This window comes from Grammomys surdaster, unplaced genomic scaffold, assembly GCF_004785775.1.
Source record: "Grammomys surdaster isolate TR1022 unplaced genomic scaffold, NIH_TR_1.0 361, whole genome shotgun sequence".
NCBI classification, from domain to species: Eukaryota; Metazoa; Chordata; class Mammalia; order Rodentia; family Muridae; genus Grammomys; species Grammomys surdaster.
This window is the reverse complement of record NW_021604780.1, coordinates 808386-940128: the sequence shown is the minus strand read 5'-3', so window position 1 is coordinate 940128 and position 131743 is coordinate 808386. Positions and strand designations below refer to the sequence as shown.

The window sequence follows — 131743 nt, the reverse complement described above, 5'->3', positions numbered from 1 at the left end:
TCACACATCCTCCTGTAGATATACAGAAAATTTTTATAGAGCATAGAAAATACGAATGTACAGAATGTTAAGTACGATGGCACTGCTTTTCCTGAGTGTCTGGATCCAAGCTAAGGTACCAGAAGCCACAGCTCTTAGGCACTCATGTCTCTTTGTACAAACAAGTGTGTGGGTAACAGAATTGTTACATTCAGCTTATGAGAAGAATAAAAACAGTGATAAACAGTTCTTGGTGTAACTAGTGAGTCAGCAGAATTAAAGCCGGTAATGTTTTTGTGAAATTTCAGTTTTGGAACCTGAAAGAAATATTGCATTGTTCTGTTTAGCCCACAGTCTCTCTAAAAATGAGTAAAAATTTAAGAAATACACACTGCTGGTGACATCTCTTTCTGTAGCTGAGTGCTTTGTGCTTCTGCTTTACCTTGTATTGGAGCTGGGTAGGGAGAAAGCCATTTGATGGCCATCCCTGCAGACTACATATTCTACCTGAGCCAATTCAGGCTATTAGAACCCCTGCTCCTTCCCTTTGAAGTCCTGAACACAACTTGGGCACTGCCTGGGGATGCTGGGTGTTCACCTTCCCCAAGAGGATGTATATGATTCTGGGGCCTTTAGTGGGTGTAGGGAGTCTTCCCAAGAGACAAGAAACTCTAAATACACAATTTAAAGTACTGTAGTCAACCCAGATTATTTAAATAGCTTTGTGAACTAATTTTGAGAAAACCTCATGTCAAGTAAGTTTTTAGAACTTTATTTGTAAGTTGGAGATACAGCTGGCTTGCTGATTTACTGTTTTTAATTCTTTAATATATACAAATGATTTGGGGTGTATTGGAATACTAATTTTAACTACTTACCAATAAATCTCTTAAATTAAGTAGTTTTTAGATTTTTTTATTGAAATTCATTAATATATTCTATCCTATGTCAAATACACAACAGATATATACCATTATTTTGTGAAATAAACATTTGCTTTTTTAAGCTGGAGAGATAGCTCAGCAGTTAAGAGCACTTTCTGTTTTTATAGAGGACCATAAGTTTGAATCCCAGCATCTTCTAGACTCTGGACATGCACACAAGGGTGGGGTCATCTGGAGAGATGACTCAGTGGTTAAGATCACTTGCTTCTGGCCTCAGGGGATGTAATGCTCTCTCTTCTGGCCTCCTTGGGTACCTGCACTCACATGCACGAAAGCACATACATATGTAATTAAAAATTTTTAAAAAGCCGGCCAATGGTGGTGCACGCCTTTAATCCCAGCACTTGGGAGGCAGAGACAAGCGGATTTCTGAGTTCGAGGCCAGTCTGGTCTACAGAGTGAGTTCCAGGACAGCCAGGACAGAGAAACCCTATCTCGAAAAAACAACAAAAAGTTCTAATCCAGGGACTTTGGTATTCTGGGCAAGTGTGCCATCACTGAACTAAACCTTCAGCTATAGTTGAAAACACTGATCTTAATGACCTCAAAGCAAAATGAAAGGATTTTTTAAGACGGGGAAGAAGGGAGAAAGAGAGAGGCACAAGCAGTTTGAAGATGATACATCTAAAACTAGGTAAATAGGCCAGAAGCTTCTAGATCCTTGATGGAAATCTGTGGTTAATCCCCATTCCTAAACGTGTTCGGTAGAAGTCCAGTTACTTGTCTATATAAGTGATAAGACAGGATGGCCCAACAGAAAGCTGGGTTCACTCTTCAGAACTTGCCGGGGAAGGGGTGGGGGGAGAGCACCAACTTTTTAAAGTTGTTCTCTGACCTCTACATGCACATCAGCACACACACAAATTTGAATTTAGAAAACAGAATCTGGCTCAGTGAATATGTGGAGTGTGTCTTTTCTGCCTGGAGATGCATGCCCAACATGAAGGTTTTATGTTAATAAATTATGTCTTTTGGTTTTACTTTGCATTGAGAAAGGTCTCTATAATCCAGGCTGCCTTGGAACTCATTGTAAAGTTTATACTGTCCTCAAGCCTACAGTGCTGGGATTACAGGCATGCACTACTGTGCCTAGCTAAAAAAAATGTATTAGCCAAGCAGTTTTTTTGTTTTTTTGGTTGTTGTTTTGTTTTTTCGAGACAGGGTTTCTCTGTAATAGCCTGGGCTGTTCTGGAACTCACTCTGTAAACCAGGCTGGCCTCAAACTCAGAAGTCCAACTGCCTCTGCCTCCCAAGTGCTAGGATTAAAGGCGAGTGCCACCACGGCCCGGCTAGCCTGGTATTTTTTTTAAGTGTAGATAGTCCTTATCTCAGACTCCTGTGGATCTGTTTACAGGAAACTGCCAGAACAGCATAGAATTTTTAGGAGCATGTGCTTCAAGTACATAAGGAAAAGCTCTACCACCCCACACACACTATGTACATGTCACATGTCAAACATGGCAGTCATAAAGTAAGTAGCTGATGCCTTTTATAATTTCCTTTAATATCGATAATATGTATTTACAATAGGAAAATAGAAGGTTGACAGAAGATAAAAGTTCTGGTGACCCCTGCCACCCACTCTATACCCAGACCTCTACAGCCCCACCCCCATTCCCCAACCTCCCACATCTTATAGGGTCTCACCTAGTGAGTATACCCTAGCACCCCAATTTTTTTTTATTTTTATGTTTGTTTGCAACCTGCCAGATCTAGTCAAGGTCCTACCTCTTCACCTCTTCAGACTTACACTAAGACCTGCACTCGTCCACCCACAAGACAAGACCTTTCGCACTGCCTGTACACCTCACTCTGTACCCTAACCTCCCACATCAACCCATTCATACTTGATTTCAGTAGCCCGCTTTCTCCAATAGACAGGTCATCTGAACAAAAAAATAAACAGACTAGTTAATTGGCATCATACTTCAAGTGGACTTAACAGATACTGTAGAATATCCTATTCATAAACACCAAAGAATACTCATTCTGCTCAACAGCATGCGGAAGCTTTTCTAAAAACAGGCCACATCCTGGGACACAAATCAAATTCATAAAGATTGACATAACTCCTTGTATACTATTTGACCACATGTAGCAAAATTGATAGCATTTAAATCTCAAATACACAAACCTGTTGACAAACTCTTAAGAAATTAGGAGGTTGAAATAGTAATAAAAGGCCTAACAGCTATTTAAAAAAAAAAAAAAGAGGAAGAGAAGAAGGAGAAAGAGGAAGAGGAGGAGGAAGAAGCAGAGGCAGCAGCCAGGACCAGATAGAGTCACAGCAGCATTCTAGACACTCAAAGAAGATCCTCCTTAAACCAAAGGGGGGGGGGGGAAGCATGCTCCATGAAGCAAGTATCACTCTGATACATGAACCAGGTAAAGACAAAAAACTATAGGCCAATATCCCTTATGAGCATGTACTCAAAAATACTTTCAAGCATAATACAGATAGTCATCAAAAAGATTATCCACCAAGTTGGAATTATCCCTGAAAAGCAGGGATACTTCAACATACACAAGTCAATAAATGCAGTAAATCACATAAATGGACAAAAAATGCATAGTCATCTCAATAGATGCAGAAAAATACTTTGACAAAATCCAACATTGGTAATAGTACCAGAGACTATAAGACTAGAGAGAACACACCTCAATATAATAAAAGTAACCCACAGCCAACATCATCCTAAATGGAGAAAATCTTGAGGCAATTCCACCACTGGAATGAGAGTAGGTGTGGCCTTGTTAGAGGAAATGTGTCATTTCAGGAGTGGGCTTTGAGGTCTCATATATGCTCCCGCCACTCCAAATGACACAATCTCCTTGCTGCCTGCAGCTCAAGATGGAGAGCTCTTAGCTGCTCCAGCACCACATCTGCCTGCATGCTGTTGTACCTCCCACCATGAGATAATGGACTGAACCTCTGAACCTGTAAGCCAGCCCAAATGAAATGTTGTCCTTATATGAGTATCCCTCTGGGCAGTGGTGGTGCACACCTTTAATCCCAGCACTTGGGAGGCAGAGGCAGGTGGATCTCTGAGTTTGAGGCCAGCCTGGTCTACAGAATGAGTTCCAGGACAGCCAGGACTACACAGAAAAACCCTGTATCGAAAAACAAAAAGAGTTGCCCTGGTCATGGTATTTCTTCATACCAATGGAAACCCTAAGACACTGCAGAAGGGAAAGATCTCTAAATAAAAACTCTAAGCCTCTGAAGAAAGACATGGAGAGACTAGAAAAATTGAAGGATACCCCATGTTCATGGATTAGTAGAATTAACATTGTGAAATGACCATTTTACCAAAGCCATTTACAGATTCAATGCAAACCCAGTCAAAATCCCCATCCCATTCTTTACAGAAATAGAAAAAAGTTGTCCTCATACGGATCCACAAAAGACCCCAGACAGACAAAATAATCCTGAGCAAAAAGAACAGAGGGAGGACAATTCTAGATCATATACATTACAGAGACAGTAACAATACGTCATTGGCACAAAGATGACATGAAGACCCAGACATGAGCACATTAACTTCAGCCATTTAATACTTGACTAAGACTCAGACAATAGCCTGGAGGAAAGACAGCATCTTCAACAAATGGTCATGGGAAATTGGATGTCCACATTGCAGAAGAATGAAATCAGACCCATATCATTACCTTGCAGAAAAACTAACTTCAAATGGATCAAAGACATTAACCTGAGACCCTTGAACTGCTAGAAGAAAACAAGCAGTATTCTACAGGATACAGGTGCAAGGACTTCCTGAACAGAACTCCATTTTTCCAAGAATTAAGGCCAACAATTGACAAGAGGGACTTCATGAAACTAAAAGGCTTTTTATTGTTTGGAAACAAGTCCTCCAACAGATGAATGGGTAATGGAAATGTGGTACATATACACTAGGAATACTATAAAGACAAATGACAACATGAACTTTGCCGGCAAATGGATGGAAGTAGAAAAGATCATATTGAGTGAGGTAACCCAAACCCAGAATGACAAACACCATGTGGTCTCTCTTGTTGGAGGCTCCTAGCTCCAAATCTTCAGATGTGAGGATAGAGTCTATGGGGAAGCAGAGCAGAATCATTGCCAAGATAGGGAGTTAACAAAATACCAGTGATTTGATCAGGGAAATGGGTAGGCAGGGGCAGAGGGATTCTTAGGGACTGGGAAGGGGATAAACAGATAAAGAGATGGAAGGAGAGAACCAGGGAGTGACATGAGACAGGCGATCTGATAGAAGAAAGAAAACGGAGCACCTTCGTGAGGGGGATGGAGGTGACACAGACGAAGGGGGGAGGAGGGAAAAGGGGAGAGCAGGATATGAGTGCTCTGGTGGGGGAATGGGAAAGGTGGGGCTCTTTAGAGTTTGATGAGGGGGTAAACACAAAAGGAGGGAGTGGGGAACATAGCAATAAGGTCATCTTGCTAGGTAGGGGTGGGGGTGGCGATGGCAGTGCACATCCTTAGCCTCAGCACTCAGATCTCTGAGTTTGAGGCCAGCCTGGTTTACAGAGACAGTTGCAAAACAGGCAGAGTGATACAGAGAAGTCCTGTCTCGAAACAACAACAGAAAAAACATCCCCAGAGACAAACAAACAAAACAATTTGGGCATCTGAATAAAGCTACTACTACTACTACTATTTTATAGTTTATAGTTCATTTTTAGCTATTTTTAAAAAAAAAAAACAATATAAGAAATTTGGTGTATAAATATACATATATATTTTAATGAACCTCTCTCATCTAGGCTAAATGTTTTCCCTCCAAGAGATAAAGATCATCTAACAAGGGCTGGAGTGATGGCTCAGAGGTTAAGAGCACTGACTACTCTTTCAGAGGTCCTGAGTTCAATTCCCAGCAACTACATGGTGGCTCACAACCATCTATAGTGGAATCTGATGCCTTCTCCTGGTGTGTCTGAAGACAGCTACAGTGTATTCATATGCATAAAAACATAAATAAATCTTAAAGAAAGTACACATTTCAAAAAAAAAATATCTGACAAAAGCCCCAATACCATACAGGAAAAGCCCTCTTGAATTGTTGTTCAGGGCTAAGAGACTCCTAAAACACACAGCCTATTGTTGCCCTTGGTTACTCCCCAGGGCTGGAAGGTAAGTACTTATTGCTGAAGGCACTGTGCACTTCAGAATCAGGGCCAAGAGAACCATGAAGGCTAGCTTTCATGGTATCAGAAGGCTACATGCAAGCCTTCAAAAGAGGGAGGCAGCCAACAGTCCTACCAGCTATAACACCTATGACCAGCAGGGCATAACCCTATATGATACAGTAGTGGCACACATACCTTGGCGATAACCAATAGCTCTCTAATTGGACTTAAGGCAAGCTCAACAAGATGGTGTTCAAGCCTGGCACTGGAAACATGCTTAATCAGTGCTAGTGAAATGGTTATTGGAAGAGAACTGACAAACACTGATTCACTAAAGCAGCATAATCTCTATAAAAAAAAAACTATAATCGTTTGTCTTTATCCCCACAGATAAGTGTATTTCTCATCTCCATCAAGGAGACTATTACATACAGTCTCTTAATCATATAGAGACTATTCCAGAAAGTCACAAGCAATCAAAATGCAGAGTTTTGGAACTCAGTCTCAATGGATACATCTACAAAACACTCCTGCACCTAAAGCTCAGGGAAAATTGAAATGGAAGACGGTGTGAAAAAATTGTAAGAACCAGAGGATCAGGTAGTTTACTGTGGGGTTTGTATCTCTTAGTGATATCAGAAACTACATCCAAAGAGTCTCATCAGCACGAGTCCCCAAACATGAGCTGGACAAGGAGGACACCAATGACCATGCCAAACTGGATGAGAGGGCCCACAAGGTCTCAAACCTACACAGGGAACTATAGACAACCAAGGAAGGCTGGAAATTGAGATCACCTTCTCCAGAGAAGGGCACAATAATCAGTTGTTCGGTGTGAAATTATATAGACCGAACTGGTTGTACTTAGGAACACATATGTATATCAAATACATATATGTATGAAAATCACAATTAGTTAAAAAAAAGATATGAATTTGAAGGAGAGCACTATGAGAGGGTTTGGAGGGAGGAAATTGAAAGGAGAACTGTAATTAAATTATAATCTCAAAAAATTGTTTTTGGTTTTTCAAAACAGGGTTTCTCTGTGTAGCCCTGGCTGTCCAGGAACTTACTCTGTAGACCAGGCTAACCTTGAACTCACAGAGATCTGCCTGCCTCTGCCTCCTGAGCGCTGGGATTAAAGGAGTGCACCACTATCACCTGGCTAGCTGCTGCTGCTGCTTTTATTTGTGTACGTGCATGTGCGTGTGTGGTTTGTTTGGCCTGCATGTATATCAGTGTACTGTGTATATGCATTTGGTTCTTGGAATCCAATCACAACAGAAGTCAGAACTGCTTTGTATAGTTAGTTAGTCACAATAACCTTGGACTCAAACCAATTCTATAGAGAAAGGCTGGAAGAGAGCACTGATCCCCCAGAGGAGTTGCAGTTGTGAGCTTCTGCATGCATGCTGAGAATTGAACCTGAGTCTTCTGCAAAGCAGTGCTCCTAACCACTGAGCAGCTCTCCAGTCCCATAGAAGGTATCATTTTGTACCACTCCCTGCTACCACCTGCAAAACCTGAAATGCTTGTTCTGTTTCTAACAAAAGGTGATCAGCTTCTCTAGGGCATTGTAGTTCTTAATAGCCAGTGGGAATCCTGGGGGGAGTGGCAGGCAGTTTTTAATGGGCAGGCATGGGAGAGGCACAAATAATTTGTTTACATTTTATGGCTAGAACTCAGTCATATGGCCACCCCTTTCAATTAGGGTCTCTAAGATACAGTAAAATTCAGGGCCTACAAATAAGAAAATGAATTTCGGGTAAACAGGTAGCATTTTGCAGCAATCTTTTCTTAAAGATTGAATCTTTTTCTGTTTTTAATTTTTTAAATCATTGTATATATGTGGAGAGTGTGTGTATGTCAGAGGACAACTTTGTGCAGTTGTTTTCTCCTTTCACCTTTACATGGGTTGCATAGTTAAGTGGCAAACACCTTTGCCATCAAAGTTGTTAAGGTCTAGTATATTAGGCTTCTTACATCACACCTAGGTAGGAGGTTAAGGTCTAGGTAACTGTTACCTGTCTAGCCTGCTATTTTGCACTGTTACTAATATCATAAGAAAACTTTCTCGCTGGGCGGTGGTGGTGCACGCCTTTAATCCCAGCACTTGGGAAGCAGAGGCAGGCGGATTTCTGAGTTCGAGAGTTCGAGGCTAGCCTGGTCTACAGAGTGAGTTCCAGGACAGCCAGGGTTACACAGAGAAACCCTGTCTCGAAAAACCAACCCCCCCCCCAAAAAAAGAAAAAGAAAAAGAAAAAGAAAGAAAAAAAAAGAAAACTTTCTCATATATTGTTACTGCTGTTACTAGGATGTTCTCTGCTTTGTTGTTCTTGAAAACCAATCACAGTACAGGTCAGTTAGAACTGGTTTGTATAGTTAGCCACAATAAGCTTAGACTCAAACCAACCACCCAGCAGCACTTCCTGGACCTATGTATGAGTTTTCATAAGCTGCCCCTGGGGTGGACCCCAAAATAAGAGAGACACTTGCACCTATTTAGAATAGGACTTACTTTTTGACTAGGGGTCAAGTAAAATTTAAGTTCCCAAAACTTCCCTGGGAACTGACATCCTTCTTGGCAAAACCAGACATGTAGGTAGGTAGCTGACATCCTGGTTAAGGCATGAATGTTAGACAAGGCAAGTCCCCTGCCACAGTTGAATACCCCCAACCAGTGGAAACAGGATAAATGTACAACAAAGACATGTTCCTAAGGAAATCCCTATCCCTAAGTCCCGATTGGTGAAATAACTCTTCGCAGATGTTTGTGGATTTTAGGCTGATACGCTCTGTAAGATCTTAACTCAGTGTCTCTGTCAGCTCCTGAGTCTGACCTACATCCCCAATCAATCAATTTTGGGGCATATACTCAATAAACTATCCCTGTCTGACTGAGATCAGAGTTCATGTGGTTTGTGGGACAACTCCTGGACCCCAACAAAGTTGCTATCTGATCCTTTTCTATATTTTGTGTTGAGGTTTTGTCTTTTACTGTCTATTGTAATGCTAAGTGCAAGACCCCATGACCTGGAGTCTGTATGTAGACCTGTGACCCTGTTCCAAGTTATTTCTGATTGGCAAATAAAGATGCCAACAGCCAATAGCTGGGCAGAAGAGACATAGGTGGGATTTAGGTTTCCTGAGCTTGGGATAGAAGAAGAAGGTGCAGGAGAGAAGAAAAAGCCACCATGGGTTAGGTGAGTTAGAAAAATGTGGCCCTGAGGACTGGCCAGCTGGAGTTAAGAGCAGCCCAGATGAAATATAGTTAAGTAATAATTCAGGATTATCAATAGGAAAGTAGATTCTGATAGCACGGAAGCTAGGTGTCCGCCTAGCTTTTGTACTGATTAAGGCATATTGTAAATAAAAGGCTGAATGTGTTTTTGATCCAGGAACTCAATGATCAAGGCAGGGTAGAAGCCCCAGGTCAGGAATGAAAATAATTTCTACAACACCTTTGAGACAGGTCTCACTGTGCAGTCCAGCTTGACCTTGGTCATTATCTTCCACCCTGGGCCTCCTGAAAGCTGAGACTACAGAGGCGTGCCATCATTTGTAGCCTGAGAATACTAGTGGCTGAATCCTTTCGAACGAAAACTTTTTTAAGGCTTTGACATATGAAATAGATTTTAGATATAAAATTCTTCAGTAATAAGTTATCTCCTGCCTTTAATCCCAGCACTTGGGAGGCAGAGGCAGGCAGATTTCTGAGTTCGAGAGTTCGAGGCTAGCCTGGTCTACAGAGTGAGTTCCAGGACAGCCAGGGCTACACAGAGAAACCCTGTCTCGAAAAACCAAACCAAAAAAAAAAAAGTTATCTCCTTGGGCCTATGCATGAGTCTTGACCAGCTTACAGTATCAGCCGTGGGCTCCCTCTTTTAGGATTGGCCTCCCTCAAATCCAATATGGAGTCCTTGGTTGTCCCTATAACACTTGTGCCACAGGTGGGCACATCTTACCTGCCAGGTTGGTTTTGATCCTTCAACTGTGTCAGACCATTGGTGCCTTTTCTTGCCCAGCTGCCTGTGTCACATCTTATGACACTTTGAAAATTAGCCAACAAGGAGACTGCTTCCAGCTCGGTTCTTGCTTGCTTTGCAGATTGCAACCAAGATGTGGTGTCTTCCATAAGAGGCTTTATTCTCTAGTTCTGGTGAACAACCAAGATGACTGACAAGAGCCAGTATTGCTTTAGAGGTCTCTGAGGCCTCCCTGACTAGATCCTGTGATGGTTAAAGCTGTGTTTTAAGTTTAAATTACTGTGTTTAAGAGATTTATAAGCCGGGCGGTGGTGGCGCACGCCTTTAGTCCCAGCACTTGGGAGGCAGAGACAGGCGGATTTCTGAGTTCCAGGACAGCCAGGGCTACACAGAGAAACCCAGTCTTGAAACCCTCACTCCCCCCCCCCCAAAAAAAAAAAGAAAGAAAGAAAGAAAGAAAAAAGAGATGTATAAAACAAAAATGCCCCTAACCTGTAAGCCCTACTTCCCCAAGGACAGATAAAAACCCAGAATGCTGGGGGGTGGGGGTTGTTGTCAATGTAAAGTAACAAGTCATATGTTTTCACTTCTGTAGACAGGTTTGATTGCCCTAACTACACAGGATGTGCTTGATCACACAGGGACAGTGGGTACATAGACAGAAAGTACATCAGGATGGACGCTTGCCCCTGATTGGACGAAGGTGGCAAATACTTAGCTTTGTGCTTTTTCCTTCATAAGCCTGACTAATGTAACTTAGCAACATACTCTGGGAATCCCAGGTATGGACCTTGCCAGTGTCCATGGTCCTGGCCAGTATTTAATAATAAATCCTGCTTCAAATTTGGCTCAAAAATTATGGTTGTGTCCCTATTCTCCACAGGTTTACCAATCCCAGGACAGTGTTCCACACCTACCACCAGAGTTTGTTTAGTGACCCCTGCTAGGAGCAGTGGCATTACCCACGCAGGGTGTCTTACTTAAAAACTGTCTTCGCATCTTTTAATTGGATTACGAGATAGTAAGTTTTCACATGGCTTGTTTTATCACTCACCCCTTAACCCCTCATTTGTGTCTCCCCGTGAACTCCTTGCGTATTCCTTTCAGCACCGGACACTCCCTTGTTTTCCTGGCACCTGTGTTCTACTATTTCTTACCCCTTAAGGCACCATCCCTCTGACCTCTAAGTTCTACTCCGTATTTTTCTTTCTTCTACAAGTAAACAAGAGTCAAAGCTAGGACATACATGCATGTGAGAGAGAACACAGGATGTGTCTCTCTGGGACTGTGTCACCTCACTCAATACAATTTTTTTCCAGTACCGTTCATTCAGCTGCAGGTTTTATAGTTTTGTTTTTCTTTTTTTTTTTTTAGATTTTTTTTTTTTGTTGTTTTTTCGAGACAGGGTTTTTCTGTGTAGCCCTGGCTGTCCAGGTACTCACTCTGTAGACCAGGCTGGCCTCAAACTCAGAAATCCGCCTGCCTCTGCCTCCCAAGTGCTGGGATTAAAGGCGTGGCCACCGCCGCCCGGCTTGGACATTTCTTATTACTGTGAACAGAGTGGCAGTGGATGTGGACATACGTGCTGTAGGTACAACCATTACAAGCACAAGCACCCAGGGCCGGGGCTGCCCGTCCCAGGCGTTCACAAGGCTGCCCGTCCCAGGCGTTCACAAGGCTGGCCCTTCCGTCCTGGGTGGGGATGGACTCACAGGACTCTTACCCCATTGTCTTCAGTTATATATACACTGCTGAGCTCACCGGGCTACAACAGATAGCCTTAAAGCCACGGTCATACAGAACAAAGTGAATAGGTGAGAAGGTGAGAAAGATTTGTAGGGAAGGTGTGGAGCAGACAAGGGTGGGAGGAGCAAAGGGGATGGAGGGGAGAGCAATCAGTGTGCATGAAACTATTAACGCACTTAGTCATTTGTAAAAACCTTGATGACCATTTGTAAAAAACTTGACTTCCTTCTGGAACCTAGTGGAATAAAAACACCTGAAACTGAATTAATTTTACTTCTGAATTTTTGTTTCATAATTTTTTGAGGGAAGGGATCATAACCCATTATAAATCTTATCAAAAAAATTCAAAATCTACATCCTTATTATTATTATTATTATTATTATTTTTTTACTTTTTCAGAAGTGAGTTAACCCTGGGGCCTATAGATACAGGTGATTGCTGGCTTTATTTTTCATTTTGAGGCAAGAGTCTCACTAGATGACCCAGGCAGGTCTTGAATGAGATTCTTCTGCCTCAGTTTCCAAGGGTCTGGGATTACAGGCCTGTTTCACTAGGCCTGGCTAAATCTGTGTTTTTGAATGGTTATACTGGCGTGCACACACACACAAATAACACACGTGTGTATACATACACACACATATATAATATGCATCTGTATAGTCTGTGTGAGATGTATGCTAAAAGGCCTCAATAATGGTGGCTTATGAGAATATTCTCTCAAGGACCAGTGTGTCCTAAGCAGTGCAACACTGAGGTAGTAGCTTCATGGTGTCAAGTGTCGTCCTTTAACATCTGTCCCTACCAGCCGTAGTGGTGACTGCCCACACTTGGGAGGCTAAGCCAATATTGCTGTGAGTTTCTAGGCAGTATATTGCACATTCAATACCACATCAGCCAGGGTTACACACAAGGATCTTAGCTTACAAAACAAAAAAAGCAAAGCAAATCCCACTTTCTTCCAATTTCCATTCCTGCCAGCTACGTCAGCTCCACTATGGTACCCACCTCTATATCTGCATGCCTTCCTATGTGGGGGATGGGGAGCCCCTCTTGGAGATGGCAACTAGCCATATCTTCCAACAGTGGTCTTAGCAAGGCAGACAGCCTGGCACCGGATGCACCTCCTTTGCTGTGTATTGAATAGGGCCTATCACGGAGCTACACACCCAGCAGGTTTTTCAGCTCTGCTCAGCTTGTAACACAATAGTTGTTAAGTTTGTTTTATGTATTTTAAGGCTTTTGTTTGTACTGCTATTTAAAGAGGGACAATTAGAAGGAATGTGGCTAACTCAGTGGCTCTCAATCTGTTGGCCGAGACCCCTTTGGGTGGTCAAACCCTTTCAAGGCTCATAGGGGTCACCTAAAGTGACAAGACAGATATTTCCATTACAATTCACAACACTAACAAAATTAGTTATGAAGTAGCAAGAGTTCTATGAGAAACCATACTAAAGGGTCACAGCGTTATGAGGATTGAGAGCCACTGAGGCTGAGGCTCAATTTGCCATGCAGTCTGCCCTCTAGTTCTATGGCTCGGCACCTCAGTCACCCCCAGGGCTGAAATACCGCCATTCCAGAGGATCGGATGTTTTAGGTGAGGCTGCATGGGCTGCCTGCACACAGGCTCGCTGGCTCTCTGTTTCTTTCCCAGGTAGCCAAGGAGCTGTCCAGCCCCGACTGACCACCTGCTATACTTCCCCAAACCTTCAACTGACATTCTGGGAGCCCCAAAGCTCAGAAAATAAAACACTAAGACAACAGGATCTTGTTAGCTTGGATATATTTTTTTCTTTTTTTTTTTTCTTTTTGTCACAGAACACTGTTTGCAGTAGAGGAAACCGGCATCGCAGTCTGGTAGTGTCATGGTTTCTCCACATAACCAGGACGTGGTCATCCTTCAGCACAAAAGTCCTCACGGCACGTACCCTATTGAAATTCAGGACGGCTCCAATAGTCTCTGTTTTTCTTTGTCGTTTTTTAAAAAATAAACATTTTAGGTTTGTCCACAAGAAGGCCACGTAGGCTCTGGGCTAGCGGAAGACAGAAGTGCTGTTGCACACCTGGGCTGTCGCCTGCTCTGGGCTGGCAGTTCATCTTTTTTTTTTTTCAACTCATTTTTATTAAAAAAATAAAAAATGCTCCAACTATCAGTTTTACAAAATCTCTAAGGGAAACACAAGAGCAAGGTGCTGAGGTAAAAAACACCTGAGGTAGCTTTATTTGTGTGTTTTTCTCATTAAAAAAAAAAAAATGTAAATTTAACGCCCTGGGCCAACAACCTCGTTTGTATAAATTGCTATTTTCCTGCGCTTTAAATTTTTAAAGAAAGAAATAATTTCACTAAGTGTTGATGGCTTATATACCAAGATGTAAAAGGAAAGTACATTCTTTCTTTGTGGAGTTTTTCTGTGTCTGGTTGGCTGGTTTGTTTGCTGGGTTCCTGCTTTCCTCTTCCAAATGCTAGGACAAGTAGCGCCGACTCTTGTTCGCCTGAGTAACCAAGTGTGAGGTGAGGCTGGTCTGTGTGGTTCGCGTTTGTTCCTTGTGTGTGGTATGGTATTCAGAGCACTGCTTTGCCTGGGGTGGGGGAGGGGTGGATAGATATGGGGAGCAGAAAAAGGAAGGGATTCAAAAGAATTTTGGGTAGAGAACGGAGGAAGGAAGGGGAGGGAGATAGACAGAAATATATAGCAATATGAAAAAAAAGTAAAAAAAAAAAAAAAAAACCAGTTTAAAACCTGTGAAGCCGAGAAATGGGTGTATGGGATAAACAGGTGACAGGGCCTAGGGCCCCTCCTCAGGGACGGTATCCCTTCTGTTGACAGACACAGGTGACCCACAACTGCCATTAAGTGTCCTTGACAAGAGAGAGTTCCCTCCAAGTGAATTTTGTGTGGGTGGCTCAAAGTTCCTTTCTATACCAATGGACCTCACCTAAGACCTTAGTCTTTGAAGTCTAAAAAAGCCTGCTTTCTCTTCAAAAAGAAAACAAAATTAATCACTGAGTAAAAATTGGAGTTAGTTGAGTTATTTGATATATTATTTCTAAAATATATTAATGTTGCCGGCGCCCTGTGTAACCCACAGGCCACATTTCTTAACATCCTTCCCCTTCTGATTTGTACATACATGTACAGAGACAACTTTCCACAACAAAGAAACGGCTAGGAATTTTGCTTTGCTTTGAGCATGTTCACCTATGTTAGTTCAGCTGAAAGGGATGCCGTCCTGGGAGCGGAGGAGAAATCTGAGTTGGATGGGCAGTGGATGGCTGCTACGCCTGCAGAAGCCAGGGGAAGCTGGGGGTAGGCCAAGCGGTGTTTCTGGAGAACCTGGCCTTCCCTGTGCCCTCCTGGATCCCAGGATGTGTAGGGGTCTGCAGGCCCTGGCTGCTCTGCAGACTGCTCACTCCTTGGGATGGTCTTTGGTTTGCTCCCGATCTGCTGGCTGTTTGGTCTCGTCTGTCAGGTGTTGGGAGGGCTACATTCATCTGTTGTTTGCTGGTGTCTGTGGGAGCCTCACTTGCTGCGCTGTGGGGCGACTCCCTGAGGGTATTTCTGTTCCTGTTGCTTCACCTGCTGTACAATTTCCCTGATCTTGCGTTGTGCAGTCTGCAGTGGAGAGAAGGGAGGGGAGGGCACAGGGAAGACACAATCCCAGTTCTGAGGCCCCATAGGAAACAGAGGGTTTAGGACTTTGGAAAGGTAAAGTTGGATGCTCAGGCCAATTTCGCCTCCCCCAGGCCTGGCAGTCAATGGCAGAATTCCTCTCCACCTCCCCCCAAGCCTGCCAGGTACAAGGTAGGGGTCAGGGAGTTTACAGGAGTGGGAGGGGTAGGAACTAGCTGCCTAGAGTTCACAGTAAGCCGACTGGCCAGGAAGCAGCAGCAGGGGCCAGTGATGGGGGAAGAGGCCGAAGGCCCTGCTGTTCACAGCTGAGCTTGGCTATGGCCCCACTCACCGTTCCAAAGCACTAGAAACATCAGAAAAGGAGGGAGAGGCTAGAGCCCAGGCATCTGGAATGAACATCTGGAGCTTGGCTGTGCGCCCCAGCTCCCCATAGGCTGAACTCTGAGACTGACCCAGGCAGCAACTGCAGGGGTTAGTTCAGAGAACAGCTGCGCAAGTCGCCTACAAGCATGAGAAGAGCTCTTCGAGATTCACAATTGCTCTCTTCCAAAACTCACTCAACAAAACCATCAAGACACTTGCAGTGCTGGCCTCTCTGGCAAAGGGCATACAGTGCTGTATGTGCTCTGGGGAGGCAGGGAAGAGAGCAATGGAAAACTAGGGGCTCTTCCTGAGTTTTAGCCTTCTACAGTGAAACCTAGCATCTGGCTGCTCTGCTGGGGGCTTGCCTGACAGACATGAGGCTCTCAGAGGAAGCCTGGGGGTGGGGGGCTGAGTGGGGTTAGGGATGCTACACTCCCAACCTAAACAAGCCAAAAGCCTTGAACCAACAGTTCTCGGTACCTGAGGTCAGGGGGCCTGGGAGGGGTTCCACAGTGAGCGGGGAGGAGCGAGCGCAAGCATGTTGTGACGTGACACAAATACAAAAACTGAACTAGTGGGAAGAGCTGGGCAGGAGGCAGAGTCCTCACAGAATAGTAGTACCTGGCTAGCAAAAAAATGCCCGATAATTCTGACGATCACTTCCTCATTCTCATCTGGCGTTTGGTCACGAGGCACGATAACTTCTGCACTTGTCAAGTTCTGCAGCTCATTCACCTGGGAAGGCGGAGAAGGCAGTGAGCAAGGCGAGCCCCCAGCCCCCACCAAAGCCTATACTTGGGCTGTGGAGGAGGGGCTAGGGATACAGGGGGAGGGGCTTAGTATAAGGGGAGTAAAGGAGGCTCAAGTTCCAAAAGGCTGATTGACAGAAAAACAGAGTGTAGTCCTGACTCCATGGGGCCACTTCTAAGCCAAATGCTCTAATTCTGCACACTCCTGGGTATCCCAGTAACAGCTCCCATCTGAATCTGCTTCCTGGTTTCTAGCCATGAGCTATGTGGTTTCTTGTCTGACACAGAATAAACCACCAACTTCTCCTTGCCTCTCTCATTCCCCCTCCCCTCCTCTCCCCTCCCCCCTCTTTCTTCTGAGACAAGGCTGGCCTTGAACTTGCTACACAGGTGAGGATGACCGTCCACTTCTGATCCTTCATGCTCCATTTCCAGAGGGCTGGGATTACGAACACACAGAGGTCCGTCCCTGATCCTTGACATGATGGGGCAGCCAACACAGCCGGGGACGCAGAGAATTCAGTGACTATTAGAGGCTCAGGCTTCAGCTGCACAGGGCACTCAGTTATGCGTATTCAGGATTTGGATTGCACTTGTAGACGGCCTGCAGTCCAGGCACACGACTCGCTACATCTAGACTCTAAGCTCCCTGGGACACTGCAGTTCCTGCTACCCAACAATGTCACTTCACCATCATGCACCTAGTTCTACAGAGACTTGACCAGTCAGTCACCTACTCATCTACTGAGAAAGCCATCTTCCAGAACATACTCGCGCCTCACAGATACCCTATTGATGTCTGGGATTAATATCTGAATCTCTGAGGGTCTGGCCATTGATCCCAGGGTCCCATACTTGATAAGTTCATGTCCTGTCACTGATTATACCTCCATCTCTGGAATTCAGGTGACATGTGTTACACCTTCAGACCAAAAACATAAATTACTTTAGAAGTAAATTTTTCTCACCCTTTGCTGAGCCAACTCCCCTATAGCAGACATCCAGATTTGTGAAAGAACCAGAGAATGGGATGTACGGTAGGGAGAGTGAGCTATCTGTGAGACTGCCATCAAGAGAGACCGGAGGTCAGAGTTGCAGCCTGGACTTGCAAACCAGGTGGTAGAGTGGTGTCAAATGGCCAGCAGATACTTTGGGTTCTACCTGCTCTGTGTGTGTGTGTGTGTGTGTGTGTGTGTGTGTGTGTGTGTGTGCGTGTATATGTGAGTCTATGTATATGAGTGTGTATGGTGTGTGTGAGAGTGCATCTGTGTGTGTGTGTGTGTATGTGAATCTATGTATATGAGTGTGTGTGTGGTGTATTGTGAGAGTGCATCTGTGTGAGTGAGTGTGTATGTGAGTGTACGTATATGAGCATGTATGTGACTGTGTATGTATGTCAGAAGATGGCCTTCTTGTCTTTGGGATATCAAACAGGGCTGGGTGGTACAGCGTTAAGGAACAGGGTGGTTTCTGTTCTGGGCTTGACACCAGGGACCTAGGCCCTTAGTGCCAGAGTGATAACCTTTCTGTCCTTGGACTCCTCATGGTTCACCCATGAGCACGCGTCAGGAGAACGCAAGCCTGCCAGCCTAAGGCCCTCGCATATGCTGAGGGTGAGCAGAAGAGACAGCGAGGCTCTGAGGGAAATCAGGCATGGCCATGGCAGGGAAGGGAGTCAGGAGCCAACTCACGGTTTTACCGCCTTTGCCAATCACCCGGCCAGCTGTCGACGAGGGAACTCGGATGTGGGCCTCCAGCTTCACCTCTTCTTTGGGATTAAAGAAGTTTTCTTCTTTCAGTTTCCCAAAGATCCGTCCCTGAGCCTGCAAACAAGACCCGTCCCTGAGAAAAAGCTGGTGACTGGGCCGGCAGCTGTCCACACCGATTTGACAGTGCTAGGAGGGAGCGAGGAGCCCAGTGATGGATGCTGTCCTCCCTCCAAGCACACCTGCCTCAGTTTCCTCAGAGCCAGGGGGTGCCCACTGAACAACCCCACTCTGCAATCTGCACACGGGCTGCCGAGCTTCCTGGCTTGTGACTGCCTCCTCTAGTGAGTATGTGTGTCCAGGTTGGACAGACTGGTGAGCCACCACGACTACATTCTTGTTTCCATGTTCCCAGTGCCTATGAGTGTCTGTTGTTGCACTGGTCTAAGACTTTTGTAACTCCCTCTCCACTGCGTGCTCAGTTCTCTGGTCACTGAAGGCCGTGAGTTCGGTGGTGACAGGATTTGACGAGTCTGAATCTGCCACCTTTAGTTTCCTTCTGTGGTGCTGGGAATCAAACTCATGGCCCTGTATGTGCTAGTATAGTCATCACTTCGGCATGCATGTTGGCAGCAGTCAGTGCTATGAGACCATCATCACTATATGTAACGCTCTGGTTCTATCCAATTAGTGGCACCAGCCTGTAATCCCAGTTTCTCAGGAGGCTGAGGAAAATAATTGCAAAGTTAAAAAAAAAAAAAAAAAAGCAAGGCCAAGACCAACCTGAGCAACCTAGTGAGATTTGGAAGGGGTCTAGGAGTGTGGTTCAGTGGACAAGAGCTTGGTCCCTTTATATATGAGGCCCTAGGACTGGCCCTGCACCAACCACTACCACAGCAGTCGTCAGCTGGTCCCACCCCTTGCTACTCCCATTTTCCAGCAACCTCCAGAGCCTGCAGGCTAACATGGTCCTTGGTGCTAACCTTGAATTGGGCTTCAGGGGGCCCGGTGATGATGACCATCCTCTCACTGACATCCGGACCTTCTGCTGGAGCGATCTGTGGTTCAAGGAAAGAGGAACATGTTGATGCCAAGACCCTCTGCCGACACCAGTTGATGACAAAGCTTCTGCCTTCAAGCCCCATCCCCTGTCTTACATTGTACTGACTCTGTACTGCCTCAGCCCTGGGTCTTAGGAAGTCAGGACCTCAATCCCCAGTATCAAATTTGGGCCATTGGCTGCCCAGAACAGGTCAGAGCAGGCCAGTAGTTACTGCCACTCCCTGCAGTGAGCACTCCTCTAGCTACTTGCCTCTCTGCCCAGCCAAGTCCTATGAGATACAGGCTCTGCCAACCCCCAGGGCCTAGAGGGAAGACAGGGTTAGCCAGCAGCATTGTGAATCCTATGTAGCTGCAGGAAAGCTCACCCTGGCTCTAACTCACAGCACACAGGAGCCAGCTGGAAAGGATAAGGAAGGCAGAGCAGGGATGTCTGTCAGTAAATGAGGAGGCTGCCGTGGTTCCTGTCCCGGCTCTGTGAACCCTTTTCCTTGTGGACTTGCTCCCTCATTTGGGAAGACTGAGTCAGCAAGCTTTTTAATCCTGTGAGAATACAAAGACCTCACCAATAGTTTGGTTAGAGGTGTCTGGTGGTTTGAATAAGATTGGCCCCACAGGTTCATATATTTGAATGCTTAGGGGGTGGCATTAGTTTGGAAGGATTAGAAGGTGTGGCCTTGTTGGAGGAAGTGTACCATTAGGGGTGGGCTTTGGGATTTTAGGAGCCTAGATCAGGCCCAGTGTCTCTCTCTTCCTGCTACCTGTGGAGCTAATGTAGAACTTCAGAGTACCATGTCTGGCTGTGCTACTGTGTTTCTTGCCATGATGGAAATGGACTAACCTCTGAACCGGTAAGCCAGCCCCAGTTGAATGCTTTATGAGTTGCCATGGTCATGGCATCTCTTCAGACAACTACAACACTAAGACAGAAGTTGGTACAGGGAGTGGAGTGTGGCTGAGACAGTCCTCACAAGCCTGTTTGGTGATGGAATGGAACTTTGGATTAGGAAAGCAGTTGAATGCTTTAAGCAGGGCTTACAAGGCCATTACTTATAGGAGCATGAAGACAGTGCTGAGGGCGATTTGAGCTGTGGAGGCCCAGTTGAAGACATTAGTAAATGGCCTGGAGACCATTCTTGTGGCATTTTGGCAAAAAAAAGAAAAAGAAAAAGAAAAAGAAAGAAAAGAAAAAAGAAAGAAAGAAAGGAAGGAAGGAAAAGACGAAAGAAAAGTGGCTGCTTTATGCGCTTACCAAAAAAAAAATCTATCTGAGGCTAAATTAGAGAGTTTTGGATTAATGGCATTGGCAGAAATTTCAAGACAGCCTAGTGCTGACTCTGTCATGTGGTTATCAGTGGTCACTCTCATAAGCTGACCTAGGAAAAATACAAAATCAGTCTGAGGAGGAAAGGACCATCAGGAAGTGCAATGGAGCTACGTGTGGTACTTAAAGAGATAAAAGCTTTTTATCTTTCCTTTAAAGGAAGGTGCTAAGTGGCCAAAAGAAGATGGTGACTTCGGGTCAAGACCCCATCCAGCTCAGCTTCCAACTTGTGGAAAGGAATTAAACAAAGGCTTAAGCAGTGGAGGAAGCCATCAAAAACAGAAAGTTGATGAAAACGAATTTGAGGGGCCATGTGTCAGTTTCAGTAAGCACGAGAACTTGGCAGCTTCAGCCACATGGTTACAGTCAAGAAAGGATTGTGGATCCCTCTGCAGCTAGGGAAGAACATAGAGGCCAAGCCCGTGTCAGGATCTTGTTACATTTTCCTCCTAGCACACTCTGACTTAAAAAAGTCTTTACAGAAAGAGAGAGGGAAGTTGACAACAGAATTGGGCTGAACCTGGTAGTTCCAGGCAGTAGTTCCACCCACTGAGGAGGCCAAGACTGGAAGATTATTTGAGACTAGGTTAGCGCTCAGCTCAACAGCACAGGAACTTAAGGGTGACCCGGGAGCTACATGTGAGCACACAGTGCATCTTGCAGTCAGACTAGGCTTTCTGTAGCCGTGCTCCAGGCAGGCAGGCAGTCTATTACAGGATCACTCAGAAAGGAACCTGCTCAGGGAGGTGGTGTTCCCACCATGTTGTGAGCAATGCAGTCTCCAAATCACCTCATCTATGCTGTAAGACAGGGTCTAGGGCTGTGTCCCAGCTTTCTTGTGAACACCCATCCTCAGTATATCGTCACCTGCACCCCTTCTGCTAGACCTCCAAGAAGTTCTCTGGCCTTGATTACTTACACTTTGTGGTATGAGGATGAATGGGAGCCATGGGTGACACAGGTACTTCCTTACACAGGTAAGGAAGCTTCCAGGACCACCCTCCACCTTGAGCAGTTATTTCTCTGCGGTAGCCAAAGCTTGTCCGTCCAGGCTATGGAGATTGAGGCAGGCTGCTCACAGGCTGGCCCCGAGGAAGGTGGCAGGAAGCCCTGTCTGCTTCAAGAGCCACTGCTGGCACTAAGCCCTTAGCTGAGAATTCTGTGGCGCGATGTCTCAGGGACTGATCACAGCTGTGACAGACCTCCCCTCCTCTTCATTTCCCTAAAGGTGCTAACTGGGCATGATCTGAAGGTCAGTACGGTTGCTACTGTAGGGAGTAATGGTAAAAGGCAGCAGCAATGGAGCAGAAACAGGACAATCTGAGCAAATCTTGGCTGTCACAGTAGTTCTGTGTGGCCTTGGACAGATCAGTCAGATCTCCTGGGCTCCATTGTCTCCAAGCATCAGCAAATGGGGAAGGTATTGTAGTCGGCCTCAGCAGACACTCAGGATCTGAGTGGTCAATGAAATTTCTGTCTAAGATTGAGGCTGACCACTTAGGTGTCTCAATGAGCCCTAGTCTCTGTGTCTTTGTAGGTGTCTGTCCTTTGGTCTAAAATGTTTCACTGTAGTTTTCTTTACCATCTCAGACTACAATACTGGGCACTAACAAAGATCTTCTGGGTGCTCCAGGCTGTGGCCATCCTTGCTTTCTGTATTGTCTAGGCCAGGGCACTACCTGGCCAAGCCATCAGGCAGAGAGCACCCCATGCCCTCATCACACCCAGCCCACAATGGGCTGCTAACCCCCAGTATGAATGTGAACCCCTAACTGCAAGCACAGACAGCATGAGAGTGCAGCAAGATGCCATCTTTCCCAGGGGCACCACAGTCCTCATAATGCACAACTTAGAATATTTTCTTTTTAGTTTTCTTCCCTGTCACACTTGCTGTGAGAAAAGCTCCAGCTCTTAGGGAGAAAGTGTAGGCATTCATATTCTCTCTCTCTCTCTCTCTCTCTCTCTCTCTCTCTCTCTCTCTCTCTCCCTCCCTCCCTCCCTCCCTCCCTCCCTCCCTCCCTTTCTCTCTCTCTCTCTCTCTTTCTAAGTCATGAGACTTGGCATAATTCTGGGTTGTCTCATGGTAGCAAATTCTTTCCCGTAACAATAGAAAACATTTCCGGAAGCATTTCATGGGGCTTTCAGAATCAAGGCTTTACGCTGAGTCAGAGCAACAGCTGGAGTCGAGGCAGGTCTGTGGCAAACAATCCCTGACAACCGAGGGAGGCAGAACACGGGCTACTTGCAGCCACATCTGCATACATCAGTGTTCCAAACCAAGGAGACTTCCCTCTTCCAGCCTTTGGCTCAGCCCTGGCCTCTTAACAGGAGACACTATCAGCTTTGTCTGCCTATGACTTTATCAGTACTTTCCAGAATGTTCCCTTTGCTTTTCCATAGTCTGTAAGTCCTTGAAGCCTGAACTAGGGAGCATCAACGTGTTGAGTGCTAGGCACAGATACTCATTCTGCTCATTTTGGCCTTCTTCTCTTCATCTTCTTGGCAAGAGGAGACAGTGCTAACCCTTGGAGGACCACCTTTGGTTGTTACTAGTGTCTTAACTTTGTTGTTTGGTTGAACAGGAGAAGGACTAAGATGAAGAATGGGGGCTGACAGGAATGGTTGTGGAAACACTTTAGATCCCGTCTCTGGGTGCTGAGAGAATTCTCTAGCACCGACAAGAGGAAGCCTGTGGGGACAGGTAGCAACAAATCTTACCTTGATGGAGGCACCAGCAAACCGAGCCAGCTGTTTGATGTGTGCCCCCTTTTTCCCGATGATAGCACCCACAGCCTGAGTTGGGATGAAGAGACTCACAGTCTCCTGCTCGGGGTACTAGAAAAGAACACGCATACAGCTGTCACTCTGACTCAGCATAGCCCAGCCAAATGCCGTTAAGACTCCCAACATGGGAAGACCTCACTATCTGGGAAGATGCCCATGGCATGTCAGTGTGTGGCCCGGTGCTCTACAGGTGAATCTGAGGAGTGATGTTGAACCTAAGCAAGATGCATGAGCCCGGAAGGGCCTCTAAGCACCTGTGTTTGTGGGGTGCATACAGCTGTCTATCCCTGAGTTCTTTTACAGACACAGATTTGATATATATGCTTCTTGGGTCTTCCTCCAAGAACCAAAATGGGTTATTTTGTGATGGTCCAGTGGATTGAAGACAAAAAAAATGTTTGCCATGCAAGCTTGATGACGTTGAGTTCAATCCCTGGTGGAAAGAGACAATTCCTGAAAGCTGTCCTGACCCCCTGATGGTGGGTATGAGCCTGCACATATACAACAATACATAAAATAGTAAAAAGTTATTAAACACACCTGGCTCAAGGACAGAGGGAAAGCTGTCCAGCCCATCCTATAACTAGGAACACCACTTCACAAGGTGACTCACCCTGCTGTGACCAGGCCCCATGGGGAGCCTTCTATTCCTGGAAACCCCTGAAGAAAGAGGCTCTTAGGCCAGGCTGCCAGTGGTTGACGCCGTAAGAGACTGTGGGAATGATGTGTCTTTGGTTGCTAGACTTTGATTAAAGAACATTGGCAAAAACGTGTGGTATAGTGTATGCCTGTCTATGTTCATATGTGTGCATGTATGTTAGAGGCCAGAGGCTGATGCTAGTATCTCTCTCAGTAACACTCTACTTTAGTGATGATGTGAAGCATCCTATGGAACCTAGAGCTCACGACCTAGTTAGATTACCTAACCAGTGAGATCCAGATCTCCTATCACTAGTGCCTCGGTGCAGGAGCCCCAGCACATCTAGCTTTTATGTGGGTGCTTAGAATTTGAACTCGGGTCCACGTTTGTATGGCAAGTACTTTACCACCTGAGCCACGGCCCTGCCTACTGCAAGCTTTTCTTTAGTTTATTAACATTTTCTAACTGGTTTTCCTGTGTGTGTGTGTTTGTGTGTGTATACACATGTGTACAGATGCCTGCAAAAACTAGAGATACTGGATCCCTTAGACCTGGAATTACAAGTGACTGAGCCACCTGATGTGGGTGCTGGGAACTCCAGTGTTCTGGAAGAGTAGCGTGCACTCTTAACGACTGAGCCATAACTCAAGTCGTTTTGTTCTTTAAGGAAGGATTTTACACTGTATGCAGCTTGGGCTGGCTTGAAACTCACTACATAGCCCAGGCTCAACTCAAACTGCTAGTATCACCTGAGAGGCCACAGAGGCAAGAGGGCTCCCAGGGTGGCTTGGTGCTTACACTCTGAGCTGCATTATTCCCGGGGCAGCCTCGAGCCATGGCAGAGAATATTCACACTGTGAACACTCACAGGCCCGGTCAGGTCATCAGGGGATACATGGAGCTAGCCGCAGGGAGGAGGAATGGTGGATGAGGCAGAAATGAGGGGCACTTACGGCGTGATGATGCGGGAATGGGCCGAAATGGTGATGAGGGTACAGACTGGAGAAGTATCCGGAGTGGGTCTGCACATTAACAACACAGTCAGTGAGTCGGAGTCTGAGTCCACGCAGCACGTGCTCTATGAGCCAACACCACTAGCTCATCTACAAACACGTGCCTTTGTGTTCCTAATCCCTGCTCAACTCCCTTTACCGCGAGACCACGGAACTCATGGCTAGGTGTCACCTGGCTTCTAAGATGACCTTTGCCCCCTAGGAACTCAGCACACACACTCACTGCTCTGTCTGACCTGCTTTGGTGGAGACAGTGGCTCCTATTTTATAGGGGAATGACAAGTTGTGTATTACAAGCAACAGAGAATACTGCAATAAAACCCAAGAGTTATCCAGAACAAGCAAACGTGATCCTAGGGAGACAGAGCAGTTAGCTGCATCAGAGATTTCCAGAAGGAACAGAAACTCAGTAGAAAAACTGAAAGCAATATAGTAAGGGAAAGGAAGCAGTGTAGATGTGGGGAGGGAGGGGGGCAGATGTGGGGAGGAGGGCAGATGGAAGAGAGGACAGATGTGGAGAGGGAGAAGTGGAGCAGGAAGGCAGATGTGGACTCATGAGGCAGAGCTAGCTATTAAGAAAATCAAAGTTGTAGCCGGGCGGTGGTGGCGCACGCCTTTAATCCCAGCACTTGGGAGGCAGAGGCAGGCGGATTTCTGAGTTCGAGAGTTCGAGGCTAGTCTGGTCTACAGAGTGAGTTCCAGGACAGCCAGGGCTACACAGAGAAACCCTGTCTTGAAAAACCAAAAAAAAAAAGAAAATCAAAGTTGAAATAGTAGCTGTTTTTTAAATTGAACATCCACGGCACAGCAAAGACTGATCTAAACTGTTTATAAATGCTTTACCCTCATAGCGGTCCCGTGAGACATGTCTGATCCACATTCTTACGGGCACGACCCTTACTGAAGTCAGTCAGACTCTCCTCCAGCTAGACTCAGCTCCAGATCGAGCTTCACCTTGTGACTCCTTAGTAACAAAATCCACTGTGTGTTTTTTGAGCTGGGAGAGAAAAGGGCTCTGAGCACCTTGGGTGCTTCTCCGGTTCTAGGGAGGGGCCCTCACCTGTGGCATCCCCACTTATGCCTGGGTTGAACTGAGAGACAAAAGAGGTGTCTCAGCTCACAAGAGGGTGTTACCCGACCAGTGGCCTCAGGGAAGCCTCAAATTTTGAAGGAATGTGGGCAAAAAGGCTCTCCTGGCCCTGCTTCTTCTTGAAGACTCTCTGGGAAGCACAGGGACTCCAGTCCTTTCTCTGTGCATGTCTGAGGTGTGGCATACAAGCACAGGGGAGAGGATTCCTGCACCTGCCTCTGGCCCGAAGCAACTCGGCTCTCACAGCAAAAGTGATCACTGTGAACTGTGAGTCTAACACCTATGCAAGGCCAAGACCCACAGCACAGCCAGTATTCCTAGGCCTCAAGAGTCCTAACAGGAACACTACCAAAATCAGTCCCACTATGGGACAGAGACTTTTAACCTTTAGCCTGTAAAACAATAATGAGGTCAAATTCCCTTTATCCCTGATTCAGGGCTGAAGGACTGCTAGAGGAAACAGTTCTGAATTTAGCAACGAGGAGATCATTTCCTGCTGAGGCTGGTGTCTACACCTGGGTCTGAATCCCTAGCTCTACAAATGAGATCACTTTCCCCGGGTCTATCTAGACCTCTGATTGGATTTGTAATCCATTCACTCCAAAGCTGTTGAATACCACCATGGGAAGGTCTAACTCTAGAAGAGAGGGACACGAGGACACACATGGTCTACCTGGGAGACAAAAGTAAAAAATAACTTCAGAGAAGTCTGAAGCTAGTGGTGACCAAGATGGAAAAGAGTGGGCAGTCCAGGGCCTTGTAGACCTGGTCCAGATGTGGACTTGACTTCAAGAACATCTGGGAGCCAAAAGGTATGGGCTGTTTTCATGAGAGTAAATTGTAAAGTCCAACCGACTCCATTTTTGAAGAAACTCGGGAGACCAGGAGCTAAATTCCAATCCCAGGAAGAAAATCACAAAGTCCAGTTGAGTAAACATCCCAATAGCAGGTAACTTAAGACATCCTGCAAAGACTAGATAGCTTGGCCATCCTGTTTGTCAGGTGGTTTTGCCCCCATGTCTGGTTCCTGGAGATTACATCAGAAATGCAGTTTTTAAAATATTAACTTGCTGACCTGTATAGAAATTCCCCAAGCTTGCTGTACAACAAATATCCTGCACTCCTAGACTCAGGGCTCTAGCTCTGACTCCCTGTGACAGGGATGGTGGGAGTCCTTGCTCCCGAGTTCGTAATAACAGACCCTTATTTTTACACTGGAATTGGCTCCTCAGTGGTCTTTGGGGTCTCTATGACTTGGGCATAACATAAATGAGTATTTATTTATAATGACGTAGGTGTCTAACCAGTGTCCTTTCTGTTTCCCATCTCCCCATGCTAAGATGGAGTTGACAGCATAACTAATGGAAAGGGATTTTCTTTTTTCTTTTCTTTTTTTGAGACAGGGTTTCTCTGTGTAGCCCTGGCTGTCCTGGATCTCACTCTGTAGACCAGGCTAGCCTTGAACTCTCGAATTCAGAAATCTGCCTACCCCTGCCTCCCAAGTGCTGGGATTAAAGGTGTGCACCACCACTGCCCAGATGGAAAGGGATTTTCAAATTAATGTTTCCTCTGGTCATCAGACAGCAATCTATCAATGACCTAAGGAAGGCAGGATGCAAGGCCAAGGCTGTCTAATATATATGTTTGTAAATATATACATATACATATACATATATATTATCAGTGTGTGTATGGGGTAGTGTTTTTTGCAAACGTGACAGCTAGGTGGGCTAACACTCGAGTTAGGAGGTATCTTCAAGCAGGAGAAACCAGAGACCAGGGGCATGAACAGTGAGAAACGAGTATGGGAGGCCTGAGCCAGGCTTATGCATTGCACTCAAATGTCTCAACAGCCTTGATGTGATGACAGTCTCATCCCTGGCTGAAAACAAAGTAGGTGCTCCTTCTGAAAGTAGGTGCTGCTTCAGGAAAAGCAAGGACGGGCAGTTTTCCAAGGTTAGGAAGGTTCACTGTTCTAGCCCAGACTGTCAAAATGTCTCAATCCACAGCAGCTTTTCAAGTCAGGGTTCTCTTAGGACAACTGGGGGAGAGGGTGAGGGGACTGAACACTGAGAAGCAAGAACCAGAAGCAAAATGTCAAACTGGATCTGTATCTGGCTCTGCAGCCTGAGATCTTAACCCTGCCTGCTTCCTTGATCTGCACATGTCTGGAGTAATCTCAGTCAGGTGAGGTGGGGCCTCGGGAGAAGGCTGTCAGTGAACTCCCCATGGACTCATTAACTCAAATACATGAAAGTACAATCAAAGTTTTTCTAAACAAAAGTTGGCAGGCCAAGGTGTTTTATGTGTAGGATTGATCATATCTAAAAGGAATGAAAAAATATTATAGTTTATTCAATTTGTCAAATAGTAAAAGCTGCCATTTCCCAACTCATTCTCTGAGGTAAACCATAACAAAAGCAAGCTTTGTGTTGAAGCTGCCAGAAAGTGTGATTGTGCAGTGACTTCCGTGGAGACACAGAGCTGAGGAGAGTGGATGAAGCCCAGACACAGGCTGTGACAGGTGGGACTGGGCAAGGTTGTGTGCTCGCTTGCCCTAAGGGAGGTGGAGGCAGGAGAACAGCAGCTCAGAGCTATTCTCAGAGATAGCTGGAGGCCAACCTGGGCTACAAGAGACGCTGTCTCAAAGAATCAAAGCTAAAGCAAAGGGTTGACTGATAAAACAACAGATCACTCAATAACTGACTTTGGGAAACTGGCTATACACTAGGAAAAAATAGTAAGGATAGATCAAGATAAATTCCCTGTAAAATACAGTATACACACCGCCCAGCAAAATCAACAATTGAAAATTAGTATAAGGAAACATTTTTATAATCTTGGATGAAGAAGGGGCTTTTTCCTTAGCATGACATTAAAGGCCAAAATCTCCCAAAGAAAATATCACATCTTTAGTTTTTATTTATCTATTTCATTTGTTGAGACAGGGTCTAACCATGTAACCCGGGGTGGCCCAAAACTTTTGGAATCTTTCCCCTTCAGACTCCCCAGTGCTATGAGCTACTATTCAGTGATCATGCTTAATAATCCTGCACCAACTGGGTTTAAGATAAAGTCGTGATATATAAATTGCATGCATCATCTAAACGGTATTTTCAGTTATCAGATAGACTCTACAGGGCTCCCTATGCAGCCTCTGTCCCAGGAATGATATATCTTTCAGCGTCTTTTAATGGTGGCAAGTACACTTCACAGCAAAGGTAAAGGATGTGACCTCCACACGCAGGAGCTTCTGCCACGACCCCTCCATTACCGATGCACATACAGCTCACTGGTAGCTCCATCCTTTAGTTTAAGGTGTTAAGTACAGTATGCTGTACTCCCAAACACCTCAGAAGAGCTTCTGGGAGCAAGGCAGAACGTGCTGTGTCTGGGTGTGAACACGGGGGCCACCACAGAGCTACCAGCAATGCCTACTCCAGACAGCACCAATCGGCAAAGACCTCACCCACTCACCCGATTGTCCCCACTGAAATGGTTTACACATGGGAGTAACAAAATCTGCCCACAAAATAAGTTTTCGTGTTTAGAGAGGAATAAGGTGGAAGAGGGTAGCTGTCATGTGTTTAGTGTCTTCAGCCTCCATTTGGTATGTACTAATCCTGAGTGATGTCTGTAAGACTGACAAGTGTAAAACATACCATTCACATTCTGCTGGGAATTAAGACTCAAATATCAGTCAGTGTGTTGTCTAGACACAAACACTGTGGTGTCTTCTTTCTAAAAATTTCCTTTCAATAAAGTATATTTGAGTTACAGACAAAGGTGGAAATGTGTATCTACTCAAGGATAACCCTGGAATCCTACCTAACATTTGTATTAGATGACTAACACTCATGAATATTGCTTGAACTAACAACTCACTTTTATAAAACACACCCTGAGTTAATGAACCAGCGAGGAGCTCCTTCCTGTGTGGCATGACACCACATCTGAGAGACACCTTCCAAGCTCGGTTCAGTATTTTTCCCCACTAGAAAAGCTCTTATTTAAATTACAGCCACGCATCAACAGACTGCAAACAAAAGCGTTTGCCCTTCCTCAGCATAGGGGAGTAGCTGTGCTGCCTGGGGGTGCCGAGCACGGTGGCCCTTGGGAGTTACTTACAGCAAAGGGGTGATAGGGAGGACTGGGGGGAACTCCACGGGGCCCTGCTGGTGGCGGAAGCACGGACAGTCCTGTTGAAAAGATGCCAAGTGCACTGAGGTTCAGCCCTGGGATCAGATTGGCTTGTTGCTGGAACAGAAATAAGAAAAAAGATGAGGGAGAGAAGCCCAGGGAGGCCGGGCTTGCTGCGGCCGGCCTCCATCTCCTGTCTGCACAATGCCAGCATTTCCCAGTCAGCTCCACCCTGGTACATGGACTTCCCTACCTTGTACTGAGAGTAGATAACAAACCTCAGCCCGACCGCTGCATTTCCTCAAAGCTTTCTGGCCATCCTTACTGCAGTCAACGATGCCATCACCAGCTGCCTTCCTGCTAAGCCCTGGCCCTCACTCCACTAATCCTTCTCCCTAAATACCCTGTGCCCTCTCAACTCTGGACTCTTGTGCTCTGCAGTTGCTCCTCCCTCACCTGTCCAGGTCCTCCCCCTTACAACACAAACATTTCTAACACTCCTACTTCCTCAAAGATACAAGATGTAATCCCGGAGCTCAGAGCCTCACTCCCGCCTCACTTCCTTGAGACCAGTGGCTGTTTAGAGTTGTATTCAATGTCTGCCATGCTAGTACTCAATAAATATTTGTTGAATGAAACAAACAAACAAACAAAAAAAACCCAAAAAAACCCAACAGTCTTTTCTAATTATCCAAGGATGAGTCAGAGCTAGTGCTAGCACTGGCACGCAGGCAAATCTCATCATCTGATTGGACGATAGCTCCTTTTTAGCTGCAGCTTGTTACTTCACAGCTCAACCTAAGATGCTCACCAGAGCTGGAGGTGGAGAAATGTCCCCACGCTGGCTCGTGCCCAGCCTGCACCAACCCATGGCTTCCTGAACATGAAGCAATCATCTAAGGTATCCTGTTTGTTTCTCTGTGGGTAAAGTCACCCTGGAAAATGCCCCTTTATGTAAGCATACAGAACCGCAAATGTGGGTCCTTCACCATGATCTTGTGTTGTATGTTAGGACCCAGTGATTTTGTGACTTCGCTCACAGAGCATGGATTTGGCACAGATATCTAGTACCATGTTCTGACATGGTGATGTGGGTGCACTTGCACCTTCTGTGAGAACATCCAGATTCCTCGGAGAGAGAGGTTCAGCAAAATCCACAAGAACTAGATGGCTAGATGGTATCCGCACCGGATGGTTCTCCTCTCCCTCCCTCCCTCCCTCCTCCCATCCTGTCCTACAATTACTGTGGGATGGGGTGATCGGGTGGGACTGGAGAGGTGTGGGGATGGACTGATGCCCTGTACAAAGTGCAGCTGTGAGAGAGCTGGGCTGCACCAGATCACTCTGTGAGATGTGGGGACGAAGTCGTAGACGAAGATTCAAATGAAGGTCAACAAGGTTGATGTTGGCTGATCCTTTCCATCCTCAGAAAATTAGAGTGAAAAATGAAAGATAGTCACTCTTCTGAGCTGAGGTTTGCTGACAGATAAATATTTTTAGGCAATTATCAAGTGAGAATTAAGTAACAGGAAGAATGTGTAGTCTTGAATGTGACGCCGAACATTCAAGTGGGCAACAGCATTTACTAGGTAAACTAAGCGTGCCAGCCAGCAAGCAAGAGAGCCAGTCAGAAGTGAGCCCCTTCTTTCCTCCCATAGACAGCCTGAAATGCCTGCTTCGAATAGCCCTCAGCTTTAGCCCCTAAGCAGCCCAGGCTAGACAAGGGCTCTGTGCCCTGCAGTGGCATTTGTTTTTAACCCTGCATAACGAATTCTAGGCCTTATGTATGCTACACACATTATCACAAAAGAGCACCTCCAACTCAGTGGATATATTTAAATAAATGGATGGATGGATGGATGGAAACGGGGTCTCACTATGTAGCTCCAGCTGGTCTGGAACTCATTGTGTAGACTAGGCTGGTCCCCAACAGACATCGACCTGCTTCTTTCTGTCCCTCAAGTTCTGAGATTAAAGGTGTGTGCCGCCAGGCCTGGCTAACAATATACTTGAGCTTTTAAAGAGAGAGGACATGACAACATTATACAAGTTTAGAAACCAGGGAAACCCACTTTCTTGGCCCTATTATTTTTATTCTCAGGTCCAGCACCCAGTCCTGCTCACCAACATGCTTTGCACACACGCATAGCCCAGCTCCAACAGGTTCCTTTTCTAATACAGTGGTCATAAGCATCATCCCCCTTTATGGTCTGGATGGTACAATTTCATAGGCTCACGCTGACTTGTGTCTATCACAGTTTACTGACTGGTTTCTTTCTTTTTTTTTTTTTTGGTTTTTGGTTTTTTTGAGACAGGGTTTCTCTGTCCTGGAACTCACTCTGTAGACCAGGCTAGCCTCGAACTCTCGAACTCAGAAATCCACCTGCCTCTGCCTCCCAAGTGCTGGGATTAAAGGCGTGCGCCACCACTGCCCAGCCTGACTGGTTTCTTGTCTTGAGGTCGTTATCCTAGGAAGCAGAAGTTCTTCACATCTCCCAAGGCACTTCCCCATCAGCAGAAGGTCGGAAAGAAGCACCGGTACTTACATTAACAGCCAGCATGTCGTTTTCAAAGGCCTCACGCAGCTTCCTCATGATCTCTCTCTCAGCACTGGCACAGGCTTCAATGGGGCCTTTCACGGTGATGGTTCTCTCCGGGTTATATATGCTTAAATCCTGCAAGCTGCCCAGCGGGGAAAAGACAGGGAAATAAAATTCCAGACCACAAACATGTCCCAGTAAAGATAAAGACAACATTTCTCCTAACAGCACAGAATCCCGCTAACTGAAAGTCTTACGAGTGACATTGATCGTACGTATGTATATATCAGAGGAAGGAGGTACTGTTGCTTGAACCTAGGGCCTCACTCATGCTAGGAAAAGCCTTCCATCCCCAGCCCCAAGTCTTACTTTGTATTTTGAGAGAAGTCTCACTAAGGCCCCCCTTCAGTTCACTGTGCAGCTAACTTCAACTTTTGGTTCAGCTGTTTCTTTCCTTGAGAACCTAGATTACAGAACTGACTAATTTTTACTTTAAAAATTTCATGGTGCTGGGGACGAAACCCAGGGTCTCCCTCGTGCTGGTGAGTGCTTTGGTGGCTACGTGGCCACACTATGGATCTCGTCCCATGATGCTCAGGGTAATTATGGTACAGCTGAGTGTATTCCCCTCTGAAGAAAAGCAGGGATAGGACGATAGCATCCCTCTCTCCTGCACAGAATCAGTCTGAGGGGGGCTTACGATGAGATGGTTATCTTGGTCCCTGTCTCATGTTCAATTTTCTTCAGATTTCTGCCTTCTTTGCCAATCAGTCTTCCAACAAAGCCGTTGTGGGCCAAGATTTTCAGAGGAACCTCCTCAGCCCTGAAAAGACAGAGAGGACCCAGCACTTAGGAGAGACACTATCGTAGCTCCCAAGACTCATCGCATTCGCTTTTTATGAATAGAAATTCAATTTTTCAAGTTCTTTCCCAACCTCAGCTTATGAATTCTGACTAAAATGAGCCACACAGTGGTAACTCCACTTCTATTCCCTATTCACTAATAGCTAAATGGTAGTGGGTCCATGAGTCAGGCCTGGCCGAAAGTAAATGAAAAAATAATCCCATATAATCCAGCAATCCCAACTGGGTATATAGCAAAATAAAAATCTTGCACTTTCTCTCCCCCTCTCTCTCCATACACACACACATATATGTGTATGTATATATTACATATATATTAATAACTATATCTACTTCCCCATACATTCTATTCATTCTATCACTTCTGTTCTTCTAGAGAATTCCGAGTAACACAAACATGATCCCTCTACCTTTACTGAGTAACTCACTCTTTTAAACACATCTCTTAATCTTACAGCACTGAGTGGTCCGGGCATCGTACAGACTTACAGCTTGGTGTCATCAGCCTCTTTCTGCATAATCTCAAGAATCATGCGGCATGCTTCAGATGTCCCTTCTGGGGTGGCATGGATTGTGACAGGCTTCTCTGCAGCCCCAGAGTTCTCCTTCCTGTGGATGTCTACCCTATAGGAAAAGAATTGGGAGCCATAACACAGCAGTATCGGACAGGGCCTAGATGGGAGAAAGTCCAGCCCCAGCCGATAGAGTGAGGACAGAGGAAATGACGTTAGCACACTTGCAGCTGATGCTGCTCAAGGCAGCCAGTGTGCAAGCGGGACTCTGTTCTGACAGGAGTGCTGCTGGACCAGCCAGGAAGAGCCGGTTTGGTTAATGAGGTATTTTTTTGTAGCCTTTCCCATGTCTGTAGAAGCGGCGGGTGAAGTGAGAAGGGAGCTGCACCATGGAACAGCAGATCACACCCTTTAAAAGCCATGTTCGCATCCAAATTCCAGCGCCAAATTCCAGCACGCTCTTCGAATCTGAGCGCATCTGCAGAGGGACAGAGGCACGCCTTTCTCCGCCTTCCTAAGCTTTCGGTTTCCTTTCTGTCGCTGTCTGCCATCTTCCAGGGTTTTAAAACTAATGGCCTAAAAGTCTGATGACTTTCTCAGACCTCTCTGGGTCCTGCTTGTTTTTAACTGTCGGAATCACATATCGCCTGCAGCCCTTTTTGCTTGGCTGTTAGAGGAACCCAGCCTTCAGCCTACGGCTCAAACTGGCATGCATTCTGAGAACTTACTTCCCTTCACTGAAACCTGTTGCCTTTTAAAGCCACCAGACACAACTTTTGGAATCAGAACAGAGATAAATAAGATTACTTTATAGTGGTGCAAACTTGAGACAGGTTTTTTGAATAAAAGGAACATTAGACCACAACTTATTTCCACATTCCTCCAAGGGTCTTACCTACGTCAGTGTACACTGGGTCTTACCTACGTCAGTGTCTGCAGCTGGGGATGCCCCATGCACGCTCTTTCAGTTTACAGGGCACTCACTCAGTGATTAGACTAAGCCGCACCAGCTCAGCTGAGTATTTGCTGATAATTTAATGCCTTGCAGTGTGAGCTCATTTGATTGTTTGCATTCCCACAATGATGTAGGTAAACCAATGTGGCTTCCTTTTTCCCAGAAGCAACTGATACTCAAAGAGGTGAAATGGTTTATAGAAACTTGAACACCAGGCCTGCATCTTCAGTGTGCTGTACTCTTAGGAACACAGAGAAATCAACAACTGTAGAATTCATTTTGCCCAGGGATCGCTACTTCCTGTTCAGTCTCCCTAAATAGAAAAATCAGACACAAAGCCAGATACTTTCTTGCTTGATGGAGCCGTGACCCACAGCTTCTATAGGAGACAACCTAGATGACCACACCAAGGTTGACTCGGCAGGAGGAAAAAGCCCTGACCGGAGCGTCCTATGACCCTACAGGGCACATCTCAGTTGTGGTGAAACTAGATGTGCTCATAGGCTTTTAGCATGAAGGACTGTCCTTCCTGGAGGTCCTCAGTGCTCTCTCTTCATAAACTGAGCCCTTCAGGGATGAGTTATATCATTAGCATGAGCACTCACCACAGCCCCCAGCCTGAGGTGAGTCTGTTAGTGCACTGACAGAAGTTAGTTTCACATGCCACAGCCTCCCACTAGAGCAACAAAGGACCTGAGCATGGCTTAGACGGGATGCAGGCGACCCCTCAGAAGGAAGCAGAGGAAGCTCTGGAGGCACGTACCGGGACTGGGTCTGTTTAGTGATGTTCTTTATGGTCAAGCCCTCCTTTCCGATGATGGCACCAACAAACTGGGTGGGGACCAGGATCCGCAGCGGGAAATCAATCTGTCTGGACTGAGAAGAGCTCCCGTGGCCTTGTTCCCGGGCTCGATGAGGGGGTGAGGGGGAGCTCACCTCTTCGTCGGGGATGTAGGAAATCTTGAAGGAGTAGTCCTCAAACTGATGCCCACTTAGCTTCTCAATAGCTCTGAAATACAGCAGGGTAGGAAAACTTATCAGAGAGTATAGGGAAGACTCTTCAGAAGGCTGACGACTCAGCTGACTCACAAGCCACTCATGTGGTGCCTTGCCAAGGATTAAAGACACAGAGGTGAGCAAGACCTCTGGAGTCTCAGGTAACAAAACCAAACAAGCTCTTGCAGTCAGTATTTAGACCCAGGAGACTGAGATACAATTCTGCACCTTGCTTCTCTTTTCTCCTTACCAAAAAACTAAGATAAGGGTCCAAGCTTATTACTTTCTTTTTAATCATAGCACATCTTCATGATCAATTAACCAACCTTCTGAAGACCGTTGGTATGAAAATAGACAAATATGTCTTCACATGTGCTAAAAACTACAAGGTCAGTGAGGCTATCGCCTCAGGAATAGGTATGGTTATTCCACAGCCATGAAGTATGTAAATCCATTATACTTCTAAGCTACGTAGCCAACGAGGCACTTCGAGGACCTTCTACCAGAAGAACCTTCTTAGCTGGGCATGGTGGCACATGGCTGCAATCCCCTCCCCCCAAAAAAAAAGCCCAAAAGATAAAAAAACAAACAAACAAAAAAACCAAAAGAAACTTTTTTGCTATTGCTTAAAAAACTTAATCCCAATGTATTAATAGTAAACTCAAAATTAATCATTATTGGAGCATCAGAGTCATGGATGAGAGTAGGGAGTCCAAGCCAGACACGTGGGTGTAACACTCCCACATAACTAAGCCTGCTGTTGTCACGGGAGGTGGGTCCTCGCTTTAACATAGGAAAACAGTTGTTCTAGTCTCCATCCAGTGAGTGTGGATGGAGAGCCATGCACATTCCTCATGGAGAACAGAACATGCTCCAGGTAAAAGCGCCCCATAAAGTGTGTCACAGCAGAGCCTGTAGGTGCAGCAGCATAAGCTGGCCTCCCTTCCTGACACAATTCCGGTCTTTGTTGATGCCAAGGAGCAACACTGCTCAAGGCAATCTCTGTGTAATCACCAACAGCCTGTGACCTCCCTGGGGTTGTACTGATACACCAAAAGCAGCAAGAACCCCTTGGAGTTGTACTCGCATGTCCGAGAGGATGTGGACTAGCTGGTACCTGTCTTCTCTGCCAAGGTTTCCAGATGCAACACTCAAAGGAAACCAAAGACAAACCCAAGGAGACCTGCAAGGAGATAAACCCAGACACTTACATCTTTGCCTCTTCTCTTGTTGTGTAGGTGACGTTGACAACAGCAGTTTCTGTATCTGTGTTGACTAGGAAACAAGGAAACACTGGATCATCATTTAAAAGTAACTCTCATCCTCAGGGCCCAGGAAGGAGGAGAACTAAGGGAGGAAGTGTGCAAAACACTGCACTATCCTCACTGTAGTTATGTGCACCTCTGTGTCTATTACATGTGTACCTGTAGGATTTGTAAGTCACATGCATGGAACACTCTGTAATCAGCTGCATATATAATACGCCGCCCTCTACTTCATGTCTTCTGTAAGTACTTCTGAGTGAGCGTGTGGATTATCTGTGTGTTTATGTATTTTCACTTTTAATATTCAGGAAGTAAACAGGGCATGGACTGCCCTGTCATTAGCCCGTTGGGAATGTGCTGTGTCCAGCACTGTCATCCTAAGTGCTGCAGAGACACCTTTGTTGTAAACACTATTTGATCTTAGGCTAAAACTACAGAGGGAAAAATGGGAGGATGAACATGACACAATGAGAATGAACAAAAAAAAGTCATGGCTCCTTGTGTTTTCAAATTGATCTTCTAGACCTATTTACTATTAATTTTAATTGTTAACTCGAAACACACAGAATGTTTCCTATATTCAGCTTTCTAGAGCTACAGAGAAGGCTGTAAACCCAGACTCCCAGAAATGGCTGGGCTTGAGTTTTCTAGTAAAGACATCCTTTGTGTGTGTGTGTGTGTGTGTGTGTGTGTGTGTGTGTGTGTGTGTGCATATCACATATATATGCGTATCCTATATTAAAAGGCAATCATATCTATAAAATATATCTGTGGCATGCAATATATACTATATCCATCCATCCATCCATCCATCCATCCATCCATCCATCCATCCATCCAGCAGAGTAAGCCTGGGCTACACAGGTAGGCCCTATCTGTAAACACACACACACACACACACACACACACACACACACACACACACACCAACCTCTATTCATTCAAAGGGCTTTGCTGATAAAGTCTGCTTTAACCCAAAACACCTAAATGAAAATTATGTTTTCACAAAAAAACAAAAATGACAATCAGATCCACTTTTCAAAATATGACATTAGGGAATTTAAAGTTAATTATAAAGATAATTCCAGAAAAGCATAAGGGGACCTGGGTTCAGTTCCCAGCACCCACATGGCGGTTCACAACTGTTTGTAACTCCAGTTCCAGGGGATTCAACATACTCACACAGACATACATGTGGGAAAAACACCAATGCACACAAATTATTCATTCTTAAACTTTTAGTGGTTCTATGACCATCTCACTTGCTACATCAATAAAAGGTAAAGAAATATGACTCAGATTCTCAAAGGAATTTGGCAACCCCCAAATGTTAAAGACTCTCGGATTAAAACATTTTATAATTTCAAGGCAGCTGCAGCCTGGGCGTGGGGGACACTGGAGGACAGATAGGACAGCCACAGTCATCAGCAATAACTGAGCAATGAGCTACATACCACCGACACCAAACCCAGCCCTGGCCTCTGCCCAGGAGCACTCTGGCTGCTCACTAAAGATACTTATTCAGGGATGCCCACGTAGTGCAAACCGGAGTCTTGTGGTACATAACCGTCCTCAGCGTCAGACCAAACTCAGGGGTTGACTACCTGTAGCCTTCTAGACTGACAAAGTAAGCAGTAGACTCAGACACCCAGAAAAGACATCCTCCAGGGATCCCAGATTCTTAATTTTGCCCTCATTTTTTACTAATATTCTTTGTTCTTCAAAGAAGTTTGTCTTCTGAATGTCACATGGTCTTTGATTCTAGAACAATCTGAGCTCCATTTAAGTAACTCATTCCATGGTTCATTACATTCATGCTCCTAAGACTCCACTGGCTGGGTCTGCTGGGTCACCCACAAGTGGGAGACAAAAGAACACCTCAATAGTTAGCTCTGTGGCTTGAGGCATTAGCAGCTGGGCCATCTCCAGTGCATGGGCACTGAAGGGCTATGTGTTGTCCCAGTGCCCTTGAATACCTCCTCAGGTAGCACCATCCTGAACTGACTTTCAGGTTTTCGCTGCTAATCCATCTCTACCTCCCCCAACTGGGATCTCAGGCATGCGCCACCACATCCAGACCAGCTACCAATGTTGTTTTTAAAATTGTTTTAAAGTTTGTACCTGTAAAGCCATCTTGCCTGCTCTCTCCACTAGAATGTCTTCCGTTCGATAAGTGAAAATTTTTAGAAAACATGTTTTCTTCTGAGTGCTTTCCTTTCAACTCTGAGCATGCAGCATTAAGAAACGGAGTAAGGTTCTCAACTGTTGCAAAGGGGAGAACACCCAAATAACTGCTGCTTCCAACAATGATGTTAACTACCCGGACAGAGTGGACCACTGGTGAGACATCGGATTCTGTATGTCCTTTTCCTGGAGACTTTATGATCCCTTACAATTGTCTACAAGCTACATAAACAGGTTTGCATTGAATGATGGGACCATTTGATGATACAGAAAGGGGAGAAATTATGGTCATTTTATACAAGTGGAAACTGAGTCAGTGAGGTTCAGTGGGTGAAGCTTAGCTCACAGGATCAAGGTCTTGAAGAGGCAGTCAAAGCCAATGTAAAAATAATCCTTGCTGTTTTCGTTGTTAGGATCTAAAGATCCACCTTTCTAGGATGCCTAACGAGCTACATAAGACAGCAGCTTCAGGCCTTTTGGCCACCCCCCTTAAAACATCAGTGCTTCAGGCTTTACCAGAAAAGAAAGTATTTCCTGGCATATACAGCACTGTTCCAATGATGGTGGGGCTCAGATCTGAGTCCACACAAAACCCTCAGATTCTTCATTCATGAGGAATGAGCCACTCCCCTCCCTCTGAGTTTCCACAGGTATGTGGTGAACTCTAGGAACCTGCATTTTCCTAAGTGCCCCAGAATCTATGTGTGGAAGTCATACATCATAGTACCTCATAGTAAACAGACGTTAGGTTGTATTCTCACCTCCTAGAGAGTTAGTTAAGGGGTAGCAGTGTAAGCTCAACCATTCTCAGACGCAGTAAGCTTGCCCCATTCCAACTGTTTGTCCAGCACAGCAGGTTTAATAGGCTTGAATGCTGGGCCACACCTTTAGCCCCAGCATTTGGAGGCAGTTGGGTGTCTGTGAGTTGGAGGCCAGCCTGGTCTATATAGAGTTCAGGTCAACCGGGGCTATACAGAGAGAGACTCTGAAATCATATTCCTTGAACAACTAAACAGATATACAGACTGAATGACCGACAGACAGCTGCCTCTGACAGGCAGGTGGACAAATACACTAGAGACTTGCTACTTCTTCCCACGATCCCAACCTGTGAGAAACAGCAGACAAGATAGATCCTCAAGGTTCAGGAGGCTAATCTCCTCACTCAGGGTTTAACGTCTCCACATCTTACCTTGTTCCACATTCTCCACAGTCCCATACTCAGCCAACAGTCCATCCAACACCTGGAAAAATACAGGAAGGTCATAAAAAGCAACATCGGTTTCCCTCTGCAAGAGAAACAGACTAGGGCATAGGAATAATGTAATCAAGCCAGCACCTCAGGCCCTCCATAAAAACGAAACTCAATGAACCTGTGGACACAGGGCACTTTTTTCTTTTCCTTTTTTGCTGACTGGTTCCTGACTGTCTATTCACTAAGGTGACACCACAATATTGGAGTCTTGGTAACTGAACAGCCATAGTCCTATGATGACCAGAACCAAGCTGTTAAAATGAGAAGCAGAGGAAAGGACAAAGCTCTGACTTCTTTAGGAGCTAACAAGCCTCCCTCCAGCTCTTCTCCTCCTTATGTTTCCAAGTAACTGACTGTGTACGCTTCAGATTTTCATAGTAAAAGAAATTGTTCTTGAGGATGGAGAGATGGCAGCAATGAGTACACACTGCTACTGCAGAGGTCCCGAGTCCCTTCCTAACACCCACATGGCAGCTCACAATCTGTAGCTAGAGTCCTGAGGGATCAAATGACCTCTTCTGGCCTCCTGCACAGAGACCCACGCTGGTACACATATGTATACATAAAAAAATGATACATCTTTTAAAAAAGTTTGTTCTTTTAAGATTTATTTTTGAGACAGGGTCTGGTTGTCGGTAGCTCTGGCTGACCTAGAAATCCCTATGTAGATCAGGCTAGCCTCAGATTCAAGATATCTGCCTGCCTCAGCCTCCTAAATACTAGAGTTAAAGTCATACAGCACGGTGCTTGGCTATTTTTGTACTTTAAAGTGGGGTGTGTGTATGTACATGTGTTTACATGAGGACACACACAAAGGCAGGTGTTTGCAAAGGCCAGAGCTAGATCTGGGATTAGAGGTAACTGTAAGGTGCCTAATATGACCACTGGAAATTGAACTTGGGTCCTCTGAAAAGACAGCCCAGGCTCTTGACTACTGAGCCAGCTATCTGGCTCAGTTTTCTCTCTCTCTCTCTCTCTCTCTCTCTCTCTCTCTCTCTCTCTCTCTCTCTCTCTCTCTCTCTCTCTCTCAATGTCTCTCCCTTCCTTCTTGGCTGTTTTGGTTTCCTGTGGGCCAGGGCAGTTTGTTCTTAACAGTGAGGCCACTCCTTCAATTCTACTGTATTTTATATTAAGATAGCAATCTCAGAACTTTTAGTGCTCTGAAAATATATCTTAACTGTTATTCACAGCAATTAACTCAAAACAAAACAACAACAACAACAACAAAAATGTACTCTAAGAACTTTGTTTCCACAGGCTTCCTAGTGTCTCAACCATCAGAATGGGAAAAGATAAAAATCTGTTCATCAAAGCACATGGTGAGAATCACCAAGTGGTACACACGTTGTCTCCTGGCTGGTGTGCTGGTATTTGGTGCTCGGGTACCTGAGGGAGTCAACTGTGAGGGGTCAGAGTGCACTGGGCCAGGGAGGGACAGATAGAACCTCTAACTCACTTCATGTACCCTGTGACTGGAAAGGAAGGGCGGGAAGTCTGAAGGCCTTTAATTCCTAAAGTAAAAGGAAGCTGGATCAAGGAGGCACGCAAGCCCAGGCTTACCTCCCACTGCAGGTGAGGTGGGATGTTCCGAATCTGGATTTTTCTGCTCCTGTAAAGACAAGACCAGTCTATAACTTTTTCTCCAAACATTCAAACTTCAGCAAATAACAAAATCAGACGTGAGATCATAATCAAGGTCCCTGTCCAACTGTATCCTCCAACCGTACACAGACATTCCTACTGTAAATCATAGGCACCAGAAAAATCTAGAAATAACAAGTTAAAGAAACTACAGTTTAAATACAGCCTTACATTCCAATTTCCCACCAAAGTAATCAGAAGCTAAACCATCATATACTGTGTTACAGTCATTCTCTCAAAATATACATGCTTGCACCTGATCCTATCCTAGGCTCAAGCGCAACTAGTGAAGTCACAAACGCTTTGGGCTTAAAACCAGATTTTGTTTTAATTTTCATTTAAAATTTTATTTCTGGGAGGTAATTTTTCATAATTCAAAAATTAAAACATCATAAAAAATCTTCCGGCTCCCAATCCTCACAGAAGTCAACACTTGTTTCTGCGTGTCCTCCAGTTCTGTGTAAATACAAGCGTACGTCTCTTACCTGCATGCTCTCATGCTGTCTGCACCTCCATGTCTCACTAACAGCAGCGCACTGACAACCTTCCCATCTGAGACAGAAGGCTTCCTGCCCACACATGCGGCAGTTATTCCACCCGGCACTTTCCCCATCACAGCCATTTAGACCTTTCACTACGTTTTATCCTTTAGATGCTCTTAGGAGGACATCCTGCTAATCTGGTGGCTCTAAATGATTCCAGTATCTTCTGGTTTTTAATGTTAAAAAAAAAAAAAAAAGTCGATCCAGGTTTCTTACACTAACACTCCCGAGGTAGAAGGATCACAAGTTCAAGGCCAGCTTGGGAAGCAAGCAAGCATGGTCTTTTTATTTCTATCTTCTGAGAGGATGTTAAACCCCAAGAAGAAGGCCCATCAGTGTGCAGAGGTGCAAGCACTCATTTGGGGGAACGCTGGAGAAGGGATGTGGTGTTCACAGTGGACTCCTATTCCTTCCCCCTTCTTTCTCGTGCCGGTGTGGTGTTACCAAACAGTGGCTGTACAGAGTCTCATGCTTCCCCCATGGCTTCACCCCAGGCAAGGCCTCAGGAAGATGCTGTGATTTAAGCAGAGAGGAGGAGAGACAGAAGTTCAGAGTGGGAAACCAGTGAGGTGGAGGCCTCATTCTTCTGTGCACACGCAGTATGAGAAAACACTTCTGGAGGTGCTGTTCCCTTAGATGCCAGTAGCCTTGAGCCTCTGGACACGGGTGGGTCTTCTTCCCAGGGTTTAACATGGTCTCAGAAGATAGGTCGTCTGCTGGCCTGGAGTTCATCAAGGCTACTAGGTAAACCAGGCTGGCTGGGCTGAGATCTCATGTGTGAACTGCTAGGTAGTATATGGAGGGTGTTTGAGACATGGTTTCTCTGTGTAGCCCTGGCTGACCTGAAACTCTCTTTGAAGACAAGGCTGCCCTCGAACTCACAAAAGTCCACTTGCCTCTGCCTCTTGAGTGCTGGGATTAAAGGCCTGAGCCACCAGGCCAGGCTGTCATGTAATGTTTATAGTGTGAATGTGCTTCGTTAATGACTAGAACGGGCTAGGATGTAGAACCTCACGTCTTGTGCCAGTATAGGAAAAGAAGCAAAAGACTCAAGAGCTATTTTCTGTCTCTGTGCTGGAAGATTGGTCTCTTACTCTTCAGCCATAGTTTTTAATAAAGAGGCATGCCTATGGTGACTACATAGAAATTCCCTGCATAAGGTGTCACCAAGCCCATTTGTTAAAAAAAAGCCATCAGAATTTCCAAGAAAATAGAATATTTCTAAAGAAAAAAAATAGTATTTCCAAATATAAATATTGACTCTACTGATAACCAATATAGCCCATAGAAAGAAACTCATTCATGAGCTCGAAGATACTTGAGCAAGGATAGCTACAGCACACCTACCTAGCAGCAGATGATAAACAAGAACAGAGTCATAACATACAGAAACACACAGCTGTAAAATGAAGTAGGTATATACACATGTGCACATGCAGAGAATTCTTCAAAGCATGTTGTTACAGAAAACCAACTACTAATTAAGTTGATCCTAGTTTTGTAAATTAATTATTTTTAATTATATTCATGTGTGTGTGTGTGTGTGTGAGGTTATTTAGACTATGTGTGGATGCCCACGAAGGTCAGAATCAGAGCCCCTGAAACTGGAGTTACAGGCAGTTATGAGCCAACCAACAAGGGTACTATAGGACCTGAACTTGCAAGAGCAGTTTGTGCAGTCGGCCACTGAGCCTCAACACCAGATTTTCCTTTCTCAGCCTCTTGGCTACTATAGGAGTTTTAATTGTTGACCTTTATTAAGACAAAACAAAACCAAGTAAGATGGGGCTGGAGACAATGCTCAACGATCAGCACACAGCACTGAAGAGCCGTTATCTACACATGCACATATTCAGGAAGCTCTCTGATGATGGCCAAGCAAGGCACTGGTCTGTGAGTGGGGCAGATGTTGTTAGGAGTCACTGTTCTGCATTCCTTCAGAAGAAGGAATTTGGTTTGCCCTAGGTCCTCAGTAGCTTACAACTCACACCTCCAGCATATCAGACAGAACTTCTGGAAGTCATGATTGGATGGAACAAAATAGTAAGCAAAAGTGTCTTGACCAGAAGCGTAGGACCTTGATAGAGGTGGGCCCAGCATAAACTTTCAGATCAAAGCATTAAGATGAGGAGGAGGAGGGGGAGACTGCCACCACTCTTCTGAAGCTTCAGATATGATTTCCTATAGATACCACGTACCGTCACTCTCCTCGACTCACTTTATGACATAAAGAACAATAGCTTTAGCTTTCCCATCTTCTCCATGGGCCGATACTCTCTCCACTCCCTGCTCAGTACTTTAACAGGATGCAGACTAATAAAGTTTCAAAGACACAGTGAAAACATCCTCCAGTTTTTAGTAAGAAGGTTTCCCCAAACTACAAACTGCAGTTATCAATGGTTCTGTGTATCTCACAGAGGCCTGGCCCCTCCCAGGGACACTGCTATCACTGGCAGTTTGCCAGCAGGATTTTCTGGATAAGCAATCAGAGTTTCTTATCTAAGTCTCAGTTAGGGAGTGATAGGGTTTTTTTGCATTCTATATTTAAATACTTGCTCTTAAAATATCACATTGAAATTGTCAGTTCAACAACAAAATTTTGTATTTCAAAGTATGTACTTTGTTTCATTAGGCCCTGGGTAGTGTGTTTCCTTAGATAGAAGAATAACAGGTCTTAGAATGAACATGTAGCTTTTCCTTTCAACATCAACCTCACTGGAGATTTTCACCCAACTCTCTCCTACAGGAAGGGTTATTCCAGAAACTTCCCTATAGGTGGGGGCACGTGGAAAATCACCTGCTTCAGTTTTGACAGGCTGTGTCATGTCTCATGGGGCAAGATCAATTTTGAGAAACTCCCCCAAATATAGGTGGGACAAATTCTGAGAGCTCCCAGAGAAGGGTAAGGACATTCATTCATGCATTGCCTGAAAGGAAACATGCATTTGAATTCAGGGATGTGAGGCATTTGATTCAAAGACTGTGTCTGTCTTTGTACTCCCAAAGATGCAAGCTTGCTTTGGCGTCTGACGTTGAAACCCAGGGGAAGACAGACAGCGTCCCACTTAGTCTCTCTCTTTCTGCTAAGAAGGGGGTGGGGGGAGAGGGGTTGCCGTTCTGAGACAGGGTTTTGGAATGTAGCTCAGGCTAATCTTGAACTATGTTGCCCCAGGCTTGGCTCAGAGTCATGATCCTCCTCCTGCCTCAGCTTCCTGAGTGCTGGGATTACAAATGTGTACCACGGGTGAAGAAGTTTCCACTTAACAAAATCAGTTTCTAGAAAAGTGGTTAACTACCTTTATGTGGGCCCTGACTTAAAATCTACAATTAAGACTAACCAGGATACAAATATTTACATACAGCAGTGAATTCAGATAAACAACATAAAGAACCAAAGATCTAATCTGAGCGTATGAGGGCAACCTCCTGTGGGACCTGGACATGCTCCCCAGTCACCAGGAACCTCAGCATCAGACCCAGGGATTTCTCTAAGCCACCCCTGGATCTGCCCTGCGCCTCCTCTGTATCCTTCTCACCTTTCTTCAGCCCAGAAGGCAGGACCACAGCATTGTTCAGCCACCAGCAGCCACAGGAGCATCTGCGGCCAACAGGTAACACTCCACTTTGTTAATGACAGTGGCTACTTTAAACAAGCCACTTTCTCTCACTCCACATTATAAACAATGAGCCAACACCATATTACCCCCCAAGAAGAAACTGTGTCCTCAGTCTTTATCGTTGTAGTCATCATGATGAATATAACAGTAACTTCTTGATGGAGTACTCACCCCCAAGGCAGCAGGAAAGCTGTGCAAAGCAAACCACCACTCCCCGTCATGAGCTCCTCTCACCAGTCAATCAGATCATGTCTAGTCAAGAGGTTCCATCTCACCACATTGAGAGCTGACGTCCTGAACAATCATCAATATTCCTATCAGAGGCTAACAGCACCGTGACTGATTCTGCAGACCAGATGATCTTTAAGTTATAACTAAGTGCTGCCAAACGATGTAACAAACCCTATCTATTAGAAGCCAGTGCTTCCAGCTTGTCCAACCAGTAGCCTATGGGGCTACATGCAACTCAGTTTAATATCCTTATGATGTAACAGACTCTACTAAAGGTAAAGGGCACCCAGGGAAAGCTGAGGTGGGCCTGTGTTGACCAACAGCACGGCACCTTCGCTGCAGCATGGCCATTCGGAGGAAGCACTCTGTCCTTGTGCTTAGCTCTCTGAGCTTTCCCTGTCACACAAGGGAGAGATCTGGGGAAAGACCAGTAAAAATCTAGGATGCCTCGGCGATGTGCTGCTCCAGGAGAACAGGAAGGGGAAAGTTTAATGGCTCTTCATCATAATGCTAGGTGAGCCAAAAAGTAATTTCTCATGAACGGAGTGAAGGAGGGGCAAACACCTGTAATCACAGCTCTTTGAGACTTGAGATCTTTCTCCCTTGGGCTAGCCTTGGCCACAGAGAAAATGTAAGACCAGTCTGTTATCAAGACAACAAATGAAAGAAAAAGCAAGTGGCATATCTCTAACGCCAGGAGGAGATGACAATCAAAGACCATCTCTGGTATCTCAGAAGGTGCTATGGTTTGGAATCTACAAGGATCTCTTATGATTAAAGTCTGGTCCATAGGGTCGGAAGCAGGGCACACACTTGGGCAAAGGAACCTTTGGAAAGTAAGGCCAAGCAGAAAATCCTTGGGTAACTGGGGACCAATTGGGAGGATTTCTGTAGGAGGCACAAGGTCCTCACCTCCATTCACCAAGGCTGCTGTACAAAGGCCAGCAGGCAGCAGGACTACCATCTCTGGTGATTCAGCACAGAATTCCAGCTTCATGTTCACACTGTCCCCTGGGTTCTTGTCTTAACAGACCATCCACTGGGCATGTTCCAGCAGGACCTACTGCTGAGATAGATGGCTCTGTACCTGGGCAGACATATGAATTGCCTCACCTACCTGGCACAGCCACACAGCACGCTGACAATGGCTGTTCCTTAAGGAAGAACAAGCAAAGTGGGACCACATGAACATATGGTGTTATTAAAATTATACCAGGAAAACCAGGCCTGAAGAAACACCAGGCTGGGTGCAGCTCCCTCAGAAGGCTCCCATAAAAAGGACACCTAATATTAGGGTGATGACAACCCAACCTGGCACTTGACCATCCAAGGGCCCAACAGACAGAGAGCTCCCAAATATCCCAGAACCTCACTCTGTTGACGTTGATATGGCTTACTCTCAAATGGCTTCCCACTTGTCCAGGCCTTCATTCACCTGAATCAGTCTGCTTTTCACCTCTCCAGCCTCCAGCACGCCTCACTGCTGTAGCTCAACTCTGCCCTGTGGTCTCTCTACATCAGGGGCAGTGCGTCCCAGCACTCCAGCCAGGGCTCCTACAGAGACGACTTTGGCATTCCCATCAGCATCTCCCTCTCAGGCCTCTGAGAAGATGCCTGAGCTCTGGGAGCCTTAACCCCTTTTGAAGCCATTCCATACGGGAGACACATACAGGTGTACTTACTGTGTGTTATGGGATCTGAGAGCCAATGTTAGCAATTAAGAAAACCCTTGCTCACCTCAGCCAGGGCCATCAGGAAATGCAAGGGTACTTGGCAAATCAAATCACTGTCAACGATTTATTGGTATTCAATAAATTCTGACACTGTAGACCACCAGCGTGTTCCCGTGTGGTGTATTCATAAAACCCACTAACAGGAAGTCGTACACAGACAGTCAACACCTGACCCAACCTGACTGATGAGACTCATTACCCTTTTATCAGTGCTGGAAGGTGAGGCAGTGAGGTGAGAGGTATCCAGCTCGACAAGATGCTTCCAATTGCAGTCAAAGCAAGCCTGTTGCAAAGAGGAGGGACAGAGAGCCAGCACAGGCCTCCCATGATTCACGCTACAAACGGATCACAAACCCCCAAACGTCTCAATGAACCTTGCTTGCATTAAAATTTTAACAAATGGGGCAAACAACAGAACTCAGCGAAGTTTTAGAAATCCTCATTCAGCACCAGTTATCATCTGTGAGCCCAGAAAATGACAGATGAAATGTAGAAGCTCACTGTGAAGAACTGCAGAAGAAAACAACAAGCAAAGCTTCCCAGGGAGCAGCTGCCAATTAAGGAGAGGGAGAACCCTGGAGGTACCAGGGGTGAGCCCCACAAGCAAAACCAGAGGTGACTCAGGCCCCAGGGAGGACAGACAACTCATCTCAGGCCTGCACCTGGAAAAGGCCACCATACTTAGTGGACACTGAAAACCACCAGATTCCTAAGGCACAGTGCCTGGATTTGAGCTTCACACAGAGAGGGTAAGCAGGAACAGGGTTTCCCATGATTCACCTACAGCATAGCCTCTGCTAGGGCAGCCCAGAAGACAGGGCAGACAGAGCTCATCACCACAGTTCCTGCCTTCAAACAACTAAGTCCAGAGACAAGGAAGCTGAATCACCGCATGCACACAGGTCTGCATCCTCCTAGTAGCTAGTCGTGAAACAAACTTTAACGATGGGCAATATTGATGGGTTTCGGAGAATACTGTGCCCTTTTGTGGTTGGGAAGGAGTTACAGCTTAGAAATGGTAGGATGGTGGAAACATGGAAGTTAAAAGTGAGAGGCATGTCCAGTCCAAACAATCAAACTAGGAACAATCAAATCTGGTGGAGATGCCACAGAGATACCAGAAAATGACAGCTGAACAAAAACCATCAGGGCTGAAGAGAGAACTCTGGCCTCATGCTACGGCATCAAATGAACACACACATGGACTTCTAGACATATACATGTATATTCTATACAACGCATACCTGTATGCGTACATGTAACAACGTCACTCTGCAATTGCAACATGGACACTGCCTGCAGCAGGTGACCAGATTTCATTTTAACTTAGGTCAGGGTTGGTCTCCTTTCAGGAGGGATGTCACTTTTGTCTCTGGACTGAGTTATAAACTGTTGACATGCTTCCTAATGGCTAAACTGGGAAGGCAATTCAATTCAACAGATTGCTAAGTGTGAATTAGAATCCACTGAGGCTTATATAAAAAGGGGGAACATCTGTGAACTATGAACTATTTATGATTCCAGCAAATGAGATACAATCACAATTATGCATAGCATGGGTCATATTGGATTGTTACTCTATTACTGGGCAGAAACTCAAGGATCTGCGCATCTAGGCAAGTGGTCTGTCTCCAAGCTACATCCTTATCCCAAAGTTACCTTTTCAATACTCAGAATTTACTGCTTGCCAGCATGGTAGCCAGAAGTTTTAGAAAAAGTCATCTTCTCAAGGGTTATAAAGCCACACTCAAGGAAACTGTTAAGTCTCTCCCTGCTGGGAGGGAAACAAAAGCCTTCTTTTATAGAGCTGGGCAGTGGTGCCGCACACCTTTGATCCCTGCAGAGGCAGAGGCAGGCAGATCTCTGGTTTTGAGGCCAACCTGGTCTACAGAGCGAGTTCCAGGACAGTCAAGGCTATAGAGAGAAATTCTGTCTCAAAAAAAAAAACCAAAAAAAACCAAAACCCAAAAAAAAAAAAAAAAAAAAAAAAAAACCCCAAACCAAGCAACAACAACAAAAAAAAGAACCCAAAAATCAAGGCACCATTCTGCCAAAGTCTAACTGAAGGAACTAAAGAGCCCATTGAGCTTACTTACAGAGCATTCGTGAGGAGTCTCAAAGGAGCCACACCACTGAAAAGCCTCACGTCAGCATGGATGACTTCCTCATAGCTTCGAGGATGGGAGTCTTCCCTGTGGTTAACTTCCACAGTTTATATACTCCAGCATCTCCCAGTACCACTAGGGCACATGTAAAATACAAACAGCTGTGGGATGCTTCGGGACAGCAGAAGCCAGAATCTCAGGCGAGGGCCCACGACCCTCTCCACGCCTTTCCTTCTCTAAAAAGACATCAACAGTCACCAGTCTTGATCTTGGAGGCCACTTGCACTGCTGTTCTGATAAAGGTGGTTTCAACAGGAATTCCTTCATTTCATACATGACAAAGGAATACAATAGTGTTCAGTGTAAGAATGTACATCTTCGGGCTGGTGTGATGGCTCAGTGGTTAAGAGCACTGACTGCTCTTCCAGATGTCCTGAGTCCAAATCCCAGCAACCACATGGTGGCTCACAACCACCTGTAATGGGATCCGATGCCCTCTTCTAGTGTGTCTGCAAAGAGTGACAGTGTACTCATATACATAAAATAAATAAATCAAAAAAAAAAAGAATCTACATCTTCTAATATCAACATCTCTGTGTCTTCCTTCCACCCTAGTATCTCTGTAGCTGTGTCTGCCCCAGTCATGCACTAATACTCAACCCCCAGATGCTGTTTAAGCCTCTCAGCAGGATGCATCTCTAATGTTTGGTTATAAAGAGGCACTAAGAACCATGGATGAATCACATAAGGTTCATTCCCTGCTGGAGCTTCCAGACTAGTGAGAATTCCACACAACCAGACAGAAGAATGCATGCAGAATAAGGTGGAACCATTTGAGGACAAAGTACAAGGGGGTATGTAGGAACAAAACTTAACCTGAAGGACAGACAGACAAACAGGAGAAAGAAAAGAAAGCAAAAGGCATTTGTCCTGCAGAGAAAACGGCATAAGCAAGATTGGCAACCCCAACCAGGTAGCAGGTTTGGTTATGTGCAAACTCGCAGAAGTCCCAATTCACTGAGTAGCCAAAGTACACAGAGAAAGCCCTGATGTTAATCAGGGCTGCAATGAGCTACGGTCAAAGCAAATACACACTAGGATCAAAAGTCCCGGGAGTACTAACAGCCAGGTAGGAGGGGACAAATGAGGACAGGGCTCACAGAAGGAGACACCACACCCCTACCCCCAGCCATGTGTAATCCATAAACTAAACTGCCTTGATCCATCAGCCAACAAGTCTTGTTTCCCATCAGTTGTGAGCCCTCTGGGGCTACAAATGGCTAAGCAGTGTAACCGGCCTGGAAGAAACAGGGATATTTTAGAGATTCTGTGCTGCTCCCTTTGGATAGCCTACTGTTAAACAAATGTCCTCAAGAAATTGGAATTTCCTCAGAAATATCAAGCTGGGAGGAAGAGACTGAAGCCTGGTACCAGCCAGAGGACTCCTTTGTCTTCTTGTGTGTTCCCCTCCAACCCCACTATCTACAAGAGATCTCACACAGTTCTGACATTAGTCAGGCCACCTTGCAGAAGAAACTAGAGACAATGAAGGGTTAATAATGAGCAGGACACCATGGGGACGACTGCTTAACTATATGATCCTCTCTCTACCTATGTAAGGAGCCAGAGAGGACTTGGGCTGGGGGCAAGCCACGGACGTCTTTAACTCTCTTCTGAGCATGGCACAATAATCTCCTTTTTCTTCTTTTCGTTACTACTTGTTTAACTGGTTCCTGAGGGTGGCTGGCTGAACCTGGCTTTTTAGGGCCGTCAGGGCTCAGGCTCTAGTCCCAATAGCTAACAGTGAGAAGTCTGTCTAAACAAAATGTACTGGTAATTATTTTTGTCTGAAACCTTAGAAACAAATGAGACTGTACTAAGACAACTCTTGGTCTCCAGGTGCCTACACTCAGTGGCACAGCAAGTGAGAGGGAGCAGGACTGTTCCATCAAAGAGGCAGAATACTCCAAGTCCCAACCAACTTTTGGGAAGAGGCCAATGATTGATACACTGATCCGAAGGACTAGAACCTATAAAAAAGAGAGGATGAGGCGAGGAAGGGATCCAAGGAGAACCTCTTCGATCAAGAGGCTGTTCTGGGAAAGTTATGAAAGAGATTCTCTGAATCTCACTCCAAGTGATATGGATAAGGGGAAGTGTAGACTCTAACGAGAGGAACAATGGAAGTAATTCCAGAAGCGAGCAGCAAGCACTTGGGAGGCACGCCACCTTCAGGGTGGTTACCCTGCTTCTCCACAGTGGGCAGACACAGCATGAAAAACTTGGGCTGCACTGGGTCTCTGGGCCTCAGAGACAGCATAGCAATCAGCTTACCCACAAGCAGACTCAACAGAGAGGCAGCTCTGCCAACCAGAGCAGCTCTGAGTCCCCAGCGAGAGTGGAAGGAAAGAGGTTACAGTTTGACAAAACGTTGGTAGAAGTTCCAAGAGAAGAAGCATCAAGATTATTCCATTCTGTGTTTACTTTTTTCCTTAAACACTGTTCTCAATAAAGGACAGCAAGGACGACAGTGTTCGAATAGTATTTAGAGGCTTTTAATAAATGAAGAGATGAGGTTTAAAAAAATAAAGCTGGCATAAGGAAGGCGGTAGACATCTGGCTGACTACTGTATACTATTTGGTTTAACACTTACAATACGCTCAAAAAATACTGGCAGTCCCACTTCCGACAGAGCAAATGCACGGTTTAGGAGGGTGTACCTGTGTTGCCAAAGCTGTATGCCAGGACAAACCTGCTTCCAGAGTCCATAGGCTGGACAGGTCAATCTCTGTTAAGAGCAACCTCTCAATATTAATTAACAAGTTCAACATTAGTCAAGTGTTAACTAATGAGTTTTGTGGTTAGGTGCCAACAATAGCTATATCCTACAACTGGAGACTGTATGGAAGGACACACACACACACACACACACACACACACACACACACTCACTCAACCATGACAGCAATTCATACATGACAAGTGGCAGGACCACCCAACTGTGTGAGAGGTAAAGTTCCTGGCATCATCCTTGTCCTAAGAGAGCCTCTCTCAGCACTCCCATGCTGAGACCAACACACTACTGACCAACACACTGCGCTACAGTATTCATCTAAACCTGTAATCAAGGACTTTCTTCTCTCTGTTCTTCAGAATCTGGACTCAGGAAGGAAGTGTTGTTAGGGTCAAAAGACAGAGCAATCTGTCAAGCTGTTAGCTGATATACCATCTTAGACAGGAGTTTTAATGCAGCTAAGATGGGTCTTAAAATCATAAGGGCAATATATGGGAACAACTGTAATGATGGATGTCTTGGGCATTCTAGAGGGCTGAAAGAGGCAACTTATGGCAAGATAAAGCCAATAACCTAAGTATGTAATCCTACTTATGCCCACTTGTGAGTTAACTATTGGGCAGATCAACTCATTCAGGGAAGTGGCTGTTATTATCACACCCAGTTAGTGACAGGCAACTTTAACAGCAAGGCCGAGCAACCTCCTAAAGTCACAGCCAATAGGAAGCAGAAGCAAGATTCAAACTCACATTACAGAGACACCAATTACCCTTCATCAGTAATTCCTGCAGTTCTGAGTAATCTGAAGATACCCGGTGTCCCCAAGACCCTTTTGGGAGTCCACAGAGATAAAACTATTTTCCTCATTATGCCAAGATGCTTCTCACGTGTTGATATTTGCAAAGGTTGTGCAAATAAACAGCGAACCCAACTACAGGTACCGCAACCTGATTGGAGACGTGGGCACTGGGCTGTATGAGAGTCATAAAGTCCCATTGTCACATGCTGTTGAAGCAGTAAAAATTATTAAAGTTTAGATACGTAGACTCTGGGGTTGAATTTACACACAGAAAAAGGTGATTCAACAAAAAGCATGAACACAAACTCCTGCTGCATGGAGAAGAGGGGAGAGAGATGGAAACAGCTGGGAGCTACCTTCTGCCTGGAAATCCAAATTCACTAATACTGACTAGCAATGGCAGACACTTAAGAATTGGGTATGTGCCGGGCGGTGGTGGCGCACGCCTTTAATCCCAGCACTTGGGAGGCAGAGGCAGGCGGATTTCTGAGTTCGAGGCCAGCCTGGTCTACAGAGTGAGTTCCAGGACAGCCAGGACTACACAGAGAAACCCTGTCTCGAAAAAAACCGAAAAAAAAAAAAAAGAATTGGGTATGTGACAGACATTTCTCGAAAATGAACAAAGCGAAGCTATCTATTACTTTGAGGAAACCAAAACACATGCATTTGTCTCCAACGCTGAAATCTGACCTCTCAAGTGGAACTTAGACTTTCAGATACACATGTACACCATCGCGAGCCTATAGCTTCCCCATAGCTGGAGGTTTGGGAGTTGGTCATAGCAGGGAAGCATGTAGTTTTATGACACTAAGGTATCATGTCAACATTTGCGAACTCTGACCAGCTCAACTGTCCTTTATTTTTCAAATGACTGCAACATCCAATGATTTTAAAGTAGAAGTACATTAGGAGTTATTCATGGGGCTGGATAGATGGCTCAGTGGTTAAGAGCACTTACTGCTTTGCAGAGGACACCCAGTCACTTGTAGAGTTCTAGGGGCTCCAGTGGCCTCTGATCTCTAGGCACCTACATTTGTGTGATATAAATGCGTGTGCTTGTGTGTGTGTGTGTGTGTGTATGTGTGTGTACACAAATAAAAAGAAATAAATACATGAATCTTCTTAAGTTTATTCATATGGAGCCAGCCTAGTGGCACAGATATGTAGTCCCAGCTACTCAGGAAACTGAGGCAGAAGGATCATAAACTGAACTCTGAAGGCCAGGCAGGACTTTGAATTTAAGGCCAGGTTAGACAATTTAGTGAGACTATGCAACAAAATAAAGAGGGCTGGGGATAGGTCCATGGCCGAGTGCTTGACTAGCAGATGTGAGGCTCCAGGTTCAAGTTTTATGAGAAGGAAAAGGTAAGTAAGTAGGTAAGGTCGTTAGTTGTTCATATGGTTTCAGAGACTACACCAAAATGAATCTTTAAAAAAATTACTGCTTGGGAGCTAGAGAGCAGGTCCAGTGGTTAAGGTTGCTATCCTTTCACAGGACCCAGGTCCATTCCCCAGAGATTCAAAACCACCTGTAAGTCCAGTTCCAGAGGATCTGATGCCCTCTTCTGACTTCCACAGACACTGCACACTTGTGGTGCACACTCATTCACGCAAGTAAGACACATGAAATAAGTCTAAAAAGAGAAACTACAGGGGTTAGAAAGATGGCACAGTGGTTAAGAGCACTGACTCTGCTCTACCAGAAGTCCTGAGTTCAATTGCCAGCTCACAACCTTCTGAAACAGGATCTGATGCCCTCTTTTGGTGTCTGAAGACAGCTACAGTGTATATATAGCAACACATAAATAATAAATAAAATAAATAAAACTTTAAAAAAAGAGAGAGAGAAACTACGGCTCATCAGCTCGGGTGCAGCATCAAATATAGATCCACAAAGTGATCTGAAAGAGCTATTAAAACATTAGTTCTGGGGCGATGAGTTGTTGCAATGGCTACAAGAGCCCAGTCTCCTGAGTTTGACCTCTGGAAACCACAAGGTGGAGGCAGAGACATGATGCCTACAAAGTTGTTCTCTGTCTTCTACATGAGGGCTCCCCGAGACACCACAGATGACGGAGAACAGATATCATAAGAAATGTTCACACACCTCAGCTTGCTCCAGCTTCCTTCCAGGGCCCATCAAGGCCCTCACCACGATGCTGGCTTCCTGCTGTTCATCTTGCCTCTCCCCTCCTACTGCACCCAGCGCTGCTGCTCTCTCACATTCACTGAGGAACACGGGAAGGCTGCAGTGAAGTATCTCAGGTCTGTGGAAAACTGATCTTGTTTCTTTATCCCTACAGGTGATGGTCTTAGACCTCACCTAGTCTCACCCCTTTACTTTACTGCAGACTTGACAAACAACAGCAGGGAACACCCTATCTTCCCAACTTCTGACGGTTTCAGGGAAAATCAGGCCCGACAACAATGGGGAAAGAAGCTGAGGAACGGTTAAACGAGAAATGTCAGTACATTCTTAATCCCACCTACACAACACACTGTGGACCAAGGCAGAGGCTTGACTGTTGGTCGGTGCTTTGCTCAGATTTAACAGATATTAAATCAGAACAAAGTAAATGAAATAAACATAAATGCCTACGCCCTAAAAACATATAGTAATGTAGAAAAGTAAAAGCCCTAAGAGAGTCTGAATAGATGAACAGAAAAGAAAAAAGAGAAACATTTACAAACTTAGTGATAAGTAGGTAACGTGTCCATACTGCAATTTAAGAAATTATTATCACTTAAAAAGGATTCAGATATTCAAAGCATCACAAGGACTTTAGGGCTGTCTGACACTCTTAACATCTTTGTCATAAGGAGGTACAACTTTCCTTACAGACTCTGTAGCCAGAGGAAAGTCCTCAGTCCTTCAGAAGGCTGTTCACCTCTGCCAGAGTCTCTGTGGGCCTGGGCCTCACAGCACCAATAGGCATCTGTCGTACAGGTTAAATACCTTCGCTTGGTCTATATGAGTAAATTCTACCAACTGTGCCAAGTTGGACAGAAGGTATCACGTAAGTAAACTCCATCTTAAAAACTGAAAGTATCGGCTCCTTTTAGAAGAAGGAAGAAGGAAAGAGGTTGATCTGCCCAAGGCCAGAGAGATCATGTTCTCTTGGGTTTTATGATATTTCTTTATCTTTGTTGTCATGTCTATGTCTAATTTGAAGCTGAGACCTTGATCAGGAAATAAGAGCTTAATTACAGGGGTCCTCTGGGAAGACATAGCAGGTATGAGGTCAAAAATGCTGAAGACCATGCTCACTAAACACTCCTAACTTCACTTCTAGCTGCTAAGTCTCAGAAACCCACTTCCTCCCCAGTCCAAGTTCCATGGTCATCACCAGACTCCAAAGTGGTCCCCAAAGACACTCATAAGATGAGTGAGTCAGGAGGCACTAGAGGCACACAGCGTGAGAACAGCTTAGTCTAAACCACGTGTACCCACTTCCTTAACTCCACTCTGACTGCACTGCTCACTCCAACAAGACTCCTCTGAAAGCTAGCTGGCTTCCTCCCACCCAGGAGTTTTACTCAGTGGACCCGCAGGTCACCTTTTCCAATACTGTTGGTTCAAGACAACCAGATTGTAAAGTAGGTTGCCCCCACATCTGGCTGGATCTAGAACAGTCCTCATTAGGACTGGCTTGCCAGCTAAGCTCCTTCCAAAAGTAGCAGTTTGCTCCCCATTGCTCCCTCCCTTCAGGCACCACACCTCCCCTTCAGGTTTCTGCTGAGTTGAAGGGTACCTCCTCGCCCGCCCGACTGCCACAAAGCAGAGACAGTTCCAAGGCTACTTTGCAACTGTCCAGGCAGAAATAAAGGTATCCTACAAGACTTGTCTGCCTCCTGCCCTGGCTATAAGACTGTTCACAATAGACCCCAAGACATGGGGTTTCCCAGGAGTCTCATGCTAGGAAATACAAAGGCTGGGACTCTGGTTCCAGCCACAGGGTGAGCTGATTTCAATCTGATAGACTGGTGCCCTAACAACAGTGATGGGGTGGGCCACGCCTTTTCTAGGACTGATTAGTTCATTCCTCCTGCCTGCACGTCAGGACAGGGGGATGGCCTGAGGGAGAGTTCGCTCTCTGATCTTTGTTCTTCCTCCTAATGTGGCCATCCTGAATAAACCTCTTTTTCTACTTTTCTTAATTATTTGTTTAATTGGCCTATTGAGGTTGAGCGGCTGAACCTGGCTTAATAAGGCTGCCAGAGCCGAGGCTCTGATCCTGTATACTCCTCTTTTGGCAGCTTTAACCTAAGATTTTATGTGATGCTCCCATCAGCTCTGGTGTCTGTCCCCTCCTGGAACAGTACGTACAAGACTGTTCCATACCCATGCAGGGACAATTCAAGGGTAATGAACAGTGTGAGTAACCTACTTTACCCAATGTGGCTGTTTAATCACTACACTCATCTTGTTAATAACCTGAGATCCCAGCAGGGGGCACCATGAGAGGGGAAGCTGATAGAATTAAAAACCTAAATGCGCATGACATTCTCTGTGACATCGGGCTGAGTCAGCCTGGCTTCCCCCCAACTGCAACCAGACTCCGCCTTCTGACCCTGATATGCAAAACTGTGTAATCAGAACTGGGTGGCAAATCCATGCTAGGAAAAGCATGCATGACCTCAGCCTTCAAAATTAGAACTGGAAAAGCCCTCAGCAACTCCGAGTGTCTCCTACACAGGAGCTTTTTGCATTTCCTTTAGGACTCTAATTTTCAAGCTAATAAATTTCACCATAAAAAGAAGATAATTTTTTTTAAAAAATTGAATAGTTTATTCTTTTTTGAGTTTTTTAAAAATTAATTTTAGGAGCTAATTTTTAGTTGGCTTGGTGGTTAAGAGCACTGGCTACCTCTTGCAGAAGATCTGGGTTCCGTTACCAGCACCACATGGCGGCTCACAGCTGTCTATGACAGCTGTAACTCCAGTTCCAGGGAATCCAATGCCATCTTCTGACTTCTGCCAGCAGACAACAAAACTCTCAGACATACACGATTTTTTAAAAAATTAGTATTTTAGGTTTGTGCACGAAGTCGCAGGTTTTGTTCTAGCGTTTTTGCTTTCACGCACTGCATTCATTTCTATTTCCAGTTTTGATGATTGTAAAGGTGTGACGTTCGTGTCCTTCACATTCATTCTGAAGCCCATTACACAGCTTCTCAGTGCACTTCGGCCAAGCAGCCCTAGTCACCTCCTATCTGCTTTCCTATGCCCTTCCTTCCAACAGTGCCAGTTCCTCTTTAAATACCTTTCGATCTGTCTTTTCTGTACCCGATGCACGCCCTCACCCTGAGGAAACACTCTAGATAGTTCTGTTTCTCAAGAGTTCAGGAGTCCAAGGGTAGCTCAAATGCGTGATCAACTCCGAGCGTTGACATAAAGGTCTACAACACCTTGTATAAACATACGTATGTCTTGTTAGTGCAACTGAAACAAACAAGAACACGAGAAGCAGAGACACTAAACCAGACCGGCTGTCAAATGGGGGTTTCCGCTGTCCTGATACAGAGGAACTATTCTAGACCACTCTGTAGCTTCTCCCTGCCTGTTTCCATTGAAACAAGAGACAGCAGAGAATGAAAGTTACTCCAGGAATCCCGTTTTGAGGGAGGGAAAGGTCTTTGTTGGGGGGAGGGAGGATAAAAGGTAGTAACTACCTATCGTGAGGAGGGAGCTGCGCAGGCTGCAGGCTCACATCTTTGTTTTTAAGAGATGTGATCCTAGTTTTCATCTTTGCATCAAACGCAGGATACTATACCTTCATCCAGCAAAAAAAAAAAAAAAAACTTTAAAAATCTACTTCTTAATAAAGTAACCCTTGGTTTACTGAGACACCTGTGCTCAGTACCCTCAGCGTCTATCTCAATAGACTTCAAGGAAGAACTAGTGGAAGACAATCTTCTCTGACCTTTCCGATGAACTCTGACCCAAAACAGGCAGGATTCAGTTCTGGGTTAGGGTCAGGCAGAATAGATGAGCTTCCAAGGGAGGGGGCCTAAGGAACAGAGGCACCACTGTTCTTTCTAAAGTATACTGCCAGGACAAGAAAGTTGCCCTGCAGGTCTGAGAAGAAAAACAAACTTCAAAGGTATAGGGTTACAGGGTTCAAGGTTAGGGAGGGTCTTTTATAAGTTATTCTGCATGTGACTCTGTGTGTGCACGGTGTGTATGCGTGTGTGCACATGCTTGGATGTGTGTGGTCTCATGCATGTGCGTCTAGAAGCTGGAAGCTGAGGTCAAGTTCTCACTGAAGCTGGGATTTGCCATTTCCAGCCAGTCTAAGCTAGCTAGCTTGCCCTGAGGTGCTGGGCTGGGCCTACCTGCTTCATGTGGGTTCTGGGGTGCTACTCAAGTTCTCATTCTCGCTCAGCTTTATCCAGGAGCCGTGGCCCCAGCCCAGAAGAGAAGTGCTATGAATGTCTACTGAACAAAACTCTGCCTTCCACCTGGCTAACCTTCCCATCCCAAAGAAAGCTAGTGAATTAAGAAATCTAGAATTTTTAGGGGCTGGAGAGATGTCTCAGCAGTTAAGAACACTGGCTGTTTTTCCAGAGGCTCTGAGTTCAATTTCCAGCAACCACATGTTGGCTCACAACCATCTATAACTGGATCTGATGCTCTCTTCTGTCATGTAGACATACATGCAAATAGAGCACTTATATACATAAATAACTCTTTAATTAAATATGTAGGTTTTAAAGGCGTTGTATATGTAAAAGCTCTCCAAACTGTTAATACTCTGGTCCTTCACCTCTCACTGACCTTGTGTTACAGTACTGTCACAAACCCTGGAATTGAAGACTAGCTAAATAGGGAATTAGATCATTTGTTTTAATAATATCTTCCTTGCTGTTTCAAATCATGGACAGAGACTGGTTCAGTTTCTGTAGCAGGTCAGGATGTCACCAGTTGTGACAGAAGCTCTGTCTTATTTTAAAGGGAATGTTAAAGAGGACGTTAGAGAGGATATTAGAGGGGATTAAGGGCATTTGCCAAGCAAGGCTGAAGTGCAATCCCTAACCCAAGTGAGGGGTATATAGAGTAGACTCCGCAAAGCTGACCTCTGAACTCTGCACCCAGGCCATGGCCTCACAAACTCCAACACAAATGATACATTAAAAACTGAACAAAGGGGGGCTGGAGAGATGGCTCAGCGGTTAAGAGCACTGACTGCTCTTCAAGAGGTCATGAGTTCAAATCCCAGCAACCACATGGTGGCTCACAACCATCTACAATGAGATCTGATGCCCTCATATGGGTGTCTGAAGACAGCTACAGTGTACTTACATATAATAAATAAATAAATAAATCTTTAAAAAAAAAAAAAAAACTGAACAAAGGGGCTGGAGAGATGGCTCAGTGGTTAAGAGCACCGACTGCTCTTCCAGAGGTCCTGAGTTTAATTCCCAGCAACCACATGGTGGCTCACAACCATCTATAATGGGGTCTGATGTCCTCTTCTGGTATCTCTGAAGACAGCAATGGTCTACTCATATATATAGTTAAATAAATCTTTTTAAAAAAAAGAAAAAGAAGAAAAAAAACTGAACAAAGAAAAGGTATCCTCTAGTGGAGTGTGGTAGCTCATGACTGCACCAGCACACTCAGAAACACAACCGCCACACATCTGAGGCCACTGTCCGCACAACAAGTTCCAGGTTAAACCTCCAGGGTAAGACCCTGTCTCAACAGAACAGAACCTGTTCTTTACACTGTCACACTGCCCTTGCAGCAGTGAGAAGGGACACATGGAGCATGGGTCCTGTGACCAATAGAACTGGATAGACACGGTATGTTCAACTATTAGAAGCTGAATTCCTTCATCACCTCATCATCATCACCATGGCAACCCCATCCTCCAGTGTACGGCTGTCCCTTAATTCTAAAGTCAGCCTAAACTCCCTTCTTCTCAACTTTTTTCATGTAAAAGAAAAATCTTTTTTACTACTTCTTTGGGAATTCTGTACAATGTGTTTCTACCATAGTAACTCCCTCTCCCTCAACTTTCCTCAGATCCATCCCTTTCCCTGTCATCCAAGTTTGTGTCCTTTTATCCCCAGGTTCTTGCTATAAAGAGCTTCAATATCACTGACAAACTCAGAGATCTGACAACACCTTGGGTCAGCCACCAAAGCAATTCAAAAATAGGTGTCATAATCGAAGAACTTCTCTTTTCCCAGCTTGAGCTCATTGAGAAGTTTATCACTATTTTATATGTGCCTGTGCCCACCTGTCCCATGGTGCAGGTGTGATGGTTAGGTCTGAGGATACCCGGAGTGGTGCAGGTGTGATGGTTAGTTCTGAGGATACCCGGAGTGGTGCAGGTGTGATGGTTAGGTCTGAGGATATCCGAGGTGGTGCAGGTGTGATGGTTAGGTCTGAGGATACTCGAGGAACTAGGAGGCTATGCTCTCCTTGCAGCATTCAGGTGGAAGGGCACAAGCTCGGGTCTTCAGGTGTGGAGGCAGGAACCTTCATCCACTGAGCTATCTTGCCAAACCAAGAAGAGCAACTTACTCCAAACATTTACAGGTCAAGTCCAGGTTGGTAAAGGATAATTGTCTATTGGTTTATTTATGAGTTGTCTGAACTTAAGAAATATCACAGGGGAAAAAAACCACTAAGAAGTTGTAGTACTTGCTTGAATAGGGAGTTCAAATGAATAATCAATCACCACTGTTTAGACACTATCAGTGATAATGAAATCCAGAGCCTACAGTTCAAACGAGCCATTAGCATGGATACAAATGAAAAGACCAGCTGGAGATGGGCCTCCAACTCTGTGGTGACTCCCTGGCTGGCTACCTCCTCCCAGGCTTAGCAGCCTTGGGCAAGCCAATTTCTTGTGTGCATCTCCTCTTCTGTCTCAGGGAAAGTCTGAACTAAACCGATTTATTTTCTTGGCTTGATATCAGGAACGTTTTGAACACACCGTGACTTTTAATTGTAACAGAGCACTTGCCTTTTACTGGAAGCCCACATCCAGACTTACTCTGCATCTGACCTCTGGCTGGGTAGGAAAAGGACTTGAAAACTTTGTCCTGCTCAGACTTTCCCTGCTCCTGAGATAAACCAGGGCAAGTATACAGACCTAACCCAAGCCAGCCACATCTGGGCTCTTGGTCCCTAGCTGACTCAATACGGGAAACTCAGGAGTTCCTGTCTCCAGTGAGCATGTGCAGGGACACAACTACAGGATGACAAGGCTTAAGGGAAATGACCTAATACACCTGATTTAATCAGAGACAAGAAGCTACACCGAAGAATTAAAGAGACCTCCAATAGACAGACAGGGCCCCCCAGTGGAGGCATGGGGCCACCCACCCATCTTCAAAATTTTTAACTCAGAATTGTTTCTTGTCTAAAGAAAATGCAGGGACAAAAACAGTAGTGACTAAAGGAAAGGCCATCCAGTGACCGGCCCACCTTGGGATCCATCCCACACCAAGGCTCCAAACCCTGACACTATTACTGATGCCATGTTGTGCTTGCAGACAGGAGCCTAGCATGGCTGTCCTCTGAGAGGCTCTACCAGAAGCTGACTGATACAGATACAACGTCTTCCACATGCTTCAGAGACTCACCACTATCTCATATAACCTTATGAGGTATTCAAAGACCTTCCAAGTACCCAGAGGGTACATCAATTCAGACACTTTTCAAACACACACACACATACACACAAAAAAAAAAGAAAAGAAAAGAAAAGAAAAGAAAAGAAAGGAAGGAAGGAAGGAAGGAAGGAAGGAAGGAAGGAAGGAAGGAAGGAAGGAAGGAAGGAAGGCAGGCAACATTCAAGGATAATCGTGGGTTTTGGACTAAGACTTTGTGAGTGTGACCACTGGCTGGTTATGTGGAAAGATGTCTGACTTTGCCCCACTTTGGTTTCCTTCCAAGGACAGGGCGGCCTCGTAGGGTTTGCTTTGAGAATTAAGCAAGGTGATTCATACGCAATTCATACAGGTCACATTCGACCACGTCAGGCAGGTACTCAAGGGGGAAGCTAGCTAGCTACAGGAACTGAAGCAGAAGCTATGGGGGAGTGCAATGTTAGGACACAGCAGCTATTAAGAAGGGAAATGCTGTGGGTGTGGCTCCAGGAGACTGGGCACTGGTGGTCTTTGTGGTGTTGAGTATTGGGTCACCACTGCTGCATACTTAACAATTCCTAAGACTTCTGGCTCTAAGGGAAATAGGACAGACATACACTGAATCCTCCTATGCCTTTGATTTTGTGTTCAAATGACATGGAAATTCAGATGCTCTGTTTGTGCCAAAGCAAAACTATCTCACACATTTATTAAGTAAAGTAACTTATTACCCAGCAAACTTCGAGATAGCTCAGGGACAGAACCTCTGGCTACACTTCAAAGCACTTGATTTTCCTATGGATAAATACAGCTCGTAACCTTTTAGAAGGCTACTGCTTTTCATAAAACCATCACTTTTTCTTTTCCCCAGAGAAGGCAATACCAGCAACCAAAAGCAGTGTAAGAATTCAGCTCAATGCAGGCCACTGTGAAAAGGATACACCTGGTGTGTAGCACACAAATGTTTTTGAAGCAAAGTGTAGTTCGTGTACAGCTCACCTGGGAACTTGGGACACTATTATGAGAGTTCTCATCATCAGAATCGGGGAAAGGAAAAGGCAAGTGCCTCCTCTCAATCCCTCCCGGGAGTAAGCAGAAAGCACTGAGCCATGCTGGCATCCACTCTAAACACATGTCACTGTCAACCTAGCCCATCCCCTCTCTGGCGTCAAGGGCTTGCGTGTGCATTATTTTAATTGAGTGGGCTTCAAATTCATAGAGGGAGCCAAGGATAGGAGCCACTCTTCCAGAATCTTGCTATAAGATGTAGATCCACTCCCAACGAAATATTACATTTAAGCAGGTTAGCATTAAAACTCTACTTGTTTTAGTTGGGGTTTCCACTGCTAGGATAAAACACCATGACCAGAAGCCACCACAGGGTCTATCTCCTCTCACAGCTTCCAGGTCACATTCAACCACTGAGCAAGGTCAGGCAGGTACTCCAGGGGGGAAACTAGCTACAGGACATGAAGCAGAAGCCATGGAGGAGTGCTGCTTACTGGTTTACTCTGCCTGCTTTCTTTTACAACTCAGGCTCACCTGCTAAGAAGGGGTGCCACCCCCTGCCTTGGAAGGTATGCCCTCCCACATCCATTAAACAAGAAATGACCTATAGAGCTGGCCGACCAGTCCGAGGAAGGCGTTCTTTCCTTAATTAAGATGTCCTCTTTCTCAATTGTGAGTCTGCAGGCATGGCTTCCACTACAAAAGCAGCTGCCTTGCCCTGTACTGTCAGTGGGGGCACAGGTCATGGTATTACATATGGTTTCTAGTGCCAGCATCTGTGATGCACCACCACCACCACCAAAGCAGCAACCTAGATAAGAAGCCACTGAAGAAAACTCATAAAAGTTGTGACAGGGATGCTGAAGTGTAGCTCTCCACAGCTGATGGCTTCTGGCGGAGTGCAGGTACGGAAGGACTCAGTTTTCTTTAGGGGTTGGCTACTGGGAGTTCAACCAGGTTCCAGTGAATATATGGACAACACACACTGGACTTATGGTTTCCTTTTTTTTTTCTGTTTTTGGGAGGGCAGTGACATAAAGGTTGGGGTAGGACCTGAGAGGACAGGGAAGTGAGTGTTATCAGGGTGTGTTATCTGAAATTCCCAAATAATCAATAAAAGCATTATGTTGGGGAGGGGCTCTCTTCCAGTCAAGCAGATAAAAATCAACCAGTGCACAAGAACAGAAATAAGAAACTGTCATAGACAAAGGCACCCTTAAGAGATAAGGCCACTCTGTCTTCTGGCTTTTGCAGAGAAGTATCCTTCCCATAATCCCATGCAGCAATCTCCCGAGCCACAAGGCAAGGCGGGAAGAGGTGTAGATGGCCTTATTAGAATTTCACACTACACATGTAACTCAAAGCCCATACCTGGGCTGCCAATCTCTCAGAAGCCACCAGTAAGTCGGCAATGAGATAAGGCTGCAAGTGGCAGTGTTTCTCATGGGCAAGAACTCTGGCTGTAACGTTATCGTCTTTCTGCGCTGATAATATAATCATAAAATCGGACTGAACACTTTCTGTAAATTTTCTAATTTATATAAAGTTGAGAAATTTTATAATGACCCAGTTTTAACAATTAATCACCCTACGGCAATCTCATATGATAAATCTCCTAACCCACACAGGCATGTCCATGGCTACAAGCCACATGCACCCCAGATAACCATGAATGTGGCCCAAGCAAACCATAAATGTAACTAAAACGCTACAAGGTTTGTTTTTGTTTGGTCACTTGACTGAATGGTTCTCACATATGAACTCTGTAAACGGGAACATTCCCATAAGTAAACCAGATTTCCTGTAGTATTTTACTTAGACATACGTCAGTGTTATTAAAGATATCAATGTCTTATTAAAAGATAAATATTTTTAAAGATATTTATTTCATTTTAATAATAATGTGCTATGGGTGTGTCTGTGCACATGAGCACAATGCCTGCAGAAGCCAGAAGCGGGCACTTGGAGTTACAGGTGGTTGTGAGCTTCCTAATATGGGTGCTGGGAACTGAACTAGGCTCCTCTGGAAGTGCACAGTCTTAACCACAGAGCCATCTCTCCAGGCCCTTAAAATATTTTCAGTTACTCTATAGTACTAATTAAAGAACGGGAAGAGGCTCCTTTATATGTATCAGGGTTCAACATTCTACACTGATTTCAACCTCATAATCTTCTCACAGCTTGTTAATAAATGACCACCATGGAAAGGAACTTAGAAATGGCTTGGTTCCATTTCTGCTGTCCCCGAAAGCAAGGCCTCCCTTAGACACAATGCCACCTGCAAAATGTGTTTTAGGTTTCAGCTGTTCCTTGTCCTGCCACTGTATAATTTTGCCATCTTTTACACCTGCATTACTTCAAGAATTAAAATAACAGCTTTACTTAGATAAAACTCACACAGCACAAATCCTCTAGGAAGGTATACAGCTCAACAGCTGTTAGTGCTTCACCGACTTTACATTTACACTTCCTGGAAAGCAGTGGGTTTTCCAACCTTGTAACCCTTTAATACAGTTCCTCAAGTTGTGGTGACCTCCAGCCTTAAAGTTATTTTTAAAAAAATGATTTCACTGCTACTTCATAACTGTAATGTTGCTACTGTTCCGGATTGTAGTGTAAATACCTGATGTGCAGGGTATCTGATGTGACTCCTGCTGTTCAATTGCCCAAAGGGGTCACGACCCACAGAAAAGAAACCCAGTGCTCAGCAGCAGCAAGCCCCTCCCTTAGGCCTTTGATGGACATCTATACCTGGCTGTTACTCTCATGCTGTTGAGATCTGTGTGAGGCCTGCACCCTGCTCTGCCCCACCTGTCGGTGGTGCTGTAGAAGCCACGAGGGTTATCTAGAGGCACTGACAGCTCAAGCTTCCCTAGCAAGTGCTCCCTACCATCCTCTCAGTCTGGAGGCCAGGACTGATGGGTCCCTCATCACGCACTAGCTGCTAACTCTGCTGCTAAACTTTCACTTCATTGTCACATGGTATTACACACATCTCAGCAAAATTCTTTCTTCTCTTCAGGGTTCGACCTTAATTTACCCTGTCTTTTGCTAATTTCTATTTTCCCTATATTTCAAGTTGTGGGAAGTTGATGTTTGTTTTCCTTTAAGACAGAATCCTACTATATTCCAGGCTGGCCTTCAACTCATAATCCTCCTGTCTCAGCCTCCTGAGTTCTGGGGAGCCACGATGCCAAGTCTATTTCAGATGTTTCTATACTTGATCTCAAACACTGTTTGTGGAACCAGTTAAGATTTAAGCACGCACCTTTCTCTCCAAACATTCTTTGGAGGTATGATTCTTTTTTTTCCTCTTTAATTTATTTAATGTATACGAGTACACTACACTGTCGCTGTCTTCCAACAAACCAGAACAGGGCGTCAGACCCCACTATAGATGGTTGTGAGCCACCATGTGGTTGCTGGGAATTGAACTCAGGACCTCTGGAAGAGCAGCCAGTGTTCTTAACCGCTAAGCTATCTCTCCAGCCTTCTTCTGACAGATGCTTAAGGTACATGTCTTAAAATATGGTCTTGCGGCTGCTACGGAAGCAGCAGCCGTGAAGCAGCTGAGGTGATTAGGAGTGCAGGTGCTTGCATTAACTCCCACGCACACCCTGAGGGAGGTGCAGGCAGAGTGAAGGATCTGTGTAGAAAGCGTTGGAGATGGACAGCTTAGGAAAGAAACCTTAGCTGACAGAAAACAGTCATAGAAGATAACACTGTGGGACTGCGGTTGCTGTCTCAGCAACAGTGTGGGCTGGGACAACTTAAGTAAGCTTCACAGCTTCGCAGCTGGAGGACTGTGCTGTGTCTACTCCCACTCCAAGGATGGCTGCTGGGACATTTTAAATGGTGGTGTACCAAAACCCACAGGAGCCCAGGCTCTTTAGGAAAAGCCTCACTAGCCCAGGACACACGAACCCTTCGTGGGGTTCAGGAAGACTCTACAATCCCCAAGACACCAGGGTTAATGTACCATGCATGGGTCTGAGTGTTCTTTGTATATTCCAATCCTAAACATTCATACAATTTTCCACTGTAACAAAGATGCTTCGGCTTGGATGTAAACTCTAGTGTATGACACTTCTGTTCCAGTTTAGCAAAGTTAACCCTTCCTGCATTCAATCCAGAAGGCAGTGTTCAGAACATGCTACTGTCTCTGCTCATATAAAGAAAAGTGAGGACTTTCTGGAGAGGAGTTTTACTGGGTCAAACTAGAGGTGTCAAATTTTGAGATACGATTTAATCCTAGCACTTGGAAGGCAGAGGCATGTGGATCTCTGTGAATTTGAGGTCAGCCTAGTGTATACAGCAAGTTCCAGCTCGGGCTAAAGAGTTTGATGAGATACGACAAGATAAAGGTCAGGAAATACTGCATCTGAAAGTGGGCTCTGACCGTATCTGAATACAGGTCAACCCCTGAAAGAGGTGTGGCTATTAGCAAACTCTACCAGAACCGAATGTGACCAGCCATCTCTCCAGCTGAGAAATACTCTTAATATGAGGTGGAAAGGGAGTATCATGAAACAGAGACCAGTGAGGCTAGGGAGTGCTATGGAACCAGCCCCATCCCTGACTCATGCTTCAGATGCTTGGTACTCAGCCAGCAGTGCTGTTTTAAGAGCTTGTGGAACCTTAGACGGTGGGCTCTGGGTCCAGCACACTCTTGGCTTCCCTCCACCCTGATGTGAAGAACATCCACCACACTTCCGCCGCCACCCGCTACGGTGGACTGACACTCTCTCAAACTGACCAAAAATAACCTTTCCTCCCTTAGGTTGCCTCTGCCTGGTACTATGTCACAATGACAAACAAGAAAGTAACTAACACAGAGAGACTGGAGGGATACCACAAACTGCGAGGCTGGGTCTGTTATTCCAGCCGCAGAGAAGTTGAGGCAGGAGGATTCTTCAGGCTTAGGAGTTCAAGAATAGCCAGGATGGCACCTGAGGCTACTTAACCCTAAAAAACAAAAACAGTAATTTTTAAAACCTACAGACAGCCCAGCAAATTTATAATCAACAATTGACAGTAAATGGAGGTTTTTAAAATGATACTTTTTAATATTATAAAAATAGTAACTTTCTGGGGGTTAGGGATGGAGTCAGCTAGAAGAATGCCTGTCTGTCATGCACCAAAGCCCTTGGTGTGGCCCCCAGCACTATATAAACAGTGTATGCCAATAATCTCAGCTCTCAGGAGGCAGAGGCAAGGAAGACAGAAGGACAAGGTCATTCTTGGTTCAATGCATGATTTTGAGGTCAAATCTGAGCTTCTTGAGACTCTGTCTCAAACAAACAAACAAAAAACCACAAACCCTTTTGGGAAGGATGCAGAAGACCCACCCACCTTACAGAGAATAGCAGGGTTTCCTCCAAGTCTAATGATTAAAACACAGATCATAAGCAAGACAGGCTTTGACAGACAACACAATTGTATCACGCCAAACATCCATGCATCCTAGCTTCTCCAGGAGGGCCTCATAAAATCATCTAGTACAAGAAGTAATTGCCCAAAGTTCCTCCCACCACGTGCTCCTAAATAAGACTACTGAGTAAGCAGTCAGGAGGGGGGTGGGTTTGGAATCATCCCAAAGGGAGCAGAGCTCAAGCAATAAGAAGGGCCAGAGGTTAAGCTGTACCCATCGAGCAGCTCCGAGTGGCTTGTGGACACTCTGCTTGCTTCCCTTGCGCCCTGCCCACTTCATGAATCTAGGCCATCAGTCTTTTTTTTTTTATTTTTTTTTTTTTTTTTGGTTTTTTCAAGACAGGGTTTCTCTGTATAGTCCTGGCTGTCCTGGAACTCACTCTGTAGACCAGGCTGGCCTTGAACTTAGAAATCCGCCTGCCTCTGCCTCCCAAGTGCTGGGATTAAAGGTGTGCGCCACCACTGCCCGGCACCATCAGTCTTAAAACAAAACAAAACCCTATTGATCAAGCAATTGAAACAGACTGAAAAAAAAAAACATAACAAGTTATTAGCAGGGAAATCCTCAATCATTTAAATATCATCGTTGGTATTTTGGCACGTTCCTGTCTTCTCTTAATGCAGGGTGCTAAGAGAAGCCACTAAGCAGGATCTCAGCTCTGGCACCTGACTTACTGGACACCATAGGTACAAAGTAGACTTTCAGAAAATGGAACAACCATGTGAGGTGCCCATTCACATCTGCAGCAACTTCTGCTGCTGGCTTCATGGCTAGGAACTGGCTATTTCATTCAGGTACAACTACAACTCCTGAACAACTCAGATCTCAAGTGCATGGAGGGTGTGATCTCAGAGCACCAGCAGTTTGCCAGGAAGGCGGGGGGAGTCTGTCGTGGGAGGTCTACAACACAGACCTGGAAGTGGTTTTCTGTAGACCATGCTCACCCTGATTCCCAGAAGGAAGATCCCTAAAAATAGGTAGTGACTGACTGTTTGTCATTATGTTACGATAAAGCAGCTGACACGATAAGCCATTAGTCACAAGCCATACTGACTCAGATTCCAGCCTGCACACAGGGCGACCTGGGCAACAACTCACTGAGGATTCTACTTGACAGCTCTCACAGTGCCCAGCCTTAGCACTACCTGGACACTGTGTGGCTGTACTGATAGGAACTCTCTCTGTATGTCTCCCCTCCCACCATGGGTGTCTACTATTTGGCTGCCAGATCACTTGAATCCAGTGAGTTATTTCTTCCCCCTCCTTCCCCTTGCTAATTTTAAACTCAATTCCAAATTAATATTTTCTGAGAGAGAATGTAATGCCCACCCCTTCTACCACTTCTCATGACCGAGGAATGAACATCAGCACAAAACATTTTGTGGCAGCCTCAGAATAGAAAGCACACTTCAGAGTTTCACTTTCTTTTTTTGGCTGTCAAGCACTGATTTGCTCTAACTTCTGCTCCATACACAGGCTTCCCTCCTCTCCCCTCCATCTAGCTATGTATTCAGTGGTACAAGGGATACACACAAAATATAAGACATACGTTCTTGGGACCAGTGCCGTGGACACTAGTGAGACCCAGCGAGCACAGGTCAGCGGAGGTGTGTGAGCTCTGGCCACTCCCCTTCATGCTCTCTCTGCCCTCTGTCAGTGTGCTAGATGCTGATGTATGATGCACCACACCCTCCTCGCTGTGGGTGCCTGAAGGATAGAGACCCATGGAGAAGATGCATCCAAAAGCAGGAAAGCATGGAGAGTGGCTGGGAGACTGGGGAAGCTGGGCCACGACTCCTCAGACACATTCCACCGCCAGTCCCTGATTTCATCCTTAGCTTAAGTTCGTTGACTATAGAAGTCCAGTGGAACCCGAGAACAGAGAAGACATGCTGGTTCTGGTTTTCTAGACAGATGATGGGACTACAGTGGCAGCTGAGCTCTCTAGGGTGAAATTCCTGTCCATCAGGAAGTGATGCTGAAAGCCTAAATACAGACTATTCCACAGGCTCGCTGTTAGGAGCAAGCATCATGAGCACAGATACACGAGCCACACCACAGAAGGCGTCACGTGGAGAAGATGAACAGTTTCTAAAAAGCTAATAGCTGGGTAACAAGCCATGACGCACGTTGTCAGCTACTATCAAATGGGAGCTCTTATCAAGTGCAGTTTAAATGGCAATATAGATCAAATGCGCCTGTGTGCTGTTCAGATGTGATGGCCACTGTTCTCTCCCTTTGTCTGCTGATGGTTCCTCTTGTTCCAACAGACAGTCCCCTCTTTTGCTCTCAAATCACACATACACACTCTTCTCCCCTTTCTCGTTCCTCCCTCTCCCTCTCCATTTAGACCCTTCTCTCTCCTCACACAGTCTCCCCCTTCCATGACCTTTATATATTTTAAAATGTAAACACAGGAGAGAAAACACCTGGTCTTTGTCTTTCTGAGCCCGGTGTGTTTCACTTAACATGAGCTCCTGCTCCATCTCTCCCCTGGTAATGGTATTTTACTCTTTACAGCTGATAGTATTTTGGGCATACGTGCTGCGTGTATCCACTGAGCACATTTGCCAAAGCTTTAAATCCATTCATCTGCTGGCGGGCATCCCAGCATTCCGTATCTTAGCTATTGTGAACAACGCATGCGCTGGGCTGCTATCTCTTCGGCACGCTGACTTAGATCCCTCTCAGACTGTTTGTGAGGGCGGTCGAGCTGAGTCACACAGTTCTATTCTCAGGGTTTCTTGAGGAACCTCCACACTGATTTCCATGGTGGCTACACTCATTTCCAAACAGCAGTGTCTTGAGAGGCCCCCCTCTCCCTACAAGTAGTATAATTAAATAACATCCTAAATTATTTACTAAAATAAAATAGAATCAAACAACTGCACGCTTCTCCTGCTGTCATTTCTTGTGTTTTCTTTGGTGTTTATACGTGTTTTAAGAAGAGACTTAACTATATACCACCACCAGAATGGAATTCAGAGATTACAGCATATGCTATTATGTTCGGTCCTTACGATAAAAGCACTCTAAGTGCAGAACAGGTGTTGGCAAACAGGGCTGGGAGGCAAACTCAGCCAGCCAGAGTCTGGCTTAGAGTTTTGTTTTGTTTTAATAGTCAACAAGCGAAGAATACCTTTCAATATTTTAACATTACATTGGTTGATGTGTTTATTCAGCAAACTGTAGGATTCTGTTCCCTGATCCCGGGAACTGAACATCAGGCTTGGCACTAAGACACTGTGCCACCCCAAGAATGATTTTAACTTAAAAAAGTTTGAAATGGCTGGCCTCGGGGCCACTTTAGTAAAGGCACTTGCTACCATGCCTGATGACCTGAGTTCAATCCAGGATCCATGGGGTGGAAGGAGAAAAGTAACTTTGACAAATTGTCCTCAGATCTTCATTCATATTCGTGCGTGTGTACACCAAATAAATGAATATAATATAAATAAATATAAACGTGTAAATAAATCTTTTCATCCTGTCATACCTCATAGATGTTTTGGTACATTCTGATTATTGCTTTTATTTTCTCTTTACTCCAAGTCTGAAAGATGAGTCAATGTGAACCACTTATAGTATCTTCTTAGAGATTCGGCAGAGAAATTTGATGTTGGATTTGTTCAAGATCACAGCCCTGATGAACAGCAAGACCAGGAATATACCTGTTTCTTTACCTATGCTTTACAACTGTCCTCCTGGATGTCTTCCGAGTGTGGCTGCCCAAAGTGTCTTAAACATTCTTTACATATTTGATAGCTCGCCATAGTATAAAATCATCCTTCCTATAAAACAGGGAGAGCAGACTCCCAACCCACTTCCTGCAGAGTACACAACACTGCATGCTCAGTGGTACCCTGCCTGACAACAAGGTGAAGCATCCTTGGCAGACTACCCCTGACCAGTTCCTAGAAACTCTGCCTGGGGTTTGTCTCTTCAGACCTGACTATCTGCTCCTTAAGGCTTTTCTATGTAACCTCACTGCTCCATAAACATGATCACAAACTCCAGAAGAAACTCTTATAATACCTGACGATGTTTTATTACATGCACTTATTCATACGGAGATGAGGACACATGTAGAGGAATTTCCCTTAATTATCTGACTGGCTAAGAAAGATGACAAAGAGCCAATGGCTGGGTGAAAATGAGGAGGTGGGCAAGACAGGAAGAGGAGGGGAAGAGTTGGAGGAGATGGAGGACGGAGGAGGGCAGAGAGAGAGAGAGAGAGGTTGAAAGGAAGATGGAGCATGGCCTGGAGGGACTTCAAGTAGCAGGGATTTCATAGCTGGGGAAAAAAGAGGCAAATCAGCCCAATACAGACCTGCAGTTTATAAATATATAACGGAATTGCATTTTCCTTGCATGGGCTTATTGGGGTCAGCAATTTACTGCAACAAACATGAGTGTGCAGGTCAGAGGGCAGCTAGTAGGAGCCGGTTCTCACTCTAACATGTTATGGTCAGGCTTGGCAGCAAGTGCCTGTATCTGCTGAGCCATTCCACCAGCCCTAACAGACTACTTTCTAAAAACTTCCAGTACATCTCCTCACCATCATCTTGCCAACCACAGTCCTGTTTCCACCAGCTATTAAAGCTGCTGCCATTAAAAAGGCCCCTGTGATTAAGCAATCTGTTGTAGACACCAGACTAAACAGCTCTCCCTTGCTACGCTTCTTAGGGCCATACCATGCACATGCCTCACACATGTCCAACAGAGGAATAAAGCACACACATTTGAACCCGTTACCTGACCGCTGAGCCATACACTTCACCACTAGGAATGTACTTTCCAAGTAGAAATAAAAGGCCCACTACTTAGAAAAATGTTTGTCATTATAAAATACCATGAAGATAAAGCCACTGAAATGGGAGTATAATCCTGGAATATATGTTAGGGCAAAAATGCTTTCCTATACTATTTTGGGAAATCGTGGTAGTTAGTAATTAGCAAATCCCTTTATGATTACACTCTTCAACACAGTAATTCCACATCCAGGAATTTGTACATTAAAGATGTGAAATGTGGACAAAATCAGATCCCTGCCCCTTAAAGGACAACCGTACCTTCGTGGGAAAGGGGCAAAGTGTTACCTCGAGAGAAACACATTTCTCTACTCACCTGCAAAGTACAGGAAACAAACGGGTGCTTATACGCTTGGAGGCATCAAAACAGTATAAGCATATACTTAACCCCTACCTTTCCCAAGGGAATTCTGCTGTTACAGATCCCCACAGGCCCGTTAAGAAACCAGTAAGAAGATTCCCCAGACATAAACACGCAGGGAGAGGTGTTCTGAGGCACAAACCTGGAGGTGACAGGATCCTCGAGCCCTGGCATGGAAGCTTCCTTCAGGACTCATTAACTTAGAACAAAATGTGACAATGACAATAAATGACTGCATGTCAAACCCTTTTAGAAAGTTAACAATTTAGTTATTTCAAGAGGTCATTTAATACTAAATACATTTGTTCACGTCATATTTTAAGTACATGCATATAGTGATCTCCTATGAAGGGGATACAGAAGTGAAGGAAGCTTCCAGCACAGCAATGTACAGGTTCCAATCATGTGACTAAGGCCACGCTGCCCTCTAGTGGTGGAGGGCCACACTCACTCCGAGGCTTCTCTCAGATCAATAAACCCTTTTTTATTGAAAGCTTTAAACTCACAAAGTTATGAAGAGGCAACAAAGTTTCTAAAAACATGAACTCTTAAATGCTGAGGCCAACTGACCAAAAGAACATTCGGTTTTAAAGCCATGTTTCGTTGTTTATTCTCCAGTTCTCTGCATGCACAGACAAAGCCAGGACTCAAGAGATAAGCAATAAGCAGAGCATGGTGGTGCATGCTGTTAAACCCAGCACTCCAGAGGTGGAGCAGGTAGATCTCTGTGAGTTCCGGGCCAGCCTGCTCTACATGGTAACACCCTGCCACACAAAAAAGAAAATATCAAAAATCGTTTTATTTCGAGCCAGGAAATCTACACAAACCAAGAAGTTCAAGCCTCCACCACACTTATAGCCTATGACCAAACTGTGAATGAATGAATGAATGAATGAATGAATGAATGAATGAACGAACTACCTTTAGACTTTCTTTCCAACCAAGTGTCAGATGCCTTCAATGGTGGCTGTCACATTCTTCCCTCTGTAAGTACAGCCCTAGTGATTTGTGCCAGGTCCATGGGTATGGCTTCTGATGGTCTTCCTCTTAGACTACTCATTCATCACCAATGCTGTCTCATCAGGAGATTGTGGGTGTGTAGCTCACTGAGAAATGAAGCTTCTACTCCTGTCTACCAGACAACACCACACAGTTAAGAGGAACACTGGCTAGGGTAAATCCAACTTCGCGGAGCTCATCTGGGGATTCAGGGGGACCTTGGAAAACAGACTTTGTCATGATAGGCAAAAATCAAAGGTCAGGCTCACAATACTGTTTAAGGAAAGCAACGGGGGTCCACCTGCACAGCATTTTAAATGTTACAGTGTTTCCTTTGCTTCTTGCGTTACAAGCCTACAGGCTCTCACTCCCAGGAATCTTAACAGGAAGATAAACGCCTGACGGTGGAGCCCGAGTGTGAAGGCGGAGCAGAGCAGAGCAGAGCTGGCTGAGCCAGTGGCCACTCAGACTCACGGCAGCACTACTTACTTATCTCCTTCAGCATCCGTGAGTCACACAGGAGGGGCTAATGCACATGATGAGAAGTTTCCTCAGGTGTGCTCTTACTATAACAGGTGACAAGGGCTTTTTAAAAACCTGACAGACTTTGTGGAACTTAAAAGCCAAGAAGCCTTGAAAGTCCTAGGCTTGAGAGGTCAAAGTAAGAGGGTCACCACAAGCTGGAGGCCAGTTTGGACTACACAGTAAGACTTGACACATTTCTCTCCCCCAAAAATTGCATTAAGTTAAAAATTTACAAGAGACACGCCAGACTGCAAAGCTTGGAACCAGCATAAGGTAACCAGTATATGATTCAAGTATGTGGCTAGACTCTTCTAAGAAGCAGGGAGCTGGAGGTGGAGGGGCAGGGGCTTGAAGGGCAAACCTGGCAATCTTGGTTCTATCTTTAGAACCCAAATAAAGAGAGAGAGGGACACCCTAGCACTCAGGAAGCAGAGGCAGGAGGATCTCTGTAAGTTTGAAGCCTGGTCTACAGAGTGAGTTCCAGAACAGCTAGAGCTACACAGAAAAACCCTGTCTCGAAAAATGAGAGAGAGAGAGAAAGAAAGAAAAAGAGAGAGAGAGAGAAAGAAAGAAAAAAAGAGAGAGAGAGAGAGAGAGAGAGAGAGGACCAACTCCACAGATGAAAGGTGTGGTTTTACCTATCCATCCATTTACTGACTCACTGTAGTGTTTCCTGCCTCCTGCAGGACAGTATTTTAAAAGCATCTACTCAGTGTCTTATTACAAATGTATTTGTGTACAGAAAATATAGCCAGGGCAAGGCTACAGGAAGAAAGTTAGAAACGGCAAAAATCTCTGGGATCTACACAGGAGAAGATGCAAATCGACTCTCCCAAGTTGTTCTCTGACCTCCACACGTGTTATGCGCACACATGGACACACACACAAGTAAATAACTGTAAAGAGCAAAGTGTAAAAAATGCCTCTGGTGGGGGGCTGGAGACATGGCTCAGCAGTTAAGAGCACTGACTGCTCTTCAGAGAACCCAGGTTCAATCCCCAGCACCCACATGGCAGCTCACAACTGTAACTCCAAGATCTGACACTCTCACACAGACATACATCCAGACAAAACACCAATGCACATAAAGTAAAAATAAGTAGTGTTTTAAAATTGACAAACCAAGGCCGGGCGGTGGTGGCGCACGCCTTTAATCCCAGCACTTGGGAGGCAGAGGCAGGCGGATTTCTGAGTTTGAGGCCAGCCTGGTCTACAGAGTGAGTTCCAGGACAGCCTGGGCTATACAGAGAAACCCTGTCTCGAAAAAACCAAAAAAAAAAAAAAAAAAAATTGACAAACCATGGACATTACAAAATTAAGTATGCTATGGATCTCTATAATGAATCTTTTTCTTAATTTTTTAATAAAACTTTTAGACTTATTGAATATGTGTGAGTTTTCGGCTGCATCTAAGTATGTGTACCACATGCATGTCTGGGGCTCTTGGAGGTCAGAAAGGGAGTCAGATCCCCCAGAACTGGAATTATAAATAGCTGTGACCCATAGCTTAGGTCCTCTGCAAGAGCAACACATACTCTTAACTACTGAGCCATTTCTCCAGCTCCAAATACTTAAAAATGTTTTTGAATGTCTGTTGCATACACATGGAGGCCAGTGGACAACTTCCAGTATCCTCCCCAGTAACACTGTCCACCTCCTTTGATCTCACACTGGCCTGAACTCACCAATTAAACTAGCCTGGCCAGCCAGCAGCCTCCAGGAATCCTCGGCCTCTCCAATGCTGGTATTACAAGTGCATGTCACTGTGCCCAGCAACTGTATGCAGGTTCTGAAGATTAAATTCAGGTCTTTGTGCTTGTAAGACAGACACTTTACTGACTGAGTCATATTCCCCAAAGTCCTTATCTACATTTAAAGGCAGTTTTAGGTAATCCTCAAGTTAGAAATTCTCAGGAGAAATAGTTGAATACAGGTAATAAATAGGCATTTGAGATCTCAAATATAAAAATTTGTTTTGAGCCTTTGAGTGTTTTCCACATACACACACACACCCTTGCTATAACAGCCCAAGGGATCAAATGGAGGGCTGGGTACAATCACTCTATCCTCAGCATAATGGGAAAAAACAGGCCGAAGTTGATGATCCAGCTCCTGGGACCCACATGGTGGAAGGAGAGAACAAATTCCCCTTAGCTTTCTTTTGACCTCTAAATGAGCCGTGGCACACACAGGAACACAAACATACATGTACACACACACACACAGGCGCGCGCACACGCACACAGTGAAGAAATACAATAAATATTGCAATTCCAGCTATTCTGAGTTTCTTTGTATAACATGAGTTTGTTATGGAAAACATAAGCTTGCCGGGCGGTGGTGGTGCACGCCTTTAATCCCAGCACTTGGGAGGCAGAGGCAGGCGGATTTCTGAGTTTGAGAGTTCGAGGCTAGCCTGGTCTACAGAGTGAGTTCTAGGACAGCCAGGGCTACACAGAGAAACCCTGTCTCGAAAAAAAAAAACAAAACAAGACAAAAACCAAAAACTAAAAACAAACAAACAAAAAAAAGAATTTAGCAGAATCTATATTTTGTCTTTAAAAGAATCAGGGAACTATAAAGATGACTCAGCACTTATGAGCACATCTTGTTCTTCTAAGAACCCAGAATCGGTTCCCAGCACCCACATGGCGGCTCAACCAACTGAAACTATATAGTGCTCCAGGGGCTCTGCTGCTCTCTACTGCCCTATGCCGGTACTGCACTCACATGGTGCACACACATGCTCAGGAAAACACATACATGCATACGTATTTTTAAAGTAACAAAGAGTCACGTGCAACTTGATTCACATGGAAGACACAGTTCTCTTGACCATAAATACATGAACTGCCCAGAGATCTTGGTATATTTAATCCCTAACCCAGCAGAGTAAAACAAGCCCTTCTTTGGGGACTGGGGTAGAGGAGCTGCTAAGAACACCTTCTGGGTATAAGGAACAACAGAATCAGAACTATTCAATACGTAGTAGTATCAAAAAAAGAAAAACACGGCACAGGAACTTTAGTTCCGGATCACAGCGAGCACTGGTTTTCATGACTCTGGAATGTGTGCTTTTCTCTCTGACACTGAATAGTTCAAAGTGATATGTTTGCCACAGAGGGTCTTCGAGGAAGTCTTTCTGCCCACTACTGATCAGAACTGACCGCTGATCTCACTTTTTCTACCGTACCATGTTTAAGAAGCCGGCATACATTTATAGGGGAAGATCCAGCACCCACCCGCTAACTTTCACAGGTCTTGAAATGTTCCATTCTACATAGGTATGCATTTACAAGGAAGCCATTAGACATGGATAGTGCAGAGGGTGCGGATGGAACTCGTTTGGCAGACTGATTGCTGAGCATGCAAGAAGCACCGCACCACGTTAAGAGGTATGAGCTTAGCACTCTGGAAGTGCAGGCAGACAATCACAAGTTCAAGGTCATCCCCATCTACATAGTGTTCAAGACCAACCTACTGACATAAGACCCTGCCCCCTGCCCGTACTGAGCTGTAACACTCGGGGAAGCGATCTCTCTCCCAGAGCACTCACGGCTGGACTTGGCAAGCCAGGCTCACACCCCTGCTTGTGCTGTTGCTGGACCTCTGCTACCTGCCCTGTGCATACCACCAAAACCTCCTTGTGCTTCTCTTCAAAGAACAGTAACACTTGCCTATTCATCCTGGCTTCACTTTGTCATTTGGGCAGATAGAGGATGACAGGATACAGGCAGGCAATGGAAGTATGGCCAGTCCCAGAATCCTGTTCCAAAGCCACTATGCCTGTGGGGCCCCAAGGATCCTAATTAATATCAGCCTGCTATGAAATTTGTATATTCTAAACCTGACACTATTAGACAAAATGGTGATGTACTTGTGCTTTCTTTTCCAGTTAAAAGTTCTTTATACCCTCAGACCTAAACTCATTTTATTGAATTAATAACCAAAGAAAAAAATAAGCCAAACATATATATATAATCTCAGACTTAGGAAAGCTGAGGCAGGAGGATCCTAACTTGGAGGCCAGCCTGGTATGTTACACGGCAATACATTATTTCACAGAAAAGAAAAGAAGGGTTTGGAGAGATGGTTCAACAGCTAAGAGCACTTGCTGCTCTTCCAAAGACTCGGGCTCACGTCCCAGCATCCAGATGGTAGCTCACAATCGTCTTTAACTCCAGTCCCAGAGGTTCCCATACCTGTCCTGACCTCCAAGGGTGCTGCACACATGTCATGCACATATATACATGCAAATAACACATTTATATAATATATATACATATATATATATATATATTATAGAGAGAGATATATATTTTATACACACACATATAAAACATCTTCAAGATTAAAGAAGAGAAGGAAGAGAGGAACTGGGATATTCAAAACATCCATCTTAACTTTTCAGAAAGACTAGCCATCTGATAAACTTTAATATATACATACATACATACACACACACACACACATATGTTATTGTTGAGGGAACACACATGGTACACATGTGAAGGTCAAAGGACACCCGTGTGAAGTGAGTTCTCCCCTGCTGTTATACTGGCTCCAGAGCCCAGCCTGGGTCACCGGGATTGAGCAGCACACACCTTGACTTACTGAACCATCGTCAACCCTTGACAAATTATGAAATGGTTCCATAGATCAAAACTTTCTAGTGTGGCAGAATTCACAATGAGAGCAATTTCCAGTCTGAACAAGTCAGTGAAGTAGATCAGACGTTTCCTCCATTTGCGTATGAGCAACAAATAGAAGAGCCTAATGTGGCCATGACTGTTATGATATTCACAAGGCAATAAGCCATGCCTCATCTCCAGAATTCACTCTGGCGCCATGAGTTTCCAACATTTTTCCATTATCACACCCCTAATGATCCTAATCGGTCCTTTCCCCCCAACTACCTCACCCAATAAATTTTAATACCAGAGACAATAATTTATGTACAGTTCCTTGGGAGTCAACAAACATAGTATCTAAGAATCATCCAAGAATCAGTTTCCACTTTCCTGGAGGCCACATGACCCAACTGAGGAACTGCAGTCTTAGAAGGTGCTCATCTAATATTCTCAGGATATGTGGGGAGATGTAGACACCCACTGTACTTTTCAATCAAAATTCTATCAAAAGAACTTCAATATTTTAAAAGACTAGATCTAGGACCTCAGTTAGAGGACATGTCCCCTGTGAAGCAGCAGTGGGTAGATTTCTGAGGTAGTGTGGGCCACATCCCGTCTCTGAGGCATCTTCTGTACTTTGTTTTGGTCCTATTGTGTTTTACAAATACAAAAACCTGTTTTAGTTCAAGAGCCCTACCCAAACATGCTATGATCAAATTTGGCCTGTGGGTTTACTTGATGCTGGTCTACAAGGACCTCAGCTAACAGTTCTGGAGATCTTAACACTGTAATGTAAAAGGGAAACAGATCTGTTTACAGATGGTTGCCAGCCTTTAGGGAGAGGGAGATGGGAAGTTATTTAATGGGCACAGAGTTTCTTATTAGCAAGTTGAAAAGCTCTGTAGATCAACAGTGGTGACAGTCACAGCATTCGGGCATACTACATACACTGAACTGCACACTTCAAGGTGATTAGAATGGTTAAGATTTATGTGTATTTCACCAGGAGTTTTAAGTATTTATTTTGGTCCATGTCTGTGTATGTAACTGTCTATCCATCTGTCTGTGTGTATGAACACACGCATGTGATTACTTCAGAGGCCAGAAGAAAGCATCAGATCCTTTGGAGACTGAGTTATAGGTGGCTGTGAACCATGTATCCATCATTGGTGCTGGGACCTAAACTTCAGTTCTCACTCCTGCTCTTGTAGACAGCCTAGGTTTAGTCCCTAGCACCCATGGCAGCTTAGACCCATCTATAATGTGAGTCGAGGGGCGCACTTGGTGCTCTCTCTGGCCTCTGCGGGCACCATGTACATAGTGCACATATACACGCAGGCAAAATGCTGACACATAATCAAACTAAATCTTAACAACAACAACAACAAAAAAAGACTAGTTATCTTTAAAGCTGAAGAATAGGAAGCAAAAAGAACCCTGATAACCTGCCCACATTACAACCATAAACTAGAGGATCTGCAGAATTTCCACCACCAGGGCTCCCTTTTATTATTTTCTCTTACAGAGATCATATTCTAAAATATTTTATTCTTGGCTTGGGGAGACAGGTCAGGGTTTTGGTAAAGTACCTTCCATGCAAGCTCATGGGGGTTTACAGAGACTGAACAGAAATTCAGGGAGACTTGCATGGGTCTAACCTAGGCCTTCTATATGTTATAGTTGTGTTGCTTGGCGTTTTTATGTGACTTCTAACAACAGAGGGAGTGGTGCTGCTTTGACACTTCTGCCTGCTTTTGAGACCCTTTTTCTCCTACTGTGCTCTGGAGGTGCCTAGTCTTTCTGCAACTTGATGTGCCAGTGTTTGGTTGATAGCCCTGGGAGGCCTGCCCTTTTCTGAAGGCTTTAAGGGGGAGTGAAATGGGGGTGGACTAAGAGGAAAGGAGGGAGGGAAAACTGTGATTGGGATAGAAGGGAATAAATTAATTTTAAAAAAAGTGAACTAAAAAAGAAATAGCAGAAAAAAAAAAAAAGCAACCAAACCCCGCAGCCCTCTTTGCTTAAGCTAGACTATGTGAATTTCCATTACCAGGAACAAATAAAACCAGTTATGAGGTTACCTGACATGGAAGGATAAAGAGTATCCTCCCTGACCAAGTATGCCAAAGGTCACCAACACCCAGCTCACGCTGGGCTTGCTCCTGGCCCTTCCCACCCTCTAGCCCTCTTCTAGGAAACTAGGTTAAACCTCTTTGCTGCCAGGTGGTGTTCAGGAGTCCCATCGACAGGCAAGCTGAATCGGGTGTGCTAAAACAGTTCTTGCAGCCATGGCTACGCCAGCACCAAATGCAGAAACTTCAACATCTTTACCTCTAAAGCAGTCCTCTCAGCCAAGCGTCAAAGACTAGGCTTCAGGCTACACTTGGCACGGGGCTTGGAGTGATATCAAAAAGCACAGATTCTTTAAATGCAACTAGTGTAAATGATGTTCATATACAGAAAGAAATCTTTTATCACAAATAGAGGGACAAGAAAAAAAATTCTTTCTTCCCACTGGCCAATCACTCTACCTGGCTAATTGTGTATTATAATTTTCTTTAATTTTTTCACTGATGGGGTATTTTATTTTCTATTCATTAAAGACTCATGTATAAAGCCATTTACAATATTAATTGAAGTCACCCTAAGAGTTCATGTTTTTATATCCCAACACTGGGGATTCAGAAGAGAAGACAGTCAATATAATCACAGAGAGAATCGCTCAGTTTAAAACTTGAAAGGTTTGGTCCTAAGGCATTACACACAACTTGGCTTTAAGAAAGAACATTCTGTTTACTTCACTATTAGGAATGCCTCTTACTGCTGGACAGCACCCTTTTGGTAGGTGGTTGTTCTTCATTTTTAGCTGTTATCTGTGACGGCATGAACTTAAGTAGAAAGGAGTTCACTGAGTAAGAGCAAGTAACCAACTGTGATCGGAACCAGGGAGGGAGGCGGGGCTCAGTGGCCTTGAGACCAATAGGTGAGATGGTCAGGCGAGACTGAGGAGGAGAAGTCCAAATGAGGGGAAGTATGAAGCCAGGCTGGGAGCTGACAAAGAAGAGACACACAGAGACACACGCACATGCACACAGAGACAAAGACACACGTGTACACTGACACACATGCATGCATACTGAATGAAAAAGGGAAAGGAACATGACTAGTCCTGGGTATAGAGGTGGAGGTTTATTATACATAAGTTGGAGAGCAGAGCCAGAGGCAGAGACATCTGGGGAAGTCCAGAGTGGACATGGCCCTAAGCAAGCCATGTGGGGAGATAGGGAGCTGGAGGGGCACGAAGAGGGAGAGGGAGAGGGAGAGGGAGAGGGAGGGGGAGAGGGAGAGGGAGAGGGAGAGGGAGAGGGAGAGGGAGAGGGAGAGAGGAAACAGATGCAGCAGTCAGGAGGCCTAAGGAGAAACAAAGGCCAGGTAACCAAAATTGTTGAATTACTATGTGCAGGCCCTGGCCTGGAGAGTTTAGGGTTAGGGGTAGAGTATGCCAGCCAAGAGAGCGTGGGGACTGAGGGAAGCAGGGAGAACCTGGTGGCCAGTGTCAGCTTTGATATGTTAAATAGGCATGTTAAATAGACACCTCAGCCACTTGTCCCAGGCTTGAAACCTGGCACAGAGAAATACATGCACAGAGACACACAGAAATAAACACAGACACACTTGCACACATACACACACTTTTAAGAGACAAGAGAGAGAACAAATGCCATACACTGCTCTTTCTGGCTTGCTGGTGGTGAATTCTCCTTTTCCTGGTGGCTTTAGACACTCCGGATCCAGTTTTGACTAGTTCTCAGCCATTCTCACCATCTCTTCTTTTGGTTTTGTTTTCTTCCATGTGAAACTACAGTGTAACTGTTCAGTGCTACCTATGCTATGAATAGAACCAGTTCGTGACCGTGAGTCACCAGCTACGAGAAACTTGGGAAATTAATAATTAATACGACACTTGAAAAGTGTTCGGAAGGAGAAAGGGAAAAGGTGAGTGGGCGGGCCAATCTATCTTAACTGAGTGGTATCTCTGGGCTGAGCAGAACTGATGTGTGTTTGAAGCCAGGGCTACACATAAGCTCCAGGCCAGCCTTGGCTACACGGTGAGATCCTGTCAGAAGAAAGGGGAAGGGAGAAAGGGACCGCAGGCTTCTATCTGGTATTTGAAAGGAGAGACATAAGAATTACTTTCTAACTGAGGAGTACACAGGGAAAAGCTGCTCATTTCAGATTTTCTACCAATTTAATATTATTAATATTATTGAACATTACATATTTATGTTATTTGCATATTGATATATTTTATAATATATGATGTATTATTTATTATAAATATATAAATATTTTATAGATATTATCTATTGTTAATTATTATAATTAATATTAATGATAAGGTTTTTTGGGGGGTTGGTTTTTTTGTTTGGTTTGGTGTTTTTTTTTGTTTTTTTTTGTTTTTTCGGTTTTTTGAGACAGGGTTTCTCTGTGTAGCCCTGGCTGTCCTGGAACTCACTCTGTAGACCAGGCTGGCTTCAAACTCAGAAATCCACCTGCCTCTGCCTCCCAAGTGCTGGGATTAAAGGTGTGTGCCACCACTGCCCAGTAAGGATATGTTTTGAAAAATTGTAACTCTCTTTTTTGTTGTCATTAGTTTTGAGGAAGGAAAAGACATTTTTGCCATCAGAAATGTAAGCTGACTCAGGCTGCACCCAGGCATTTGTGAAGCAGTAGCAGCTCCTAGGATCAGGTATCCTGGGGTCCAGATGATGCTGTCTGCTGCTAGGCCACAGTTAAGCCACAGAGGCAAGTGGTGAGCATGAACTAGTCACGATTGGGCCTTATCACAGGTGGGCAAACAGAAGTAAATAGAGGTGCCAACAAATAAAACCAACTTCCAAAATGACTAAATCGATGAGGTCCAATGTTCTCCTCTCTCAATTCAACCAAATCCAACACATGTTTCGGACCAAGAATAGCTAGCAGTTACCAACAGATGACAACCATACAGCTTGCCTGAGGTGTTCATCTCAGAGGACACCCCTCCCCCCCCATCCTTAGGCCCTATCCACTCATCAATACGACTCTAAAAAAGCTGGGGAATGGAAGGCAGACCATGGAATAGTTCAGAAAAATATGACATTTAAATGTACTTAAGTATCCTAACTAGAGATTAAAAGTATATAGTAGCACATAGCCCTTGACTCCAATGATAATATTTCTACAGAAAAATATATTCCAACAGATATGCTGTGGTTCTAGTGACAGCCACCCATTTCTAACTCCTCCAGTGAGAACAATGGTCCATTAGGCATAGAGGGAGGTAGAAGGAACAATCTCCAATGATGGGAAAAAATTTAGAATAAAAAGTAGACAGTTCAATATCCACGGATATAACACGGGTAAGTGGAGCATGTCACAGCAGGAAAGACCTGCATCTTTATGTCCATGCGACATAAGACGCGTACAGGTTTCATACCGAGTCCATCTTCATGGAAGCTATTACAGCCATCTGCTGGAATGCATGGTTACGGCAGAGTCACTTATCAAATTCTAACAAGTCCTTTTAAAAGCAGATTATTTCCTTTGGGGGTTCAGATTTTACCAAATTAATGTCAGAAGAGAAAGAAAAGAAATGAAATTGCCAATATGTTTATTTATCATAGATACTATCAAGAATTTGAAGGGTAGGGTGTGGCTCTGTAATGGAATGTTTCCCACGAATACAGGCCCTGGCCTGGATCCCAAGCACAGGGGATTCAAAGATGGGACCTGTAAGCTCTCTCACCTACCCATCCATCCATGGACCACATCCTACATTAACCTCAACAAAAAGAAGACAGAGCAGGAGCACGCGGAAGTGGCATGTCCTCACCAGTCACTTCAAGTAGCATTCTTTGTTCCTGGAGCTGTTCAAGCCTTACTGAGACAGGAAGGTAAGAAAAGCTCTCAGACCGATCAGTTGATAGTAGGTGTTAAAAATTGAAAGGAGTCGCTGCTCTTTAGAAACACACAGGTGCAAACAAAATGAGAAGAGCTTTTGGTCACAACCATCAGCATTCCTAAAGACACCATAAATAGGCCCACAAGAAAGCAGTGCCATCAGACTGCCCTTCCTTGTAAGGAGCCTAGACTCTTCCCCCTCAGCCTCAACTAGAACTCCCACTGCCCGTGCACACAGCCGTACAGAGTAGTGCTCAATGCTTCAGTCTTTATGACCACAAACTTGTGATAGACGCAGAACTATTCAGACCTAAGCGTTATAGGAAGCTACAAAGAAAGCCCTCCTGGTTCTCTTAAAGCCTCCTAGAACTGGAGGCCAACTATCTGCTCTGCATGACTGTGGGCCTTCCTATATTAAGAAACTTTGGATAGCAGAAAGAATGCAGGTTTTACAGTCAGACAAATGTAGATTGTATCTGAAGGTCTTTCTTTTCTCCTTTCTTAATGGTGGACTTCTGTTCCTGTGGGGTTCAAATAAGGCTGCCACCACAGAGCTACTGGTACCTCAGCATCAGTGACTGTTAAGTGGTGTCTGTTCTTCATACTGGGCCCACTATACTTCATCCTTCCCAGTATAAATCTATGCGCTGACCACGCATAGTAGTGGACGCCTGTTCAAAAGAGCTCCGGCTGTCAGTCAGCCTGTGGATGCTTCACAAAGGCAGAAGTCAGCTGCCATAAGCGCACAATGCAGACTAGGGTGCCTCCTGGCTCCAGAGAAGCCTCCTAAGTGAAGGTACTGACAACCACCAGTCTCCTCTGACCCCCTCCTGGCCTTGCTTTTTATCAGCTGAGTGAAGATTGGAACCCAGAACAGCACACTCATTGCGAGGTGCTGTTAGAAAGGGGCTTTTAAATATGTTTTTGTAGAGGTGGCCAGGTTGGCACAGCTTGTGAGTGTGGGCAAACGGTGTGTGGAAAATAGGCCAGAAGACCTGGTCCAACGTGGCCGTGTGCCTTACTGCTCTCGTGGCTGGCCCAGGCCAGCAGTCCCAGTTTCTGCTGCTGCCTGTGCTACAATGTGAGCACCTACCTGCCTCACCTGATGTAAGGACGGGGGAAGTTACTGTCTCCCACTGTACCAGCTAGGACACACTCAATAAAATGATTTTAAGTAGCGGGGATATTGGTGAGACATAGGAATTCTACCTGCCCTTCTTGCCCCTTCAGCAGATAGATGTCTAAACAGAAAAAGGGTCCAAGGGAGCCAGGGGAAACAGTGGGAAGGTGTGCTTTTCTCTCTGAAAAACCCTTCCTCGGGAGAGAGTAATGTCTCCAGCCTAGGCCATTAGGAAAAGTCCTGAGGGTGAGTGCCAGGCATCTGGAGTGTGTTGTTGTGTCTTACCTGGAACCCAGTCTGCATTTAACTCAGAACACACTGTCAATTAGGGACCTTGATGATAATGGCATGTTGCTCGGTAACGGAAGTATTGTTTGAATCAAACTATTGTAGCAATGTTTCTTGGCAGGTGTGCCCTATTGATACAGAGCCAGGCACACACTGACAGTCTTAGAACAACTGCTACAAAATTGCCACAATTCAGTGCTTCACTTTAAACTGTGACTCAGGTTATGCAAAGTGCTGTAGGCATTCTAAGGCAATTATCAAATAGATTAGCACTGGAGAAAACCACTATTGTTTAGCTGGTCTCTGTGATGTCCTTCTAGCTCAGGGGCTCTACCTCGGAAACTTGGTGTGAGGAGCACACCAAATTCTTTAACTAGAAACGGTTCTTTTGATTTTCTGAGATGTCCAACTATTTAGCACAAGTTGGTCTCACACAAGCTGTAATTCCCCTGCCTCAACCTCTTAAAAGTGCTAGGATTAGAGGTATGAGCCAACCACCCTATCTGGTAAAAAAAAAATAGGGGGTTCCCCCCTTTATATTTTACTTACTTTGTATGCGTGCAGTTGCACCACAGTTCAGGTAGAAGGTCAGAGGGATAATGTGCAAGGTTGGTTCCCACCTTCTACCATGTGGGGCCAGAGGCTCCAACTCAGTCAGGTTAGTCACATGACTACCAATGCCTTCACCTGCTGAACCATCTCACTGGCCCAGAGCAAAGAATCTAGCCTAAGTCCTAATTCTGGGTCTGTCAGCAGCCAGTTCTGTGAGCAACACACCTGACATTTGTTTTATCTCACACCAAGTACAAGCACACACACCTGCTGGGTAATCTTCCAGTCTGCTGTCAGTCTGTGACATGCACAGTGGTATGCTTGTGCACGTGCAAGCACACAAGCACACACACAGACACACGATATATGCAATCTTTAAATATATATATATATATAAAAAGGCTAAAGACACTTCACATCAACCTCTGGCCTCCACACACTCACACACACACACACACACACATATGTATGCATGTACCCCCACCACACACACATACACGCACACACGCTTTCCAGAAACCCCTTGTTCCCCCAGTCTCTAGCAGCCACTGCTGGATCCCCACCCTGAGGTGAACTGTAGGGAAGACATTCTTCAAGACCTCCTGAGACAGTCTGAATAGCTCAGGCTCTCCCGTCTTTCCTGTCCAATTCTCCAGGCACAGTATATTAAATATTAGATTCAGATCTGTGGCTGAGATGATCCACAATTTCCCCCTCACTGCTGAGACCTTGTGGAAGCAGCCCCCAAGTGTATATTCTGAATTTTCTGGGGGTGGTACAACATTTGTATTTTAAATTACTACTGGTGCCTACAATTACTCTGCCGTTTATTCTATCATGTGTTACAGGCCCACTCTATGATTTACTCAATGTCAAGGTCTTGATAAGGGAGTTAACATTGAAATGTGGCACTGTTACTATGGGAAAAACCACTGTTCTACACCACCTGTATAATTCCCCCCCCCCGTCTGTCACACACACACACACACACGTACACTCGCACACGTACACTCACACACGCATCCCAGGATGCATATGGAAACCAGAGGACAACCTCAGGTGTAAGCACTAGCCCTCCATCTTGAGCCAGGGTTCTATGGTGTTTTCTCACTGTGTAAGCACACTAGAAGCCTGCAAACTCACAGTCTCCTGTCTCTGCCTCCCATTTCCCTCACGGGAACACTGGGGTTACAGCTCCCAGTATGCATCTGGCTTTCTATGCAGATTATGGGTTTAATCTCAGGTCCTCAGGTGGCTTTAAAACAAATGTGTTTACCCACTGAGCCATCTCCCTATCTCTGCTCTGGGGCTGGGCAGATGGCTCACCAGATAAAAGTATTAGCTGCTAAGCACGAGGAGCTGAGTTCCAATCCTCCACACTCACATAAAAGCTGGGCATAGCAACATAAGCCTGTAACTTCAGATCCCCAGGGTTTGCTGGCCAACCATTCTATCCAGCTAAATCACTAAGCACCAGGTTTTCTAAGAGATCCTGTCTCAAAAAATGAGGAAAGCAATAGAGGAAGAGCCCTCACCTCTGTACACTCACACACAGGGGACACATGCTCCCACACATATATCCACATACACGTAACTATTTTTTAAGATTTGTATGCTTATGCTAGTACTTTGCCTATATATGTCTGTGCACTACGTTCATGCTTGGAGCCCAGAAGAGGGTGTCAAATTCCCTAAACTGGAGTTTCAGATAGTCATGAGATTCTATGTGGGTCCTGGGAACCAAACCTGAGTCCTCAGTAAGAACAGCAAGAGCTCTTAACCACTGAGCCATCACTCTAGCACGTGTGCACACATGAACACACACACACACACACACCAAACTATTTTCATAAGGTGTTTTCTCTTGGGGGATGTTTATAATGTGATATTGTGAAAACCTGTCTGTTCAGTAAGACCCAACTAAACAAACAATATCTTTAAGTTTTTCTTTACTGAACTTTCAGGAGGAAGACATTTTAGAGGACAAAAGGAAGTGAGTTCTGACCTTTTGGCCACCCATGTCAGTACTGGCTGTACGATACCTACACAAATCTGTGCCAGAGCCTGGCCCCCAGACCAGGTGGGCTAAGGTCACTCCCTACATCCTTAGGATGTCCATGTAGGCATACCTATGCACCATCTGGGGCATCTCTGTTTCAGTATACTCTGTGTTTACATTTCCCACCCCAACTCCAAACTTACACCTCTTAACAACCCTCCCCCTCACTCCCCCGTAGGGCAAATGTGCCTGGTTCACAAGCTACACAGAGAACCATCAACTTAGTTAGCCTTCTCTGGTTTAAAAAAAAGTTATCATCCTAAATTACCTCCTTAATAATTAGCCTACATTTTGGAAAGGAGTGCTAAGGTTGCAGATTGGTTTTCAGCAGTGTTGACAGAGAAAAGGGATTTTTCCTGTGCAGTGATAAAAGCCCATAATCCCAGCAACTTGTAGAGGCTTGAGTTTAAGGTCCTTCTCTGAAACTATACAGAAAGGTCAAGACTAGTCTGGGCTACAAGAGACTAAAACAGAACAAACGCATTTTCTGCTTACTTGTCAATTTAAAAAGGTAACAATTTTATTAGAGTGTACTTTTTTCCCAAAGAATGGTACCAAAATGAAACTGTAACAAACCAGATACAACTTATTTCAATCCTTGGGAATCCCCTCCCACAGCCAGTCTGGAGGAACAACAAACCATGAGTGCCTCATTCCTTCCTGCTAGGGGTGTAAAGAGACAAGTAGGTCCATGAGTGAGAGGGTGACTGAGATCTGGAGGAGCCATTCAGAAGGACCAGAAGACACTTGATTCAGGACAAGATCTTTTAGACGGGTATTCAGGGAAACTATGGGGCCAAACGCAGCCAGCTTCCCAGTGTTCATGACAACTTTTACAATGCCTCTGCAGCTTACTTACTGCCCCACGTGCTCTGTCTGGCCCTTGTCCCCCACAGCCATTTCAAGAATGACCATTCTAGTGATATATGCTAGTTTGAATTGTAGGCTGTCAGGCTCTCTGTTTTTCCTCCCTTTCCAGTATTAATCCAATGCTTCCCATTTAGAAATCCTTGCTGAATGCTTGGCAGTAAATGATAAAGAGGACGTATGTGGGAAACAGGAACTGCATCCAGGTCATGACTATCTTTTGTTCTGAACAGCAACCCATCCCAGGCCTAACGGGCTGTGGGCATTTAGAAGTGTTCCTGAGGGGGAGTTCTTCCCCAGTGGTGTAGCCTCTGCAAGTTTCACAAGAGACTATCAAAGAGACAGTAGAGCACACACAGAGACACGAACCAATCACATCACCAATGAGGTAGAGAAGCCCCCTTATTCTGACCAGCAGACTAAAGCACCACCCACAATGTTTAGGTCTCTAAAAGAAATACCCTGGCTGAGAAAATGCCTAGGATGAGATTGTTTCAAGGAAAGCACTCATAAATATCTCTGTGGTGGTTTTGAATGAAGAAGCCCTCCCCCCATCCCCGCCCAGAGACTCTTAAGTTTGAATAGAATACTTGGTCTCCAGTTGGTAGAACTGTTTGGGAAGGATTAAGAGGTATGGGCATTTTGAAGGAGGTGTGTCACTGAGAGCAGGCTTGAGGTTTCAAACAACCGCCACCATCCCCACAAACTCTCTGCCTCCTGTCTGTGGTTTGGGATGTGAGCACTCAGCTTTTCCTGCTGTCATGTCTTTGATCCAGTACCATGGACTCCCAACACTCTGAAACCACAAGCCCAACTAAATACTCTTTCATAAGCCTGGGTCATGATGTTTGAATCACAGCAACAACAACAAAAAGAAAACCAACCAATACAACGTCTTCATTAGAGCTCAAATAAATTTAAATGTTAATTGCTATAAAGCTTGCTCTGGCAAGCTGATGTGGAAGTTACAAACTAAGATTACAAGCCTTGTAAGCCTCTCTTGACTACCAACTATAAAGGTCATCATCATCCCACGAATGCAAACCCTTAGACTCAATCACACACTGAGTAGGGCTGGTGGCTCATAGTTGACATCCCAGCACTTAGAAGGCTGAGACAGGACACTTGTCACAATGAGAAAATCAATATACCACCATCACAAAGAGGGCACTTTGAACCACACCAGAGAACAAGCTAGTTAAACAAGTTTCCAGAGCATTTATTTGTATGGCACTCACACCAGAAACAAGTCATATTTCTACCTCAAAGAGAAAGCATGGTAGGAGTTTACCACAGCCAAGTCTGACAAACACTTGGGCTGTAGTACTATGTAATTGAAAGCAGTGTTTAAACAGACTGAACATGAATTATTACTGCCTTCCTTTTCAGCTAGTTTCAACCAATGATGATGCAAACTGTATCAAGGAGTGAACCGTATCCATCCAACTCAGGGAAATTTAACTTCTTGAATTGCTTGTGTTTTCAGAGTGACAGTTCAGATATTTGTGCTGAAGAACACATGGGAAATGGAACCTACTTCTTGCGGCTACTAAGAGCTGGGAACACAAAGCAAGAACTGGAGGCTCAAGTATTAGCTGGTGCTAACGCAAAGGCCACACGTAAGTTACACCAAGGAGGGGTTGCCTGGAGTGTAGTGGTGGGTGCTTGTAGCTCCAGGGCTAGGAAAGCAAAGCACACTGCTTTCTGAGGCTCAGGGACCACCAATCCAGCCCACTTGTAGGCCAGAAGAGATTGTCTTCCATAAGGCACACACAAATACAGGCATTCAGACATACATGTGGCAGACCCGGTCTCAAAAGGCAAAATGCACAGCTCTTAAGGAATGACATCCAAGGCTGACCTCTGGCCTCATCAGACATATACACTCAGATCACAGACCAGAAGCCAAGCAAGATGATGCACACATTTGATGATGCACACATTTGATGGGGGTGCTTAGCAGCAGGAGCAGAAGGACCTGCGAGCCTCACTGCCAGGTTGGTCGGTCTAGATAGTGAACTCTGGTCCAGTCTCAGAACAAGGAGAGAAAAGAGTAAGGAATAAGAGAATGATTCAGGATATACACTGGCTGAGTAGAATATGTAAACTTTGCAGAAAATTTAGCATTGCGGTTTTTTTTAATAATAATAAAAAAGTGCCTTTCTTTCGGAAGTAGACAACACTAAGGGACTAAGATTCTAAGATTCACTCTACACAGAACAAAGGAAACACCCAGGGCTGGAAGACAGCTCAGCAGCTAAAAGCAATCATTTCTCTCCTAGGGGACAGAGGCTTGGTTTCCTGAACCCACATGAGGTGGCTCAAGAACTTTCATTAACTACAGGTCCAGAGGACCTGACACAAACACAGACACAGACACACACACAGACACACACACGGCTTCCAGACACTTAGAGCACTTGATGCACAAAAACTTACATGTGCACACATATATACATACATGTGCTGGCTGGTTTTATGTCAACTTCACATAATCTAAAGTCATCTGAGAGGAGGGAGCCTCAATTGAGAAAATCCTCCATAAGATCAGGTTATAGACAAATCTGTAGGGCATTTTCCTAATTAGTGACTAGACCACTGTGGACGGTATCAACCCTGGGCTGGTGGTCCTGAGTTCTCTAAGAAAGCAGGCTGAGCAAGTCATGAGGAGCAAGTCAGTAAGCAGCAGCCCTCCATGGCCTCTGCACCAGCTCCTGCCTTCAGGTTTCTGCCCTGCTTGAGTTTCTGTCCTGATTTCCTTTGATGACGATATGGGAGTGTGAGATAAATCCTTTTCTTCCCAAGGTGCTTTTGGTCATGTGTTTCCTCACAGCAATGGGAACCATAACTAAGACAATAAATAAAAATAGGTAAGTTTTATTTTTAAAAGAAAGCAAAAACTTCCCATGCCACATAAGTTATGTTCCCAAAACTTTTTTCTTTTAAGTTACCAGTATTCCAGGAATAAGCACATTGCAGATCGCCAGCAATGAGCATACAGGGGTGTTTGAAATCATGACTGTTAGTACACACTCTGACTAAGTCAAGTAGCTCAGGGCAGCCTAAATGCAAAGTTGAGAAGCTGGCTTGATTTGATAAAATACAGAACAAATTACCTGATACACCTGGATATGCTTATACCAGAGATACGGCCCAGTGGTGACCTTTGCTTAGAATGCTGTAGGCCCTGGCTTCCGATGCCAAACATGGATATGCTTGACACAAAAGACAACTCTAAATACTCTCACATCTCTTCAAACATGTCAGGTACCATTAGCAGTGTCTGCTGTGTGTTTCTAGTGTGTGATAAAGGTGAGGGAGCCAAAGATCTGAGGACTCCGTGGCTTTCGATTTCTAGTGGGGCAGAGAACTGCACGTGTCTAATATCAAAGTGACCACTGTGTTCTGCTGGAGAAAGATGTTCATGTTTGGATAGTAAACTGCACATTTCTTAGAAAACCCATGATTTTAAAGAGTAAATCTATTTCCCTCTTGTAGGCCATGGCTAACCACAGTATGGTGTAGTTTTGGAGAAATCAGACCTCACCCAGTTACAAAAATAGCAAAAAGGACTCTCTGCTGCTAGCAGAAATGTAGCAAACATCTGTATTGATAGTAGAAAAGTGTTGTGTGTGTGTATGTGTCTTTTGGTATTTAAAAACATCAGCTCTTTCAGGTGAGGCAGGGAGGGAACAGTTGGTTTTACAAAAGATGGGCTAAGTGAAATTACTTTTCAAAGAAGAGAAAGAGGTTAAAACAGTAAGAACAACAAAAATCTAAAACTGAGGATAAGAGTAAAAATGTACCATTGCTGGAGGCACTAAAAACCTGTGCCTCATTCTGTAGTCTCCGAAATAGAGACAACAATTTCTTCCTTACCCTACAGGTGCAGAGTCAACACGATTCAGTAGCCAATAACTGGCACAACCGTCGTTCCAATAGGAGTCCAGTTTCACTCTGAGAGGCGCTAACTGTAAAGGCTACTGTATTGGCATTCTCACCCTTCAGTGTAAGTCACAAAGAAAGCAGACATCTGCTTGCCACTTCCTGATTGACTTCAACATCACCACAGTTCCCAAAGCTGTCACCTCCTGAGAGTGTGGACTAGACTTAGTGTCCCGTGTCTAATGAAGGGAAGAGATGCAAAAATAATACCAAGGCCATAGAAGGCAGCTAGTGACACCACTCTCCCGTGTCCTGATGTTGGGGAAGCCTGCTGTCATGATCCCAACAGAACTAAAAAGCAGGCTGTGCTGTCAGAAGCCACAACCAAGCCTTCCAATGACAGCAGCAGCAGCAGCAGCTGGAGCTGCTGTCAGTCTGTCTGTCTCCCTGACCCCTCTTAGTTTTCATGAAAATTCAAAGTTTTAAAGCTCAAAGCCAGAAGTAGTAGCATACTCCTTTAAGAGTGCGGACCTTTGCCAGCCAGTGGTGGCGCACGCCTTTAATCCCAGCACTTGGGAGGCAGAGGCAGGCGGATTTCTGAGTTTGAGGCCAGCCTGGTCTACAGAGTGAGTTCCAGGACAACAGCCCGGGCTATAAAGAGAAACCCTGTCTCGAAAAACCAAAAAAAAAAAAAAAAAGAGTGTGGACCCTTAAGAGTGCACCCTGCCCTGTAAAATTATCTATTGAGGCTGAGGTAGGTCAATCTCTGCGAGTTCAAGGCCAGCCTAGTCTACATGCCTTCTAGGCCAACTTGGTCTGCATAGTAATTTAAAAAAAAGTGTTTATGTTCAGAAGAGCAGCCCAGGCCAGGAATGGCGATATACATGCATTAAATCCCAACATTCACCTGGCAATGATGGCCTATCAGAAGGCAGAGGCAGACGGATCTCTGAGTTTTAAGTCAGCCTGGTCTATAAAAGTTGTTCTAGGACAGCCAGGGTTACATAGAGAAAACCTATCATAAACAAACAAACAAACAAACAAACACAAACAATAACAAAAAAGTAAACAAACCCAATAACAACAACAAAAAACTCCAACATTCCAGAGGCAGATTTCTGTGAGTTCTAGGCCAGCCTGGTTTACACAGGCCAGCCAGGTAAACATAGTGAGACCTTGTCTTTAAGAAAAAGAAATGTGAGGCTGGAGAGATAGCTTGGAGGCTAAGAGCACTGACTGCTCTTCCAGAGGTCCTGAGTTCAATTCCCAGCAACCACATGGTGGCTCATAACCATCTGAAATGGGATCCGATGCCCTCTTCTGGTGTGTCTGAAGACAGTGACCGTGTACTCACATACATTAAATAAATAAATCTTAAGTTAAAAGAAAAGTTGCCGGGCAGTGGTAGCGCACGCCTTTAATCCCAGCACTTGGGAGGCAGAGGCAGGTGGATTTCTGAGTTCGAGGCCAGGCTGGTCTACAGAGTGAGTTCCAGGACAGCCAGGGCAACACAGAGAAACCCTGTCTTGAAAAGCTAAAAGTGGAAAAGTTAAAAAAGAAGAAGAAGAAGGAGGAGGAGGAAGAGGAGGAGGAGGAGAATGTGGCCAAAGATCAGTCCTCTCCAGTTCTCCCTCTCTCTATCACCCTGCCCTGTAAAACGGGGCTGGCCATTTGTGTGAAACCACTTGGATCCTGAACTTCCAAACTGGTATCTGACCTTTGCTGGCTGGAGTCTCAGTGACCAGCTTCTTCATGCTTGTGAATTAGAGTGTAAGACACATTTTTAAAGTGGTAATTCTAGTTTTCAGGAGTATCTGTATTGACACAACAGGCTGGCCTCTGAGTCACCATGTGGAGGATTCACTTCTGACGGCTCCCCTTGCACTGTTGGGATGACAGGGGACCCACTGCATCAGGTTTATGCAGTACTGGAGACTGAATCAGGGCTTCCTGATGCTGGGCAAGCATGCTAACAACAAGCTACATCCCTAGACATTTTTTGAAAATGTCTCTTAAGTCAACACTCTTTACTTTGGTCTTAATGAGTATTTATTGCACCTAGAGCCAAAAAACAGAATCTAAACAGCTTTCAAATGCCTCAATTTAAAGACACAAAAAGTACAACACTAGCCAGAACACTTTCAAACATATCTAAACACACCAGTTTTCATTAATGTATTTCTTTACTGGTATATTTTACTTTCAAAACCGTCTGCCTTTCCCAGGAGTGCTGCGACACATCTATCATCCTAGCACTTGGGAAAGCTGGGGTGGGAGGATTACACATCTCAGGCCAGCCAGGGCTACATGGAAAGACCCTGCCTTAGGGAAAAAAAATTAAATTAAAACATTCTATGTCACCTTATATTAGACATTTACCTGCGTAATCCAAGGTCATATTTTCAAAAGAGTTTATCTGAGCTGGCAAGATGGCTCAATGGGTATACCAGCTACTTTTTTGCTGCTGTGATAAAACACCATGACCAAAAGCAAGTTAAAGAAGGGCTTATCTTGGTGTGCAGCTCAGGGGGATTGGAATCCATCATGGTGGGGACACATGGAAGTACGTAGCAGACACCACAGTGGGAACAGAACGCCAAGCTCTCACATCCTCGACACAAGCAGAGGCAGCAAGCTAGAAGTAGGCACGTTTGTTTTTAATCTCAAAGATCTGCCCCAAGTAGCAAAGGCTTTTTGTCCTGAAGCAAGCAAGGCTACAGCACCTAAACCTTTCCAAATGATGCCACCCACTGGGGAAAAGTGTTCATATGCCCAACTATGGAGGACAGTTCTTAGTCAAACCACACTGTCAAGGTGCCAGCCAGCCTGTTAACCCAAGTTAGATCTCCAGAAAGTCTGTAGGAGAAGAGAACGCACCCCTGTAGGCCGTCCTCTGACCTCTACTACATGGTCACATACACACTCACAAAGAAATGTAAAACAAAACCTTACAGTATTTACCAGGCATGGAGAATCACCGTTCCCTAACACATGAATTACAGCACTTGCTAGAGTTGCTTTGGTGTGGCTCAGAAAGTGGAACCATGTTACTCCAATTAAGGGGAAATAGACGGCTGTATTTTATATGAGCCTGCATTGTGCAATGCATACATATAAGACAATGTTACATCGTCAGTATATGTACTTCCTATATTTAAAAAAATTTTAGATAGCTCCACAAAAAAGTATTCAGGCAGTCCTGCAACTAGCAGACAGACAGTACGGCAGAACTGGCAAGCTTCAGGTTTAATGAAACACCCTGTCTCAAAACTAAGTGACAGGGAGGGGAGAGGTTGAGGAAAATACCTGATGTCAAGTTCCGGTCCCCATGGGCACACACAGAAGGTATGGGGATGAGGAGGACACAAACACATCCAGCCTATTGAGAGAAGGGTTTTCCTCTTACTTCTTGCTTATGGATAAACTAGGATGATGGGCAGTGGGTAGGTAGGGTGTGGTGCACCACACCAGCACTCAGGGAAGCAGAGGCAGGCGGACCACTATGTGAGTTCCAGGACAGCTGGGGCTACACAGAGACTGTCTCGGAATCCCTCCACTCACTCTTACTCATACACACTCACATACACACACTCACCCGCTTACTCATACACATTCACACCCACATACACACTCACATACTCACATTCACACACACATATTCATACCTACACACTCACATATACACACAGTCATAGACACATAGACACACACACACACACACACACACACACACGCCATAGTGTCTTCAGCTCTGTGTACTCACTTCACAGATACACACACGGTAGAGTGTAGCAAATGTCAACCCATGAGCCTTCTTTAACCTCTACCTGTGTATTTCTGGATCCTCAATGTTTATAAACATATTTGAACTGTTGCCAAAATTTAAAAATTCAGGAATTAGGAGCTAAAGAGATGCTCAGTAGTTAGGAGCACCTGCTGTTCTGCTAGAAGATGCAGGTTCAGGTCCCAGCACTCACACAGTGGCTCACAAGCAACTGTAACTCCAGCTTCAGGGGATCCAATGCCCTATTTGAACCTCCATGAGCACCAGACAGGCCTGTGATACACATACATATACGCAGGCAAAGTACACATAAAATATAAATATTTATATATATGTATGTGTATAAATCAGAATTCTGCATTAAAAAGTGTTTAATTTTTCTCTTGGAAACTGTATTTGCAAACACTGGCCCTACACTTCCCAGCGGCCACAGGTGGCTGGAGCTCTCTTCTGCACACTCCAGAAACCTCCCTGCCACCACCTAGTACTCTGGTCTACAGACTCCTGAGAATGGGCCTCTGTGAGCTCTCATCTTATTGCAAAAGGTAGACACATATATGTGTGAGGTCACTGATGCTGGACGGTAGGAGGCATGAGGAACAAGAGCACAGACATGGCAAGCAGAGCACCATGCTGGCCATCACCCATGGGCTTCCAAAGCCCTGCAGGCTCCCTCACAGTCCTTCCTCAGGGTAAGAGAAAATAAAAGAATGGCTTTTTAAAATTATTTTTTCGTTCCAGGTTTTGTCAACAGACAAAGCCAATAGGAGAAGCTAGACACTACATATTCCTTGAAGATTCAGAGACGGTTTTACAATCAGGGTAGCACAGAAGGCTGTGTAGATCATGAACTCAAAGCTGCGCTTGCCTGCTCAAGATCAAGCCAACGAACACTCCAGGATGGAGTGGGGGAGAGACTGGCAAGCTCCCACTCCACCTGGCTAAGGAGCTACTGCCGGCCATGGCTGCTGGAGAAGGAAGGAGAAGCAGTTTTCTTTAAGCACGTGGTCACTCAGTCAACTACGCTCCAACAGATGGATGGCCTCATGCTGATGAGCTTATGGGGGACACAAACTGGGTTTGGGAGATTTTATTTAGCTATAAGTTTTAAAAACTGAAGTGAGGACAGGGAGAGAAGGAGGTGGATCTGAGGAGTTTGTTAGAAGAGTGGGGAGTATGTACAAAATTCTCAGAGTTAAAAATAAGGAGAACTGCTGGGTGGTGGCGGCACATGCCTTTAATCCCAGCACCCGGGAGGCAGAGGCAGGTGGATTTCTGAGTTCGAGGCCAGCCTGGTCTACAGAGTGAGTTCCAGGACAGCCAGGACTACACAGAGAAACCCTGTCTCGAAAAAAAAAAAAAAAACCAAAAAGGAGAACTGACAAATGTTGTTAAAGTTCATATTTGACCTATAATTACTCTCTCAGGTAATTAGTTATTATTGGGACCTATAAAATAAGTGATTAAAAAAAGAGCTGTGTAAGAAAGGGGGAATTATTTTACACAGTGTGACCACTGATAATATCTTGCTACCACTATGATTACAGTTTATTCAAAACATTTTCAGTCATCAATAATGTAATCATGGGCCAATAACATGGCTCAGCAGGTGAAGGTGCTGGCCTGCCATCCTGAGTTTAACACTGCAGCCCACAGGGCAGAAGGGGCCACTCCCAGTCTATCACCCACAGGCTGTGGTGCTCAAGCCTCCCCATTAGTAAAATTTTACATGATAAATGTAACCCTGACTTCTTTTTCACTCTGTTTACAATCCTTAATTAATTTTAAACTTGTTTTTGTTTATGTGTGTGTGTGTGTGATGTTTGTGTACCACAGCATGCACGTAGAGGTCATAGGCTAGCTTGCAGGAGTTGATTCCCAGAGACGGAGTTCAGATTATCAGGTTTGATTGACAAATGCTTTTGCATGCTGAGCCATCTTGCTGGCCTTTCTTAAAAGAATGCTTTTATTAACAGATATTAGTTACATGTAACACCTGGGTTTCATTAGGACATTTTCCTGTTATTACATGTATGTAACGTACTTTGCTTACATTCACCCAACTGCCCTGCTCAAACTCCCATGAGTCCCCTTCCACTTTCCAATCAGCCACTTTTCTATTTTTAACATTTTTTAGGGTAATACCCTTTTCCTGAATAAACCCCATGTGATATGGAAAGACTATGACAACTCCCATTCCATCTGACTCGCTGGCTGTCAATCTAACTCGTTTAAATGTTTTCAAGATTATGTTACCCCTGTGCAGCGAGAGCCCCAGTTGCAACTGGTAAGAGAGCTGTTCTCTTCTGGAAAGGGGCATGAAAATCTAAAGTGAGGGCTTATCCCCCACAGGCGCAGGTCCCAGGTGACCAGGCATTGCTGACTCCAGTGGACTGCAAAGGGCCTGCTTGCCTAGAAGTTCCTAAAGGAATTGTTGTCGACTACAGGAAAATCCACAGATTTAGGAGCCTGCCATGCAACTGGCAAAGCAGTTTCTAAAATGATAGCGACAGAGGCCAGAAGGCCACCATGCAAGAGGGAAGGTGTCCAAGGGACCAGGAGAGGGGCTGGGTGCTCTGAAAGCCAATCAAAACCTGGCTTAAGATCATCCAGACCTCACACACTAGTAGGCTTTTTTATTTTTAATACCATACCCCTTTCTAAACCAAATTCGAGAAGCAACTAGAGTATCTACAGCAGCCATGAGTACAGCTGCAAGAATGGAGCTCTTGAGAACACACAGCCACTCCTCAGCCACAGGCTCTGCCATGGAAAGTCAAAGTCAGAGTTTAGTTTGCAATCTGTCAGGTAGGCATAAATAACACTGGGATCATAATCATCACATGGAAGCTAACCCACAAACCTGCTGGACAGTGGTAGCCTTTAATCCCAGCACTGGCAAGGCAGAGGCAGGCGGATCTCTGAGTTCAAGGCCAGCCTGGTCTACAGAGTGAGTTCCAGGACAGCCAGGGCAACACAGAGAAACTTTGTCTACAAAAATAAAAACAAACAAACAAAAACAACAACAAAAACCCACTAAAGCTACAAATCAGTTTTGGTAGCATTACTTAAATAGATATGCATGTCGAACTATTTATATGAAAATCAATGAACAAAAGACTTTTCCAGTGCAAAAGTCTGAAGATGTAACCACCTGCTCCCAGGCCTCTATACCACCACAAACAAGATGCCCGTTTAGTAAACCCCAGTTTTATTTCTGTTATCTTGGATGTTTTGTGATGAACAGACAAAATGCGTAAAATTTTAAGAATAAAAGCAGCTAAAATTTAAAAATCTTAAGCGATTAAACTTTCTTTTTTAATTCCCTAAACGGAAGAACAGGTTGTGTATTTCTAAAGATGGTTGATTCACTCCTACATCAGGCACAGGGTCAGAGTGCAGGCTGCAAGGCATCACTGTTAATTAAAGAGACAGGGAGGGAAAGGCTAGCTGGATCCAGAAGGCAGATGAGTTACATATCCAGATTTCTTTTCTATCCTTCAATAATTAGGAAGGAAATGAATAAGAGAGATGTCTTCCCTTTGCAAAGGATGCAGACAACTGCACTTAATGAGGGGAAAACCTTCAGCATGGAGAAACTCTTTCCCAATCTTTCAACCATTTACAAAAAATCTGCAGCACATGGCCCCACACCCATAGAAGCTGGTGTGTCGGCTGCACAGTTCAAGGAAGTGTGAGCCACAGAGATCATACATTCCAACACACTGAGCAAGCACACACGTGCCTCCTGAGCTGCCCCAAACCTCAGCCGGCGAGGGACACCAGGCCTACAACCCAGCTTTCCTAGCACCCTCAAAAATGCAAAGGGAAGGCAGGGGAAGAGGAAGGAAAGAACACTTGTGAGCAGACCAGTCATACCAGGAGTTTTCAATTGTCAAGGAAAAAAAGGTTACAGAGCTGCTCAGCCCTGGGCACTCTGGAAGCACCGACCACTCCTCCTGTGCTCTGGAATTCCAGAGAACACAGCTGCACCGCAGGCTTCAGCCACCCAGTGCCCTGTTTCTGTGGCATCTCCTCCCTTTCTCCCTCCTTTCTTTCCTAATCAATGAGAGGACTAAACGCTCTTTTTGTGTTACTCTTTCATCACTGACATCTGACAAAGACGCAGAGCCCTGCACTTCAGAACTCTGCACATACAATATGAAGAAAAACATCCATTTTTCAAAGTAGGGTTGTTAACATCAGAAGAACTAAAGAAAAGGATTCCAAGGGAGACAAAGGCCCACACAGAGGCATTTCCAGCGTCTCAGTCAAGGGCGGCTGACAGGAAGCTACCTGCACACAGGAAGGCCTCTCATTTTTTGCTTCATTTCTCAAAGAGAAAAGAATAAGAAAAGATATGCATTAAAAATGCATCTTCTAAGCCGGGTGTGGTGGTGCACACCTTTAATGCCAGGCAGGCTCTGAGTTCTAGGCCAGCCTGATCTACAAAGTGAGTCCAGGATAACCAGGGCTACACTGACAAACATTGCCTTGAAAAACCACACACACACACACACACACAAAGTATCTTCTGATACCTTAAGCAACCTCAGGATCTTGACTGAGAAAAGAAATTATCCTTTACAATTTAACACATAATATTATCTATCTTATGGTTAGAAATGTACCACCTTCACTGTTGGGGCCTGTGAGAGGGCTGTCCTGCTGCATGATGTAAATGACACAGCGCACGCAACAGGATAACCCGGAAGAGACCCGGTGAGGATCCAATCCTGACGGTATCACCAGAGACCTCAAACCAGACCAGTGACTCATTGCAACGAACGCCTGAAAGTGAAGGCGTGTGGACCGAGGGCTGTACTGTGGGACACACTGTGACATACTACAGCATCCATGATGACATATTTTCTATGCTTTGCTTTATTTATTTTTTAATTTTGGGGGAGGCTGCGAGGGTAGAGGGCTAGGGGATGAGTCAGAGTGGGGTGCATGTTATGAAACTCACAAAGATCAATAAAAAGTTAATTTTAAAAAAAGTACCACTCCCTCTATAGAAGAAAATGCGTTCCATGTTACTAAAGAAAACAGCCAGAAATGCACAAGATGCAGCTACCACTCGGTAATTATTAGTTACTCTCTTCCTGTCCCATCTTCTGAGTCACAACTGCACAGAAAATGCCACATCAAGCCCTGAGCCATACAACTTGAAGACCCGGGAAATAACCCTTCACCTGCTTTTTTTTTCTTGATAACTCCACCCTTTGTCCCACCACCACTACCAGCAGAGTCCACAAAAGCCCAAGGAAACCAAACGGTGAGTTCAGGAAAACATTCCGGTTCAGGGATGAAGGGCACTTCACAGCTCTCAGTTACTGAGCACGCCGCTAAGAACTTGACTCCACTGATGGCAGACCTCCATTTATACTCGAAGCAGAGGTCAAAGGCCTTCTTCATGCAGAAAATGAAACAGAGGAAGACTGGCAGCTCCCACCAAGGAAACAAGTCGAAACACAGCTCTGCCTCCTGCAAGGGGCTGAGCCTCGAGGAGCCCACCAGGTGAACTCTTCAGCTTTACCGAAAGGAATACAATATTGACCAAATGTCGGAACCAAAGTCAGTGCCTAATTTGTGTGGCTCAAATGTTGAGAAAACTGGCCTGTTCTGGTTTTATGGCTTACTGGGACAGACAGGGTCTATGTAGCCCTGGGTGCTCTTAAATTTGCTATGTAGACCAGGCTGGCCAGGGATGTGTGCCACTGTCCCCAGTGAGGAACGTTCTTCTTAGCACTGGCCTATTTTTTAATACAAAGAATGTAACCACTAAGACACGCAACAGTATAAACAGCAGCCAAACAAAACCACCAAGCACCTCCCTGGATAAGTGTCCACACTCTTGCTAAGGCAAGCAGATAGAAAGCAGGGATCAATGCTGCTTTTAAAATGACTTGCTTGCCGAAGCCTTTAATCCCAGCACTCAGAGGCAGAGGTGGGTGGATCTCCATGAGTTCGTGGCCAGCCTGGTGTACAAAGTGAGTTCCAGTACAGCCAGGGCTGTTACACATAGAAATTCAGCTTTGAAAACCCAAAAACTAAAGTAAAATTTTGTGTCTATTTCTAATTATATTTCCTATAAAAATAGTCTAGCACAGAAGAGCAGATCATTTGGACCTGGGTAAGAAAGAGGTAGTTGCAAGTTCGGGCACTTGACAAACAAGTTCTCTCACTCCTGATGGGATCTGGGCCTTTTGACACTTTCAGCCGATTCATTTAAGATTAAGTGTTAAGTGAAGCCCTCTAGAGGGTAAGAATCAGTGCTGGACCTCTTGCCTGGGTTCTTCCCTGCTACTGAATTTATTTATTTGCCTTAAACAAATTATTACATTTTTCTAAGACTAAGTTACCTCAGATGAAAAAAGAACTCATCCTTCCCCCAGCTCCTTTTCCAAATATTACTTAGAAAAAGTAAAATTTCTGTTGAAGAGGCCATAATAGCTTTATTACTGTATGAACTTAAGATGCAGCCACGGGGGCTGCGCCTCACCACAGTGCTCTCTAGCGCTGTGTTATAACAGTACCAGATCATAAGACCTTTAAGAATTGTAAAGTCAATTCACACTTCCGTATGTATTAAATAAATACATGACAATGAGAAAAATTGCAAACCTCCCTCTGGTTGCAAAGGTTCACACACGTGTTTCTATTTGCTATGTATTAGCACTGATCTTAAAATGCCCACTTTAACAGGCCAGGAAAACTGTAACTAAGTGTTTGCATTTTAGGAAATAAAAACATAAGAGATATAGACAATTAAAAGATACAAGAACAAGCAAGCAACGTACCTCAAGAATACAAAAATTATTACCTGGGGATGGAGGTGGGGGCTATGACTGCTTCGGAGGGCAATGTCTAACCACGGACTTAAGAATGGCTTGGGACATAATGGCCCTTTAACAGACAAGCACTAGTTTCTGCTTTACTTGTCCAGCGTCAACATGCCACCCAACTCTGAACTAGATTGAAGACACATTATTATAATTTTTTTTCTCTTCTTCGACAGTGAAAGCAACAGAACCTAAGGTTTTCTGTAATAAAAAAATAATAATTTCTTTCCCCTATTTTGTGAAGCAACCAGACTAAAATCCATAATCAAAACAGGAAAAGTAAAACCTTAAAAATAATTCGGAACACTCTGCAATTTGCTGCCCAAAATAGAACCCATAGCATCCACACCACTGAATGAAAATGATAAGTTTGTAAGCATCAAGTCAAATTATAAAGCCGTTTAATGCAATAAATGAGAAGGCGGGAGTGTGGGGGGGGAAGAGTTTTTTTTACTGGTAGATATGTGCTGTTTGCTTGCTTTTATGTGTTCATTAACATTGTTTGAATATTCCCCCAAACTAATTTGTACTTCCTAGTGACTGCAAAAAAATAAAACCGGACCAACCAATTATTTAGGCATGCCTTCTTAAACACAACTCTTCTGTTGAACTGAGAAGTCAGACATAGTTTTTGAGATATTATGCTTTTGACTAGAAGTTTCAAAGCACACATTTTTTTAAAAAAGTTAATTTAGCCAAGGCTCAACAGTCTCTTTAAAAACAAAAACAAAACTCCTGAAAATACACTCAAGATGTTTAAATACATTCTTTAAAATTATACCTTAAAATTTATAATTTTCTAAGCAGCTTCCTGCTTAGAGATGCAGATTCTACATCTCTTCTAATAAAACTGATCCATAATTGATTGTGCAAAAATAACAAAACATCCTCCCAAGTACAGCATTTCTAAGTGAACACACACATTCAGTAACACACACTTTATAGCCGGGCACAGTAGTGTGTGCCTATGATCCCAGCATTCAGGAGGCTGAGGCAAAGAGGTTCACAGGTTCAGGAACAGCTGGGGCTGCACAGAGAAACTCTGTCTTAAAAAGAAAATAAAAGCGAGTGAGCGTGTGTGTGTGTGTGTGTGTGTGTGTGTGTGTGTGTAGGAGTGTGGGGGAGAGCAAAGCCTTCATGGAATTGAATGAGAGAACTCTAGGAAGGTAGTTTTTGCACTATATAGTCTTCTCAGCAATGTGCTCATTGGAAAAAAAAAAAAAAAAAACACTGCAGGTGTCTGTGTCTTGACTGGCAGGAGTGATGGCACCTGTCAGAGCTATGCATCACTCAGGGAAGGTGGCGTCATGTGTGTCTTCCTTTGTGAGTTTCAGTCATCTAGTGATTTTCATCAGCTTTGTTTGGACTGAAACTCAGAGTAACGGTTGCTCAATTAAAGATCTCCTCTTTGTCTTGCTACTTGATCTGTGTAAAACTACTGCCCCCACAGAATGCACACACTGACGAATCAGAGGGATAACAATTTAGTTCAGTAACAACTGACCAACTGTTCCTCTACTTTTGTGGGGTTCATTAGTAGGCTATGGATTAGTAGGCGATTCAGTTGTAGATAGCAGATATTTAGAAAATATCAATCATTTATAAATAGTTCTAGAAGAAATCTTTTTTTTTTTTAACTGCTTTTCTGTCTTTCAATAAATTTGTCCTGGTCTCTGTTCTTTTACACATAATACAGCATCATTAACATTCCTCTTCAACACACTAAGGAACTTACAGCAACCTACACACGCACACATACACACACACACTAATTTAAAATAGTAAAATAATTTTCACACATAGTTTTGAATCTTCTAATCTTTTAAACATATTTTAAAAGGTAAAATCATTTCTTAAAGAAAAATATACTTCAGACCATAAAAGGCTTTCCCCAAATATTAATTTCCCCTCAACTATGAAATGATAATCTCACCTTAACAAAATGAGATACATCACTCTTAAAGGTCTTCTTAGTAATTACTTTATCTATAGTTGCAAATAAACATTGTTATTATTATAAAGCACAATGTAGCAAATGGACTATGTATCAATTCTCTTTTAGGATTAAGGTTTAAGTATTTAAATACTTCTATAAATTGCTACCTTACAATTTAAAAATTAATACTATTTGGTGAATTAGAAAACTAAGCAAAATAAAATATATTTTATTTGTGGACGTCATTTGTTTTTAATGTTTAATAATACGTAAATAGTTAAATGCTAGCCTCTTACACACATTTTGAGACTACTTTGTTATCTAAATACCAAGTAATTTTTTTCTTTACCATTTCTATTCCAATCCCTAACACTTATTTCTAGAGATTAGGAAAATGTTTTCTCTAGAAAAAAAAAAAGTTATCTTTTTTTTTTTTTGGTTTTTCAAGACAGGGTTTCTCTGTGTAGTTCTGGCTGTCCTGGAACTCACTTGGTAGACCAGGCTGGCCTCGAACTCAGAAATCCGCCTGCCTCTGCCTCCCAAGTGCTGGGATTAAAGGCGTGCGCCACCACCGCCCGGCAAAAGTTATCTTTTTAAAAATGTGCTACTGCAATTTCAAAGCTAAATCTAAGTGACTTTACAGTTTGATATCATGTGACATTGTATTAATCTATCCACATATGTAATTAAGTCTGGCCATTACTTTCTAATTCAACAAAGTCTTGAAATAGAAGGCTACTAAGTAAGATTTAAAACTAATAAAGTCTTTCTTGTTTCTAGAAAATTAAAAATTTATGCAGAAAAAGCCTTTGTTACAGGGAGGGCTGGAAGTTGGGTGGGTTTTGGGGGGTTGGTATTTAATTCAGCTATACACAATGTAGTACATACAAGGAAAATACAATTGGGATACTGTTTTCTTTAGCATTCCTATAGGAGCCCAAATTCATTTGCATTGGAGAGAAGACAATTACTGATTTTTAACTCATGAAAGACAGATTCACAGCTTTCTCGGCACCACCTCAGAGGATCTAACTGTCCAGTAGAACCCTATCTGCCATCATTCAGCTACCTCCTAGAAGTGGGCAGATACTGCCTGCTTTTTAAAGTTCTGTTTCTCACAGAATCATTCAACTTTAGGGACAAAAGCACATTCAAGTTAGCATGTCTTAGACCAACACAACTTATGCAATATGTGTACCAGTGTGCAGACATGACTTTTTAAGTGAACTTTCAGCAGTACCCAAAGTAAAATTTCTATCAAGAAAGTTTCCATAACTTTTAACAGCACTTTTAGAGTTACCAATTTTTCCCCTTAAAATCTTTGATCTACAGGTACTATATGAATACAGAAAAAAAAAATTGTATTCAGCAGACTGAAACCAAGTAGAATGTAAGCGAAACAAATGATGGGCATGCCTTACCTTACAATAATTTACACTTACAAAGGATGAAACATATGTAAGTGCACAAGAAAAAGAATTCTTTACTCTAGGATGACTGAGAAAACAGCAATGTCTAGTCTGTCTACTTTGTAGCCACCGGTATAAAAGGGTGCTATGTGATTTAACTGAAGCCCCAGTGGTAAGCAAATAGCATGCCAATAATTCCACAAAGACTAAAAGCATCTTACAAACTATCATTAGCTTTAAAAAAATAAATTGGGGGATATAGATGTTAAAAGAGCTCCCTAAAAATATCAAAGAACCAAGCACAATATTAAAAAAATAGCACTCAATTGTTGAATCATTTTTTTCAAGGAGGCAAACAAGAGAGAAAGACTTGTTTCCCTCCAGCTCTACAAAACTCAAAAAAAAAAAAAAAAAAAACCCCACACACATAGAACTGACCCACAGTTCACAAATTTACTTCCAACTTGTCAATCTGAATCAGAAAAGAACATAAAAACAATCACTGCATAACATGAAAGCTCTGGTCTTAAATGTCACAGTACCCTGTTTTTTGTTTTGTTTTGTTTTTGTTTATTTGGTTTTTGTTGTTGTCATTTAAGCCACAAGCATAGTTGTACCCAGAACTATGGAGAATTTACTGATGCCTCATCCCAGAGGGCTGACCTCGGCTAATCAATTTCAACCAGTTTAGCCTTCTCCCACTTAGCTTGCACTGCAAGTAGATAACTTTTGTATTTTAAAGTGAGAGAAAGAGAGAGAGAGGAAGAGGGAGAGAGAGGGAGAGGGGAGAGAAAGAGTGTGTGTGTGTGTGTGTGTGTGTGAGAGAGAGAGAGAGAGAGAGAGAGAGAGAGAGAGAGAGAGAGTGTGTGTGTGTGTGTGTGTGTGTGTGTGTGTGTTGGAGCCACTCTCTCCAGCAGGCTACCCATGCATTTGGTATGTTAACTGTCTTCAGGTGTAGTCAATCACACAGCCTGCTCTCAGATTCCTCCAAGTTACTTCACAGCGTCAACATGTTCAAAGAAATTGTTTATTCCTAGGACTACAGAAGTCCTAGACTGTTTATTTAATTTATGCTAAAACTAGTGACACGACTACTTTTGAACTCATATAAGCAAAATTACCACTTCAGCCAAAAAGCAAACAATTCCTAAATTTAAAAACAAAAACAAAATGGTCTTTTTGTTGATAAGTTTTAGTTGATCACAATGACTTTAAATAAACCAGTACTTCGCTTATTTTGAAAATTAAATGATATACACTGCATTGTGGAGTAATGGGACATTAAATAACCTCAATTAAAAGTTAGTGACTTTTGTTAATTTTAAACTCCAAACGGATTCACAAGAGCAAGACAGCCAACAAAAATGAAATATTTATAGATGCAAACTCCCTTAAGGATTCTCAGTGGTTCTAACATTATTCATCAAATCTTCAACTGTTAAGAGACGAATGGTTTAAGCTTACAGTAAGTATTTAGCATCCAAGATCCCCTTACACATCCCAACTTAAAAATATATAAGCATAAGACACTTTACAGAGCGCCAGCTCTAGTTACACATTTTCGACATAAGAATCCGTTCAGTATAACAGCCCAGACTGCAAATCATAATTCTTAACTTTTCAAAAACAAAAGTATTAAACAGTTTTCTAACGTGGCACAATCATTTCCAAACAGATTCTGTTACATTACGATGTATGTAGAAGTCTGCACACAATGTCTTTAAAAAACCTCCAACACATCCAAGTGTTTATAAAATTATTTTAAAATGTTCTCAATCCTGAAAGAGCCTGAACAACTACCTCAGACTAAGAAGGTTAAAAAGAAAAAACAGACTTAGCCTCCTCAATTCAGATACTTATTGAAGAACGGCAAAGAAACGTTAGTTAATGGGATGAAAAACTAAGTTAGAACACGTGGTGGGTGGGGGTAGAAAGAATAAAGGCTCCCAATTTAAAGTCCACAATGAGCTTTAAACAAAGATGTTCTCCTTCATTCTTTCCTAGAGACTCACTGGGGAAACCCAACCCCCACAAAGCGTGTTACTCCTTCATTAACAATAGCTAACTATCGACTTCACCGCGACATTGTTTATCCCCCAACGTTTCTCTAAAGCAAAGTAACAACTAAGTGCTCGGGAACCAAGCCCAGCGCTTCAGTTATTAAAGTCTGGCTTCTCACTGAATCCAATACAAACATGCTACTTTTTTAGAATACTGTGCAAAAAACCCTCCTTATTTACTGAATTATTTTATAATTCATCACTAAACTATGCAAAAAATTAATTAATCGCATGGTTTAGTTAAGCAATTCAGCTGACACAGTAAATATTTACTCTTAACATCTCACAGGAAGTTTGCTATTGTGCTGGGGTTAGGGATGGTAGTGGGGAGTGAAAGGCAATTTATGATAAATAACTTAATCGGTCACAGCCAACTGAATTCACCTAGTGTTCTCCATCCCGACTCCTAATTAGGCACCAGTTTGCAAGCACAGAAAACATCTTATATAATGAAAGTAAAATAATAAATAATAAAAATAACTTTCTAAGCTATGTATCTCCAATAACAAAACCAACAAAAGCCCCTTTAAAAACCATACAGACACTTTTTTTTAAGCTGAGCGTTTTTTTTTAAAGTTATACGTATGGAAGCCCAATCACAGAAGGGGTAAAGAAAAAAAAAAAGAAACTAGGCAAAATATATTTACCTTAGCTTTTTAGAGACTGAGTAATCAACTTCCATGATTTTCCCATGCAATTCCACTTTACCTTTAAAACAGAAATTTAAAGCACTCAGAACCTCCCAGAGTCAAACCTGCGGGGGTCAAGGAGGGGCACGCACACTACTCCACGCTCGGGCTCCGCCTTCTGGAGCCTTCAAGGGGTCCTCCACCCGGCCGCAGCTGGGCGAACTTAGCGCCAACTGTGATCAAAAGTGGGCGCCCCGGGAAGCGAGCTAGGAGGGACGGGCGCAAGCCCAGTTCCGACCCCAGGTATAGCTGTGGGTGGCATTACCGGAAAAACACATTTAATAAAGAGCGGCGCCAATTTGAAAAGATGAGCTCATTTGAAACTCAAGCTGCAGGGCTGGCGCGCCTCGGTCTCTCCGGCCCCCAGCACCCCATCCCACCACCCGGGGACCCCAAGGCTCCCGGGCACTCGCCCCCTGCCCTCCCTGCCAGCGGTCCCGGGAACACGCGCAGGAGTCCCTGGCTCTGCGGCCGCCTGCTTTGGGGTGACCCCCAGATCTCGCCAGCTAGCCCCGCCGCACAGGTCTCCCAAGGAAGGGGGTTCCCTTGCGGGGTCGGGGGTCGCAGGCCCCCGGGAGCGTGGCCCGCCGCGTGCGTGTGCGGGATGCGAGTTGGGAGCGCGCGCGCGAGCGAGTGTGTCGCGCTGCGACTCCCGTCTGGGCTCCAGCGCGCTCGCGGGCCCCCCGGTCGCCTCTTTCCCGGTTCTCAGCCCGGGCCCCCACCGAGTTGAGACAGGGTACCTCGTAAAAAGGTGCTTCTGGCCGAGCAGGAGGCAGGGAGACGGGAAGCGGAAAGCCCCCAGCCCCGAGTTCTTCTCAATAAAATCGGACAAAAAATTCAGGGAAAAATAGGAGCGCTTCCGAGACCAGAGAGAGGGAACTGAGCTTGGGGAAAAGACCGAGGGAGATGTGCGGTCCGACAAGGGCAGGGTGGGGGAAACCCCAAGACCTCGAAGGGTTCAGTAGGTGAAGTCGAGGAGATGCCCAAAGTGGGGGGCCAGAAGACATGAGGGGGTCTCAAAAGGAGAGTGCAGCTTGAGAGACGACAGAGGGCGAGAGGTCTTTGGCACGAGGCATGGGAAGAAGGAAGGTCTGGCTAGGAGAGGAGACGCGGAACTGGGGGGGGGGTCCCTGGCAAAGGAGGTACTAGAAGGGTCAAGAAAAAGAAAAACGGGGGACTCTACAAAGGTGGGGGCGGGGGAAGCTCCGGAGAGCAGCTGGGCACTCCAGGGGCGCTCCTAGGGAGCCAGCGAGCCTGGGGACCCTCGGAGGGGCACAAGGTCGCCCCGACTCTAAGGCCCGAGGGTCTGTGAGCCCCCCGCAGTGGGGGCAGGGCAGCCGGCCATTCCAGAGCCAGCCCGCCGCGAGAGTCGCGGGGCTGGTGCGTGAAAGTGAGCGTGAGGGCTCGGGAGTCGCGGCGGGCGCGGCCCATGGGGCTCGGCCTCCCCGCTGCCGGTGTCCGGAGCCGGCGAGGCGCGGCGTGGGCAGTGCTAGTGCTCACCCGAGAGGGTCTCGATGGCGCGGATGGCCCAGTTCTGGTCGGGGTAGTCCACGAAGGCGTAGCCGGACTTGAGTAGGACCTGTCCCGCCAGGGGCAGCTTCCTGTCCCCGAAGAGCTGCCGGAGGTCGTCGGCGGTGACGGCGGGGCTCAGGTTCCCGATGTACAGCTTGTTCATCATCCGCGTCTTCCCGAGAGCCCGCGGCTCCCCCGGCCCGGCACCCGGCGCTCCCGCCGCCTCGGCTGCCCTCCTCTCTCCTCCTGCGCCCGCGCCCGCCCCCGCCCCCACCCTCGCCCTCAGCCTGGCTCCCCCCACCGCGGCCGGCCCGGCCCGCCCGGGGGCAGAGGCGGAGGCGGGGACTCGGCGCGGCTGCCTCCTCCGGGCAGAGTCCCGGGCGGGCGTGCGGACAAAGCGCTCGCTCTGCCTCCCGGTGCCGGGGCGGCGGCGGGCGGACGCACCCCGCGCGCCTGAGAGTTGGAGCGGCGTGTGCACCGCCGAGAGTGCGCGCTCTGCCCGTCCCGCGCCGCGCGCTCCGAGGGCTCGGTGCTCCCAGGCTGCGCGCCCGGCAGGCGGAAGCGGCGGCGGCCCAAGCGGGGCCGGGAGCGGCGGAACGAGGCGGCGCGCGGGAGGTGAGGGGCGCGGGCGTGGGCGGGGTGATCGCAAGGTGAACCCGACGTGGGCGCGGGGCCAGTGAGGTGCGCCTGGAGGAGAGCTCTCTACGCCACGGCTGACAACTTTTCCCCGCGCGTCCCGAGCCATGAACGGATCCAGAGACTTGCTGCGAGCCCAAGCTCTTGGAGAAGGGGGCGCATGTGGTCAAAGGAGGGAGGAACACACAGGTCCCCTCCCCCAGACCGTGTATTCTAAGAAAGTTACGGTGGCGCCGAGCCTCAGTTTCCCCAACCAAGGGGAGAAAGGAGAGCCAAACCGGAGCCCAGCGGAGGCCAGGTGGCGGCCGGTTTCAGTCCCAGGCTTGGTAGGCGTTCCCTGAGCTCTGGAAGGAAAGTTGTCCTTCCACGCGGAGGACGGAAGAGGAAGGGTCCCAGACCCTCTCCCAGGAAGGAGCCAGACAGATTGCCAGGCGGCAATCTAAGTCACATGACCCCGTGGGAATCTTGGAAATGAAGGGCTACAGAAGAGAATTAATGGATTTTAAGATGAGATGGCTCTGGACTTCAGAGTGTGATCCGGGAAGTGTTCCTTGGTTTTTAGAGGGCTTTTTAGGGTTTTAGTGGTTGGAGGTTATGTCTGGGTGGAGAAGTCACCATGGGCCATATGGTAGAAGGCCTGTCTACTCCATAGTCAGACCCAAAGTGTGCCGACATCCTTGAGCCTAACTTTCATCCCTAAAGGAAATAGAACAACTACCCCTTGTGAGGATGACATAAAAGGCTAGCTCAGTGATGTGTGATACACTGCACTTTGCTTCCATTTCTTTGCCCAGGGAAACTTAAAAACTGGGGGGGTGAGGGGCTGTCCTTAATTACTTGTCTTGATAAGAAAGTGATGAATTCTTTCTCATCTAGATATTTACTGGCATTTCAATTCTAGCTTTCGTCAAATATTCCTCTCTGGATTTTACTGCTCCTCGAACTAGGAATAGGGCTTTGATAGTGTTCCCCAGACTGACAGATAAACCAGGGACAGATGCTTTCTAAGTAAAATGTGGAAGAAACTCGCAAATGAAAACAACTTGTGTGTGCACAAATCACCTCAGACTAGAAGCCGCCTTCAGATTGCTGACACGAACGTTCCTAATTAGGCTGGTCATCTTTGTAAGGATATGTTTGCCTATTCACAGTAAATCATAGTTACAGGCTACAGAAAACAAGGAATTGGCACGGGTTGGTGGTCTCCCTCGCTGAAAGGTTAGTAAGCCTTTTATGTTGCATTACATTTTCAAACATGGCAAGTGTCTGTGGCCAAGCCATGGCTACTCTGCAGACACAGTATACCGAGTCTTCCTTAGCATAGGTGGGGTCTTGGGGGAAGGTGGGGCTCTCTTTTACACTGTCAGTGAGATTATTTTCAGACTCCTTTCTGGGAAGTAGCTGCTTTTTGCTGTCTTTGGTGTGTTCTGTCCTGCTGTCATCTTGTAAACAGTGCTTCAGGAAGATAACACAAGATTAGTAATGACAAAGGACACTTTTCTCCATACCTCTTATGGTTTTTGACTTTCTTGGTCCTGCAACGAAGTATTGGTCAAAAGAAGTTGAAGGGAAGAGTGGCTTATTTGGGCTCACAGTTTGAAGATACGGTCTTTCCTGGCCACAGAAACAGGAAGCAGCTGGTCACATGGCATTCACCGCCAGGATACAGAGCCGAATGCTGGTGCTCAGCTTGCTTGCTTGCTTCCTTTTATGTAGTCTAGAACCCCTGGCCGTGAAACTGTGCCGCCTGTGTCTGTAGTAGTTGCTCTCCTCTAAGCCTAGCCCCTTACAGATGCCCTAAGTCATCTGCGGTGATTCAAAATCTCGTAAAATTGACAAGATTAAGCATCGTGACATTCCACCGGGCAGTGGTGGTGCACGCCTTTAATTCCAGCACTTAGAAGGCAGAGGCAGGCAGATTTCTGAGTTCAAGGCCAGCCTGGTCTGCAGAGTGAGTTCCAGGACAGTCAGGGCTACACAGAGAAACCCTGTCTCGAAAAACCAAAAAAAAAGCATCATAACATTCCACTCCAGCTCCTTAAAATTCCACTTTCTTCTCATAATAAAAATACATTTAGTCCAATTCTAAAAGCCCCTATAGTCTTAAATATTCATGACATTGTTTGAAAGTCCCAATTCTCTTTAAAGACTGAGGGTAATCACTTAATTGAGAACCACCATAAGGTTAATAAACAAGTTGCCCGTTTCTGGTAGCAATGACACTATAAAGACTCCCACTTCAGAGGGAGGAGAATCATAGCAAGGGGTGGGGGGAAATCTGATTAAAACAGAAGCAAAATGCAGCAGGGCAAACAAGGTCCTGCAGCTCCCAGGCGCCTGGAACTCCTGAGGAACCCTCTGGGCTCCAGAGGCAGTTCATGGCCATGCGTCACCAGCTCTGCCAACCTGCAGCAGGCATAGCTTCTCTTTGGGGCTGGCTTCACTTAACACTTGTAGCTTTCCCTCCTGGGTTTCTCTGTTTTTATCATGTCCAACATTCTGGAGTTTTCATTGCAGGTCAGGCTTCATCCTGTTAGAGCTCACAGAATGGTCTCAGGGGTTCTTCAAAGCGATATCAACCCTGCGATATCACCATGGTCTAGCCTTAGTGACTCTGGAACTATGCTGTTACATTCTGTGGCACCTTCCCCATCTATCTATCATGCTCACAACTAGCATCATGTGGATGCTGATGCCGGGTTCTGCTGCCAGCTCAGGATGAAGCTGCCCCACAGTTTCCTCTTGGACCACGGTTCCCTTGGCCTTGGTGTTCTGATCCTGGAGAAACACATTTTTTTCTAAGTAGGTTTTTTGTTGTTGTTTTGTTTTGAGTAAAGAACCCCTTCAGTAACATTAGATCCTTTCAGATAAATTTGTATTTAGGAAATCTTAATAGCTAGGATCTTCCCCTCAGAATATCTCTCCTGTAGTCCCAGTACAGAGACCCAAGCTTCATGATGGTACTTTTTCCTTTAACACTTACAGCCGCTTTCAAGTGTGTCATGTCTGCAACTGTAACTTGTTTACATTCTTTTCCTCCTCAAACTTTCCATTTTCCTTCTTTTTGCTTTCTCTAACTGTAGGGCTGAATAAGAGCAGTGAACTGCAGCCTACTACAGTTTGAGTGTTGGCCTGTCTTGAAATTCCTTCACCAAGCACATTAGTCCCATTGCTTTCAAATTCAGCCTCATTCAGGTTCTCGGGACATAGTCAAGAGGCAGCCCCAGTGTTTGCTATAGAACATAAACGGCCCTAACCCAGTTCTCAATAGGGTTCTTGTTTTCCTCAGAACCTTATGAGCTGCATTTCCATTGGCCATATTTGACATTCTAGTTTTCCAAATTCCCACCAGCCTGGCCTATTAAATTCTGCCTACAGCCAGGTGGTGGTGGCGCACACCTTTAATCCCAGCACTTGGGAAGCAGGTTGATTTCTGAGTTCGAGGCCAGCCTGGTCTACAGAGTGAGTTCCAGGACAGCCAGGTCTACACAGAGAAACCCTGTCTCAAAAAAAATTCTGCCTACAGCATTCTAGGGCTTTTGTAACTCAAAGTTCCAAACTTACAGTCCTTCTATAAGCTAGTTCCAAGTTCTTACAGACCATTACAGGCAGGATTAGCACACCCATGGCCCCACTACTGAGTACCAGTTTTCTATACTAGTCATTTCTCACAGTTTGAGAGTACGCCTCATCCTGGTAGGGAAGGCATGGAGCTGCGTGTGAAGAAGCTGCCTGCGTTGGGTCTACAGTCAGGAAGCAGGGATAAGAAAGGCTGTCGTTCAGGTCCCTTTCTCTTTCCACAGCTTAGTGGGCCAGCCCATGGAGGATGCTGCCACACGCATTTAGGATGGCTCTTCCCACCTAAACCCAGTTCCCCAGAGTCATGGTCAGTTATTCGGTTCCCTGATGGTCCCCAATCCCATCACGTTGACATCAACATGCAGCAGCCACGGTTCTTAGAGGCAATAGATTTCCTGTGATAGGAAAGAGGACCTTTCCTTTGGAGATGATAGGGGTAACATCCAAGAGAAAGCCAGGAATCGATAGGGGTCCTTGCTCCTACCTATCAAAACTCACTCCTGGCTGTTTCCCTTGAGCTCCCTACATCAGCCCTCCCTAGGAGCTGAAATGGTTGCCAGTTAGAGTTCCTGAGTGACCTTGTAAACCTAGCAAAGCAAGATGAGAGTTTAGGATCAGAAGTTTGGGGACATTCTTCAAGTATTCACATTTCTTTCTAAAACCTGTGTGTGGTGGTTTGAATATGCTTGGCCCATAAAGTGTAGAGGAATTTCCCTTAATTATTTGATTGGCTAAGAAAGATGACAAATAGCCAATCAATGGACAAAAATGAGGCAGCAGGTTTCCTGGGCAAGACAGGAAGAGGAGGAGTAGGAGGAGACAGTGAATGGAGGAAGACAGAGGGAGAGGGTTGGAAGAAGATGGAGCAGGAGTGCATGGCCTGGAGAAACTGCAAGGAGCAGGGCTTTCATAGCTGGGGAAGAAAGAGGTGTAGAGGCAAATCTGCCCAATATAGGCCTGCGGTTTATAAATATATAACTGAGTTGCGTTTTCCTTGCATGGTTATAAGAGTTGCTTTGGTCATGGTGTCTGTTCACAGGGTGTCTGGAAACCCTAAGATACTATGTTAGCCTTTTCTCCAAGAGTTTCAAAAACAGTAGAGAAGCCTACAGCTTCCTGTCGATTCTCTGTGGCAGAAGAGCAAAAAGGTGGCCAGGACAATACTTTCAACTCCCACTTGGCAGGTAGGAATACTGAAGCCCTGGGGAGCAGCAAGCAGTCCATGGTCACACACAGGCTTAAGACACATGTGGTAAACATACTCGAGCCTAACAGTCCCCAAAGAACCAAGTCTTCATCCTAGATTTTCACTATAGAAATATATCTACCATATCTGCCTCTAGTTAGAGGTACTTTTTCTTTTTTCTTTTTTTTTTTTTTGGTTTTGTTTTGTTTGTTTGTTTGTTTGTTTGTTGTTTTTGTTTTTTTTTTTTGAGACAGGGTTTCTCTGTGTAGCCCTGGCTGTCCTGGATCTCACTCTGTAAACCAGGCTGGCCTCGAACTCAGAAATCCGCCTGCCTCTGCCTCCCAAGTGCTGGGATTAAAGGCGTGTGCCACTACCGCCCAGCCGTAGAGGTACTTTTTGATGGAATCATGTTAGCATTAATTTTTTGAAGCTGTGTAACCACAGGGGAAATGGTTATCCTAATCGAGGTTAGTATTGGTCAGTGTTTTTAGATAATGTGAAAAGCAGGAAAAGAAAATGAAACCATACTGGAAGATGGGGCCAAAGCCAAAATGGTATAACTTTGAGAATGTCACAACAGCATCTGTGTGTACAGTAGTGTTTCGTAGTGTCCCTTAGACGTCTTCTGTTGGGTGCATACAGGGGAAAGTGTCTTCACTTGCTCTATTCAGACTCCTCATTGGTGAAATAACTCAGCCATTTCATCACAACAAACTCCACCTCTCCTGCACTTTCCAAAGCCTGAGCCTTCTCAGAACGCTGCCCCTTTGCACATACTGTTCCATTTCCCTGGAATAACCTGCCCTTGAATGTTGCTTTCTCGGAATAACCTACTCTCGAACGTGCTGTTCCCTGTCCTGGAATGCATTTCTTCCTCTGTAACCCCCTTTCTCCTCCCATTTTGGCACCAGGATCCGTTCAGCACTTCACACAGATAAGAAAATATCCTGGCTAGTAGTCATAGTTGCTTGCTGTTGTAAATACACTAGAAAGGAACCTACCAAGATACATATCTTCTGTGTTTTTGTGTTTGGTTTTTGTACTGGGGATTGATCCCAGGCAGATGCTCTACTGCTGACCAATGGGATGTGAATTATATCTCGGGGTTTTTTAATGATGCAAGGGGCTAGGGAGATGGCTTAGCAGGTAAAGGTGCTTACTGCCAAGGCAGAGGACCTAATTTAATCCCTGGAATGCACACAGGGGAAGGAGAGAACCAAGTTGACCTTTGACCTCCACCTGCATCCCACAGAATGGTGTGTGCATACACATAGACACACATAAATATTAAAACTGTTTAAGTTGTATGAGAAAAGGTTTTCTCTTTATATAGTAAGTCTATGGATGAATGAGATTCTTGGTATTTTTCCTCTTCAGTCATCTTCAAGCCATACTGTGACCACGTCCAGATAATACTGTTGAATAAACAGTGGTTACCCGAAACCTCAGACTGAATGAAGGCATATACACATAATGGGTCTTTTCCTCTATCCCCTTGTTGAACACATCCATGTGCTTGTGACATCACAGTGCAAAGCAATAAGAATGCACAAGAAGTAAGTGGTTCCCAGATCCCGACAGGTTTATGGTCAGTGGGGGAGGCAGATGTGCACACAGATGTACTGTGGCATTTCAGGTGTGACAGTTTATTGTCAATCAGATGTCATTCAGCCTAGGCTTACCAGGGATCATCATGGAAGAATTGAAACTGGAAATGTGGTTTGAAGGATAAGTAGGTGTCTTAGTTAGGGTTACTTTTGCTGTGATGAAACACTATGACCATGTTGGAGAGGAAAGGGTTTATTCAGCTTGTCTTCCGTATCACAGCCCAGTGTCAAAGAAGGTCAGGGCAGAACCCTGAAGGCAGGAGCCGATGCAGAGGCCATGGAGGAATGCTGCACACTGGCTTGCTCCTCATGGCTGCTTTCCTCAGCCTGCTTTCTTATAGAACCAAGGACCAACAGCCCAGGGATGGCTCCACCCACAATGGGCTGGGCCCTCCCCCATCAATCACTAACTAAGAAAATGCTCTACAGCCTGTTCTCTCTCTTTTTCTTCACAAGCTTTATTTTTTAAAGATTTATTTATTTTTTATTTATATGAGTACACCCAGACACACACACTAGAAGGGCATCAGATCCCATTACAGACAATTGTGAGGCACACAGGTTGGTTGCTAGGAATTGAACTTGGGACCTCTGGCAGAGCAGTTAGTTCTCTTAACCACTGAGCCATCTTTCCAGCCTTTTCTCCGTTTCTCAAAGAAGGTTCTCTCCTTTCTGATAAGGCTAGCTTATGTCCAGTTGACATAAAAATAGCCAGCACAGTGGGCTTACTAGGCTAGGAAAAGGTATGAAAGGAATTGTAAATCTGTGGTAGTTTGAAAGAAAATGGACCCCATAGGCTTATAGGGAGTGGCACTATTAGAAGGTATGACCTTATTAGAATAAGTAAGGCTTTGTTAGAAGAAGTGTGTCACAAAAGGATGGGCTTTGAATTCTTGTGCTCAAGTGTAGCATTTTTCTCTTCCTGCTGCCTGCTGCTTCAGATGTAGAACTCTGAGCTCCTTCTCCAGCACCATGTCTACCTGCACACTGCCATATTTTCTGTCATGATTATAATGGACTAAGTCTCTTCACAGCAATAAAACCCTAACTAATACAATGTCCTAGACAAAAAGAATAGCATGTAAGGGATCAGAGAGATCGTTCTGTGGTTAAGAGCACTGGCTGCTCTTCCCAGCAGCCACATGGAAGCTCACAGCTATCTGTAACTCCAGTTCCAGGTGACCTGATGCCACCTTCTGGATTCGAAGGCACTGTATGCACATGCTGGACAGACATGCATGCCACGAAAACACCTACAAATGGATGGATAGACAGACAGACAGACAGATAGATAGATGATAGATAAAAAATCTACACACTTGTCTCAGGGGTTCTGTGAAGAGACACTATGACCACGGCAACTCTTATAAAGACAACATTTAATTGAGGTTGGCTGTCAGGTTCAGTCCATTATCTTTATAGCAGGAAGCATGACAGCATGCAGGCAGACATGGTGCTGGAGAAGGAGCTGAGAGTTCTGTATCTTAATGTTGCAGTAGTTGATTAATCTGCTCAAATTGCCCTGGTGGCAGCAGCACAAGTTCCTCACTACTGCTCCAATGTTCTGAGTTCCTGAATAAAAGACAGACGGACAGACAGATTTCTATTTTAATATGCCTTAAACAGCTCAATGAGTGGGCCACTCCCAAACTTCCACGTTGGTAACACCTCTCCTCCGATACTCCTGAGTTATTACTTACTAAAATCTATTTTCCATCTTTGCTACCCTAGACCCAGTCGAGGGTGCCCCTGAGACTGCTGTTCCCTGGCTCTTACATGATTGGTGTGCTCTCTCTTTTGCACCTCTCAGGTCTGGACCTTACTGCTTTCCTGGCTTGGCGCTCCTCCTTTCCTCTCAGTCTCCTTGCCCATGAATCCTAAAGTCCTGCCTCTGCCTCCATGCCCATCCACTGGCCACTGACAACCTTATTTGCTTATCAGGACCAACTGGGGGCAGTGACCCTGAGTATCTTACATACAGAATCTCGTGCAATTATGGGAACTCAAATAACAAAATGCAATAATTAGATCAAATCCACAACATCTTGATCCAAAGGCAACCAGGAGAGACTGTCTTCCAGGCAGCTAGGAAGAAGGTCTCAAAGCCCACCCCCACAGGGACACACTTCCTACAACAAGGTTACACCTACTCTGACAAAGACACCCTTCCTGCCGGGCGGTGGGGCGCACGCCTTTAATCCCAGCACTTGGGAGGCAGAGGCAGGCGGATTTCTGAGTTCGAAGCCAGCCTGGCCTACAGAGTGAGTTCCAGGACAGCCAGGGCTATACAGAGAAACCCTGTCTCAAAAAACAAAACAGAAAAGACACACTTCCTAATAGTGCCGCTCCCTGGGCCAACCATTCAGACATGTGAGTCTATGGAGGCCAAACCTATTCAAACCACTACAACCCCCAAAGTCAAACACACACATAGATTGAGAAATAAAAACAATAAAAAGAGAAGAGAAATAATGCAAAGCCAAAGTTCTTAAAATCAAAGACAAGTTCTCCAAACTGAAGGGTATGCTGAAGGCTCAGTGCAAGTAATGACTTGTCCAGAGCAAAAGCATGTCACTGTAACACCTAGCACCCAGATGATAAAAGCATGTGTTGGCAAAGTAAACAAGTGCAAAGGATTTGGAAAGAGAATGGCAAAGTATTTTTCTAAAACAAAAGAAACTGGAAGGTAATGGGACAATGGCTTTACAACAGAGTGGAGATTATTTTAATCTGGCATTCTAAAGGTAGGCTGATTACAAAGTCATGCAAAGATACAAATATGCCCCACTTAGTGAAATCCTCTGAGAGATGAGTCCCAGCCACACTGAAAGAAGACATGGGCTTGGGAAGTAGGATTTTCAATACAGAATGCCGTCAGCAGCCATCCAGAAAGCAATGAGCACACATCAGAAGAAGAGAGAAGGCTCAGAGTGAGACTGAAGAAGGACACCCCACTCCCCAAGAAAAAAGGGGCTCATCCATACAAATAGTAAATGTTCCTGATAAAATGACAGGCATATGGAAAACACAATAAATGGAAAAATACATGACTGTTCAAGCCAGGAGCCCTGGCTGTAGACTCAGTTGTGAAAATGTTTGTACAGTCACAACACAAGCATTGGTATATTACACAAGCAGCTACAAGAGAACTCTACAGAACAACCAGAAGAGCAAAGCCAGTAGAAAAATAAACAAAGACCGTGAACAGACTAATTCACAGAAGACAGAATGGAAATGAGCTCATGTGGCAGTGACTGAGAAAATTAAAACCACTCCCAATGCACAAATAGACAAGAGTTTTTAAATTCTGAGGCATTGGAGGTACAGAACATCAGAAATGATCTACCACTGTCCTGGCTGGCTGGCTGACACCTCGACCCAGCAGAGCTGAAGAGCAACTGTCTGTTAGCCATCATCAGACCCTACACCTGATAACCTCGATTTTATTACAGAAGGCCTCGGCATGTCTGCCCAGTCTGTGTGGATACACTGCCTCCTCTCTCTCTCATTCCAGATCATTGTTTATGATCTAGAAGACAGGAAGCAGACAAGAGTCAAGCAGTTCAAAATCTGAAGTGACACTTGGTCTTGGTGAGGGGGAATAGAAAATAGGGGCCAGAATTTCAGTTTTCCATGTTTGTTTGAATAAGGTGGTGCCATCCCTGGGTGTACAAGTCTGCTGCCTTCAGGCTCCTGAGAGCTGGAGTCTGATGCCACGAAGCCCAGGCTGATGGCAGGGATTCATTGTCACAATTTTTAAATAAAATTATTGAACTTATTTTCAAAAGCAGTAATAAAGCTTGGTGGTAAATACATGGATAATTATCTTTTAAAAATATTGCCCTAGCCGGGCGGTGGTGGCGCACGCCTTTAATCCCAGCACTTGGGAGGCAGAGGCAGGTGGATTTCTGAGTTCGAGAGTTCGAGGCTAGCCTGGTCTACAGAGTAAGTTCCAGGACAGCCAGGGCTACACAGAGAAACCCTGTCTCGAAAAAACCAAACCAAAAAAAAAAAAAAAAAATATTGCCCTAACAACTTTTTATTACAAGGCAAAGAATGCTTTCCAAGTTTGACGTCACATCATAATCCTCAGGATAACTTTTAAAAATGCAGATTTCTGAGCTGGCAAGATGGCTTGACAGGTAAAAGCACTTGTAGGAAGCCCTGATGACCTGTGTTCCATCCCCAGAACCTATCTGGTGTAAGAAGAGAACCCACTTCCAATAAGGTGTCCTCTGGCCTCCGCGTGTGCTTTGTGGTGTGCACTGGTGTGCTCACAAAATAAATGTCATTTTAAAGAATACAGATTTTCTATCGCTGGAATTATTATTATCATTATTATAAATAGAGTTTTTAAGGTTCCCTCTCCTAAATCTTCCCAGATTCTCTGCATTCCCACCCCCTCAAATCCACAGCCTTTCTTTCTGTCTCTCATTAGAATACAAACAGGCATCTAAAAATGGCAGTGATAATAATAAAAACAGAACAGAATAGGACAAAAAAAAAAGTCAGTGAATAGTCACAAGAAACACAGACTCTGAGACACATGTACACATATATTAGCACACACAGAAAACCATAAAAACAAACTCAGAAACCATAATATATATAAGCTAAAGGCCTGTAAAGTTTAAAAGAAAAAAAGACAATGAACTGTGAGACAAAAATAACTCTTAAAATAGCATTAAGTTCATTTTGTGATGCCCATCTACATGGGGCCTGTCCCTCAGTGTAGTCTGTATTCCCAGTGAGACTGCTGGAAATGACATCTTCTTTTGTGAGTGGTTATCAACTGGAGGTAGCTTCTGAGTTAGAGGTGTGCTCTCACGTCACTTCCTCGGTCAGCACTGGGACCTCATCTGTCTTAGCCCTGTGCAAGCTGCCACAGTCTCTGTGAGTTCATACGCGCAATAATTGTACTGTGTTTAGAAAACACTGTTTTCCGTGGTGTCTCCATCTCCTTTGGGTCTTAGAATCTTTCTTTCTGCCTCCTCTTCCACAGAGTTCACTGAGCCCTAAGAGGGATTTAATGGAGACATCCCATTTAGGTCTGGGAGTTTCAAGGTCTCTCACTCTCTGTACATTGGCTAGTGGTGAGTCTCTGTATTTATTCCCATCTACTGCAGAAGGAAGCTTCTCTGATGATGGCTGAGCAAGGTGACAAGAAGAATGTCATTAGGAGTCATTTTATTACTCCATTTCTTTAGCAGAACAAGAGCATTTGGTTTTTTTCCTATGTCTTTGGCCCATCTCCTCAGGTTCTTGGCCATCCAGGCAGTAGCAGGCAAGGGTTCCATCTCATGAAGTGGGCCTTGACTCCAGTTAGTTAGGCTGGTTACTCCCATAACTTTTGTGCCACTATTGCATCAGGGTATCCTGCAGGTAGATCACTGCTGTAGAGCTCAGGTGTGTAGCTGGGTTCGTGTTTACACTCTTCTGGGAGTGTGCAGAGTGAGAACACTCGTCCATGGAGCTGAAAGATGTAGGTAGGCACCAGCTCGACTTCTCTGCGCTCGTGAGTTTTGTGGGTGTTACGTTTAGCACAGGGCCTTACCATCCCTTTGTAGAGAGCCACAATAGCCTTGGCAGTACCTGGAGTTTGGGGGTTTCCATGAGGCCCCTTTGATCAACAATTCCAATGCAATCCATTCCTGTCACTGGAGTAGTTGGGGCTTTGTCTCTCTCTCACACACAGAGGGGATCAGTGGTTAAGAGCTCATCCTGCTTGAGCAATGGACCCAGGTTCAGTTCCCAGCATCCCATAGTGGCTCCCACCACCATTAAGTCCAGTTCCAGGTCTCGATAACTCTCTTCTGACCTCTATATTCACTGCACATGTGGTACACATACATACACTCAGGCTAAGCACTCAGAAACATAATTTTTTAATTATAAAAAAAAAAGACAAGAGGTTGGGATAGGTTGTAAGGTTAGATTTGGGAGGAGTTAGAAGGATGGGGATGGATTATGATAATATATTGCATATATATTTATGAAATTCTCAAAAATTAATACATATATTCAAAAGCACATAAAAATAAGGTAAACATTAACACTGAAATCTAACTTTTTCAGATTTTACTGGTTGTGTCAATGACATTTTCTGTAGCAAAAGAAAATTGAAATCAGTTTTTGCATTTAGGTGTGTGTGTTCTCCTTTAGGCTACAACACTTATTGGTCATTTGTTCTTCCTGTGTTGACATTTTTGATGTGTGTGAAGGCTATCTCCATGTAGAGTGCTCTCAAGATGGATTTATCTGATGTTTTTCCTGGGTAGATTGAGGAGACTTCGGTTACTCACAGGAACACCACAGAGATACATTGTTTAGGTAAGAGTATGCATTGTGTCTGGGAGACATGGCGCTGATGTGTAGAGTACTGGTGGTTATATCAGTATAAATCAGGTTTCTCTGTTACAAAGTTATTGAAGAGTTCTTACCTTTAAAATTCAAGCCCAGGTGGTTTAGTGTTTGTTGTCCTATTATTCTTTTCTGTGTATTTTTCCCTTCCTGTTCTAGGACCTCACACATCCTGGACAAGCTGAGCCATAGCCCTGTCCCTAGTGTTGATTCTTCATTGGATTAATCATTATGGTTTTAGTAATTCAGTGTTAGAATGTATAGAATTACTCATCTATCTGTGAAAAAGAAGTCTGTTGTTGGGGCTTGAGAGATGGCTCAGTGATTAACAGCACATACTGCTCTTGCAAAGGACTCAAGTTCAATTCCTAGCACCCAGCTCAGGCAGCACGCAATCACCTGTAACTCCAGCTCTAGGGGGTCCAACACAACACTTCTGGTCCTCATTCACACAGACATACACATGATTAAAAATAATGTGCGGGGGCTGGTGAGATGGCTCAGGGGTTAAGAGCACCGACTGCTCTTCTGGAGTTCCTGAGTTCAAATCCCAGCAACCACATGGTAGCTCACAACCATCTGTGATGAAATCTGATGCCCTCTTATGGGGTGTCTGAAGACAGCTACAGTGTACTTACAAATAATAAATAAGTAAACTTTAAAAAAAATAATGTGCGGGTACATGTTTTTAATACCAGCACTTAGAAGGAAAGAGGTAAATGAATCTTTTAAGTTCAAGGCCAACTTGATCTACAAAGCAAGTTCAAGGCCAGCCAGAGTACATATAGAGACCCTGTCTCAAAACAACAATAAATATTTTAAAATGGCACTAGAGAGATGGTTCAGAGGTTGAGAGCACTGGCTGCTTTTCCAGTTTACCCAGAGTTAATTCCCAGCACCCACATGGTGGCTCCCAACTGTCTGTAACTACAGCTCCAGGGAATCTGACATCCTTTTCTGGCTTCCTCAGGTACTGCACAGACATGCATGCAGACAAAATATCCATGCACATAAAATAAAAATAAACGGTTTTTAAATGAGTGTTTTCCAGGCTTCCATCACCTAACATTTGATTTCGGTCTAAGAATGTTTAAGTGTTTATCACTTACTAGTGCTTTATTCCCTTCTGCAATGTTGATCTGCCTCACCTGAAATTTGGTTTTGTTACTTTTTCTTCCTTCCTTTTTTCATTCTTTCTTTCTCATGTTAGTTTTACTGTATGTTAACTTTTCTCTTTTTATTGCCATTTAATATATAAAGTATTAAAATGGTTGTAAATTGTTGCTGCTTATATTAGGTTATAATTGTAAATTATATTCTTATGTTATTTTGGGTTTCCAAAATTGCCCACACGAGTGTTCACACATAAGACACCCAGGGATCCTGCCCCTAGTTGTTTCTGATTGGTAAATAAAGATGCCGACAGCCATTGGCTGGCCAAGGCAGACAGAGACAGGACTTTTAGGATTCCCAGGCTAGGGACAGAGAGGAATGAAAGAAAAGGAGGAGATCCATCATTCTGGGAGGAGAGGAGAACTGCCATGCCTGAGGAGAGTGGAGGACAGGAAGGCATAGCCAGCATGTGAAAAAGCCAGGAGAGTGCCACCCAGCTGGGCATCACTCTGGGTCCAGAGCAGCCAAGATAGAATGTAGGATTTATTAAGTAACAGGATTATCGGCAGAGAGTAGATTAACCACATGGAGGTTAGGAAGTGGCCCAACCATTGAGCTGATTAAAGCATATCAAAATATAAAGGCTGAGTGTGTATCTTTCATTCAGGAACCCAGAACATTGGGGTAGGTAGAGAGGTATGTGCCACCCCAGGGATTTAGTTAATTATTTAATACTACAGTAAACATTTACTGAGGCAATCCATCCCCTCTTCTTCTGTCTGACCAGTCTCTACTCATCCACAAGGGTGGCTGCCTTCACGAATCCCTGGTTTATCTTTCATATGCTTTTCTTTTTGTATAATTAAACTCATGCATGTTTTCTTATTCCTCTTCTTTCCCACAGAAAAGGTAGCCTGTTAGTAATAATCTTTTGTACCTTTCTATAGGCCACACCCAAGGCCTGTGTATACATTTCTCTATTGACATAACAATACATCCCAGAAAAAAATTACTCTCTCAGTTCATACAGATTTTCCTAGCCCCTTTAAGAGCTACACAGCACTCATAGTGTGCAGATAAATCAGTGATTTCCAGTGTACTGTATTTTTCAAAGGTAGATGCTCAGTTAAGGAGATGGCTCATTGAGTAAAGACTCGAGAACAATTCGGATCCCTGAAGCCCACTTGAATGGTGGGTGGGCATGGTGTCTATCTGTAATCCAGCTCACGGAAGGTAAGCTGCCTAGCCACACTGTCCAACAGCAAGCGGATGGGTCAGCAGTCAGCAGAAAACCTTGATATAGGGTGGAGCGCTGCCTTGGAAGATACCTAATATTAACCTCAGACCTCCATGGAGGCACACACACACACCCATGTGCATGCAAACACAATCATGAATATGCACAGGTACCCTGCACACATAACACACAAGAAAGCAGGAAATGCCATTAAGAACCTTGTATGCATACTTTTGCAGTCTTGGAACTTTATCTTCAGCATGCATTCTTAGAATGAGGTTGCAATGTAAAAAACCTGTGTATGCATGTTTTAAATATACATCGGGAAAGTATTCTCCATAAACACTAAAACAGGTTAGGGGAGGAGACATGGCTTGGGAATGTGCTAGCCCTGTAGGCATAAGGACCCACGCTTGATCCCCAGCACTCCCATTTGAAAAGCCAGGCACGGTGGCACATACCTGCCAAGCACACTTCTGGGAGGTGGAGACAGAGTTCATAGTGGCCAGGCAGCCTAGTCTATGGGTGAGGCCCATGTACCAGTCAACGGCCTTGTCTAAAAAAAACAAGTCACTAACTTTGGCCACTCACCTTTCATCCCAGTATTGAGCAGGCAGATCTTGAGTTTGAAGTCAGACTTGTCTACATTGTAAACATCCGCCCAACAAAGCCTACATAGTGAACTTCCATCTCAAAGCAATAACAAACAAACAAACGACCCAAGGCAGTGGCTCCTGCGGAACCATATCTAAGGCTGAGCTCTGGTCACCACATATGAACATGAACACAGTTATACCTGTTTCATCCCATCCGTTGTAAAAGGGTACCTAGTTCCCAACTAGTGCCAAAAGTGTGTGGTGATCTTTAATTTTTGCCAGTCTTTTAGATGAGAAATGGTGTAAGTGTAGTTATAGTTTGTATTTCTCTTACTTTGGAGGGGAAGGTCTCTTCAGTGTAGAAGAGTATGGTGTCTAGACATTTTCTGTTCCTGTCCACTGACCATTCTTCTATTGAGTTTCTTTCCCACTCTGTGATTTTTTTTTTTTAAAAAAAAGGTATATAAAGGTAAAAAAAGGTATATAAGCCCTTGGTCCACATACATGCGGCAATTATTTTCTCCCAGATTTTGTCTTTATCATGTTCCTTCCTATGTAAAAATTTTCACTTCTATGTATTCAAGCTTGTCTTGGTTCCATTTGGTTCTAAGTTATTAAGTGCTTTCTTCTGTGCCCACATTAGAAAGGAATCCACTCATTTTCTAAATTAAGAATATGTAGTGACCCCATGTGCAGTCACCAAAGGTAGACGCTGATGTGGATGTCAGGAAGTGCAGGCTGACAGGAGCCTGATATAGCTGTCTCCTTAGAGGTCTGCCAGAGTTTGACGTATTC

General features: G+C 44.8%; 1 protein-coding gene across 7 annotated transcripts; it reads right to left on the bottom strand.

Annotated features, from left to right (window-relative positions):
• Nucleotides 1-13492: 13492 nt before the first annotated feature.
• Igf2bp2 (insulin like growth factor 2 mRNA binding protein 2) lies at nt 13493-115133 on the bottom strand. 7 transcript variants are annotated; one of them, XR_003712946.1, is made up of 16 exons: nt 114623-114876; nt 113081-113141; nt 42415-42463; nt 40792-40843; nt 37362-37425; nt 35918-36163; nt 34177-34311; nt 33524-33646; nt 32830-32965; nt 24994-25062; nt 23335-23451; nt 19217-19291; nt 18219-18350; nt 16400-16513; nt 15124-15397; nt 13493-14363 (listed from the first exon to the last, which is right to left on the bottom strand). XR_003712946.1 is itself a non-coding variant. In XM_028779687.1 (16 exons), the coding sequence occupies exons 1-16, from the start codon at nt 114798-114800 to the stop codon at nt 15305-15307; spliced, it is 1773 nt and encodes a 590-aa protein (XP_028635520.1). In that variant the 5' UTR covers nt 114801-115133; the 3' UTR covers nt 13550-15304. The 7 variants fall into 7 exon arrangements, 6 of the variants coding, with proteins under 6 accessions (XP_028635520.1, XP_028635521.1, XP_028635523.1 ...); XM_028779687.1 differs by adding an exon at nt 30272-30400 and having other exon boundaries at nt 13550-15397; nt 114623-115133; XM_028779688.1 differs by adding an exon at nt 30272-30400 and having other exon boundaries at nt 13934-15397; nt 37362-37443; nt 114623-114800.
• Between the last annotated feature and the right edge of the window lie 16610 nt (nt 115134-131743).

Bases quoted from the DNA above. Each gene is read 5' to 3' on its own strand.
- Igf2bp2 (XM_028779688.1), bottom strand. From the start codon at position 114,800: ATGATGAACAAGCTGTACATCGGGAACCTGAGCCCCGCCGTCACCGCC. The intron at 33,647-34,176 runs GTAAGTCTGTAC...CTGTCTTTTCAG, and splicing joins GAGGCTGATGACACCAAGCT to GGCTGAGGAGGTTCCTCTGA. The intron at 15,398-16,399 runs GTACTACTATTC...TCTCCACTGCAG, and splicing joins GGCATTTTTTTGCTAGCCAG to ACTGCACAACGCAAGATCAG.